The sequence below is a fragment of the Fringilla coelebs genome (genome assembly GCF_963513975.1).
Source record: "Fringilla coelebs genome assembly, chromosome: 5".
Lineage (NCBI taxonomy): Eukaryota > Metazoa > Chordata > Aves > Passeriformes > Fringillidae > Fringilla > Fringilla coelebs.
The window spans coordinates 42,381,776-42,525,954 of NC_140033.1; the positions used below are offsets into that span (position 1 = coordinate 42,381,776).

The 144,179-nt window shown below is 39.0% G+C and overlaps 1 protein-coding gene across 5 annotated transcripts; it reads right to left on the bottom strand.

Moving 5' to 3' along the window:
• Positions 1-12,270: 12,270 nt before the first annotated feature.
• On the bottom strand, positions 12,271-71,279 carry ATP2B1 (ATPase plasma membrane Ca2+ transporting 1). Of its 5 annotated transcripts, XM_084205584.1 has the most exons (23): positions 71,197-71,279; positions 44,816-45,227; positions 39,801-39,998; positions 38,720-38,974; positions 38,514-38,639; positions 37,992-38,135; positions 35,922-35,960; positions 35,417-35,578; positions 33,880-34,094; positions 32,390-32,632; positions 29,830-30,071; positions 27,172-27,409; positions 26,119-26,298; positions 25,943-26,030; positions 25,536-25,642; positions 23,849-24,040; positions 23,439-23,652; positions 23,095-23,306; positions 21,096-21,203; positions 19,076-19,258; positions 18,686-18,844; positions 14,178-14,491; positions 12,271-13,004 (listed from the first exon to the last, which is right to left on the bottom strand). In XM_084205584.1, exons 2-22 carry the CDS (start codon positions 45,018-45,020, stop codon positions 14,180-14,182), a joined length of 3,822 nt encoding a protein of 1,273 aa, XP_084061710.1. In that variant the 5' UTR covers positions 45,021-45,227; positions 71,197-71,279; the 3' UTR covers positions 12,271-13,004; positions 14,178-14,179. The 5 variants fall into 5 exon arrangements, with proteins under 5 accessions (XP_084061710.1, XP_084061711.1, XP_084061708.1 ...); XM_084205585.1 differs by lacking the exon at positions 12,271-13,004 and having other exon boundaries at positions 13,065-14,491; positions 18,686-18,772; XM_084205582.1 differs by lacking the exon at positions 12,271-13,004 and having other exon boundaries at positions 13,065-14,491.
• Between the last annotated feature and the right edge of the window lie 72,900 nt (positions 71,280-144,179).

The window sequence follows — 144,179 nt, forward strand, 5'->3', positions numbered from 1 at the left end:
TAAACATCATGAAGTTTAAAATTGTTCTGCACCTGGCCTGAGGCAATGCCCACTATCAATATACACTGAGGGATGAATGGACTGAAAGCACTGGAGAAAGTACTGGGAATACCAATGGATGAGAAGCTGGACATCACCCAGCAATGTGCCCTTCCAGCCCAGAAAGCCAAATGTGTCCTGGGCTGCATCAAAGGTAATGTGACTACTGGACTGGGAGGGGTGACTCTCCCCCTCTACTCTGCTCTCATGAGATCCCTCCTGGAGTTCTGCATCCAACTCTGGGACACCCAACATAAGCAGGACATGTTGGAGCAGGTCCAGAGGAGGGCCACAAAAATGATGAGAATGATGAGTAGTCTATTGATGCAGATAGATGTTTGACATTTTTCTTTTTTCATTGTAGGGATGTACGAAAGGATAAATAAGAGAACTTATTACTGATGCCTGAAGGGAAACGTGTGAAAGAAAACTGCATAATTCAAAAGCAGCTCTTTAAAACAACCATCTGGATTAGAAGTTGAGAGTGACAATTACTCTGCCAAAGACCCTAAAGTCATTAGAATTTGTATAAAGTGGGTGTGTTATCCAAAGGTCCTTTTTTGTTTTATCCTTTTAATTAAATGCTTTTGTGTAGAAGATATATATCTTCATAATGACTATGGGAGTTAAATCCCTTAATGTTCCTCCCTTAGTACCTAAACAGCACAATAAAAATACTGACAGAGAAATATGCAGCATGTATTGAGCTGCATTTAAGTGTCTTAGTGTTACCTTAAATGCCAGACTATAACTCTTGCCCCCTATGATGTATGTGCATTATTTGAATCTCAGAAAGTTTGCAGTCACTAATTGTTTTTTGATAATTTAGCAGGTTTTACAATGAAATTTTCTGGGAAAATCCTATTATGGTGTTTTATATTAGTAGCATTGCTGTTTTATATCAGTTGCGTTGCTATGTGGATGAATACCCATATGCAATTCCAAATTTAAAGAACATCTTCCTTTTTTCCCCCGAATGTTTTAATGGATGATCAATACCATCAGTAAGGTTTCCTGTGTTGCCAGTAACGTGGGTATGTCGGTACATACATTTTTGTTTCAATGCACTTTCATCCAGCTTTTCTAAAAATAAGTAAAGCAGTTGTTTCTAAATAGATATATTTTGGTGTCTCTTTGCCATACAATACCTGAAATTCTGTCATGTTGCAAAATTCAATGTATTGGAATCAAGTTACTTTAGCAAATTGTTTGGTAATGTTCACTTAAAAATCAATTACTATTCCTGTGTCTTACTGAGTTTGTGAGATCTAGATCAATTTTGGAAAAACGTAGTACAATATAGCAAAGGTTAGTTCAAATTTACTAATGCTTCAGAAGATGCCATATAGATTGATTTAGAGCATCTTTGCTTAGTACATCCTATAACAGATCATTCATCTGCTATAACATGGATGTTAGCTGCAAAGGTGAATCAATGAAAGCTGGGAATTTTATAGAGATGCCTAGTTTGGTAAAATATCTCTTTAGGTATGTACTAGAAGGGGACATTTCACCTAAAGGAGAATGATCTAGGGAATACAATAAACACAAACAAGGAATCTAGAATAAGAAATCTAACTGGATAAATGAACTCTTGATATCAGAACTCACCTAAATTTCCAGGAAAAAAATGTAATTGCCCAAGTGGAACTATATTATGCATGTTTATCGGTAATTTTTAGCAAGAGGCCTTAAAAAAAAAACCACAACCCTAATAACTCTGAATTTTATTTATACATAATTTTCAGGGGTAAGTATTCCCTGGAAGCACACTAGTAATTTCTTGGAGTGCTAAAATAAGGATTGTGAGCCAGACATTAATCCTGTTTCTGATTTTTCTATAATCCTCCATAAAATTAGTTTCTTTAGAGTGCATGTTTTCAACCGCAGTCTTCCAATAGCAGTAAAGCTAAAATAAGTGCTTGAAACCAATGTCTGCAACTGCCAGGTACAAAGTAAGACAAATGATAACAATTGCAATTACAAAAATAAGTGAGGGAAAACAATATGCCACAATTACTGAAAAATAAGGAACCTAATGGTTCTTGAACAACTGCAGCTACAACATCCTTCTGCTAATTGCTTTCTGAAGGGTGAAGTCTGACCCACCCTCCAGGTGCTTAGCAGGGGCTGTGCTCTATGCATTTGTTGGGTAATGTCATAGTGCAAGTCTCCCAGCTCCACACCCCCCATGCATTCTCTAAAATGATCCTTGACTCTATCTCATGAGTGGTCCAGAAATGACCATTTGGGTGCTGATTTAGAACTGTCACTGCTCTCTCCTCAGATAGATGCCACAAAGCTTCAGCAAAGGACTGAGTTGCCAGTTTATTTAACCAGGGCTGAAACAGATTTTTGTCAGTATGTTTAAAAGAACCAGGCTTTGATTCTCTTAGGTTAGCTACCCATCCAATGGGACAGGAGTCAGGCAGCAGTGGCAGCTGCTACATTTCAGGATAGTTGCAGAGAAGATATGAGAGACAACACTACCAATTACATCTGCATTCATCACTACTTCACCAAAGTAGGGTAGGGACTGGTGTCTGGACAAGAAAAGCCTCCATCTGTACTTTTTTTTTGCTTCCTTTTTTTTTTCCTGTTGCAGCACTGGCTGCTTGGGCAGGAAGAACTTTCCAGCCTGGCAGTTGGCAAACCCACAACATGACAGACTGCCGCAGATGCTTCCTGCTGCTACCATATAGATTTTCTCTTGACTATTACTTGTATGGCTGATGCAGAGAGAAAAATGAAGGGAGTGGTAGTAGTTTCAGACTCTCTTGTTTTACTATTAAATACATTATTCTGCTTGCGTGCCTGTATTAAGTACAAAAGCTGCTACTGTAGATGAGATATCTAGACCCCTGTCTGATTCCAAAATGAGTGGTATTGTTACATCTCATCAAATCATTCTTATCAAATGGTAAAAATCTAATCAACAGGCTCTATTCCATTGGTGAGGTATACACATATAGTGGGTCATTTGTGGGGTAGAAAGTCCAAACTGCAAACACCTTACTCATTCCATTAATTCTTTTTTAAAACTCCCTTTCCTCTCTTGCAGAAGGGCTGTATACATACATAGCTGTATTTGTGTCATCTTGTGTCAACTCCTTTTTGCAGTGGCTCTAATAATATGAAATTTTATGCTGATCTGAGCATAATGACACGTTCTGTTTCAGAGAAGGACAATTCCGGCGTAGCTGAGTAAGCCATGTACTGTAGAGTGGAGTGAAGCAGAAGGTAGCATCTGCTTAAAATCACATAATGAAGCCAGGAAGAATGCCCCAAATTTTCTCATTGGAACAAGTTTTCAGAAAAACCCCTCAGCTTCCTGTAGAATTCTGTTGTATCGCAGAACATTAACTGTTTTTATCATCTTGCACATTAATAATTGCAAGCCTGCAGTATATGGACACACTGTATGCAGAATCTCCATCACAATCCAGGTGCAATTCCCCCAGGTGTTTTACAGTGGCAATTAGCAATACAGGTACTAACTATGGAGACTGGTCCTAGCTTCAGGGAGAGCCAATAGGGGCACATAGCAGAAAAGGTGTGCAGCAAATTGCTGCACATGCCTTTCAAAGTTACAAGGAATACCTGGGTGCCACAACTTTGGCAGGTGCAGTAGCAGGAATTGCCAAGGAAGCATGGTCTAGTAGCTTATGCCCATTTGGAAAAAAGACAGGCAGTTTTCCATCAATATGCTGTAAGGCTGCAACCTAACAAGTGTTTTCACACCACACAATCTTTCTGATGGAAACAAAATATTAAATTCAGGCTAATATTCTCAGAAAGAAGCCTGTTAGAGATGAGAATTCTGACTTACTCTGTGTGCTCATTACCATTCTTCCCCTAATTCTTAGAAATTGTTTCCTGGCTACTTTCACTCTTATTTGAGAGAGTTCATTTTAACTAGGTATATATTTTGTAGAAATTTCGTTTCAGGAAGGGAAATGGGATCCTGCCAAACAGAAAAGAAAGGCTAACAAACACTCTGGGAAAGTGATAGGATAAATGAAATGCAATTGAAAAAATCCTGAAAAACCAGAAATTCCAGAGATTTAGTGTCATCAAAATATGGCCTGTGAGGAAATGAGCTGCAGTGCAAAGGACCAAAAGAGGCCAAAACTAACCTCACAGATGTTACAATAGCAGGGGGCAAAATCAAAGAAGAAGACACAACTTGAAGTGGAAGATATTAGGGACAAGATATGGATACATAAAAAAAAAAAAAGAAAAAAATCTTCCCCCAAGGCAATGCATTCAAAAGGCATGCCATATGCCATCAAGTGCAGGGACATGCACCAAAGCTTGCCCAAATTGATTCCCGTTGAAGGCCATGACAGAAAAGAAGGACTTACCCACACTCTGGAATGGAGATAGCACCTAGGGAAATGAAATTGAAGGAAGGAAAAAAAAATTGGGAAATGTAGTGACTACAAGAGAATGGACAGGGATTACATCAGGTGCAGTAAAAGGACCAAAAGAGGCCAAAACTAACTTCACAGATGTTGCAAAAGCAGGGGAAAAAACAAGGAGGAACAACAAACTTGGAGGGGAAGATATGAGGGAGATTGCACAGATACTTAAAAAAAAAATCTTGGTCGAAGTGAAAGCCATCAAAAGGCATGGGATGCCATCAAGTGCAGGGACATGCACCAAAGCTTGCCCAAATTGATCCCCGTTGAAGGCCAAAACAGCAAAGAAGGACTTACCCACACTCTGGAATGGAGATACCACCTAGGGAAATGAAATTGAAGGAAGGAAAAAAAAATTTGGGAAATTCAGTGACTACAAGAAAAAGGACGGGGATTACATCAGGTGCAGTGCAAAGGAACAAAAGAGGCCAGAACTAACCTCACAGATGTTGCAAAAGCAGGGGGAAAAAATCAAAGAGGAAGACACAACTTGGAGTTGAAGATATGAGGAACATGGCATGGTAACTAACAAAAAAAAAAAAAAAAGCTTGCCCAATTGATCCCCATTGAAATCGCAAGATTTCATTTCCCTATGCTGTGGTCTGTCATCAGCATAAGCAGCTTGTTCTTGCATCTATAAAAGAGACACCGTTTTTTGAGTTTTCCAGCTGGTTCCAGAAAAGGGTCTTACATGATTGCTACAAAAACTGCCTTCAAGATCACTCCTGCTGCAAGGAAGTTCTCCTGCATTAGTATTCATTATGATTGTGAAATTTTGTCTTTACCAAAAATATTTGAACACTTGCAGCTAAGCACACTTTACTGTGACACACCACTTAATTGTATTATCCGTGTTTAATTTTGGTATTTTAAATAAAAACCAATAGATAAAGTTTCTTGCGTCAGTTCACCAAGAACAGTTGGTGTTCTAGTTTTGTTACACTCCCTCAAACCTAGAATGTAATGTGAAATCCTAGAGGGATCCATAGTGGTTGTTAAATTTTGATATTCAGATTCACAGCACAGATCATCATTGGTTCTTCTTCCAATCAAAACAAGAAGTAAAAGTGACTGAAATACTCTAGCATAAGTAGACGGCATAATTTGTTGTGCTCCTGACATTAGTGCCTCAAGCAGGATAAATCTGCTTTAAAACACAAACTTTTCAACTCGTATATTCATGTTTTCTGCTCTTCTTACTCCCATCCTGTTACCCTGCTTTTCTTCCCAAAAAGTTTTCAAAAACCTTCTCATTGCTCATATGTTCCTTTCCACTCTCCCCTTCCAATTCCTACTTCATTTATCGACAGTGCCTTGCTGTCGACTGCTCCTGGGCTGGGCAGCAGGAGTCAGGGGGAGCAGGTCTGTGCTGGAGGTTTTGCTGTGCAGAGAACCCAAGCCCACCCCACCCCAGCAGGCTGCTGCAGCAGTTTACCCAGAAATGGTTCCGGTGTGGTTGACCACACAGTCACAGGAGCTGTTGAAATGAAACAGAGGGAACACGGCAGAAAGAGAGGAGTGGCAACCTGGGCCAGCATCACACGCTACATCTCCACTCTGTGAAAGGCTCGGTTTCAACCCAATCACATCCCTGCAATGAGGTGGAGCAGTTTGCTTATGAAAGCTACAGTTTTGCTGGAAAGCTGACAAGGATGACTGTATAGGTTATTATAAACTGAATTTGTCTGCACTCCCTGCTGGGAGAGCAAAAGAGATCCCCAACACCAGATCCTCCTTGGCAGGTGGCATAGCTTGTTCAAAAGCTTGCAGATGGTAGACCAACAGGCATGAAGAGAAAAATAACAAATTTCCTTCTTAGAAATGGCTAAGCCCTTTCATTTCATAACACAAAAGCAAACCACTTGAGCTGTATAATTTTATTGGGGTGCTTAGTACATAAATAAATTTTTCCATGAAGTTTCCACTGAGGCCTGATTTCTGAGTTACAGCAGAATCATCAAGACTTGCAACACTAAAACGAAGCAAGAAAGCCACGGGAGCACTTCTGGTTTTTTTGGCAATATCTCAGATGTAGTCAGTTTGGAAATAGCTATCTATGGCTTAAGTGTTGGACTTGGATTGATTCCAAATGCAATGTTCCAAATTGGGAATATGATAGCATGCATGAATGTGTCCCAGTATTTCAATCTTTTTGACAATGATTGTCAGAGAAGAAGCATGACCTTGGAAAACAAACACTGAGGGGTCTATTGGTTGTGCTGATTGCCTTTGGGAACAGTAATAAAGAAAACCAATGGAAAATCATTTTCTCAAGTGATATTTTATCAGCTCCCATTCCTCATCCAGTGATCAAAAAGCCTGTAGCACTTCTTCATTCAAATATGTAAAATGCTGATTGTGTTGATTGGTATCAAGCTGACACCTGATCATTTAGTTGATATTCAGACTTGGACTGTTTATGGCCCTTTTGAAAAAGACTGAAGTCAGTGAGATTTAAAGCTGTAATAACTATATTCAAGTACTGACATGCCTACAGAATTGGCTGGGCATCCCAAGCTCTTTAAAAATGGCAGTTCAGAATACTTTTAACCTCCTGCTGTAGAGTTATCTTTTATTGAATCATTAAGACTTTTGAAATGAAACATGCTTCAATATACTGACTCCACAAATGAAAATTCTAAAGATTCCTGCACCTTTAAGGTAGAGAGCCATTATAGAGCATATTGGAAGTTAGTGTTGTAGGCTCTTCCCCACATCCTCTAAACATACTTGTTTTAAATGTGTTTTAGTTTCAAAAGGAATGTGTTATTTCTAACAAAAAAAGACCGTGTTTCAGTTTTGCAGAAACTCAGCTATTTTTTCAATAGTTAGAATGTCAAATTTTTGGTTGGATCATCTCATTACTATAGTAATGATCATCTCATTACTATGAGATGATTACTCATTATTTGATCAGCCAGGCAGCTAGTTTTACTCTGCAGGTTATGCATGAACTCTTTGAAACTTTTTCGTATTGCAGCATTTTTAAGATCAGAATGGCAGTTTCATAGTGTCTTCTTACATTAGCATTAAAGTTTTATAGACAATTATATGAGAGCCAATAAAAAGAGAATCCAATTCTGATATAACACTAAGTTCTTTAAGTGTAGCAAAATACTTCTGCAACTCCAGGCAGAAGGGAGAATTTGTATGCAAAATCAGAACTAACATGGCATTTCATTCAATTTCATCCATACTTTGCTCAATTAGATAAAAGCCTGTAACACCACCACTCCATGAAATAAGGTAAGGAGAAAAGTTAGCTTCTTGATTCTGTGTTAATTATAGTCTCCTATGACTGAAAATATACTTTTCAGTGCTCTTTGTCTTGATCCATTAGAATAATATAAATTTCATTAGCTTTATATGCTTGCAAGAGAACCTTCTTTTTTAAAAGCTGATCTCAAACACTTGAAACCAGAAAAAAAAAATAGTAACTTTGAGAAAAAGGACCAGGTTCTTTCAAGAAAGTCCTAAGCAGTGAACAGGGCAATGAAACCATGCAAATCTTTAAGTAAGCTGGAGTATAATTTCCCTTAGAAACAGCAACAATTTTTTTCTTTCTACACCTGAAAGAGGCGAATAACAAATTGATAAATCCTCTCCTTGAAGGGAAGATGATTTCCACAGGTCTGCAGCTTTCTAGAGGCCAAGTTAAAATCTGTGGGCTTTCCTATGAACTACAGACAGCCAGTCATCTTTCAAGAAGGTTTACTAGAGCAGAAGTGATCCAAGCTCTGCTACCACAGTAAGCATTACAGCAGGCAAATATCAGCAAGCCTTTTGGTCGGGTCAGTTTAAGATAAGGGAAAGAAAATAGTTGATTCCTTGCTTTGCTTTAGGTTTGATCGTTCCAGCAACTGATGTCTTTGTTGAATTCCATCTATGTAAGAAATATGATCCATGAGGATAATGAAGAAACCCAATGGAATTATACCTCCAGCTCAAGAATTTCAGGATCAGAGAATTACTGAGGTTGGCAAGGGCCTCTGCAGGTTATCTGCTCCAAACCCCTGCTAAAAGCAGCATCAGCTACAGCAGGTTGCTCAGGTCTGTGTCTAGCTGAGTTCTGAGTGTCTCCAAGAATGGAGACTCCCCTACCTCTCTGTGTGTTTTCTTGTGTTCAGGCAGTTTCATGTGCCGTCACTTTTGACTGGCTGGGAAAATCAGAAACTAATTTCTTATAATGGCATCAATTTAGCTATGTTCTGGATCCTTATGGGCTAGGTAACCAGCCAAGCCATTCTGGTGATATTTGGCCTGCAAATTCTTTTGGGCTTAAAAACTTCGTAATGAAACTCATACTGTTGTTTTTCTAATTGGGAAAAAAAGCTGTCTGTCTCTCTTTCAGTCTTTATTTTTCCAAAGCCAGTTCTTTACATAGATCATGTTGAAAGAGCTCTCCTATGAGGTGCTCAGGGCTACAGCACCAAAAGATGCTACCATATAAAAAGTACTCCCAAAATTTACTGAGAGTGGGTGAGATCTTGAAGAAGAAAGCAGAAGAAAAGGTCAAAAGGCAAGACAGAAATGTGATAAAAGAGACAAATACACAACTGCACATCTCACACCATCTGTCCTTGACTGATTCCCTATAATCATCCTTGGCAGACTGGAAGGGGGCAGACAGGAAGGAGTTACCAAGTTGTAATTTATGTCTATATACTGCTAGATTTATTAGAGCAGAGACTAGTTGAAGGAAAGAAGCTAAGAATTACTCATCTTTTGGGGAAATTAAAATATGACAAAAAAGTACCTTCTCCAGAGTTTTCTTTTTATTTAAAAACACTTGTTTATTAGAATGCTTTTTGAATGATGGTCCTCAATTAATTAAATTGTTGCACAGGTCAGAATATTAATGGCCAATATGTGGCAAGTGATTAAAGAGAAATCTTCCCATCTCTAAAGCAGTGTTGTCCAAGGCAAAATCATGGTTTCCACCAAAATATCAGTTTGAAGAATTTTCTATATTGAGCATTCTGTGCCACTCAAGTATCCTTTTACAGGTCCTATTGCATGGATCTGAATTTTGTAAATTGTCCATTTTGCAGATTCTCTTCTAAAATGCATAGCACAAAACACTATGCAGTAGCTGCGAGCACAGTATTCAAAATAAGCTCTGTATTTCCCCACAAATATCTGCCAAATACAGGTTTACCTTCAGATCTTGCAACAACCTTAGGTCATAACTGAAGAGGTTTTGTACCTAGCAGCCGTCAGAGCAACCAACTTGTGGAAAAGGGAGAAAGTCATGTTAAATCCTGTATTTGTAATACTGAAATTGTCAAAGATAGCAAACATATCCTCTAGGGTTTATTTGTAGAGTGGCTTTGTGGTTTTTATTATATCTTAAATCAAAAGCTTTGTGAGGCTTTTCACACAAAGCATTTGAACCGTACACCCTAATTCTCCAGAAGAGACTTGAGAGCTTTAAAACAGGAAAAGCCAGTATTCATTCTGTGCCTGAGCAGTTGCCATAGAGTGAATCCAAGGCTGTGCCTTTGCCAAGGAGGAAGACATTGAAAAGTTTTCTGTATGATCATACTTACAGTCTTTCAGCATGATTCAGCTTTGTGCCCTGCAAGAGAGGCAGCCTAGGAAAGCCAGTGAAGTTGGTCAGAATAGTTGGATACTGCTAGATGTGCAAGGGCTCAAAGGGATCCAGAATGCACACTTCCATTTTAGTGAGCAACTGCTGCTTCAGGTTTGGATTCACACTTGTCATTACAGCAGAAGGTGAGATGATGTTCCAGTATTCCAGAATGTACACTTCCTCCAAAAGCCATTAATTCCCAGAAATACTCCTGTTAGTTATTTTTCCAAGTTTAAATTCCCACTATCTTCTATGTGGGGCAAGCCAAGGAACCCTTTTCAAACTGATAATTGTATAGATTTTGTAAAAAACTCTACATTAGGTGTATATAACAGGAGTAAAGGGTCACTCTCCAGTGTGCTACCTTTTACATGCTGCCTTTTCTCAGTTGTCTAAGCCCATCCCATCATTTTCTTAGCAAGCTCTCATCTTTGAGCACAAAGGACAAGTACTACCTGTAGGAGGCTTCTGTTTAAGAAACCAAGTCATATCTCCTTGATGGATGCTGCAACCTCCTGAGGAAGGTGGTTAGGTATTTCTGGATACAGTTCAGGGGAGAAGATTGGCAGGAACACTATAAGGCTCTTTATTCTGGCCCAGAATTTCTCATGACATGGTCCTGAACAAACAGGCCTAATCAGTCTGGAGATAAATTGGAGCTGGACCCTTCATGCTGGCCAGGCTCATCCAACAAAGTTAAGGTACTTCAGTGAGGGCTTGAAATCTGTAAGATCAGAAGAAATGCACTGCAGGGGGAGAGGGTGCAGGTGGAAAAAAGCAGCAACTCTTTAAAACCAAGTATTTGCATCAGAAAAGCAGTACAGACATTAAGATATTCTACTTTAATCTATGTAATGGTTACTATGATCTGGATTATTCTAGAGTTCTGCAAAGGCTAGAACTACTAGCAGTAGAAATAGAACTTATCAGGCTTTTGGAATCACTTTCCAATGCTCAGTATACACAAGTTATACTCTCATAAATATTACATTTGCTTGCTTACTTCAAAACACATTGGAAAATTTGCTGTTACTGTAAGAAAGCCTTTGAATATGCCATTTCATATGTTTTGGCTGCTTGTCCTTGCTATAGACCTCTGCATTTACCCACTTATTTAGCATTTAGGCATTTGTTTCCATTATTCTCTCCAGACTACTCCATGAAGCAGCATTTTCCTGTTCCTGTTAAGGCCAATATGGAAAAAAAAGTCCTCTTCTATTAGTTACCATTTTCAGCCCTCCTTCAGAGCCAAGATGAGGTGTCCTAAGATGTACACAGCAATAATCAACATCCCACCCAGGAAACCCCATTTTGAGCCACTCCAAACCACATTTTAAGCTGCTAAGTCTAGAACTGAGTTCATGTTCCAAGTCACTCTCACTCAACCATGTACACTATATACCATGACCTCTTCAAAGCAAATGGGCGTAAAATTGTAGCAAGAGCTGTTTTATATAACTGGCATGCATTTCAGGTTTAAATCAGTACTGTACTGACATTCAAGAATTTCAGTCCCCATACAGACTGAGATGAACAGCACTTTTATTTATTTCAGTTACAAGAAAGACAAGTAAACCTTACAACCAGAAAGGCAATGAAGGCCTCATGAGCTTAGTGAAAACCATTCCATAATCTAGGCAATGTTATGATTTCTTGAGATCACAAAGAAAGCATACCCCCCTCTTAAACAACTTTTCCTTATTTCTGTAAGGACGTTTCCTGCAAGAACAGCACACTGATGTTAACAGAATCAAGAGGGACCAGCGATGTACAAAGCCTACATTCACCATCCCACCCCCCACAAAAGGTTTAAGTGTAGATATTATTCCAAAAAAGATTAACATGCAGTCATGATCACACCTAGAGAAGAGGGCAAAATTAAAGTTTGTTTTGAAATGAAGTCAAATCATTACTCATTAACGAAGTTAAATGAAGATACTTTTCCACATGGCAGTGTACTTCACAGGTAAAGAAAACTCCCTTTATTTTAAGTCAGTGCTTATCTGACTTTTGTAGTAAAGAGAAAATAGCTTACATAAAAACTGACCCTCCAACCAAGCGCTCTAGATAAGAACTATGATGTAAGAAAAGTGCTAGAAACATGTGGGAGAAATCACTATACAAAGTGTCAAGTGCAACCCCCCACCCTCGACCCCCTTGCCTAGAATTCAGTGTATTTACTGAAGTACAATAGAAAAGATGGAATTCAGGAGTGGTTGACAGTGGGATACAGTGCCACAGGTTGAACAATATCCACTAAAGGACAACCCCAAGCATGCATGTACCCCACCACAAGGGAAAGATGTGCTTGAGCTTCCCAACCTGCTCATTTCTGCAGTTAGCTCCACTATTATCTCCTTCCTAATTGCCAACTTAATTCTTGCAGTCCTTTGAAGGGACCACATTAAAAAATGTCCATAATTCTGGATTATTTGACAAAAAAATTCATTTGGTATTTTTAAGAATACAGAGCTGGAAAAAGAAAATCTTACAACTCCTGTCTTCTGTTGCTCTTTTGAATAGTATTGGACCAAGAAAACATGAGGAGGTGCCAGACTGAGTACTGTTTCATCATCCTTGGCTGTCTGAACAACACAGCAGAGGCAGACCACAACTTCTTCAGTCAGTCTCAAGTTGATCAGTTCTGGTGCATTTCACCTGTGCTTTATGTCAGTTCTCAGTCTCCCTCACTTAAGCAGTCAGAGATACATTTATTACACAGTACTCACAGTAAGTCTCGGAATTTCAGGCAGACCTATTAATTCCCCAGGAGTATCCTTTTGGCTCAGTGAAGACTTTTGAGTACTTTGACTTACATTCATTCTGGAGGCAGCCATCACGATTCCATTTACCCAAAGAGCTATTTGGAGTCGGGCTGTTACCATCTTGAAATTGCAGTTTAAAGGTAACCACTAACACAAAGAGTACCTTCTGTATTTTCAGTGAAGGAGCTGAGAAAAAAAAATCTGTAAGAAACCATGGCTGCAATTTTATTTTAACAAAAGGGCAGATTTATTCATGTTTACAAACAAGTTTCAAAAACAAAAAGGAGAACATGTATGCTACCCACTAACAACCTTTCAAAATGCCAACAGCCCTCATGCTGCATGAAGGATTCTATAGATTAGAAAAAAATCACAGTTCCACTCACAGTTCACCAAGACAGCACTAAACTAACATGATTAGACAAAAACAAAGGACTAAGATTCTGATGTATTTTGATTTAATCCATTTTGCCCGAGATAACAGAAATATTTCAAGCAAGTTCCATCACGTATTGATGTCCTGCATTAAACAATCCTACTAAGTTCTGAACAAAAGTTATTCATTAAGTTTCTCAAAATTTTTAAAAATTAAACAGTTGTTTCAAAACCATTAAGTAGTAAATGTATTTAAGAAACTAATTAGGACAGAGGCCATAACTTCATTAGAACACCACTGCTCATGTTTTTACAAAGCATTAGTGTTATCTATTTGGCTATTAGTAGTAGCAATTTATCTACAATATTTAACAAGGTAAATTGCAGGCAAAATTTAGTACAGTTTCAATAGAAACACCCTTTTCCTGAAAATACAGCAGTATTTGAAGGACTAGTTTTTTTGGTTTTTTTGTTTTGTTTTTCGTCTTCTCTGCATCATTTATAAGGAAGCTTCCCATCTATGAACAGGAACAAAAAAGTATCTACAAACCTTGTAAACAGATCTGTATCATTTATAAACATAAATAATCCAAATTATTAACAGCCAACAGCAGAAATTAAAGTATCAATTCAATGATCCAGGGCCTCCTTGCCCTTCCCAGCTTTCCCCTCAGAAAAGGATCATGATAAACTAAAGCTCTGCTAACACACTCTTCAGGACCATTCTTAGTACAACAGATGATCCACAGGTCACTTATGCTGAGTTACTGTTTATCTGTCAGAGTTCATTATTACTCCCACCCCCAGAAAAGCACCCTCCAGTCTGGCAGAAAGCTTTTTTTTTAAAAAAATAAATCTACATTCGTACAAGTGTTTCTTCTGTTGAAGTCCAAGACAAGAATATCATCTTGTCCATCATAATGTGTGAAGAGACCCAGTTTCAATTTCTTTACAATGCAGCTAGTGTGTTAACATTCAGCTTACAATCAGAGTGATGTTTCCAAACTATGTAGTGGGCTCCCTGGGGATGAAGAGGTAGCAGACTTGTTCTTGTCTGTTGTAAGGTGAATTCCACTGTCAACCGCATTGTTATTTCTATTGGGAGAGGGAGGGGGACTAGAGTTGCGTTTTGTTGGAGCATCATCTTCAGCATCAGTATCATCAATAAGGGGAATATGAGGCTCGGAGTCTTCTATTCTAAACTCAGGATGCGTCATAAAATTGTGAATTGAACTTCGTGTCTCAGGTTTCTCTAGCCCCTCGTACAAGGAGCTACGAAATGCATTCACCACTCGGATCTGTAAACAAAGAAAAAGTACTGTTAAAATGCTGCAGATCTACTGATAATGGCATGGTTCTTATGAGTTTGAATCCACAAACAGCTAGACATGAGTGAATCAAATTTGTATGATGCAGTGGAACTTGCAATAAACTGTAAAAAATGAAGAGCATTTCAGTAGAGCACTGCCAGTCTACACAGTAGGAATAAAAATTGTGAAAACACTGCAAAAAGCTGAAGGGCCCTAAAATTCAGACATGGCACTAGAGTTGTTTAATTATTTAACATGGGCTAAGCATGTTTCAGAGGTGAGGCCAACAAATATTTACTTATTCAGAAATTAAATAAATCTCAATGAGAGTTTTATTGCATATTTGGGTGAGATTGGAGGGAGGGAAGGAGGGGAGAGGCTGAAAATAAGTTAGGGGATAAAAGGGTCACTAATTCTCATGCTAGGACTTAGGATGTCAACTGACTATGAAAAAGCCAAGCAAGTGTAAGCCAATGTCACAATGAACGAACATTTACGAAGTCATGCAAAAAAGGATACCGCTGTAACAGCTGTAAATATTCGAGTATATAGCCATTTACCACTCTAGAGAAAGCTCCTTAGTGAACAGTGCTTTGGAAACTTAAGACCAGAAGTAGGAAATTGAATACTGTGTTGCACAGTTTAGTAGCCAGGACAGGTTGTAACTTTGAAGAGACTGCTTAAGTAGCGCCAAGTATGAGAAAAGCCTTTGCATGAGTCTTCGATTTACATTGAATTCATGGACACAGTTCCCAGGCTGAGGACTGTTTCGTGTCTTTTGGTTGTTTAATATTTTTTGAATCAGAAAGCTAAGCTGACAGAATTCATAAATAAACCTTTCACAGTTAAATTAGATACAAAACAAAGTACAGCTTTATTTTGCAAATTGTGCATGTCCAGGCTGACTTGAATTTAAGCTTTTCTAAGTATTATTTGAATGATGAAACCAGCTGCCCACACCCCCCTTCTCCCATGCCTCATGTTTCCCTGCTCCGGTAGAAAAATTCAGGATTCGTTCTTGAACTGATAAAACAAGTAAGGTGAGGCAGAAGTCATTGACTTATTTATCCAACAATTTTCCCGAGACAGTTTCCCCCTCCTGTTGACTCCTTATTCAATTCTCAACATCCCTACCCTGAGCAAGTCTCCAGCAAAGCAGTGTAAAATAGTAAGCAGCAGAGCAACTCTGTAGTAAACAAGAACTTGCTGTTACAAACAGCAAGTCAAATTGAAAGCTTTTCTTAGCACATCCAAGATGACTTGTTTCAAGCTGAGAAACAGATCATGACTAGTGGTTCCAGAGATCCTCAACAGAAAAAATAAAGTGACTTCCAGGTGAAGGAATGAAGCTGGAAGGTCAAGCAGATCAAGAGCAGAGACTTCAAAACAGCTAAGATACACCTGGGAAGTTCCCTGTAAACAGAGAAGGGCTCTCCAAAAGCAATGTGTTAAATCAAATTGGTTAAATGGAGCCACTGCACATGATAAAGTCTCATGTCTCAGCTGTATTCTAGAAGTAGCACAGTTTCCCCACCTCTGCTCCCTCAGACCACTTGCACAAAGAATTTTACTCCAAAGTGATCGTGTCCCCATTTTTATACTACAGGTACATGCTGAGCCCAATTAACCATGGAGGCAAGGGAAGAAGGCACAGAGAATAAGGGGAAACAGGGATGGGGCACATGGTCAAGGGGGAGGACATAACTACCAGTAAGGGGAGGACAGAAAAGAGAGTGAATGCGCTGGAGAAAAGATTACAACAGCAGCCACTACTTTACTGTTCATTGCATGAAAAGAATTGAGCACACTTGTCCCTTGACAGCCTGCTCAATTGACACATTATACAAGGTTTAAATAAGTCCAGCCAGCTGCCTAAACTGGATTGGCACTTACCAAGAAAATTAGCAGTGACAATGCCAGACTGAAAGTTTGCAATGACTTTATTTGGCATGTTGCATCCCATTGTGCCATTTATGTGGCAAAATGAAATATGAATGTCTCATGGGACTGTTTGTTCATTGCTTACAGATGAGAATTAAAAACATCAGCAGCAATGAAAAACAATTCTGGCTTAAGAGGACAGCTGTAATTATCATGGAATATATGCATACCCACAATAAAGGTTTGGTTCCCATGCAGAATGCATACTACACAAGTGGACCAGACTCTACAGCAAGCTCAGGACCCTCAGAGTCCAGCCACAAAGGCAGAAATCAAACTTTCAGCACTTTAAAAGGGAAAATCTAGTGTTTTGAAGGCTCTATTTTCAACCACTCAAGATAATTAAACTAGAGGGATAACTATAAATAAATCATGTAAGTGAGGTGCAAACAAGACAATTTGTTAAGTGTAATTCATACTGTCATCAGCCCTTCCTCATATTAGTACCAGAATAGCAAGGAATGTAGCTGGCACTCCAAATCCTCCTAACCAGATGGCTGCTTAGGAGTTGCAACCTTACTTTATAGGAACTATTTTCCAACAAGCAGCTCCAAAAAAGAGACAATAACACATCTGCTTCCCATTAATCTATATTAGTTCTCAAAAGCTGCTCTTCTGGAGGGTGTAGCAGAAGGCTGTAATAGCGAGGATAAAAAACTAGCTCTCTGCTATGGTAGCTCTGTATCTGCATTGGTCATTTGATGCAATGAGATGCTGCAGTGCCCAGTAGATTCTGCTCAAATAGCAGCATGGAATGACATTGCTCTCTAGAGAATTCTGAATGTCTAATTAATGTTCTGGAGTGTAGTTAGGGATACAGGTTACTAATTAGCATTTTAACTAGGAGATGCAATCCTGTGCATCCTTAAGTGTTAAATCTACTTTTCATTTTGTGTTCTTGAGGCATGCAAATTTGTGAGCTGAGCTTCTCAGTACTACTGCAAGGTAGGGAAACACCTGTCTTGCCACTGGAGAACAAATACAGAGGTAAATACCTGTGCAAGGTCACACACGAATTCTGGCCAAGCCCAAAAATAATAAAAAAATAATTAAAAAAAAAAAAAGTCTGAAGCTTTCACCGTTTCACTTAAGACTGCTCCTGAAATTAAGGGTCTTCATCCATCTGGTAATCTGAAAGTTTAAGCAGGGAGGGGAAGGAGGAAAAGAAGCCCTCTCAGAGTTATTTTTAAAAAAGAACAATTATTTAACCCATCTCTAGGAAGTTAGAGAATAAAGTTAAACATGTATTAAGATGGAAAACTCTGAACAAAGATATTGGCTATCAGTATTCAACTACAACTAGTATGCCTCTTCTGGCTCCAGAGTTTAGGCCTACATCCAAGAGTAAATAAATCTCCAGCCTCTACAGAGAGGAAGGCTGAAACTGAAATGCCACTTAGAGCACAAGATAGAGATGGTAGAATTGAGGTGAGACAAACTTCGCTGTCACTGATGGCTTATGAACTGCTCCCAGAAGAACCTAGAGAGGAAAAAGAACCCTTCAGATTCAAATGGAAGTTTTGCCATTTAATGCTTAATTTTTTTTCCTTTTTATATTAGCTAATTCATATTTCTTCTGACTTGTATGCATTTCAGAAGCCTTGTTTCTCCACCTGAATCCTGATGTTGAAAAAGTTGTTATTCAGTAAATAAGGTCCAATGAAAGCAGAGATTCAGAAAGTTCCTTACAGGCTACAAAGGAAATGCATTTAGTGCTCCATGTTCTAACTACATTCATACCTTCAACATACCATTTGCTTCCAAATCAGCTTGCTTACTTAAGTATTGTGTGTGCTACAGTGCAAGAGATCTATTTTTGTTGACCTGGGTCCATGATTATCCAGTTAATTCACTTATTCAATGCAAGTCACCCTAAGAGGCATATACTCGAAAATTTACAACAGTTTTCCCTTTTTATCTTAAAACTCCCTCTGTACACGAATGGATGAAGGCACAGGATGTGCAGGCTCACAGCTTTCGCTTTAAAGTCTTTTGTTGAAACTGTTCCACCTGTTCTCAGCCCTCTAAGAAAAAAAAGTCTTGAGGACTCCACTTTGTGGAAGAGCTCTATAAAAGCCTGAACGATGATTTTAAGTACTAAGGAGAAAATGAGAAACGTTAGGTACGTGAATTAGGAAATGTTAATTTCATGCACTTTAGGAACACACACTCACACCCCACAGTAGTAGAAGCAGTAGTAGAGGAAAACACTACATGTGTAGGGGTAGAAATATTTGTTACATCATGGTGCTGGCTGGCGATGGAGGGTTGCCGCCTTAGAGCCCCCTGAATGGTACTTCCACTCTGGAAAGCATTCACTACATCCATCTGCAAGGAATCAGAGATTGTGACAGCTTGCTCAGCAAGAGAGAGAGAGAACAAGAGAAAGGACCATCCCATCTATAACACACAAAAAGTAAAGAAAAAAAGGCACTTTTTAAAAACAGAGCAGATAAACAGGCAAGAGTTGCATTTAAAGCTGAAGAAAACAGAGGACCCTGAGGGATTACACATCCATCCATACCCCCTTTTGACAGTCTCAGTCACACCAGTTAGAACAGCCACCTTAGTCAAAAATGGAGAAATTTCCCTCATAACACCCATTGTATCCTACCTTTTTTAAGACCATACCTGAGTTTGTATCCTGTTTAGGCCCCTAAACCACAAGATCTGACCGCGACGCAATTCTCTCTCAGCATGATCAATCTCCTCTACATCTTCTGCTAATTCTTCTTCAGGAATCTCTTCCTTTTGTGTTCCATGACCAGCTTCTTTAAGGAATTTCAGTCGGCTGGTTGGAATTGTTGAAATCAACTAACAGTAGACGAAATACATAAATCGGGATTATTTTTTGTTTAACAACGACAACAAAAAAAAGAGTAATACCAGTCTTAAGGCTTAACAGATATCCTGCATAAAATTAGCAAAATTGAAAAAATGAAGTTACATAGACAGGATGGGTGCGTCAGTGTAAAACAATCACTCCAGCTGAACAGCTGCAAAGCTGTGAATATACTTACTACCTCAACCAAGGTGTGAAATTAAACTTGGACTACAAAACAGCCTTGCCCGGGACAAAGAATTCCACATTAACATTACTTGACAATGCCAGGAAGGAGCAGTACTGAAGCTACACAAGCCATTAATCCTGTAGATTGTACTTGTATCTAGAGCTTTTAGAGTTTCATCAGTTTGATGAGCAGGATGTGTCACCTCAAGTGGGACCTCCATCACCTAAAGTAACCACAATTAATTCAGAAATACAGAAGAGACATTCATTCACTTGTGACCTGGGAGATATCAATCCATTTGCAACGTGAGTGATGTTTCTGAAATTGTATGTACCTCAAGCCGTTACTTTGCTACTTGGTGTATAGCAATTTATATATCTTAAACAAAAGCTACATGTGGTTAAAGGGGAGTCATCTTTTGGTATATTAAATATAGGAGATTCAGATCAATTCCAAGACTGCTTTCCTTGATCATCACAAACCTAGAAGACCATTTCTGCAGCTGCAGAGGAAAAAGGTCTGCTCCAAAAGCAAGATAAACAGCCTTTTATGCTAAAACTGCTGCTATGAATGCTCCCAGCTCACTCTTCAGTTTCTATTATTCTCGGAAAATTCAAGCTCTTTGACTTTAATGATATGCTAGAGCAGCATGAATGGCAGTAGGGAAGCTTTGCCCTTGCAAGATACTTTGGGTCAAAGGTATTTCAAGCCATCTCGATTCTCTTCTAGGAGTCACCTCAGAGTGACTCTATTTGATTTTTTTAAATAATTAATTTTCCAGGGAACCTTGTTAAAAAGCTTAGTCACTTTTAGAACATACGTCTATGTATGGAATTACAACTAAAATTCATCCTGCAAATTTTATGGTGAAACATGAAGTGTCTTTTACTTAGTGGAAGGAAAGAAACTGTAATGGAAAACTCTTCATGTGGTATGAAAAGTTTAGACAACTATGTCATTAAATAATAGAAAACTCTGTAGCTCTAAAGTTTCACGTAAATAAGCTTGCTGCTTACAAGCACTGTTGTGCATGCAATAGTAATGACACTCTGGGGGGAGGGGAAAGGAAATAAAAGTCCAAATGTAATGGCTTACTAGGTGGGAATACTTTTCAATTATGCCACAATTATGTAAATAAAGATTAAAGAGAAAGTTGGTTTGACTTTTGCTGTATTTCTTGCTATGCCAAGAGGTTTTTAAATCAAGAAAATACTGTCAAATTTAGCAATTCTGATTTTTCAAGAAAACCTTTAAGCAACAAGTTAAATATCTTTTAACATTAGCATGTTCGTTGCATCTTGTATTCTTACCACATTTTCTGGTACTCATATCTGGCTGAAAATTTAATTTCATATTTAAAAGGTAGCTACAGCTGCTTGTAGTTCAAAATTGCTAAACAAACCAGCCACAGGATCTAGTTATGAAATGTTAATAATTGACCCACTCTGAGGAAGGGGTATTCAACTTAAGACTTTCTATCTATTGAACAAGTCAATTGTAATTAATATTTACTGTTGGTCTTCATATATTCATATAGTTCACTTGAAAGATCTGAATGCTACAGACAGTATGTTTGTTTTTTCCATTTAAAGTATACTGTTCCAAGTAGATATTTGGCATTTTGAAAAATCCTAGTTTACCTGGCCCCAAAGTAGTGTGCCCATGCCCAGGAAAATGGACCACAGCCACTGTTCAATTGAGAGTTCTGAGCAACTGAAGGGCTTTCCACCAAACTGCACAATAATTATCTGTGGAGAAAAACATAATTAAACATGCATCAATGAGTTGTTGCTAGAAAATTCCCTTATGCTTTAAGATCACAACAGACAGCTCTGCAAGAGAACATGGGATTTCCATCTTATTAAGCATATTCTGTCACTGTCTCAGCAGTTTGAGTAAGTTTCCAAACCTATGCCATATTCTTCCACTTTTCAGTATGTCAAGAACTACCCATTCATTCTTCGAATGCCAACTCCTGAAAACTTGCTGACTCCTCAATTTTGCTTTAAGCTTTTTTCCCCCTTCATTTCACGATTACAGCATGTATTTGATGCTACAAATGTACAGTGATTACTTTTGCTATGAACACTCCTTTTGGAACTAAGTCCAAGATTCAGAAACTTGTATTAATAGAATTCATAGATCCATATGACATGAAATATCTCAAAAGTAATTCTACAGGATATTACTATGTATCACATCAGTGTTAAATATCAGACTTTAAATCACCACACGTAGTAAATCTTGGGGGAAGGGGGCAGAGAGCTCAAAAGCTAAATTAAATGAGCTCCTACTACTTTAGCTATTACAACAAGCTGTATGGGCCCTAATGAGCAAGGTATCCCTCTGCATAGGGATTATATGCATGAAAGTCTGCCCTGAAGAATCAACAATTCAAAGCAGCAGGGCAGGCATGAAAAGGAGACAGTATTGACCATTAAGTAGGACACCTGACAGCTGAAAAAGCAAAGAGTATCTTCTGTTTTAACTCCAAATTAAACACTGAGACAACAAAACGGGAGTTGGGAAGGCATTCAGGCTGCCAAATTTATAAAGGGAACAAACACAGTGGCAGCCAGGAGTAATTTCTACATGTTTGGCTTGGTTGCACAACAACAGTCAATCTGCTGCATCCATAATCCCAAAAATAAGAGCAGTTTCTGAAGAAGTGTCATCTATAAAAATCTAAACCTGAGAGAGTAAGTTCCCTGACTTAATGTGAAGCAGCAGTGCATACATTTCCAATGCTTGAACTGATATAACTTCCATCAACTTCATGAATTATCAACTCTAAGGAGAACCTTAATATGTAGGTTATATGTCCCAAATAACTTAATCCAAAATGAAAATGGGTTCTGAAATTAAGTAGTATACTGATTTGTTTGTTATTTCTTCCCACTAATTAAAATTAAGGTTATTTAGAGGGTGAAAATAGTTCTTGTAAACTGTTTTCTGTAGATTCAGTTTTAAATTGGTTTTTCTCAACACCAGCATGTGAATTTAATCAACTGAAGATCATTTAATTTCATTTGTTAACATGTACTAAGTTAACCAACTAGCTTTAATAAGTTCCCCTATGTAATGGAACAGAAGGTCCCTAGACATCAGGTTTTTTTCACTTAAAACAGCACCTCTACAATACATACCAGTAGGTACCACTGGTTCCTGTACCAGTAAGGTAAAAACTAATACTTAAAATTCTAAAGCTTATTCTATGTCCTAATCTCATTAAGAAAATAAAAGAAGTTGTTCTTTTTCTATAATTGTTTAAATGGACTCTTGTTCAGATGCACAGGTTGATATTATAAGAAAGATTTAGGGACAAGGGGTGAATGAACAATTGACACATATAACTTCTTTATATTTTGCCAAGAGATTAGAATACTGAGATTAAACTGAAGAAGTTGAAAATTCGAAAGGTAACTACAAATACAACATTCCAGCATTGCCAACTTCGAGGAGGTTTGAAAACTCCATCAAGCTGCACTTGCAACTTACTTATTGTGTGCTTGACCCTGGAGGTTTTCCACCTTGCAGAAATTAGATCTCTGGCACTAGTTGATTGGCATTTCCAAGGTAAGCAAGTACATCGCTGCACTAAATGAATTTTCCCCCCCCACCCTCCAAGAATCTGCTTACCTGCACAACAAATGTCCCCAGCACAATAGAACAGAAGATAGCGTTGTTAAAGATTCCTTCAAAAACATTTCTTTCACCATGAATCTTTCGGGCATTAATTTCATTAAAAAGCTGCATCATCACAAATGTATTAAATACTATAGTATAATGCTCTGAAGGAGGAGCATGCAGAGGTGCATTTCTTCCGCTATCGATATCAAAAATTTTCTCACCTGTATATAAAAGGCATTTATGAACAGCTTGATTAGTGTCTTTACGCACACACTACAGCAAAAACATCATTTGAACAAAAGCCACTTCTCTACAACATTCAGAATAACTTTGTAAAGCCTCAGTATTCTTACCAGCAAACAGGAGTGTGAAGACCACTACAAGCTGGTAGAATGCATGACCCAAAATGTTCTTCATCATTGTACGAGAAATCAAAGGTTTGTTTCTACCATAAGGCTTCCGCAGCAGAAGAGCTTCAGTGGGTGGTTCTGTTGCCAGGGCAAGAGAAGCTAATGTGTCCATTATGAGATTTACCCACAGCATCTGCACGGCTTTAAGTGGAGAATCCTGTAAAAATAGATACATAAACCCTCCAATAGAAGTGCAGAAACTGTTAAAGGGCATCTATCATACAATATCAGCATGTTCTGAAGGGCATTATGATCTTTGGACTACTGTTTAAGTGAAAGTTTGAACTCAAGAATTAATCAATCATGACTCTTTCAACCTTTATTAGCTGAAACAACTCCCCACCGGTACGTACTTGTGTTATGCATGCTCCTGTAAAAGCAACAATTACTGCTACTACATTGACAGTAAGTTGGAACTGAAGAAATTTGGAGATGCTGTCATAGACATTTCGTCCCCACATAACTGCTTTAACAATACTGGTGAAGTTGTCGTCTGTAAGGATAATATCAGAAGCTTCTTTAGCTACGTCTGTTCCAGCAATACCCTGATAGAAAAAGAAAAACATTATGAAATGTAACAGGATGCACTGACTTTTTATGACAAAAGCTCTTATGTCCTTGGTCAGAATTCACTCAGATGCACAATGTCTAAAGGACTCCTTTAATGTAAGCATATAAAGACCTATTGAAACAAGTTCTACTTGAAAGTCTTGGAAAAATGAAAACAAAGTAATGCTCTCTTTAAAATAAAGACCTTAATATAAATTTGAGAGTTGACAGTAAAGACATGTTAAGTTCTCCCAAAGAAATGTTACTGAACCCTGTTCAAGCTGAAGGCCACCAGATGGTGCAGTGCTACAGTTCAAGCTCTGCCCTAATTATTTTGTTGTATGGATTCCAGCAGCAGGCAACACATGTGCTTGCAACGCAGTAGGATCATAAACATTACCAAAAGCCCTTTGCAGAAAGGCATTAGCATTGAACAGTAGACTGTGCAATGTCATTGCATATGCATTGCAAAGCAACATGACATTCTTAAATTTTAAGTACCTCTAGTCTCCTACAGTACCCAAACAGCTGTGTTCTGTGTAATGATGCCTGAAGACACCTACTCCAAAAAAAATCGTACTTTTTCTTTTGGCACTCCAAATCCACTAACTCAATAGCAAATTTAATGATCCCTATTCTTGATATATTATTTTGTCAAGGAAATGAGTCACCTGCACAGTATGTGCACACCTTAAAAGGTACCTTTGATATCATATGGTATATTTTAAGACGTTAGTTACTCACACTGATGAACACAGACAACAACTACAGCAAACACTCAAAACAGATAAACAAATCTGCCCCGACAGTGGAACTACAGCAGCTATACAAAGATACTTGTTACCACAAGACTGTTACAGTCTACAGAATATTTCATTTGTAGCTGTCAAATTTTTAAGTTATGTTTTTGAAAAAAGTTCCTTGAGAATGATGTGAAAGCTCTTTCCCATTTTTTCTCTCAGGAGTAAAATCTGACTCTGTCCTTCTTTTTCTGAATGTGGTATAGGAGAGTGTGGTCTTCATTTTTTTCTTTCCTTTCAATTGCTTTAAGACTACAGTGACCTGCCACGACCAAAGTGTACCTCTTACATTTAAGACTGAGGAGGAATCCAGTGGCAAAAGGAAGCTTGAGGAATTTGTCTTACTCTGTCTTGAAAGAAAGCTTAAACCCACATACTTAAAAGCATGAGTCTATGCAGTGTAAGCACTTAAAAGCCAAGACTTTGTTTGGCAGCCATGTGAAAGTGTAGCTGAGAAAGCCATGTAATTTAACGAATCATCCAGACAAGCGCAGATCCTACACTATCATAAAATGCCATTGCTTCAAGTGTGCTTCAGATGTACAAGATATGGCCTCCAAAGCCATTTTGAACATCAACTGGCAGTCTCTTTCATTATGGTCTCCCTGCTCAAGAAACAAGGTTCTCTAATCTGAAGTGATTTGATAAGTCATTGATAAAATACTGAGGATATTAAAAAAAAAATTCTTACCATAGCAAATCCAACATCTGCCTTCTTCAAAGCTGGACCATCATTGGTACCATCACCAGTTACTGCTACAACTTGCCTCTGGTCAAAGACAGTGCTGTCAATTATACCTAAAATAAAATGACATACAAGTGTTACAGTTCTAAATTAACAACACAGAAAAACTTAGCCTGAAAGAGAAACCCAGTTTTTGTCTTTATCGGTCATAAAACAACAAAGAAAAGAACAAACAAAAGCAACAGTCACCAAAAAAGTTCTCATTTTCTCCATCTCTCAAGTAGAAAAGAAAAAAATCAGTTGGAAACAACTTCACAGACATTTCCCATTGTTCAGTCCTATTTGTTTTTTTCCTAGAAGCACGGGGGGAAAAAAATCTAGCTTTACTTAGAAGCTAGGGTATTTTTACCTACCTTTTACTAGAGTGTGTTTGTCAGTGGGAGAAGATCTTGCAAGAACACGAAGCTTTGGCCAAATTTTATCTATTCGCTCTTGCTCAATCTGCAGAAAGAGCATTGGTTATATTTTACACATGTAGGAGACTTAGAATATCTGCTGATCTACTTGATGAGAGAGTAATTATGCCTACCTCTCCTTTTTCATTGCGTATTCTCCTGTTAAAGTCTTTGCCCTCTAAACACAGGAAGTCCTCACCAGGATTCAGAATCCCACATTTCAGTGCAATAGCACGAGCAGTGTTAATGTTATCACCAGTGACCATACGTACAGTTATGCCTGCACGTTGACACTTTTTTATTGCATCAGGTACCTGTAAGCAAGAAAAAAACCCCACAGGCTCAGAGACTGTACATTAGTTAAATAAATCTAGATGTCTGAGTAAAAGGAATGTTTATGGTCAGTACAGGATAACTATTATTTTAAAATGAAGACCTTAGTTACAGAACATAAAAAAAATATTAAGTAGCATACCACAATTCTTTTCCTAAAAGCCATACAAGTTGCAATTCTGGCAAGAGGTTTTGTGCCACTGCTATATCTGCTCCCCTCCCTCCTGCAATTTTTCAAATACCACAGTATTCAAAATACCACAAAATCCTCATGACATATTAGGCTGTACTGAGTAATGGCATTTTTTTATGGTTATGTGAAATGACCTACAGCTCATACTCCACTACTTCATCAGTAATTTTTACTGTGAAGTGGCAATAGTGCAGATCAGCTCTAATTTCCACATGCATGTGCCATAAAAGCACATTGAAAAACCTTACACCTCAACCACAAGCCATACTCCTTGCCCTCAGTTCCTAGGTGACAAGCTCGCCTCTCCCCATCACTCCCCATGAGAAGCTGGTAACAAGCACAATGGCTAATCTTATCCAAACCAAAAGTCCTAATACTCCAACTGGTAAAAAAATAACAAGTTGTTTCATTTACTGAGATCCTGCACAGTAAGTACCTTAAGTTATTAGTTTATACAGAGCTTCAGTAACACAGCATAAGTGACATTAAGTAGTTTTAATCTGCTTTTATAGCTCCATTAACTTTCCCTTCAAGAAATTAGATTTTCATTTATTAACTATGCTTAAGGCATACAATAGCAGTTCAGTTCCTTGTACTCTGCATGATGAAAAACATGAAATCCCAAGTAACAGAATCACTGCAGCTTAGCTGGTGACCCTACCTCAGGTCTCACAGGATCTTCAATCCCAACGACAGCAATGCATGTCAGACCAGTAACGATATCATTTTCATTGTCCCACTCTGGCTCAGGCTCCCCTGCTGGGAAGTCTCTGAATGCCAGGCAGATGGTTCTGAGACCTTCAGAAGCCATTGGCTCAATTACAGTTTTCACAATATCATCGCGGTCCCTAGGTCTAAATACCTTTGGTTCTCCATTAGCACTCAGTATTTTGAAGCACCTGGAAAGAAAGGTTCAAAGAGTTATCAAATTTTAACAAGAAGTTACACCCACTCTTTGGCTTATCAGTCAACTCCAGTAAGTTTCTATAAGCTATAAGTTTTTGCTAGACTCAAACACACAGGCACAGAAAGCCAGCAGTGGTGTCCCTAAGGTAATCTTCTCCAAATGCACTATATTTATTCACTTGCAAAACATACTTTCTGTAGAAAGTTAAACTGAGCCAATCATCCTGGGATGAAAGTAATGCCCGATGAATTTCACATACAGACATCAGTTCCCTTCCCCTTCTTCCCCAATCTAAGTGCAGAGAATTCAGAGAGCATTTGGTATGTGAGGCAATGTGAAATATTAAATTAAAAACAAATATTGAAACTGATTAAAATGTTTGTATAGGAGACTAGATTCACCACTATGCACTCTAGCATTTCAATACATGCTCTCCTAATTATGTTTCTTCATGCCAAAGATGCCACTGCTATCACGGAGATCATGTATACTTTATGAATATTGATGCCATGAATATAACACTACCAGAGATTTTGAACAAGAAATGCCATCCTGTCATGCGTTCTTTACAAAGTTTTGCCATAAAGTAACACTATTATCCATTAGTTTTACAAATGAGTACTACTACAGCACTGGAAACAAATAGAATTCAATACTTTCATTAAATATCAAGTTCAGACCTTGCAGATCTGCAAAGATGACAAGTGTTACAGTTAAGTGTATAGTCCAAGTATTTAGGGAATTCCCTAAAAGTTTCCACCTCATACAGAAAATTAAAATGAAGCAGTCCCTTAGAACTTCAAAATTCATACCATAACTGAAATTCAAAGTCTATGTGAATTTTCTAATATTACTTATCGGTTGAAATGTCAGCAATCATTAAGGATATCTAGTGTTAGCTGCAATCATAAGGCTGGTGGCAAATTCAAACATTCCGAAATTACTAAGTACACATAAATTAATTCTATACAAAACCGCACTACAACTCACTTCAAATATTTGAACTAGTGATATGGAAAGGAAAAAGAAAGTGCTCTACCTGCAAAAGTTTCTGCATTTCTTCTGCACTTACTAGTGACTCGTTTGTGCCTTATAAATGTTCATGTTTAAGATTCAGTATTCAAGTGTAGTTATATATATGTTATAATAGAGAAGGAGCAGCACAACTGACCAACAAGATTACAGGTACTGCATAGGAAGCAGATTATGATGGCTAAATCTTTGTCCAATTCAGTGCATACTCTGAAGTAGTTTGCTATTTGGACACTATTCCTATAATATCCAAATCAGTCTAGGTTTTCTTGTTCTTTGCCAAATGCTCTTCTTATCTATTTTGTTATTTCAGTTACTAAGTCAAGTGGACCACATGAGTCTGGGATGACTGAGTTCTAGCAACTTCTACAGTTCAGTTGTCCAATATTATAAGTTACAAAATACTTCAGAAGGTGGAAATAATGTGAATATAGGCACATCTATTAATTGATAACGTTTGGCTTAAAATGTAGCTACACAAAAAAAAATGATTTTAAGTTTCATATCAAGAACAAGAGTACTTTAAAGATTGACATTTTGTTCTCAGCAAAAAGCTGAGGAGAAGGAAGAGCTCATATTTTTTCTTTAGTATATTAGAACCTTCCTAGGCAATGATTTGGGGAGCTATTAACAAACAAAAAAGTAAATATAATTAATATAATCTATGCACTACTCAGACTAGAAACAGTTTGACATCAGAACCAAAACAGGCCTGGCTACCAACTGCTGTTCCTAGAGAACATGATGCACATGTGTGACGTCTCTCCTCACCTATTTAGCAGTTAGCACAGCTGACTTCACACCTATAAAGGTTTGTCCCAGTGCTACCTAATCGCTCACTAAGTCTAATCTCATCCTAACAAATCCTTTCTAGGTGGGCAGATGGATAAGGAAGCAATTGCTTTGTCACATTAAAACCCCTCAAGTTGCTGGTACATTCAAGTTCAACCTCCTGTTAAAATGATCGACCTCAACAGAAAGTTGCACAGTCTAAGCAGTAACATGCTAAAAGTGATCCCTTTTCAAAGGTACAAGCCCTTCGTGGAATTTAGGCATATCAACTGATGGGACTTGACTATAAGGTGAGCATTTTGATCAACTACACCAAAAAGTAAAATAGTTTAACTAAAGCATGAGACCATCTCTTTCTTCTTTTGTTTTGAGGGGTAGGGCTGGGGTGCTTGACATACAGTAACTAAAGTGCCAATGACCCATCTTACTGTAGAAAGTCAAACAACTGAAGGAGACAAGCTGTGAAGCTGCAGTCACCAGGGTCATGGTGATTAGAGACAAGTATTCCTCGGACTAGCATGTCAGTCTCCACCTATCAGAACATTTAGCAAAAGTTAAGTGCTGAATCACAGTAATAGTGGTTCTTACTTTTTAAGAACTATCTCAGAGGCACCTTTACTGAATATCCGGAAACTGCCATCAGAGTTTTTCAACACAGTACTCATCGATTTTCTAACAGAGTTGAAGGTGTACACTTTGTACAAATCCTCTTCTGGTATCTCATTTCTCACATCCTGATAATCACGTTTTAAATCCAAGAGCAATCCCAGCAAGGCACATTCAGTTTTATTTCCAACATGACGCGGTAGGCCACCTTCCTTTTCAGGAGGCTGCAAGAACAAGAACCATCACTGATTAGGTTAACTTATAAACCACTGAAGCACAGCACTTAGAACACAAGGAAGGACAAGCTTAGTTCTGAGATGGGGAGGTTTTCTTTTTCAGTAATTACTTAATAAATTCCTATGAGTCATAATCTAAAGTCATATTGCTGCTTTTTAAAAGAAACTTCTGTACCTATTTAGGATCTTTCAATCCTTCAGAAATCACCCATTAAGTTTGTATCACTCCCAACATGACCTTTCTAAAAGACATTTTCCATTACTTTAAATATTTATCTGATCAATTGAGCGTACACCCTGAAACAATTGTTTTGTATTTTAAAAGCACAGATAAGTTCACATACACTGAATTCAGCAAGTTAAATGGCATTATTTCTCCTAAATTAAAGTATCCTCTCCTGTAATATTTCTTCAATGACTTAGACTATGACCACATCACCTGTTAGCCTTCTTCTGAACAAACTAAGTCTTTAAGCTTCTTAAGTCTCACTACAAGTTCTGTTTTCCAGGCCACGGCCTATTTAACTGGAAAGAGTTCAGAAACAAGTTTCCAATCCTTTAATACCAGGAAAAAGTTTCTTATCTCAACAATGTGGGTTATGCACATACTAGTCCTATAAGTAAAGAAGTATTTCTCTCAAAATATTGGAGTTTGGATACACATAACACGCCAGTATTTTTTGAAGCAAAATATGGAGAAGCACTTAATTCATCTGACATGTCTCAGGTGGCTAGATCTGAACTACATTAATTGTAAGTCAGTGGTCCATTTTCATTGTTCAGAACTGCAAGATTTTGAATTTGGCTGTACTGAATACTCACACTTTGAAAACATTCCCTTTAACATACAGTTTAAGACATCCAGTTCTGGGTGCCCCAGTATGAGAGATATCAACATCCAGGAGTAAGTGCATCCATGGCACACAAAGATAATACAGAGACTCAAGCACCTGACATGAGGATGAGCTGAGTGTTCAGTCAGGAGAAGAAAACACTCTGGGAGAAAAACTTTTTGGTGTGTATTGAATGCCTGAATGAGGCATGTGTTGGGAACAATGGTAAGGACTGTCTAGCCAGACCTCCCTAGTGTGCCCAGTGAAAGGACAACAGGCAATGGATACAAACTGAAGATTTTGAAACTCCATTTTAAGATAAGGAAACACCTTTTACTCTAGGGGTGATAAAATACTTAATCAGGCCGCCTAAAAGGTTGCAAATTCTTCATCCTTGATATTCTTAAACCCTGAGGGAGTGCCCTCAGCAATGTGCTCTAGCTGACTTCACTTTGCTCAGGAGGAGTGGATCAGAGGTTCTCTCAAGAGCTCCCTTTCAGCCCTCTCTGATTCTGTAAAGCAGCCTAACTCTACTGCAGTGGACATAGTTCAGTTAAAATGGTAATAATAAGGGACTTGGTCAGCTTACATACAGCTACCTTGTTCTTGGTAACTCGTTATAGAATTTCCATCTTGTTTCAGAGAAATCAGTCAAACTTAATGTGCTGCCTCAAGTACTGCTATTGTGGAAATTCTTGCAGACATACCATTTTTATTGGCTGATAAGTAGCTTTTGAACTGAGTTTTCACTGCTGTTTGTGTACAAAGCATCCATAGTGGAGGCTTCTGCAAAATCTTGAAATGCTAATTCATTTACTAAATCCTACTTATTATTTTACTGCCTGAAGAACGTAAGTTATACAACATGTTGGAATAACTACAGCAAGAAAGCTATGTTTAGAGTTTTGGGAAAAAATGCACACAAAACATTAAATAATCCTCTATTTAAAAAGTTTAACAGTCCATTAGTCTTTCATTTGAAAACATTTTGCAAGTTTCAAGCAGGATTTTGGCAAATAGGTTACAATTCTAAAGCTTACAAACTTATACAGCAGTATCTGGAATAAAAATCCATCAAAATCCTTACATGTAGTCACATTTTTTAAATTATATTTTATTTAACGTACTACTCTTCAATATTAATTGTTTAATATTTATTTTCAAGTAGTGCTCAAATCCAGGCAAGACACTCTTCAAGTGGGATAAACAGCCCCACTTATAAAAACAAACAACTGTGAACTTGAAAGGAAATTAGCTAGAGATTTTATCTTTGAATTATCCGTTCTAACTGAAATAAGCTATTTTTTCCATTGAGTTTCAAATGAATGGTTGAGCAATTTACAGCAGGTACAAAATACCTTACCCTGCCTTGTGCCACACATGTACACTGAAACTGCCTGAGGCCATCAGACAATTTGCATCTTTTGAGGAAGTTACTCAGTTATCTTGACTGGAATTAAGAAACCCACTTACCAGTATTTTTGATGTATAAGCACAATTAACAGAAATTCCTGTCACAAGATAAGCCATCGTTTTCTCTGGAATAGCTTCTGGTTCTGGAATTTTTTTATAATGTTTTTCATTGATGTAGGCTTGGACCACTGTCATTCTGTTCATAGTCAATGTTCCCGTTTTATCTGAGCAGATAGCTGTGGCATTGCCCATAGTTTCACATGCATCCAGATGTCTCACCAAGTTATTGTCTTTCATCATTTTCTAAGGAAATAAAAGCAGTTAACAGCAATCCATGACCATTAATTCACTTCAGAAATTCTCATTTATGGGATCCAGCCTTACACAGCACTTTCAGAAAACACTCAAGTCATTAAGTCATCTGGTATATTTCAGAGGAAGAACTTGCAGCTGCCACTTTCTGTAGGTCCATTATGCCACAGCAAACTTCATTTTGAACAAGGTACATAAATACAATCTTAACCTCCTGTACCTGCATGTCACACTGACTATTGATACTATTCAGACTGTTAGAACCAAAGAGTTTATAACAATATCTAGAAATTGAGAAGAGGTAAAGTTTGAGGTTTACCTGATACAATGATTAAAACGTGTTTCTGCTTACAAGAAAAGTCTAATGCAGCTTATTTGATCTATCTGAAGATCAGATAATACTGATTTCAAAGATCCTAAATTCAGACTTATAATCAAATACAAAGTGGGAACCTAACGTTTCAACTAAAATAGTGAGGGTTACACGAGTTCCATAGATTAAATATCACTTTAAATTCTTTCCTTAATAGGCCTGTATAGTACTTTCACCTCTAAGAGGAAGATAAATTTCAAATTATGCAATAAGGCCACTCCTAGTAAGTGCTGTAAGTTATGAATTTAGAACACAGCCTAAGCACCCATTGTCATTAAAATTAGATTTTAGATAAATAATTGGTCTCAGCATGCTGATGCAGTAAGAAAATTAAGAACACAAAGAGCTGAAGTTTAAAAAAACTGTGCTGCATAGTAAGGAGAAAACAAAATGCTTTACACTATTCAGTCTTCAAAAAAAGAATCAATCTAGAAGCTTTCATAGCAATTGTTTAACACATCAGGTAGGTAGAAGTTCAGATTAACGGAAAAGTTTGTTATTTACAAACTCCAAGACATCTGTTTATTGTAAGCAAATGAAACAATGCTGCATACTGAACCCATTCATCTTTAGCTGGTGACAACAGGCTGGCAATATTCACTGGTCTTGTCAGTGTGTATTCATTCAAAGATGAAGAAAAGTACTGCAGAATTCTCATGCAGTTCAGAAAACAAGAAAAGCTTCGTTTCTTCCCAGTCTAACATATATATATATATATATATATATATATATATATATATATATATATATATATATATACACATATATCTGTGATGCAGCATAACTCAGTTTTTTAACAGCTGATGAATATGCCCACCTACCTTAAAAAAAAAAAAAAAAATCTATTTGCCCTATACCTACTTACCTTAACAGAGTAAGCCAGAGATATAGTGACTGCAAGTGGGAGACCTTCTGGTACTGCCACCACCAAGACTGTAACTCCAATAATGAAGAACTTCACAAAATACTGAATATAAATTGGGGTACATTCAGCAAGCCAAGGTCTCTTCTGAACCCAGAAGGTATCAATTACAAAATATAACACAAGGATAATGACTGTGATTGCAGACATCAACAAACCTTGTTAAAAAGAGAATAAACAGTTTTAAGAAATTATCTCAAATATTTGGCAATACGAGCTGTAGATATACAAGCTAGATCAGCACTAAGGTTTCAAACAGGCAAGTCAAAACATGGAGGCAGTTCTCAGAGATGTTCCAACTTCCAGGGCAAGTATTTCCTCATGCATTTCACCTAGAAGTGCCTTGAAATCTTTTTTCCTCCACTTTAATTGAAAAGCACAGAGCTAATTAGTAAAAGGACAGAACAATATGTAAAGTCAATTGACTAAGCAGAACAAGAAGTGAAAAAATTCAGGAGGCCTTCACCAATTTTATGCTGACTGATTCAGTAGGGTGCTTCAGTGCAGTCTCAAAGCAGGAGGACAGGCAAATCCATGCATGAAGTAGATGACTATTAAGGCTGTGTGGGAAACTACAATGGGTCAAAAGGTATGTAAAGGAAAACAACACTTCTTGGAAGACATGAAAAAAAAAATCTTTGACAAGGATAGTAGTTTACAGTACACATAAAATGGAATTTGTTAATCTCACTTAGAAATTAATACCACCATACACAGCTGCAGAGTGCTACAGCTAAAAGTTTCATTGCTCCATTTCAAGCTGTAAGTGTCTAGTGGCACAGATGCTTAAGTCAGCCCTTCTTGAGCCATGGGCTGGGCTAGAAGTCTTGAAATTCCTTCCAGCCTGAACCTTTCAACAATTCTACATGGACCAAAATAAATCCTGAAATATTTGAATTAAACCACTATACACTAGATAATAAAGCCCAAATTTTATACTGAACTTCACTGTTGTTTTAGCCTACTTTCAAGCAGCATCAACCAAAGATTTTGACAAGGCAGCTGAATATTAGCTGATAGAAAAGTAGGAAGTCAATAAAAATGTTATATATCAGAAAGGCATATGTTAAGTGGAAAATTCTAAGCCTCCGGAAGTACTAGATATAATCTTGTTAACTGTACCACATTTTCCAGGCTTCACTCAACTTACAGTTCTCTTGGCACATTGCAAAATGCTATACCTCACCTAAAAAGATCTTTCATAACAGTTGTCCAATGTTATGAAGCTGGAATTTTCCCTCCTGGAAGCTGGCACTTGAAAGCCTGCCTCTATTTAAACTAAGGAAAAATAAAAGCCATCCACATGACAGAGCCTGAGAGGCCATCAACATACTCAGGCACAGCAGCATACTCACATGCTTTAGAATTTTGCACTTAAGTAGCCAGCCTTGAGTGGTTTGATTATTTTATCTCCTCACAAACTATGCATGTTCCAGCTTTTTTTAATGTGACATCAACATAGAGTACTGAGACATTGTACCTGCTTTGCCAATCTGAACTGCAAGCTTTGTGAGTTTGCCTTGGAGAACTGACTTTTCCTTCTTTGGCAAGTTTGCTTTCTTCTTGTCTTTCTCATCTCCATCTCCACCATCCTCACTCTTCAGTGGTTGCATTTCCATGGCTGCACCATCCTGAGCTTTAGCTAGAAGTTAAGATCAAAAAAAAGTTTAGTCATTGGTGAGTGTCCCAAATCAAGGACACATAAAAAGCTTAATACCCAGCTCCACTAAATATATTAGCACTGGGAATTATCTTGTATCCAGAGAGGCCATACTACACATGAATGTTTAAATAAGTGTATTGTGTATAGCTGATAGACTACCAGGTTCAGTGAACCATTTGTTTTGGGCAGATTCACTTATGCCATCTTTACCATAAGCACTTTGGATATAAGCATTCAATATGCATTTTTATTGGGAAGTCTGTATTCACCCACACTCTTAGAAAACAGACTTGCAAGAAAGAATCAGAGAACCTGCATTTACCTTTGTTACGGTTTTCAACAGCTCCATCTTGCTTTTTACCTGTCAGAGAGGGAAACAAGTTGTATTTTAAGCTGGCTGTGCAGGATTCATTATTTTATTTATGTTTTTATATAACAACTACATTACTCTGCTAAAACAGGAAACTGCATTAAAAAAAAAAAGTAAAACATGTGAGTCAGTTCACAGAAACAGCTCATGGCACTTTTTGGAATTTACTTTTCTCCTACAAGACAAGACTGCTGCAGTGTTAATCTACCATGGTTAAGTTTGCACAAATTACTGATACTGACACTTAGAGCTTGTGAGGAAAGCTTCACAAAAGACATCCTGACATGTTTTTCTAGGAAAGATATTTGTAACAATTCAGTGAAGCACAGTGAAATAATGAAAGAATTTAACAAGTGAAATATTAAAGGTTGGAAGACTAACATATCATGTGTTGTTTTGGGGGGCTTAGAAAGTGACAAACTTTATTTCTAAGTAGACAAAGCAAGGGTTATAATTACTGTTTGTGATAAACTGAAATGAAAGCACAAAATTGAGTAACTTAGAACCTAACCCGAACATTTTCAGGATTACTGGTAATTCACCAAGTCTTTGGCCTTAGGTTATGTAGACCGAAATTTACAAGAGTACTCAAATAGAAGAAAATCAAATTATCAACAAGCTTGTCTGGCATGACATTTAATAACTCCACTAAACCATTACTGTAGACACAGTCTGATTTCTGTGTGTAAGAGATTGCTCTCAGCTTTGTCACAACAACAGCTGAACCAAAAAAAAACCACAAACCAAAAAAACAAACAAACCAAAAAAAAAGCATCTTCAATTTCTCTGGAAGATGCCACCTCAGACTTCTTAAGAACTCATCACTGTTTCCTGATTTTGTCTTTGTTCTCCCCTAGTTCCCCTCTTCCTCTTTCAAGAACAAAGTTCTACATTAGAATTACTTGCAACTCCTTGTACATACATTTGCTTTCACTCTGAACCCTGCCATACACAGCCAGCTAAATATAGTCCCTTTAATCTCCTTAACATTCACAGAGAAGGTAATTTAGTTTAACCTGAGTTTTATCAAGGAGAATCTTATTAGGCACCTAACTTAAGGAAAAGAGGAACCTATCTGTCTTGGGAGACAAAAAAAACCCACTGGTGTTTGGGTCCTGGATACACCAAAACACTGCCTGTCAAAGAGACTTCTGCTTTGAGAATAATGAACACTGGCAGAATATTAATAAAAGCTATAATCCACTCATATCTTCTGTAGCAGCTGGTACTGTTATTTGTTTCTTTCTCCTTCCTCTGTAAGGGGAAGAGCACAGGATGCAACTGTTTTACACTAATAACTGCAAGAGTTGCAGCTCAGCTTTTACTTTTTGCTGTCCTGCTAAGCTTGAAACTAACTTAGAACTTTCAATTATTTTTGTAACAATTTTTCTAACTTGTAAAGAAACCCGCTAGATTTTTTCAAGTTTCAAGAAGGGTCAGAATTGTAAAGTATTTGCAGATTAGGACAAGAAAAAAAAACCCTTCAATCTCAATTCCTGCACAGAGCACACATTTTAGCAATTGCCCATTGAGTTTGAAAGTCTCTGAAAATCTTAAACACACTTCTGTGTGAATTTTCCATTATTGTCTTGTATCTCTCTGATAAAAAGATCACTTATAAATATGACTAGATACTTATTAGGTGGAACTTCATAATAACTTGTTTTCCATAAACAAGTATTTGCTATTAGGCATCAATACACCTTGAAGCTACACAAGATGAGAGTTTGACTATTCATACACGGTATGCACGGCTGGTTAGCAATTGCAGACTTTCCAAACTCTGACTGATCAATGGGATCTGAAGTTTTACTAAACTCCATGTGACAAGTGTTAGTAGTAGTGGTGCACTCTCAGGTCACTGGACCTAAGTTGTTTTTTCTGTTAAAACTACAGAAGGTGTGAGTTTTTAAAAAAGCTGTCCGGCTTTGGATGACTGGAACATGTTTTTATCCAGTAGTACTCAAAAGTTCACCACCATCCCCACTCCCCTTCCAAGGTATTTAAGATTAATATGCCTACTTTTCTTTTCCTTCTTTTCTTTTTCCTTCTCCTTCTCCTCTTCATCTCCTCCAGCACCAAGTAAGGTAAAGATGATTCCAGTCTGAGAGTTCACACCTACAGCAGTAACCACCATTCTTCCAGAGCCTTCCATCACGTGTGTACCTGAAAGATTGAATCAGGATTTGCACTGAGATGTGAGCAGTTATATGGCAGGGCACAGAAGTACTTTGAGGAAATAAGCTTTCAGATTTGACTTTGACAGAACTCTGAGCTGTGCATATGTACCATTGTGCTCCCCTAGAGCTTTAGCTGCCAAAGCCATAGGGAAAGTAAACCCATAAGCAACTGCACAAAACATTCAGTTTTATAGGTCTGATCACTCCAACAAAGTTCTGTACTTTTTGGACTGGTTTGTGATAGTTCTAGGAGTCCACCTAGACAAAAAAAATCAATTTGCTAGTTTTAACCACAAAATTTTAAATAGCCAGCTTACCACAGAAACAAACTACTTTATTCAAAAATTGTCAAAATGCTACCCACCTGACAGCAGCATAGGATCTCTGTCCAGAGATTTCTTAACATGATCAGATTCCCCAGTCAGAGAGCTTTCATCAATTTTGAGGTCATTTCCTTGAATGAGTACACCATCAGCCGGTAAAAGGTCACCTACGAGAGATCACTGGGTTTGTTGACTGCAGTTCCTTTTTTAAAAATAAAAGAAAGTTCAACTTTAAAAATATGTTTACCATATTTCACTTGTGCAATATCTCCAACAATTATGTCAGCTACTGGTATTTGGATGACTTGGCCACCTCTGATGACTGTGAATTTCTGTTCTTGTTCAATACGGCTCTGCAATCCCCGAAATTGTTTCTCTTTACTCCAGTCATTGAAAGCTGTTACTAATACCACACAAACTACAGATAGGAGGATTGCTGCTCCTTCAATCCAACCTGCTTCAGATTCCTCCTCTTCTTCACCAACATTTACTGATCCACATACTGCAGAAAACAGGTTTTAGATTTAAGAAAGTTCACAAAGATATTTCAACAATGAAAGTTTTGGCAAACAAAAAACTTATAGCTGCTAAACATTTTCCACGCTAGCCTTCTTTGCAATTTCGCCTTTATTTCCATAAGGGTAACACACAAAGAAGATAAAGAAGCTGAAAGATAGAGCAACTTGAGGAAGTTAAACCACGCTGCTTATCTGAACACAAGAGAAGTAGATATAGAGAAAGTTTCCTGTCCTTCTTTTGTTAAATGATGGCATAAGAATGCCAGACTGATAAACAACCATTCTGCTTTGTCAACATATCCAACTTTACATTTGTCTTGACAAACTAGATATGGAAAAATTCAGCTAAATGAAGTCACAATCCCTTTATTTTCTCTGTTTAGAAGTACAAATATAGCTTCATTTCTTAAATTATAAAGTCACCAGTGTCATATCACAAATCAAGGAAAATTTCAGACTTGCAGACTCCCAGAGAAAGCCCATGACTTCAAATTATAAATTGCTTAAATATTTGAGGCAAAGCTAAAAAAAAATCCCCACTTGCACAGAGACTGGATTTCAAACAAGCCCTTGTTCCTGCTACTTGCAATTTACCTTTGGTCAGAATAATACCAGATCATGACCGAGGAAATCTCATGCTGCCCTTTTAAGGCAAGCTAGAGTTTTAGTAATGTGCTCTCAATAAGGAACAATAAGCTGCTTTTCCACTGACTTACTGTCTCCCATCAGATTTACAGTACAGGCATGTTGGACCAAGAAAGTCAGTAGTATAATAAAAGTAGATACCTACTTTTCAATAAGTTTACTTACATGATTCATTTCCTCCTGGAGGCTGGTAAAAAGAAAGGCCCAAGGATACTACGGCTGCAATTTCTAATATAATTAGTGTAACGTCCTGTAGTGCTTCCCATACTAACTGAAGAAATGTTTTTGGCTTTTTAGGAGGTATAAAGTTCTTCCCAAAAACTGCTTCTCTCCTTTCTATATCTGCTGGATTTCCACTTAAACCTATTTAACAATAAGACAAAGTTAGTGACACTTGCAACACATTTCACCCTCACATTAGAAGAGACTGAAGTTTCCCACTCATGGAATCAAGTCCCACTCCATATTTCAGTAACAAAACCAAAAAAAGCCACGTCTCAAACATAATTACGGAAGTAAATACCCTAAATCAGAGTCACTATAGAAAGCCAGCTATATTTTACAAATCTCACCTTGCCAAAATAAAGTTGACGGTCTACCTGCTTAATATGTCACTTAATATGACATAGGAACAGAGTAATAATAACAGACATACCTTTGTTCAAAGTAAACAAGTTTGCAAGACAAGATCATTAGTAGAGTTACTACTACTGAGACTGAGTAGCACCATAAAGCTTTAGCAAGACCACAGCCCGTGAAGGCAGCTCTGGTTCCCAGTGTAGGGATTCTGTATTCAGACACAACATCCTAGGGTCCTAAAAGTAATGTAACATTTATAATGAGATGTTTATTATAATTAAAAATTTAACTATTATAATTATTATATTTCCATAATAATTATTATATAAAATACTATTAAAAGTGGTTGAAGCTCTCTGCAGGCATCAGGTGGAAAGATGCATCCCCTTTTATGATGCTGCTTCCACCTGGAGTGGTGGTAGTTATTTGCTCTTCTGAAGCTTCACTTTCTATCTCCCCTCACACAGAGAGAGCCCATGTTTAGCACTATGCCAGGTTGGTCACCTCAGTTTTGCCCCATCTTCTTTCTTTCATGGCATATTTGAGCCCTCCTGTCTCAATTCTGGTACCATCCTTAAGGCACACCAGCAGAGGAGAGTGAGGGGCCTACATGAAAGGCTACAGCATGTTTCAAGAGCTTGCCAAGATCTTAAAAATAAAGGAATACCAAGTATTTTCAGTGCAAGGTCGCGCTCTCAAGGTCTTCCATGAGCACATCTCCTGGCTACTCCTCTAAAAATTCCCAGCTGACTAACCCACCATTCAGCATTAAGTTCATTTTTCAAATCAAAATTGCCGAACTTCAAAGCATATTCAGAGCAAAGGTCTGAGGTCTGGGTACTTCAATCATATTGACCCCAAGGTTATGATTAGCACCATCCTAAAGACAATTATTTTCTTAGTAGCAATTTTTTTAGTAGCTAACCCAGCTGCTTAGTGATAAAGGCATTGCAAACATGCTAGGTAATAAATAAGAACATTAGCCACTGCAGCTGTTTTTAATAATAAGGGGGGGTTTTAACACCTCCAACTGACATTACCGAGAATCATCACATATTTCAAGACACTTTGAAAAGGTTACTGAACTGCAAAGCTCAGTTTTAAATGCTAACAACTGCTATGGAATCACTTATCTGAAAAGCAAACTATATGCAGATCTCCTCAAAAGAGAAATTAATTAAACATACTCTGTGTATATGACATATTACATTTATTCTAACAGTCTTCAATTCACCCTGAATTCATGTCTTTGAAGGCTTAATAGAAAGGAGAAATTGTACTCATTAGCCATAACCTTACACTTCTTGCAGTTCAAGCTTTAAGGTGCTTACTTTCACTCTCAAAGAGCACTGCAAGACTATTTTCAAAATCAAGCTCTACATTACAGGATCTAGAGAAACTCAGGACAGCGTGGTCATTCCAAAAGGCTGGGCCATATATCTATTTTGCAAAAGATACTGCTCCTCTGTTCCTTTAACATGGCAGAGTTTGGAAATTTATTTACAATTTATTAATATTAGAAACATCACTCCCTTCCTTCCTTTCCAGGGTACCACAGTGCAGAACATCAGAAGTGTGCAACAAAGGTCTTTGAAAAATGAAAATTGTTTCTAAATGAGGCTATATAAAGTCAAGCTACTATCAGAACCACTTAGTGAAGATTAGTAAATAAGCCTAGCAAAGATAAAAACCATTTGTATTTTTAGTATACACTATAATAGACCATGCACCATTACTGAACTTGCTACATTCACCAGACAGCTGGCAATTTCACAGTTCCCAATCTACAGTCCTGAGATCAAAACTACTGCCATTATATTCTTAATTATGTGTCTTAACTAGGGCAGTTTATGTTATTTGGGGTTACCTTTGAAAAATATTAGCCAAGGGACTAGTTAATGTTTCATATTCAAATTTTATTAAAAATATCTATATCTCTCCAGAATATTAGACAGACTTTTGCTGCTAAAGATATGTCAAACATTCATTTTGCACATTTGCACACATGCAAGCAGTAAAGTCTGCTCAGTGCCCTTTTTTTTAAAGTAATACTGGTAAAGGATTGTTCCCATTTCTCATTTCAAATCAGATAAGTTTGATCCAAATTTTGCCTGAAAATAGATGTTGTGTTACATTGTCAACAACTTCACAGCAAGAAATGGAACAAGTTGAACTCATCCAGTGTGTATCATGTCAGAACTACCTGTACTTTTCCTGTGAAGCCCCTGGCAATTACATAGCAGTAAGAGTGTCATGTCATAGAGAAAGCATCTGATTAGGAAAAAGAGTCCTGGGGCCTTGCAGGTATACACACAAGGTTTTAGAGAGCAGTATTAGTGTAATGCATAATGGTTTTCTGCAAGATCTTCCCTAGACTTTTTTCTGTTAGTATTGTCTCCCTCTCTATACTTGCAGTTAGAATTTGACAAAAGCAGAGACCTAGTTCTACCTTTACAAGAGCTCTCCAGTACTACCTCCAGAAAGTTTATACCAGGTTACCTGACAGGGAGGCTGATTCTCTAAAATTTCATGTTGTGGTTTAAGAGTCAAAATGACACCTCTGTTGGACGCTCTTCTAACTCAATTAACCTTTTCTGAGCCTGTTAACATGTTCAACTGTTGAGCCTTTGGTGTGTTTATGAGCTCTCACACTTCAAAAAAAAAAGGATGGTGCCCTTTTATTAAGTCAGTGACTGTATATAACTGATTTCAGTGTACATCTAAATGTCAAATCCTTTTGAAAGTGAAAGGCCTTGATCACACAGCCCTCGGTACAGCACAATCAATCTGCAGGAAAGGGCATCCAACCCTTGAGATCTGCTGCCATGTGACATGTTTAGTAACCTGCATGTTTTTACATTAAGAGACAAAATGCATCCTGCAGTGTACGAGGTATTTGGTGCTTAGTGCATCGTGGCTATGTAAAATTGTATGTCCACCTAGCTTGCAGTAATAGTGGACCTTTAGCCTTGCAGATCACTCTGCAAGAGAATTTAACTCTCGGCTCAACTGCCAGTTCTAGAAAACCATATCCCTTTTCACAGAGAAAGGAAACTGCCTTCCAATACTATGCAACAGGGTAACGGGAGCCTGCTCCTCCTGAGATGTGTTACACTGCTTATACACTACAGTGCTTCACACACATGCACTGTACTTTACAACTGCCAAGGAACAGAAGTTTGTACTCCTCGTGTTTTACAAACTTCATCCTGAAATTGGTCTACTCCCATCCCCTGGTAGTTCAGCCACGTCAGCTGGCTGAACAGTTTCAGTTTGGTAAGAGGAACCCAATTCATCGACTGATAATTTCAGGAGTCTGGAAATCTGGCTTCAAAAGCAGATCAAGCCAAAACATGCTAAATGCAGATGTACCCAGGGGTACCTTACGGCACTTAGTAGGCTGCTCTTGGTCCGAGAAGATAAATCTTTCCAGAGCATTTCTGAAGAACAGAAAGCAACGGCTCTACAGGATTAAGACAGCAGGTACTTTGCTGCTACCAACATGACACCACATCGGTTAAAATCTATGTGAGTCCCTAAATGCAGAGACACCACAATTTGCCAAAATCTTGATTTTGGTAATTCTCAATTGCTTTTAACAGCAGGACTTCACAGTAAGTTTCAGTTAATGTTTTTACATCTTTTTATTTAAGTACAGTTTACTGCAGGTACTACAGTATGGAGATACTACAGTACCTTATGCAGTAGGATTTCCGTCTTTCACAAATATACTTAATAGTTTTCATTTACATTGGAAGAAAGCAGTAACAAAAAGCCAGGTCTTAAGGAGAACTTCTGGAGGGTTCTCAAGAAGGAGACTTAATACATCTATTTACTTATTTCTTCACATTTGTACAGTCTATCTTGGAGCAATAACTCCAGACAGCAAAAGCATGGTGTAGCCACATTTTACACAATGCCACTAAGTCGAACATGGTAAAGACTCCATCCCTATTTCTAGGGAATAAGATTATGTTATCACTTCGCAAACCTTCCACTAAGAGTAAATGTCAATGCATCAAGTTATATTGATAGTTATTTTGCATAGCTCAAATGAAATCTACAGAAATACTGCAGATTTAAAAACTAGTTCCTGCTATTAAGAATCCAAGGTAACACAAACAGAAAACATGTAATCAGTTTTAAAAATTGCTGCATTAGGAAATCCAAGAACTAGGTAGCCACACAGAAGCATTAATAAGCCCTGCATTAGAATATTAAAACCCTGGGCTCTACAACAGCATGATCTGAATTGTGAACTATAGGTCATATGAACTATTCAGAAAACTGGTGCTTTCACAGTGAGCTGAACACTGCTGTGCTGCATTGCTGTTTCATATGTGGATGCCTACATCAATAAACTTTGTTCCAAGTGCAACTTCATTAATAAAACATCTCACATGCAGCTAGACCAACTGAAAAAAACCTCTTGCTTACTTATTACCATGGAATACTTCTGTCTTAAAGGGACAAGAAGCAATATTTTGTTATGGTAACTAAAATGCTTTTAACAAACTTTGTTCTATTAAAAAAAAGAGCAGTTTGCTGACTAAGACTTTTCCTAAATGGAGTTTCCTCAGTAAGCGTTAAAATTTACTTACCTTCATTTGGTGAAGTTTTCAACTTTGTACAGATGCCATGTACATCACCATAGCATTCCTGTATTTTATGCAGTGCATCTGCAGCTCGAAGTTCCATAAGAGAACGGAGCTCTGCAAGAGTAACTCCAAAATCTCCATGATTAGCTTCTTTTACAGCATTTTTTACGCTGCTATATGCAACCGAGTTGTTTGCCATGTCACCCATGATGCATGCAGTTTTTAGCGTAGACAGTTTCCAGCAAGGAACAAAATTTCAACTCAAAATATTTCCAAAAGGAAAATAAATCCTTTGGGTATGAAGACAGTCAGGAGAGCAGACACATCACCCAAGCAAGAGAGCCCGTCTGGAGAGATATCTTTGAGGTTGTCCCATGATGCGTTCTGTTCCCCAAAGCCAAAAGGCATGTACAGTCTAGGGAGAGAATAAATACACATTCAGTTACATAACAGCTATACTGAAATCCATTGTAAGACAATCCCTACTCTTTGTACTAAGGTTACAGAACAAATTTCTTTTTTAATTTCCTATAGTATTTTCAGTTTGCATTCCGCAGGCAAGAGCGACAAGGAAGAAAATGGATGTTTCCCACCCCAAAACAACCTTGCATTATTGGATTCCTTAAGTCATTAACTTTGTAACAACTGTTGCCTTTAACACTGGCATTTTCTTTCAAATGTCCATATGGTTCACCATCAAGCAGCAACCTTTAAAAATACCTAAAATTAAATCTGTTTCCTGGGAAATGGAACTTGTAGCATCCACAAGTGATGTCACATGGGGAAAGAACATGCTCAAGTTAAAAATTCACATTTTCCAATGCCTCCTGCACCTCAGAGTTTGGGAAGAACAAGATTTTTTGTGTTCCCATTAATTCATTCGTGCACACCTCAAGAACAAACTTTAACACTAAGCTAGCCCACACATGAAGTACTTTTGTATTCCAAGTAGGATTATATCTTCAGGCAGACCTAGCTCCTAATAAATTTTTCATGTCCATACAGTTTTAGCCCTGCTCCAGCCCTCTTCATCACAACTCAAGCCTTGCACAGTATCTCCATGTAATTCTTTGAGGAGAGGGAAAAATTGCACAGCATCACCTTTCTGCAGAAGGGATGAGCAGACTGAGAGCAGTTCTTCCATCTGAGGATCAATGTATTGCAGCTGAAAAATTATCATCTAGCCACAGGACTCTGAACTTGCACAGGCATTCTGTGCCTAATCCCTGCTCAGCTGACATATCTTGCACATACATATGTAGCTACACAACAGTGTAGTGCACACACAAACTCCTTATGCCTGGGTGAAGATTTGCTGTGTGCCAAAACCAGACTTGTGATCACGTAAATCAGCTTTATTGGCATAATGAAGTGCAATGAGCATGTGTAACAACATATTCCCCCACAAAACATGACTGCCAGGCTCAGATGAACAGCTTGGACACTTCCAGGTCAACAAGACTCTCAGGTGTCATATGCCTAGCACAGGCAAAAATATGAAGGCAAAACATCAGCAAACAAAAGATTTCTAGCTAATTCCCTGCAAGGTTAGGGGACTGTTTGGCTGAACTGCTGAGTCTATGTTGAAGTAAAGGTATAAGCACCCCAGTTACCAGAAATTTAAGGTCTTGGTTCCAGGAAAGACTCAGATTTCTGCTCTGGAAATAATCAGTTGCAGGTATATTAAATCTACCATTTAAAGCACCATGCCACAGTACTTCATTTGCCTTGAGAACAGCCACTGACACTGTAAACCCCTGAACTGATGTCACCTGACCACAAGTGACACGCCCATCTCTGGCAGAACTACAACTTCTACAACTGCAACTGCTCTTCTCTTCCTGTCACAGGAGTTTCTGAGAAAACCACTGTCCATGGCTGTTAAAAAGCATAAAACAATCAATATTCACATGCATAAAACTTCCAACATTCTATATGTTCTATATTCTAAATTCTTAATTTTAAATCCTCATTGTTTTCTCTGTTACTTGCAAGAAAATGTTGCAACAGCTGAAGAGTCCATGATGATGATGTTAACCTGCATGCCAGGATATAGTTTTGCTTAAGACTCTAATGAGTTCTGTTAGAGTGTCCTGCAAGTGAAGAATTTCATGCAAACCATGTATGAAAGAGTTTTCTTTAAAGACACGCCGAATTGTTATCCAATGCCCAAAAGCTGGATGTTGTCCAGCTGGTAGCCTAGGAGGATTTATCAGCTGGCATCTGATCATAAGCTATGACAGTATAACAAGAAGCAGATCAGGCAAATGAGTTTGTATAGCTATGGAGAAGATGCTGCAGCTGCTAATTAAGCAAAAATAGACCGAGCAGAAGGCCCCACAACCAATTACATCAAACTTGATTCAATTTTAATTAAGAAAAGCTCTGTTCAAGCCTCTAGCAGGAGCCCTGCACTTGATGCCCAAATACACCCAAATCCAAGAGAAAAGGATAGAAAAAGCTACAGCTCTACTTGTCAAAGTTTTAGGACTTTCTCTCTTCATATATATGCATAGAGTGGGCCAAATTTGCTTTCATATGCAACTAAACTGAAGAGCAGTAACTCTGCTTAATCATAAAACAGTGTGCTTTGTGCTCCAATTCGAACCTCTCTATGCATCTATATCCATTTTTACTAATAAGTAATAATCCAGATTAGTCATTAAGAAGTTTATATAGAAGGGTTCCTCCTATGCTCTAAATGCCATCCTAACATACCAATGGACCCTTAGGGTTCACAGGCGAATTCAATAAGCATTCATTAACTACAAAAATAATGCAGTTCTACAGATCAGCTCTAGTAGTGATACAATTTACTGGGTACATTCGTGTTAGCAAAGAATTGGGGAAAACTGAACAGTGTCAAGACTTCAAATTCTGAATACTGAACAAGCGCAGTGCTGCTCCAGATTATAAAAATTTGATTAAACATGACCAATTTTTACAGAAAATGAGACCAAGATTTGCTTCAGTAGTCCATTTTTACCAGACACTTCAACAGAGAGCATAATAGCTTCTTGTCATACAGGTACAGGATGGACTTAGTCTAGCACAGATTTTTCTGTAGGAATCAGCCAAGAAACTTTCTTTAGGAAATATCCTTAATGCAGTTTTGATGTAAAATCTTGCAACATTCAATCAGTTCCTGTTACAGCAAGTTCCAAGAGTCCACTTTTGTAACATTAGTGGCAGTGCATAATAAAACTATTTTGACTGTAATTCAGTAGCATAAAAGGAAGCACATTTTAAAGCTACAAAGATCATCTAATAGTATTTATCTGCTCAACTAATGAAATATTTTATTTGTTTTTACCAGTGTTTCAGTTCTCAATTATTGCATCAGTCATTTGAAATAACTGAATAGCATGAGCTCTGAGTACTGTAGTTTAAAGCAACTCAACTCAAACTCCAATCTGTTAATATCTCAAATTTTCAATTCAAAAAACAGTTATCAAGCTAAAACTCATTTATACACCAATCTGAAGTTCCAGCCTATTTAAAGTTTAATTCAGTTGAGTTTTGTGTTCGTTTCCAGCTTAAACAAGCTGCATACAAAATTAAGATGTCTACCTTCCATTAGACACATCAACTTTTGGATAATACTTTCTCACCAACACTTGGTTCCTCCCTTTATATCACTGAGACCAGGAATAACTTTAAAAGGTACTCTCTGTCATACAAAAATGACTAAAAAACTTGCACTGCAGAGGCATATTTCAGTAGCAGCACATACTCTCATAAGCAGGATTCAGATACTTATGTAAATCCCTCTGAGAAGACCTTGCTGCTCTTTCATTATAGTAACCTCACTGACACATCATATCATTGTAGCTGCTTATGAGGAATAACTTCCTTACCCAAATCAAATCACTCTTTATTGCTAAGGGACTGTGTTTTGTTACCAGACAAAGACACTAATTCAAACCCATAACCCATTAAACAAAGGTTAGACAACTTTGCCAGTGTTAGAAGTTCATCATCATAAGCTTCTGCAGCTGGACTGGAGTGAAGAAAGGAAAAGCTCTAAACAGAAGTCTACATGAAGAGATGCTCACCAAAGCATGAAGAGACTACAGATTACTTATCTATTTAGTGCTACCAGACCATTCTACACTGACCAAATTAGATGCTGCAACATGTTTTTTGTGTGGTGGCACAATTACTATTGCCCAGATGCACAGGACCTAGCACACCTTAGACCCCTATCCAAGCTTCTCCTATGATTACATTTACATTTAATACCTGCTTCACTAACCTACAAGGAAACACAATTTGCTTAATCAATATTAAAACACTTAAGTGCACTCATACCTCAAGAGTCAAAGCTCCAGCAATTATAAATCTTGTGTCATTCAATTTAATTTGTACATCTGCCTAAACAGTGTGCATTCTGATATTGAGCATTAGCTGGTAGCATTTGACCTTCAGCAACACACTAAAACTGGGCCCTGTAATATAGGAAAGGGCTTGCAAAGTGATTATCTCAGGAAAGCCTTTGTTTAATCTAATTAGTCCAATGAATACCAGACAGATCTGCATATCAAGAAGCTGTTGTGATAAGAACCGTCCCCATATGTTTCAGCTGTCATGCCCTTTAACCTGCCTACAGCTTCCAACATATTGAAAACATATAATATGCTTTTGTATACTTCAGTTTGGGTGTGATCCACAGCTTCAAGCCATGCCATAACATTGCAGCGGTGGGAGGAAGAAAGAAGGGAAGTTGTCTGCAATATTATTACAATGGAATATTATTACAATGAAAAGTAACTGTAACTGAGAAAGTAACCTGGAAATCAAACTGAAATTCACTGAGGTTTTGTGCTCTGAAGGGTCAAACTTCTTCCTGGAAGAGACAGATCCTCCCCCGTACTTGACAGGCTACAGAAACTCACCAGCTGTTTCACAAGGAATGTGAATGAATTTTAATGAGGCAAAACATAAACACAGAACAGTATGCATTTACAAGTCACTATTCTATAAGTTAAAATGTGCCTAACTGAAACAGGAGTTAAAAAACTTCATGCCATGCCATTGTTTCAGAGCAAACATCTCAGACAGCCTGGCTTATGAAGAGACATGCACAAGTAGACTGAAGAACCAAGAGGCAAAGGGCACAAACCAAGTTTTCAGCATACCATCTTCAGCCTATGCCCAACAGTGTTGCAATGACAAGTTTCAGCTATTACAGCTTACGTGCTATAAACGGTAAATTCATCAAAGGTCATGACTTTTGCTTAGTTTTCAAAGAGAAATCTGATTTAATTCTGAAGCCTAATCTCCTGGGAAGCAGATGTACTTACCTATCTGAAATAAAAACTGGCCTAGATTCTGCGCTGGATCTAAACACTGGCATTGTCCCTGCTCATTGCAGGGAGGTTAGACAAGATGACATTTAAAGGTCTTTTCCAATCCAAATTATAGTGTGATTCTGTGATTTATGGCACTTAATCTAAGGGATTTCTCCTGGCTATTGTGATTGACACCTGTAGAAACCATTTCATCCATTGGTGGTTTCTTTCCTTTAAGACCCCAAATTTATTTCTTATTGAAATCATAGCAAACAAATTAGGACTTCAGTAGTCTGAAGTCGGTTTGGCAGTAGTACAAATCAGCAGTGTTCACACACAGGCTCCGCATAATTTTCCTCTTGCTTTGGTAGTAGCAAGGAAAAATCGTACAAGTCTTGCAGGTTAGTTATTGTGGCACAGAGGACATAAGCTTCTCTTACAAGGCAGCTTGGTCCACAGCCTCTGGCAGGAGCCAGCAAGCAAGCAGACATTTTGTTATCCATCATCCATCTGCACAGGCTGTATTGCCCTGCCTTGCCCAAGCCAAGGCCTCTCCCCACTCACTAAACTCAGCTCCAGGTGAAGTGACATCTGGATTAAGAACCAAGATCAGAAAGTGCTGTATAGAATAGTCTGAGTAGGAAACTATTTTATCAAGGGTTTAATCATTAGCTTTCTGAGGTAACCAAATAGATACTACAGATCCAAAAATAGACAGACTGATGCAACAAGAAGGGTTTCAGAAAAACTTATGACCACTTTCAAGGAACATCAGACTTTGAGACACTCTGGAAAATCCCAGAGGACAAAACAAATGTGATCATCATTAAAGAAAGCAACAAGTGTTCTGTGTGTTTGAAGTACTAGGGTTTCACAGTCACCTACTTCTTATCACATTGCTGGCTTGTCCACAAGACGACAAACACTCAACACAAAACCATGCAAAACTATTAAGTTTGTAACCACTTAAAATACTTCTCTGCAGTCCACAGCTCTGATCAACATTCAGGCAGCTTCTCTCTTCTCCACCCACAGGCCCTGAAGCCTCCTTCCCTGTACTTCTTTTTCCTAAACTCATCTACTTTCTGCTCAGTGATGACACTATAAAATAAAGGCTACATTCAAGAGGACCGTTTGCAATGAAAGGTTACTCTAGTTTAAGGCTATAGTCCCAGTGAAAAAAAGTTTTAACCTCTAGATGGGACTCTGTCCCATCCAGAATGATTTTGAGTGTTCAAACACCTAAAATGCATTTACTGTGTACATCAGCTTCCTCATCTAACTCTAGGTAAGTGAAGCTGCCAAAATTTGGACTAAGGCAGCTGATGGCTGAAGGCAAATTTGCTGGTATTTAAAATGCAAGAAAAAAAAGTTTGCCCAAAGCCCATAGATATTTTCCTTTCCTTCAGATCCACTGAGTTCTAAATAAGATGACTGACGATTTCAAGTCTCTTAATCCTGCACAGTTTAGGATAATTATGCTGCAAACTAAGTTCTTTTAACAGATCTGTCATATTAATAGGTAAATATATAAACTTAAAGTGTTGTTGGTTTTTTTTTAACGCAGTAATGTCATCCATTAACAAATATTCACATTACTAGGTTCATGAACAACTTACCACACTTTTCCCATCAACATTTGTCAAAACCATATTGACAAAAAAGACAAGACAAAGCTGAACTTTTCCAAAAAGAGATAGGGTGGTAGCATGGCAACCAACTCACTAAAATGATGCATCGTAAGACTACAACAGAGTTTACTGGTATTCCCAAAGTGCAAAATGTGTCCTGGTCACAAACCCCGACAGGTGTGTTAAATGAGGTACATGACATCACTATATGCAACTAAGTTTCAAGTAAAGTGGGATGGTACCAAATTTCATCCATCAGAGATGGAGTTGGATTCTGGGATTTCAGCTACTCGTTGCATTTAGAGCTCAGTGCAATACATCCAGCTGGTCAGTTCTGATGATTTCAGCAAACCAGCAGCTGACTTCATCAGTTTTTCCTACAGGTATATAACTTGTCTTGAGAAATTTTTTCACCTTTTTTTCCCACGGAACTTATATTTACCATTTCATCCTGATTTGAACACTCCCCATTTTTTCTTTCAGAAAGTATTCTTTTATGCTAGTATCCACTTACACAGAGCAGTAGGCTTTTGACTGTGACCATGCCTCATGACATCAAAGAGATACAAAAAGCCCTTTAGATTTATGAGCCTTCAGGCAAAAGACAAAAGTCCATTCTTACCTGATATTTCTTGTATTCAGAAAACTTCAAAAGATATTTAAAATTAGTCTTAGAACTACTAGGAAATAGTTATACCTATGAGATTGACCTGAATTACTTCCATAAAGACACTCCACATATAACCAATTCCTTTCTATTAGAGAAATAAAATTAACTTAGGCAAAGTTTTAAGGCTTTTCTTGCTACTTTGGACTAGCTTACTGCTAAATACAAACAGTACCACAAAATAGTCTATATGCTCATTGAACTGTAAACAGGTAATATACAAATCGAGATATTAATGTGGTAAAGGATCAATTTATGATCCTCAAAATCACCATTCCAACCAAGCAACTGTCTGGAATGTAAGAAAAACAAAACAAAAACCTCAAGTCTGGTCGCCCATCTCAATGAGCCCACACTATGATGCTAAATTGGATATATGTTTTGTCCTCTTGCGGTCAAAGTTAAAGAAGCTTCCCTCTTGGCCTGTAAAAAGCCAGTTTGAGAACCTTCAACTTCAGATTTTTCAGAAGCCTTTTGGAAATACCAGACCACAGTATACCCTTATCCTCAAACATTTAAAGAGCCTTACTTCTTCAGAAACCTATTGTTTCCAGCTATGCTAGCTTTCTCTGAATGTCATTAATTCCTGCCTGCCAGAAATACACCAAATAAACTGGCCAAAAGAATCATTCTGAGAAAATCCCTTTGAAAAACTGCAATTATGTTTGCCAACTTCTCTGCCTAAGGAGACAGAGGGTTTAAAAACTCAAATATCATAACTAGTCCACACTTGAGCAGCACTTTGAGAAATATTTCACAACTTTGCTGCTCCTGCTGGTTATGTCAAGAGGTTCGGGGGCCCTTTTGGTTTGTGGGGTTTTTTTTGTTTGGTAAGGGTTTTTTTACCTCAATATTTGAATTTGAAAATCCAGTGTACATCTTTGCAGAAACACAAGAGTGAAATCTCTCACAAAATTCTTTATTATGATTATACTGGTCATCCCTTTAGCTCTTTGATAAGTTTTGAGAGCTTAGCTCACTAGTCCATTCTCCTGGCCCTCCTCTTTCTGGTTCTGTGTGAGAAGCATGTTCAGTAGGCTTCACCTCATGGTATTATCTGACATATTTTACAATTTTGTAAGGCTACATATTGCTTTATCCTTCAGGGACATCTCCAGTTTCAAAACTAGTCTTTCCTCATGATAATACTTTTTCATCTCTCTGATGTCTGACACCCACTTAAAGGCTAAGTTGTCATGCTCCCTGCATTGTCACACACTTCTAGCTACTCCAAAGTTTCTCATTTATGCAGGGTTGGTTGCTGGTCTGGGGTAGTTGTACATACATTGAAGCATTACTGCAATATAGCTATTGGCAACTGTGTGTAGAATGATGGCAAATTAACTGCTCTGTGAGCAGTACACACATGACAGCCCACTATCCAATATAAGATAATAAATACTTCTCTCAGGAGTTGTTTCTTCAACACAGTCAGAGAATATATAAGCAGTGTTAGCAGACAGAATGCACAAAGCTGCCATTCCCATCACGGCACTTTGTAACCAACAAAGCAGCGAGTCTGTCACATCCTCAGGTGACCAAAGGTATGGCTGTGCTTCAGGGACACGTTGTAACACTCCCACTCACAGAGGTCCTGAAGCAGCTCTCATTATTTGACACTAACAATGCTGCAACTTACACCTGCCACCCTTATCCTTTTGCATTGGGAAAAGCCACGGGCTCTGCCAACTGCATTAATGAAGTAACAGAGTATGGGAGCTCTGCTGCTGCAACAGGCACACAGGCAACCTCGGGCCCAGAACACACATTTCTTGTGTGCTTCTCTACTCTTCTTTATGGCACCTCAGCCTCTGAGAGAAGGTCTTTCATTCTGGGTCGTGCTCTAAGTCCATCTCTCATGGGATATACAGTGCTTCAAATGGTTTTCCTTTACTAATGCTTTTTTTTCCACTTTCCTTTTTTTTTTGTTGGTTTTTTTTCCCCCTTTCTCCATGTACTTCTATGATCTTTAAAAACAAATAATTTTTTTCCTAGCCATGAAATCTGCCCCCCCTCCTGGATCCAAGGAGCAAGAAAGCACCATGCCATGGTCCCAAGCCCCCATCTTCCCACTAGCTGTGATTGTTGCTATGCATTTCATGGTTCCACACTGGGCTACTTGTAGCTGTGTGGTGCAGAAAGCTGCCATCCAAAAAGGATCTCCCCCACCTCAGTGGAAAAATTTAAATAGCAGCATTTCTACTGTCTGAACAATTTTTCCCACAAGGCACCAGGAGGGGCTCATTTATTTGTACAAGTCACTCAAGCAATGTGGATATGCCAGCTTAAGGGACAAGACACACATTCAGCCATTCAGCTAATGCTAGAAGCATCTTTATCACAGAACTATATGGCTGCCACCTTTAAGATAACATTAAATCTCCCTTCAAGGGAAGGTTCTTCGTCCCTTGTTATTTCAAGTTGAAGTGGGTTGAGCAAACCCAGACACAAGTCAACCGAGTTGCCACTAAAAAAATAGCATGGTACATAACTTTTCAGTGAAGGGCAGACACTGTTTGGACTGAAAAGCAAATTCGCGTGACTGCCAGACAATGGCTCAAGCAGATTTAGTAAATTTAATTAATTTCTCAGTTTCAGTAGGCTACATAAAATTGCTATACAAACTGGCTATGTGCAATTAACAAAAACAGCTCCATTTCTGAAGTCTTCAGTTGTGAAGCACTTCATTGTGTCTAACTCTTTAGGTCAGAAAGACATCAGTGCTTGATTGATTAATTAGAAACAAGAAAGCAACTTAGAAAAAATGAAAATAAAACCATGTTCCATGATAATATTTATAAGTCCTATGCCTGTTCCCATAAGCCAAAGGCCTTAAGTCTTCACTAGCATCACTGGATCTTAATGCACTGCGCAGACAGCTCTGCTTCCAGTCTAATCAGCAATCATTCAAATTATGAGGTGAGCTAGGTGTCTAATTTAGCTCTGGCACAGCTCCTCTAGGTGGAGAAAGGCTGTGCCTTGAAGAACTTCATCGCAACCAGCTGAACCTACACTGTGCTGAGGCTCAGCTACCAGATTCCATCACTCCCCTGCCCTACCAAAGCACAAGGGCAGCAGAACTGAAGTGGCAAACCAGCAGGCACTCTGATGCCTGCAGCATAACCACCTTTGGCACGCACAGCAAGCTGTCAGTCTTCTGCTAAGGTAGCTCTGAATCCTCAGTAGCAATTGCTAGTTTAGCAAGTTTAATATCTGTCCTTCCAAACGATGGTATCTGGATGGAGAGCCTTATGCATTTAGCACAGCTAAATGCTCGTTGTTCAGCTGCAGCCAACCCTCAGGGCCAAGAGACAACCCACCCGTGAAGACTGCAGGTCGTCATTCTGTCTCAACAAAGCCAGACCTATTTTGTTCCTTCTGCAGAAAGGTACTTCCCACAAGTGTTTGTTTTGCAGTGCCACATTGTAATAGCGTGCAACTTAATCAATCATGTTGTTTCTAGTGATACCAAAAGCATACAGTATCTCTGAAGAAAGGGAATTGGAAAAGGCAGCATCAGCTTCTCCACTCAAGTGACAAACTTCAAGCATCCTGCTGAAATTGTGCATGTTATAAGTGCTGATGGCACAAACTCTTTAAATAACCAGGATTTGTGTGTTCAGCTCATGGCTTCCAACAGACTTCCTCAAAGGACCAGCACCATTGCACGCCTGACTGTATCACACCTCGGCTCAGCATGGGATTCTTTCACTATGCAGCTGAGTAGGGGCTCACAGACCTTGTTAAGCCAGAAGCCAACTGTATTTTTAACCTAAACCCTGCAACTTACAAGTTTTTCTTATGCAGCATGCAGGTAAAGCAGAATAAAGAAGACAAGAGCTTCCTCTAGCCTGAGGCTAGTAATACTCAGTGAAATGCCTGTTTCCCCAGTGGAGGGAAGTGACTGAGAAGATAAAGTATCATGAAAAAAAGCCAAAAAAAATGACACAGCACCATGAAGCAAAATATAGCACAAATTACCCAAACTGCCACAGTTAGGGACTCAGTTTTTCTGAAGGTAATTTTGGGAGATTCCTTCTCTGGTCCTATTGCTCCGCTTTCCTTAGCAAACTCCTGTATCCCTGTTCTCCTCAAAGGATGCCATCAGCTGGTTTCTCAGCTCTTTCAATAGACCCGTAGACTTGAAGGACACGGAGCATTTGGAGAAGAGAGAGCAGACTACTAGGAAGCAGCTGCGCTAGGACTGTTCTCCAAAAACCTGCTTTTCAGTCCCAATTAAGATTATTTATTTTAATTAGTTTATCAAGGCAAATATAGAAAGAAGCCATCTGAAAACCTCTATAATTAGGCATTATTTTAGTAGCCTTTCAAAAAAAATCCTACCTGATATAGACGAGACTTAGAAAAAACTGGTGCAAGTATGTAATCTGCTAGTAACAAGTAGCAGACTTGTTATTCACACTTTCAGACCTGAGGTAAGGAAAACATTGGTAAGGAAGATGAAGAGAAAGTTAATGAATAAGTCCTACACAGTGAAAACCAACCATACACCTCATTTCAAAGTTGTTTTGAATTTGGGTCATTTAAGTTACACACGAATTCAAAGCTGTACACTGTGACAAGCAGATTGACAGCCCAGCTCTACCATAGTCTCTAACCTATTAATTTTTTAGTTTGATTTTACAGTTGTTTTCTATTTCCTCCTTTTCTCAAAGAAAGGGATGCTTTGAGAGAGACAAAAATTTATATCAACGGACTCTTAAGTCTCCTTCATGTTTATTCAGACATAGCAGCACAGCTTATAAAAATGTTCCCAATTCACCTTCAGACAAAAGCCATGCATTATACTGAACTTTCATATGTAGTTTTGTATGTTGCACTCAGACTTGTTACCAGTCTCTAGCAGCTTGCTCTAGGTTACTAATAGCAAGTTGCTACTTAGTGTGCCATACCCCTGCTACAGGAGTCAGATTTTTGCACATGTATCCATTGCCTTTGAAATCTTCTGCTCTAACCAATACATCATGAAATTACAGTAAAGGTTGGCTTGTTTGGGGTTTTGTTTGGGGGGGATGGTGGAATAACTAATTTTGTTGGTGTCTAAACAGTTATCTAATAAAGGAAGTCAGCAATGTGATCAAAGAGTATACAGTCAGAATCCAGAATCAAATTAAGTGCAAAAGCACAAACAATTTTAGGCAGTTACACAGCCGTCTGTCAAAGTCGCAATCTAGTTTGACATGTGATGCTTCAGGCACATAATTAAGCTAAACAGCTTTCAAGACAGCTTTCGTTCTTAAAACTGAAAAAGTAGGTAGATACTAAAACTTTACCTTGTTGTTGAGCAATTATTATTAAAATAAGCCATCAGCTGTCACTGAGTATTTTTCACAGAGCAAATATTTTCAAGTATTTAAATATTTGCAAGTATTTAAACAATTGAATCATGGCAAAATTGCCCACAGGAAGCTTAAACCAAGCTATTTTGTTATTTTAAGATATTTTAAGATCAGGATTCTCTGACTCTTTAATTTGGAGATTCTGAAATGTACTATTAGATGTTCCTATAAAATTGATACGTTTTCCTGTGCATGGAGAATCCTCCATTGTTCTTGTTTGACAAGACCAGGGTTGAAGGCAGACATTGCCGAGCTAAATTTAATGGCCTAAATTTAATTATGGAGGTCCACAATCTTTGGTTTACTTGTCAATTTACATGATTATTAAAATGGAACTTATGACATTAAAAAAAAATATTGAGCATGGCAGTAAAACTCTGAATTCTGATCATAAGCCAAGTCACGGGGATAAACTTCAGGAACTTAATCCACCATAGCTGGGTGAGGAAGAGCATATTTGGTAGGAGGAACACACTTGTTTTGAGAAGATGACTTGTTCTAACCTCAGTGTGAAGGCCTGGGCAACTGTCTGGGTTTCTTTGCAGCCAAAAAGCCCCTTCTCAGTACAGCAGTGCCTGAAGACACGTGCAGACAGCCACAGGTACACCCAAAGAGAAATTCAGCAGGAGGAACTGAATTCTTAATTGAGTTTGCTCAATTTTTTACTGTTCTGGTATATTTGACAGTTATGAATTATACAAGTAAAGTGTCTGGACAAAAGACAGGAAATGCATCTTGCAGGGTCAAAAATCCAGAAAATCTCCTCAGACTTCACAACCAGAAGCCAGACTCCACGTCACAAGGCTCAAAGGTTCTTGTTCAGAGATGTTTTGAACTGGCAAATGGTAAAAAGGCAGTTTGGGTTATTATACCACTTATCTGGTTACTGACCAGTATATAAGGGTGGGTTGCTCTTTCAGTTCCCTGAAACTGTTAAACTGTCACTGAATTCCACAAACTAAAAATAACCAGAGCAGTAGTATAATAGAATAATAGTATCAGAAAACAAGATAACAGAATGAACTACATTGGCATGTAAAGATGTCTATTGATTTCCAAGTGCAATTGTTTTGATGATGTTCACAACACCTATATATACCAAGATGTTGTTCAAGCCCAAACTTTTTCCATTCTGGCTAACAATTTTTATATTTAATATCTCTGCACATAGAAAGAAACAAGTAGTCTCAGAATAAGCAAATAAAGGTATATGGCACTCAAATTTATGGAAATAGCTACGTTCTCTTTCCCCATCTGAGGCTTCTAATCATAGCTCTTCATATACATATGGAACACAATACCTATAAAAGCAGAGCTTAGATGTATAACCAGATGTACAAGCATTTTAATGGATAGCCCCATCCAATTGTTGATACACAAAAACAGATCAGACTACAATTACAAAGGTATATACAACACCAGTGTTTACCATTATAGCAGGAGATAGCATCTGAGACACCTGATTGGCTTTCAGGAACTATTTGTTGACCCATTTTTCAGGAAAATCCTTCTTCTATTCATTAAACTGTTCTTAGCTCAGAATTACACACAGGCATATTTGTAAGAGGTGCTACTCAGCTATTTAAGCTCATGAAAGCTACTTTTGCAGAGCCAGTAGAGGGAGTACAGACATCATTTTACTTATCAGCTGTGAAAAAGATACCTTGTAAGAAAGCACTAAAAGAGCTGTGCCTGCAAATCTAATGCACTTAGTTAAAGCATGCCAAGAACTTCCTCAGTCTTTCATGGACATGTATGTCAATGGGCAGTAGAGTTGGTATTTCGTTTCTGATCCTCCACCAGCTGTCACATCTTAAAAGTCTCATACCTGATGAATGGCAGGAGCAATTCTAACAGTTCCAACAGGTACCATGAGGTCTGATGCTTCAAATGCATTAAAAAAATTTTTACAAAAACCAACAACCAAAAACTCAACAACCAAAACCATCACATAGCTGCAATTCTTGTTTTTATTCCTATGGATTCCACTGACTCTCAGTTTCTGAAAAACGAAACCCTTTTGGTTGCCCATTTCTTAGAAAACAACTTCACTTGGACGACAAGGTGAAAAACTCAAGAGTTCAAGACAACCTCAAGCAAAGGAGCCCTGAAGGCACATAGCAGTGTTGGACTAGAAGGTAACAAACAGTGAGCCTTTCTGCTGATATTCACAGAGGCACACATCTCCTGGCAAATCTGGTTTTACACACAGCCTCTGAGGCAAGAGCCCTGCTGCTTTATTTAGCATTTCCATTGATCAGCCTGCTTTGGAGTTGACAATTATGACTGAACGGTGTTGACACAGTGGCGGCTGTGGAAACAGTTTTGGAAAGAGAAATGGGCTTTGAGCAGACAGATTGATAGTTTGCTGCCATCACCTCATGGAGGTGAACCCAAAACTACAGGCCAACATACCTTCCTGGCAAAAACTCCACAAACAGACACCCACGTTTTTAGTCTACAAAACTGACTGGATTTTTTTTTTTTTCTTAAATAAAATTCATATTTCTTAACTTGTTGGTATGAGGCTAAGCTCATATAAAATTCTTTCTAATCTTAAGCATTCATCAAGTAATTTTTTGGGTGGCTATTTTTAAGTTTCACTATTTAGAAGTCTGTATACAAGAAAGTCATACAAGTGCAATAAATGCCTTTGTCTTAAAGTTTCCTCTAGAAGAGCAGCAAAACACTCCTCCTCCCAAAGAAAAGATAAATTTCCATCATCTTAAACTTCACATGAACTTTAAAAAGCTTTGACAGCTTTAATCATTAGATTTTGATTACTACCTTCTGAAGAAGAATGTGCCTGTAGCTACATAATCTAGCCTTCACTTGTTTCAGGTTTTAAAAATAGAAGAACCACCCTTCAGCAAATCAGATGGCTGTTTCTTCTCCCCATCTACAAGAAAGTGGTATTCACTTCTCAGCTTCATTTTCACATGGCAGATTCACAAAATTAGTAAGTCAGAGTGGGTTGAGCTGGTTCCCATCTTACAGAGCTTACATGATATTTTATAGCTGACTAAAAAGTTTTATCATGCAACCAAGCCACCTCACAGTTTTGCTGTTGAAAGTCAGAGCTCCTGCAGTGTTCTCTATTTGTGTGCTGTGCCTGGGTGGTTCCCAGGACTCCAGCTAGGCTGCTCAATACATTTTTTGCAGAGCAACCACAGCAAGGAAAGCCATGTTTCTTCCATCACAAACATGGTGACGATCAAGTGTCAGGATGCACACCAACCACTCTGATCATACCTTACTTCCCCAAGTTATTGCAGTCTCTTGTGACAACAGTGAAGTTCCTGCAGGTACATGAAGTCTTTTACAGATAGTAAAAATGCTATTTTTTCCAGGCAGAATGGTTATCTAACCACACTCACCACACAGATAATCCAATGCCAGTGCCAACTCAAAACGTGGCACAGAACTACACTGAACCTGCTTGAGTGAAGCAAATATGAAACCACACTCGCAGGAAATACACCACAAATTCTAATTCATCCGGCAACTAGAGCCTTGCTAAGCTCCCAGCTAACTATGTTTATAGCACACTTCACATTTGAGAGGCTGACATTAGGGTTCCACTGAGCAACTTAAGACACATGATCCGTTTATATAAAGTAAGTAGGGTGTGGGGGAAAGGGCTGAAAAGCCCCTTGAAACATGAGCATCCTTCCTCTTGGTGAAGTTTCTACAGCAAATTCCACAGAATTTTATACTTTTGAATTACTACAGCTGCCTTTAAGGATCTACAGAGGCTTGCTGTTATCTCAGTTTTTAACCTGAAACCCTTCCATTTAGTACACAGCTGAACAACTACCGATCCTAGCATTAATCACTCCCCATCATTTAGTACTTCAATAATTGGCAATAGACAGCATGCAGCAGATGTAAAAGTCAGTGTTGAAATTGTGCTCTTCCCCATCACCTGTTTTAACCACCTGAACGGTCCATCTCAAGTTCTGAACCCTGTGTGCATTCCGTGGGTTAAAGCTTTACGTTCCTTCCATCATATGCAAGATTGACCTGACCAAATGGGAGCACCTGCCTCTAAGGTAGGCACTTCAGGTGCTTTTTGTAAATAGGCAATGGATAAATTCAAACATATCTATCAAAATATTATATTTAGCCACCTAGGACATGATCTAAAATCGTCACATGCATCTCATCTTTGATGCGCTTGCGTCGCTTCAGCAACAGAAGCAGCCCAGAGTGACTGGTTTCAGTTTTTTAAGACGCTTATGTAAGTGGCCAGGATTGCTCTGCCAAAGTTAAGCACAGTCGGCCGGGCTGAACTCGCATATCAAGCAGCTGCACTGCCATGTCAGAGCAAGAGGAAGGATGTGGCTTCACAGTTAGTTTAGGAATACACAGGGCTGTGCTCCTGCCAGAAGGTACAGCCCCGCGCCAGCAGCGCCGCTCACCTGACCTCAAGGTCAGGGGACAGCCCGAGATGAGAACCGGTGACAAGCAAGACAGCAGCCACACCGGCGGTTCCTCCTGAAGGTCACACGGTGACAGGGACGGCCCCTTCCAGCCAGCACAGGCCTCACCAGCTCAAGTCAATCATGGAAGCTCTTCTCCACACCCCCACGGTCATCCTGGGAAAACGACGAGCCCAGCTGCACCTTTCCTGCAGGGCCCACAGCACAGACCATCTCCAGGGTCCCTCTTCAGCCTTCCCCCACCCAGGTCAAGCAAAGCCACCTCCCTCTAATTCTCTCCACAGGACAGCCCCTCATCATCTGTCAGCAGAGGTGCAAACAAGGCACCATTCTTGGATGTGGCCTCACAAGAAGGACTGAAGACAAAACCCGCTGGTCACGCTCTTGCTCCTGTGGGCCAGTCCCTGCCAGCGCAGGAGAGCCCTGCAGCTGGCTCGGGCTCCCTGTCCTGCAGGGTGGCCAAGACCTTTCCTGCAGGCATCCTCGTCCCCATGATAGGGCACAGGTGCCAGCCAGCTTCAGCTCTCCTGTTCAACCTGACTCCAGGAATCCAGGCCATGCAGTAGCCCTACAGCCACGTCACCATTTTCAGCTTCTGCCAACTGTGACACTGAAGGGGAAAGCCTGTCAGAAGTGTCTGTACTGTGTCAGCTCAGTAATGCTCAGGACGGGCCCTGAGCAGCTCCCCATCAGGAGCTTGGCCTGTTTTACAATGGCTGCCCCAAAGTAACATGTGTCAACTTTGTCCAGTTCAAAGCATTTTGCCCAGGGTTATAGACACAACCTTATTCTCCATAAAAATTTCTCTAGCCTTAGATTTGACTGTCGATAGAAGGTAAATATAAAGCTTTGAGCCTATGCAAATTCAGCATTGCAGTTTTGGAATGAGAGGTTCATCTGTCAAGAATGTTCAACTATCTTCCCAAAAAATATGAAGTACTCCCCTTAAGCATACATCCCTTGTATTTTTCCATCTGGTAAATCAATTTCCAGTGTTAGAAGGTAGCACAACACAGCTTTGGGATGTCAGACTTCTCACAACCAAGACAAGTTTTTACAAATAATTTTGCTAATATGGTTTGAGGAGCTGCTGTCCAGTGCCTGGCAACACCAGGATCAATAAGAAAAAAAGAAAGCCACACACAAATTACTTGCTCACAAGCAAGACTTAGCATGTACCGCTGCTTTATATGCTGGCATCTAATTTTGGATGTGTGTGTTTGCACCAAAGTTCTTTCAAAAGGTTCCCATACCCTGGTATGCATTGCAGAGTGAGTGACTCTACATGAAGGATAGCTTCATTGCAAGTGCCTCCACTACCAGTAAACAACACACATACACACAAATCCAGAAAAAGAGACCGTGCCTTTCTCAAATCCCAGAGAATTTAGTCTGTTATTCCCAAATCTCTTTTAACTCACTTGAGAAATGCAGCTCTAGTTTAGGAACAAATCCTTAGATCTGCAGTCACCACCACAAGATCTACCTATTATCAAAATGCATCTGAAAGCAGACTTTGTGAAGATGTCAAGATGTCTCACTATGCAAAGCATGCTCTTTGCGGAATAAGAAAAATCACTGTCAATGTTAGCTACTTGGATTGCAGAGCAGAAGTAGGTGAACACAAACTCTAAGGATTTGTGTTATTAATAAAGCAGAAGTAAAGCAGTTGTGCTAGCAGTGGTAAAGCACCTTCCCTACTCCCTCCAGCTGTCAGTCTCAACTATGCATATTTGAAAGCCATCTGGCACAGACCCTGACAGCTAGTTTAAATCATTTCCTGTTTCATACAACCTCAACTGAGTGAGGCTGGTAGACACTGCTCTAATTTAAGCATTGATTTGCACTATGTTCCATAGGCTTCATGAAGTTCTGCACCAGCTTCGTTCCCAAGTGAAGAAAAACTGGCAGATCCAAGCAATATAAAGCAATTTGAAATGCAACATCAATACTGATAGCAGTAGCACCTGGATGGAACAGAAAAAACTCCTGCTCAATATATGTATATTGAGATCCTGATCTACTAGCTACTAGATCTAAATGACCAGAAGAGATTCAAAAACACCAAAACAGTCTAAGGGCTAAATTTTCTACCCATTTACTGTTACCTGCCACCTTTTCTACCCATTTATTGTCACTATCTACTTGGTCTTCTCTATGTAACAACATCAGAAAACAAGTCTTGGTGCTCAACACAAGCAAAATTTCTTTTACTCTACTGTAGTATCAGAAACCACCTAGGCATATAGTTCTTGTGTTTAAACCCAAATACGCTTTTATGGAACACCATTAGTTGAAAACTGGCACTCAAACCACTCTCCCATCAAAACAATAAGTTCAAGTTCTCCCACGTGAAAAGGTCAATACTCTCCAGGGAATGGTTTCACATGACTGCACCACAAGGAGGAACATTCCCAACCATCAATCCAAAGATTCGTGTTGCTTTCCTCATCTGAGCTTTACTTCTCACCTTGGAGAGACCAATTTGTGCACAAAGATTGTGTAACAAACCATCTAGTGGCCTACTTTGAGTAGATTCAAAGTGGCAGAGATGGCACAAAAGAGGGGGGAATTATTGCAGTTAGGCTAAGATGGAAACGAAAGTAGCCATGAGGTGACCTCAGCCAGCCAGTGAAACTTTGCACTCGCAGTGACAAGCCAAATAGGCAATTACAAATTATGCTCTCTCTGTCCCCAGACTCTTGGATTATGCTGACCAACCAGCAGCTTAAGAAGGCCATCATAAAAGTCTGACAAAACTTTGGAATATTAAAAAAGCATCAAACATATTAACAGAAGTGACTAACACATCTTTTGCTGGGGACTTAAAAGACATTCAAATCTCTTGAAACACCTACCATACAAAACCAAATGTTTTCCAAGCTTTTGCAGAGTCACAGTGACCACCTTCAACTTATTAGAACGCTCTACAATATTCTTTAAAAAGAGCATGCTGTAGCTACAAGGCTTTTTTATTGCTACTGGCCTAAGTTCCTTATTTCAATAAAGACCATAGCACTATGGTTTTTTCTTTCTACAGTGCAAAAACTCCACCAAACACAGCTAGTGACTCTTCCTCCTATCCCCATATGGAGTCACCAGTTGTTTTATTTAAAATCTAGACAGAAGCCAAAATACACACCACAAGCAACACATCCTTGTATTTGCAGAGACACAGGGGCAATCCTGAAAGAGCCATGCAGACAAGCCACCAGTCACTGGTCAAATAACAGGTGCAGAGAAAGTTATGTGATTTCTACATAAGGGCACATCTGTAACACTCCACCAAAGAGCACCTGGGTTTCTTTCACTGGTGTGCGTAAGGCAAAAGTGACTAAGTTCATCTTTGATTCAAAATTTTAAAATTAATATGAAAGTTTAAGTTTTAATGACAATGTAAGCAGGAAAAGAGCACACCCCTATAACTCTTGGGGCACGTCCCAGAACTTAGATAGCTGCTTAAAGCAGAGTGGGCTGAATCATCTTTCCTGCCTTGAGCTGGGGTTTGTTGCTATCAACTGTGCAGAGCATGGTACATCCTGGGCCTCCTCCGTACAGGACCAGACACTGTACACCAAGTGGTGAGAAACCAATAGTGTTGTTTTCCCTGCTGCTACCTTATCTTTCTGTGAATATAAGGGCACAAGTAAGGGTAGCAGATTACAAGTGATAGGCTTCCAGAAGTGTGTTTTAAGAACATGGTGTTTCCTGTGCTCACTGGGAATGAAGGCAACATCCAGCTCATACACAATATTAAGAAAAATGAGACATGCAAACCACTGCAGTCCACTGTAAGGAAGCCATGCAGAAAATAGTCCATAGGAAGCCATGCAGAAAATTACCTAACTCTCATCTACAAAGCAGCATCAGGTTAAGCCAGCAAAAAGCCAAGGCCACCTACCCCTAGCACTGAGACTGGTCATGCTGTAAGTGGCAGAACCAGCCAGACATAATGGCCAGCACTATGGAGGGTGACCATTATATGTCATCCTCAATATGGATCTATGCACGCTTTAACTGCACAGTGCACTTGCCAACACCAGAAAGGAGGAATATATTCTCTCTCTCAGTCCATTCCCCTTCAAAGGCAAGGCATATGTTATTTGTCTGCTTTGTAACAGCAATTACATATTATCTCTTACTGGACAAAAAAATAAGTTATATTTATTTCCAAAGCTATTTCTGATTTCTTTTTTAAATGCCTCCTACATTTTCCTTAGATTTCTTCTCCCACAAGACCTTTGAAATACCAATGGAGAAAGCCTCGTACCTACTTTGCAATTCACCAAAATTAAACTAATAACACCTCCTGCTGTCATCTGTCAGTTAGAGTAAAATTTATAAGTGGCAGCAGAAATAATTTTCATAATGTTTACTTGAATACCAATAGCTAGAACAGACAGCTCCTTCAAAGATACTGCTCATATCAAGTGAAAACTGTCATAAAAGCTAGAAATTCATTTTAATTAACAATACTTGAAAGACTAATAATTTAAAAATAAAAGACAAACTGGACAACACCATGTGTCTGTGTAGGAATTACATTCTGAGTAGGTGCAACTGTTTCAAGATGGGTTAGTCTAATATTTTGCCTGTTGATTTCATAGTACAAGTCACCTCCTGGAAATCCTCCTTCTATACTGCTCACATCTTCTGTGTGAAACTGCTGAACACGTTTTTATTTTTCACATGCATTAAGAGATGTTTGGAAGGCTTCATGAACAAAATAAAATCTAACTTTTTTATCACTCTGCTGTTCAGTTAATGAAACATGGTCTTTTCAGCAAACTGACCCTAAGTTAGGAGAACACTAACATTAGGTATTGAAAAGTGGAGGAATCCAATCTTTAAAAAGGCAAGCTATTTTGAACAAATTAGTAAATCTTAATGCTCGTGAGAAATACCCATCCTCTACACCAAGTATCATAGGTTCACTTTTTTTTCCTCAATCCAGCAACAGTATCACCTCATCTTTCCTGCCTCCCTTGTTCTTCTATCTGTTAAACTTTGCAAGAAATAAAAATGTCTTCCGAGAAAATTTAACAGGTTTGAATAAAAAAGCAAAAAAAAAACCTGCTTGAGACCATTGCACACACTCTAGAAAGCCAGTAGGCAGAGCTAATCCTAGCTTTTAGACACAATTCTGCACCTCCTAGATTTTATCTCATTTTTAATTAAAATACTCTATAGAGAAAGATCCTTATCTCCTGAACTGCAACTTTTAACAAGTCTTAATATTATTATTACTTAAGACAAGTAGAGAATACTAGAGAATACAAATTTAAGACTATTACTGCAGTTTTATTGATCCTTTTGTCATAAAGTAAGCATGCATTTCTATAACAGAGATCTCTTATAGATTCAAGCAGTCTTTATTTCTCAAAATATATTTACTTTTAAATGCCCAGGGCTAATCATAGCTGTTCGCTATTCTGCATCAAATTTGGCTAACTGAAATCTGACTTCACCTTTAAATAAAATGCAAATCCCTTTTTTCACTAGTATTATTTTCTTTTTAAAAACAGAAGAAAATATATATAAAAATAAAGAGTTCAAACACTGAAAGACATTAGTGAGGTCACATTTCAGTGGCAAAGAATGCCATTAATATTTAGTCTACCTTAATGGAAGAAATTCGAGTTAGAAGATACTTTAGGTTATCTTGTCCACCCTCATGTCAAGGGAGACTTTCTTGCTATGGCATGTTATTGATTGTTTTGCCACATTCATTTTGAACTTGCCAGTTAATAGTAAGTTCCCAGCTCTAAAATCTTAAATGTTGGTGAAGTTAATTCTTCCAAAGCATCTGTTTTGGAGGTGGCTTTAGCAGATCCAGCCTATATCTCTTCCTTCTTTCTATCATCTCATGATTACCTGCCATTTATCACATTCTTCTTTCCAAATAAATTCAAACAGCTAAAATAAAGATAATAGAAGCAATTACTAGACCTTTGTGCCTTTGCTACAGGACACTTTCAAGCCTCTGAATTTCCCTTGAAGCTTTCTACAAAACAGTTTAGTTGTTTGCGATTCTAACAGCTGACATAACTTCTCTATATTTTGTGGTCCACAAAAGAGTGACTTTCTAAATGAGACTCTTCCTTTGGACTACAGTGGATTTGAATTTGCAGGATTGCCCCCAGATTATTAGTAGAATATGTATTACACGAACGGGGATCCTTTCCTTGCACCACTGTATGTAATGCAACTTTGTGTAAGAATCTGATAAACAGTTTACTCAATGTTAATGTGAAGAAGTCTTGTTTTTGGCTTTAAATTCCTAAAAACGTTTGCTTAATATCCAAAAGTAATAGTATGTGTGCTTACAAATATTCCCTTTAAAATTAGTTTTGACTTGTATCATTTGAATGATCCTCATGGTTTCCATGTGTTTTTCTCTGGGTGGAGAGAAGTAATAATGTTGCAATTTAGCACTGACATAGGAACATTGATTGGGAAAACCTGCAAGTATCTGTACACAACACGGGATTCATTCACATTTCCTTCAGCTAAGTCAGCCTGGGTCAGTCACCATAATCATCAGTAGGAGCAGCAATAAACCGAACCACACAATGATGCTCTTCCAGACTGAAAATTTCACATTGAAGTGTATGAGTTTTTTTTCCTCACTGAATTCAGTGACCACTTTTTCCACTGACACCAAGAGTTTCCATTCATTATGCCATAAGTATTTAAGCCCTAGTACATTGGAAGCTGTTCCTGCCAGAAGAGCCAACAGTTTAAAGATACACAAGTTTACTTCTAATGGAATTCACAATTTGTGGTGTTTGGAAGAAATCCTTGAAAAGTGCCCACAAACAGCTGAAAAAAAATGGCCCTGGCTATAGCTACAGCTACCACCTTCTGAACACACAGCATCATGGACCAAGGAATTGGCAAGTTATCTAACCAACACCTTTCCAAGTACCAAAACACATTATTTTAACCCAAATTCATTAGGACCCAGGAATGTTTTAGAGATGCAGCAGCTTTCCTACAGGTGGTAGGGTAGTTTTCTGGAGGCACGCTCACTTCATTCCCCAGGAAGTCAAGATTGCCAACCACTAATGAAGAAGATATTTCACAAGTACAGTGGGCTTGGAACTTCTAAGAAGGGACATGATTTGAATAATCACCTAGCCAGTCACCTCTCAAGCATTGTGAGGTGGGATAGCAGCAAACATTCTCAGAATGATAGTTTCAGACACAGCATAAGGTACTGTCACCAGCTCCTTCTGAACAGACCTTGAGAAGAAAGCCTCAGCAACTAAATTATAAATGTACAAATGCCATATATAACAAGTATTTAAGGATTGCTGTAATGCGGATCTTAAAATTACAAGGAAAAAAAGCCCCCGAAATTTTGTTACTGTCCTCGTCACCAGCCCCTACATTTAAAAAGTCAAACGTAAAAAAGACTTTAGTGGAGTGCGGATCACGCACAGCACTACATAACCGCCTATTACAGCTGAACTAATACACTGTCCCTCAGGCTGCGAACCCGGGGACAGACTCAACCACAGCTCTCCGTTCCTAAACGCTTCCCCGGGCTCAGGCTGAGCCCCTTCCTGCCCCTGGCGAGCACCACTCGCACGGCCGCTCTAAAGGAAACGCTCCCGGAGACAACAGATCGCTTTTCATGAGATCTTCCTCTCGAAATCCTAAGTCCTTCCGACTTCATCCTTTACCGACTGACCGAGGGGCTCGGCAGAAAGCCAGGGCAGACGGCGGCGCGGACACCCACCCCACTCCTCCCCACTGCGAGCGCTGCCTCCCGCGCTCGGCACCGGCCAGCCATCCCCGGCGGAGGCTCCAGCCCGCTCCCAAACTCACGTGGTGCAACAGCCAAAGGTTACACGCACCGCCGGGACGAGGATGACACCGCCGTTAGAGGCGCTTCCCGCCGCGCAGCGGCCCCGCGCGGGGACGGGCTCACCCGCGGCGAAACGCCCGCCAGGGCTTCGCTCTCCCGGCACCCGAAGTATTGCCGCATCCCTTCCTCGTCCGCGCCGGTCGATGAGCAGCCCGGCTAGGCATCGATAAATCAAACCAGCCCGTCCGCTCCGACGGAAAGCTGCGTACGACCGAGCCGCGGCCAAAAACACAGCCCTGGGGGCGCGGCGGGCGGGCGAGGCTGCGCGGGTGCCGGGCTCCCAGCCCCCGCCGGGCGGCGAAGTGCCCGGGATGTCGGTGTCGTGCTGCCGCAGCGGACTAATCCCAGCTACTTAACCCGGCGGGCGGCAGGGGCTGAGCACCACCTTAATCCACGGCGTGAGCGCGCCCGCCCGCCAGGAGCTTGCAGGGCCGTGGCGTGCCGGCCGCGTCCAGCCGCGGGGTCCCCGACGGTGTGGCTGTACGCTCCCGCGGCGGCTCAGCCCCGCATCCGCTGCCCTCAAGGTCATGCCGTGCCCCGACTGCACGGTGGCGGCCAGGTGCACGCTCCGGTTACCTGCGGGGAGAACCGGCGAAAGCCCAGGAGCGCGGCACCCAGCCCCCTCCGGCGGCACCGGCCCCCCGAGCGAGCCCAGCAGCGGCTCGCAGCCCCGCGGCGGGAGCGGAGCAACGCTGCACCTGCCGCCACGCTGTTGCCCGCCCCGGTCGGCCAGCCGGGAGGAGAGCCGCCCCAAGCCGCCACCGCGCTTACCTCTGCGCCGTGGGGCCGACACAGCCGCCGGTCGGGGGCCAGGACGAGGCGCCCGTAAACCTGACGCCGCCCGCTCGTTCGCTCGCCGAGCGCACAAGGTCCCCGCGCTCCCCGCCCTGCCCACGGCCGGCCGGCCCCGCCGCGCCGCCCCCGCCCTGCGGCCGCGGGAGGAGGGCGGGAGAGGGGGCGGGTGGGGGGGGGTGAAGCGGCGATCGAATTGGGGAGGGAAGGAGGGGGGAGGGAAGGAGGGAGGGAGGGGGCACCGGCGCGGGGAGAGCCGGGGGAGGAGAAGGAAGGAGGGAGGGAGGGAGGGGGGCGCGGACCGCCCGCCCCGCCCCCGTCGCCTCACCGGCAGGAATCAGCGATTCGCCCTCCTCTCGGGCGCTCCCACCGTCGCCGCCGCCGCTCCCCGGGGCCCGCCCGCCTCCTTTCCCCCGCACACACCGGGCAGCGCCGAGCGCGCCGCCGAGCCCCTGCTCCGCAGAGCAGCCGCTACAGGAGCCGGGCGCCACCGGGCAGGGCGGGGCGGGGCGGGGCGGAGCGCAGCGATCCGCCCGCCTCCCGCCTCCGCCCGCCCGCCGCGGTCACTCACTTGCCCGCGCCCGCCGCCCCCTCCTCCTCTCCGGGCGCCGCGGCCGCCGGTCCCCGCTGCCTCCCTCGCCGCCTGCGGAGTGCGGGCCACGTGACGGGGCCCCTCTCTCGGGCGAGGAAGGGGGGTCTCGACGTGCGGAGTCTTCAATGGGGGAGGTGGAGGCGGGGCCCCGGTAGGCACGGCGCCCGCGGAGGCGGAGCCCCGCGCCGCTGCCCGCCCGCCGCCGCCGCCACTGGCGGGCGGGAGGCTGACGCGCTTGTTTCCATGACGTCGGCGGGCGGGGCCGCGGCGTTTGATGGAGCCCGGCGGGCTTCGGGGGTCGGTGACTTTGCCACGAGCGGCTCCCGCGGGGCGGGGGCGGGGCGAGGCGGGGTGTCGCGGGGTGTCGCGACGCGCCCCTCCGCCCGTGGGTCTCGGGCCGCCACGATGGGGCGGGGATCCTCCGGCGGCGGGAGAGGCCGCGGTCCCACGAGGGAGGGGCGTCCACCGTCCGGACCGGGGCGCGTCTATTGCCCCGGTGGGCGGGAGCCGTCCCGGGGGCGGGGGCGGTGCCGTCGGGGGAGGCGGCCTAAGGGACCGCCGGGCGCCCGGGGCGCGGTCCTCCCCTGCCCGCGGGGGCGCCGTGCGGTGCGGTGCGGTGCCCGCTGGGGCAGAGGCGGTGTCGCCCCACAGCCTCCCCCTCCCAAGAGCAGCCGGTGGGAGCCGCGTTGGCGGCTCCTGAGCAGCGGGCGCGGAGAGCACGGCGGAACCTGGGCGAGACTCCGCTGTGTCTGCCGGGGCGCGCTGCAGCAGGAGGTCCCTGTTGCGCGGGGCCGCTGGCGGCTCCGGAGAGGCAGGAAGCAGCGTGTCGCTTGCTGCCGACCGTGGGGATTAGGGAGCTCCGGAGCCAGCCTCCCGTCAGGCGTGTCCGCCTCTCGGGGAACCCTGGCTGCTCCCTCAGGAGAACGGGGAACATGTGGGGGCCGCAGGTGTTCAGCGCTTCCAAGTCTCCAGCCGAAGGCTCTTTGATTGGAGAAAGGATAACAAATGGGGTTATCAAGGTTTGAGCCCGAGTGAGCTGTCCGGGGAGACGCTGGAAGTGAATAACAGGACTGGGAATTACGTTGGAAATGAAAACCCCGATTTCGGTTCTCTTCCAAAGCAGCAGACCTCCCACCGCCCCCTCCCCCCAGCGAAAAATACCCATCCACAAACTATGTCACTCTATAACATATTTGTGGGGGGTTTGAGCTGTGTTTTGTCATCCCCCACTCTCCTCTGTTGGACATCTCGCTCGAGTGACTGGCCAGCTGCATGCCAGGCTGTCAGGTTCTTTGAGCCTGCCATAAACACGCTGCTTCACCTTCATTATCGTTCAAATCCTAGTGCTGCAAAGGAAATGAATGGAGAAGCTTATGCAGCTCTACAGTCGCAGACCCGAGATGATGCAGAGCCTAGAGGGTTAAAGCAACAGGATGAAGTCAGCACAAAGCAGCCCACAAGGACTGGCAAATAAATAAATCATCCTAACTACGCTATTATTATGGCTTGCCTGAGGTTCATTGTCTCTTTCTTTTTTACCTGAATGTCTGTTACATTTTTCTCCTTGCTCAAGAGAAGCAATCAAAAGGGACTGTGAGCAGTAAATGGCTCCTGCCCATTTTGAATGTTGCTAAAAATACTACCTTACCTCTCCATAACTAGAGGTCAATTGAAAAATCAAAATAATGAGGTAAGCAATCCTGCAGACTGTTCTGTTAAGGACATTTCTTGCATTTCTTCCAGAAGGAGAATGTAAAACTATCTGAACATACATAAAACAAATTCTCTTGCATTCTGTTTGCAGTTCAGCACCCTCCTCTGCACTTATGGCTGTAGCTCAGTGAGGCTTCCTTCCCCAGGCACTTGGAAATTACATTTCTCAATACAGCTTTATAAGACTGGCAGATGTGTTCTGCACAGTTCTGTCATATCTCCTGGCTCTCGGGCAGATAAAATTAGCTTTGGTACAGCTAAGAAGGAGATGATGTGTTTAAAGCACTGCAGTTTGGGTACATGTCTGTACCTTCTTCCGTTTGTCTTGAGGGAGGGTGGGTAGGTTGTGCTTCAGTGCTTTTTCTATGAAATGGGAAAAATGTCCTATTTTCTTCACAGGAAGGAAGCCAAGGTGGGAGGGGTACATATCATCATTATCTTTTATGATAGAATTCTCTAAGTGGATACATTTTTTCAAGGCACACAATAGTCACTTAATGTTCCTCTTCATTGATACACAGGGATAGCATAAAAACATGAAACACATTGAATGAAAATAAAGAGAAATGTCTTATATTTCCACTGAATCTTCTCCCTGAGTATTTAAAAAATTTCCAAATTAATCCTCAGTATCCAACATGCTTCATGATTTTTTAATTTTTATTTTCTTTTTGTGAAAAAGAGGTTCTCCTGCAGTTTCTGAAGATTAGGACATATAACAGAAAACTGACTGACTAACAGAAAACATTCCCTATAATGTAGGTCACCAACAGTATAAAGCAAGCAAAACAAAGATGCAGAAAGGAATAATTATGGAGATCTTTCATTTAACTTTTGAAGAAACAGTTCCATTTCAGGAAATTTCAGAGTGGTTTGCAGACCATTTGGAAAGGCCAGATTTGATGAATCAGTGCCAGTACTTCAGCCCATTCTATGACCAACTTGCTAGCAACAGAAGCATCAAACAATTTAATAGACACAGAAAATGTGTCCCAGCAAATATAAGTAGATTGCCTGTGTCTAATCTACTTACTATGAGACTTTTAACATAAGAGTAAGAATTAGAGTATTTGGCTCTACAATATTACAATATTTGGCCAAAATTACAATTTGGTCTCTATTACAATATTTGGTCAAAAATTATTAAGGTGACCAAGATCTACATGCCCACCTCACCTCCTGTATTAACTAGGGGACTTTTGGTAAAATCTCATTATGGGCTTGATCTGAGATGAGAAAAACAGGCTTTTCATAGTTTGTATAGAGATCTTAACTTTATTGAATCTGTTTTCTTGACTGTTTTGCTAGTGCTGATCCTGTTCAAACTCAGCCAGTTTATTAGGTTGGATGGAAGTGGAGAGCACAGACAAAGCATGAGAAGTTGGGGGAGTATTTGTGTGAACAAGGAGATATGAGTATGTTAAGCTTCCAGGGGTTTTGCAGAACCAAATGTTTCTGTACCAGGTACACGTCTCCCAGTTGACATTCTCAGTTCAGTACTACTGATTGACCAATCTCTTCAGTGCACCATGGAGAAGTTTCCTGTTTTCCATGCTCCTAGCTGATGGGCCGAGCTGGTTCCTGACAGGCCCTGGAGGCTATGTCTTGTGATTGTTCTAGTACCCTGCACCTAAAAGATCAATCTGTTCCCTAAAGCACTAAAAAGCCACCTAGACAGGCAAACAATAGACCACTCACTCATCTTTAGGTGGCACAATGATCAAATTGCTCTATCATTCACCCATGCAAGCTAACAATGACCTTGTGTAACAAAACAGTATTTCCATTTCATCTTGAAATCCTCCACCCCACCCTTGGGAAAGAGGCCTATCTGTAAACATTTGCATTTTTATCAGCACAAAATTCTTCCTCTTGACTGTTGGGAACTCAGGATTTGTGCATAATGTGCTTCCCTTCGAGAATGCCTATGATAATTTCAAATAGTTGATTCAATTTTCTCTATTCAGTTTCTGTCTCAACAATTTTGTTTCACTTTTTTTGTTGTTTTTTGGGGTTTTTTTATTCAGTTTTTTGTTTTACTGCGATACTGCAGGATCAGGAGGGTGAAAGATTAAAAGAATAAACAAAGAAATGTGAGGAGTATTATTACACAAATCGATTTTCATGTATATTGTATATTAAATATATCAGAAAAAGATACATCAGACTTTATATGTTAATGCCTGTTCTTTTCGAGCACCTCTGCAGCTCAGCAACATTACAGTCCCAAGGCAGATGAAAGAGTGGAAAGGTATTTCCTGAGCAAGGGCAGGATGTCTACATGCAAATTAACAAAAAAAAAAAAAAAAAAAAAAAAAAAAGAAGAAGCAACAAAAAAAAAAACCCACACACACCAAAACTCAACAAAACAAAAAAACAAAAAACAAAAAAAACCAAAGCATAAATCCTGGAATTGATGGAGAATTTGATCAGTTAAAGGAATTCAAGCAGGCATGAGAGAGAAGGGGAAAATAGAGCTGGGTGGGAGAGCAATAATTGGCACATCTATAGGGAGCAGGAAAAAAAGAAAAGAAACATTGGTGAAGACTTTCATGATAAGACATAAATCATTAGAACCAAGCATGGCTGGTGATGGCATAGTATGACCACGGCTGCCTCCATGTGAAAGTGAGAAATGATGGGTGAATGGATGTATGCTATCACTCAGTAAATAACTACTACAAATGCATCCAGTGAGCATCCAGCTACCTCCACAGAAGTGTCTTTTCCTATGTAACTTTTTTTCCTACGTGTCTTTTCCAAAATTCCCCAGTTTGGAGCTGATACTTTCTCCCCCATGGCAAATTCATTCATGAATTCCTAAAGGATGACCAAAGTTTCAAACAAGGCTGTCCTTGCAGAAACTGGAAGCAGTTTAGTCCAGTTGACTAGAAGCTTTTGTTAAAAATAAACTACTGTCTTAATTTCTCAGGAACTGCTTTTAGGCACCAGCTTACAGTAGCTGTCCTTGGTATGGACTCACATTGCTCTTGCAGCTCACCTATCACCCCAAGACTCAAAATGAGAGGCGTGCCCATTATACTTACCAAACTACATAAGTCTTTTTGGGGGCTTGTGGTATGTCCAGTTCGGGATTGAAATAAAAATCTTAGTTCATTAGGTTGAGTGTTTGCAGATATGATGCTTTTTAAGCCTTCTAACTCATCTGGTGAAGCTGTGGCCTTATCTTTGAGAGCCTCTTTTCTGCTGATGATAGTCTGTGAGGCTTCATTGATTTCACTCCTTTTTGTGACCTATTCCAGTTCATCCTGACCGAATATCTTGTTTGTAAATTGTAATGTTGTGTTCCTCTCCTCTGTGATCAAGTGACAAGGGACTTAGTTTTTTCTTCCTCTCCCCAAGATAAGGAGCAAAAGGAGTAACCAAACTATCTCTCTCTGATCAACATCACTGACCTGTCTGAGTCACACTCCCGACTCACAAAAATTTGTCTTACAAAGAATAAATGTAGACCCTCCCTGATCTCATCAGTGCTGGGTAATTTTCTTAAGGAAAAAAAAAGAAAAAGATCTCTTATCAATGCTAGTTCTAAGTTCTTTGGATAAGAAAATAGTTCAGTTAAGTTTTAGGTCCCTTCAGCAGACATTAGCATTTCTGCCCCTTGGCAATTTTTCAAGATGGGTTTGAAGCATTTAAGAGTCATTAGAGGTAACAGATCCCATTCTGCATTTCTTTCAGAAGAGATGCACTACCTTATTTGTACTCCCTTAGTTAGGAATGTATCATTCAAATAATAAGTGACTACCAGGACATAGCCGAATAAATTATTTGTTTACTTTGTTGATCACATACAGCTCTAAATCATCTTGTCTGGTTTCAAGACTCTAAGGAAATTATCCCACCTACCTAAATTTGCTTTTGAAGAATATTACTAATGACCTACTTCACATGCATTTTTTAATAGTTTAAATCTCTGGGCTCAGCCTTGCAAGACTTACTCAAGAATAATCTTTTGCAGATTACAAATACAGATCTGAACATTATCAAGGTCAAAATTTGGATATTTATGAAAAGGTGTGGCTATAAAATATCTAGTATGAAAGCTTCAAAAGAAATCACTCTCCACAGTAGTATAAATTATAGCAAAAGTATTTTTTAAATGTTTATATATGTGTATGTATAAAATCAAATATGTTTACAGTTTTTTAAATGTAGACTATGGGCAGTCAAAAGAAGAAAGTCTTGCCTTGAGTGTTGTTTCTATTGTCAGGTAATAATAGAGTGATATATATTTAGGTAAGCAGAAACAAAGTTTTAAAAATAATTCGAAATGTTGCTTGTCAACTCATAAAAATGAGGAAAATTAACTAAGTTCTTGTAATACAAGCTGTATTTCTGTTATGTACCAGTAGAAAAGATCAATAGGGTTTTCCTCTAAGTTCCCTTTTGTCAATAGGACACCATGGCAGCCTTGTCTTGAGCTAGCAGAGCTTGAATATAGCCTGTTATGGGTACTTCTAGTAACAAACAGTACTGCTGTGGGTTATCTTCAGGCTACAACATGTTAGGCAGAAGTAAAAGCAGTTTGTTTTACAAGAGAAGTGGATTAAAAGATAGAAAAATATTTTGTTCATGACAGCAGTCCAAACACTGACAATTTTGTTACCTTCAGTTCTGACTGGATTCAGTGAGAGCTGCGCAGGCTTAGTAATTACTAAAGCTGGTGTCTATTTTAGTAAAAATATCTTGGATTACTAAAAGGTATTTTAAAATAAATACATGTAAAGGGCTTTTAGATCTGTTCAATATTAGATCTACAGCAAAACCTAAATTTGTTTATTTATTGTGCTTCACTCGTCTTGATGTTAAAACCCAGGCCATTTCACTGTTCAACCATTTCTCAGTGCCTTTCATGTTCAAGCCCCAAGCCCTGGCAGGGCCTGCAGTGGTCTTTAAAAATGTTGCAAGACCAGCTGGCCCTGGGAAGAAAATGACTGTGGGTCCATTAAGAGATGTAGTTCATGGAGTTTCTTAAGAATAAGGTTCGAGTTGCAGGGTTGAAGTGCCAGAACTATCACAACGTGTTTTGAAAATGTCAAAAACTTTGATCTTTGTAAACACTATATGTTTATCTGCCTCCCACCTTTATGTGGTTCTGATGAAGTTTGTGATGCCCTGTCAAATTGCAGGGAAATGTAAGCACTTGGAAAAGGCTCAAGGATCCCTCTCAAAGTTGTGGTATATATAAATAAGTATAAAAACATACATATGCATGTAGCTTGCTTTAGAAGGAAACTCTAATTTAAAAAGATGTCCAGCTAAAACTCTAGAGCAATATTATAATTAGCAAAACAAAAATTTAAAAATTGTAAGACAACAGTAAAATGACCATAAATTCTGTCAATATTAGAAAATTCACCTTGCTACCTAAGCCAAAATTGTTCCTTTCCTTATTACTGTTTCTTTCTCTATGCAAAGATCCCTACCCATTTGAGTGAAGACAAGCAAAAATAACCATTTTAGAAAAAAATTAGGAGATCTGATAGTTTTAGATGGGAACCATACAAAATGTTGTTGGGGTTTGTTTGTTTATTTTTGTTTTATTGGTGAATTTGTTTGTTTTTAAAAAGGAACCAGAACTCTTATGGTAAACCATGGAAGTTAATAATAAGAAATGAAATCAGCAAGAGTTAATTAAGACCTCTGTAGCCAGAAAAAAGATAGTGCTGTACAGATAAGATTTGTTTGGCTTTTTTCCCTTTTCCTCTGATCTATTCCTCTTTTCTAAATTAGATAAAAAAAATTCCATGAAACATTAAATTGGCAGGCAAGTAAAGCTAAGATAAAGCACCTCTCTAAAACCCATAATGCCAGGAAATTCAGAGATGTGGCTATAACAATACTCTTACCCCATACTGCAGTTCTTTTAGAGTGTGGGGTATTTCATTGTTGACTGAGATAAATAAAAATCACACAGTTTTTTGCCTCCCCTCAAAAATTTTTGTTTTGAGTTTGAGGAGTGGAGTTTTTTAATAGTTTACTACAATATTTCTGTTTTCCCCTGTGATGTGTTCAGCACATTGACATGTATTCTTATAATATTTTTGGGTTTATGGTTGACAAAAGCAAATATAGGTATGTGAGAAAAATCAATTACTATAATATAAATCTCGAATTAGATGAAGGTTTTTTCCTTGTCATTTTGTTGCAAGCTCCAAACAGAACAGGTATGTAGATTACTTGAACTTGTACATGCCTTTACAGGTTTAGGACATAACCTGCCTAAAGGAACTCACAAAATTATATTACTTGTGTTGTGTCAGGGAGTTTCTGTATTTTTCTCAGTATAGACATTATCTTCCATATGCAGTTTTAAAAAGTAATTTCCAAAACTCCTTTGAAAATTTAAAGAAGTGCACTATTATACCATCCTTACGAGAAAAAGGAATGCTTATTGGGGGTTTTTCTCTTAATGTATTTCAACCTTATTGCAGGCCTGAAATACATCAAGGAAGCATGGTGATGTGATCAAGACTCATGGTGTGTGCCATTTTCATCAGGGTTACAAGGATCAGCAAGTGTTTTTAAAAATAGAAATCACCAGGCAAGTCCAACTTATTTTGTTGCTCATCTTCCCCACTTTTTACCTATGGCCCACTGGGTGGAAAGGATGAACAACTTTTCTGAGTGCTCACCTCTTTAATGAAGTGGTAGGAATGAGGGAGGAAGGAAGAAAATTAAATAATGAAGTCCTGGTTCCGCACTCCCTTACTCAGCTAGCACTTTGAATATGTTGACCTATTGGAGTATAAAGATTTAGAAAGACATTTATTAATTTTTAAGAGTAAGGGAAAATTAGAGAGGTAATGGATCTCAAGCAGCTCCTGAGTCATTGTATCTCAGATATTCATTAGTGGACTGGTGCAACCCAGCCATCTCCTATTTTTCAGGGCTGCCTTCAGAAGAACTTTATCAGTCTACAGGAATCAAAAATTAACTGAACAAAAAGTGCAAATAATTAATCATATAAAATGCATTCACCTGTGTTCCAATTACTTTCATTTGTATTTTGAACCATCAGTGAAATAAAAGGTATGATACATCCAAATGTATCTAAATTATATATCAAAAATAATTTATTAGTGTTTAAGACAAATAATTTATTAGTGTTTAAGACAAATATTTCATTTGTATACCATAATCTGTACGGTATAGTATGTTTCCACTTGGCTTCAGTGATGGAAGTTTTGGGGTATTTGGATGATGATGATGATTTGTTTTTAAACATGACTCATGAGGTTTCTTCTGCATGCTGGTTATATAATGCTTCTTCCTTTGTGATAGTGACTATCTGTTTTCTACTTTTGGCTTGCCTTTCTATTGTTATTTCTAAATTATGTACATTCAGCTGATGACTGGAGGATCTGTTTAATTAATCCAATAATTAAAGAATATTAAGAATTTAAAGAATATTAAGAATTAAGAAATTGTTGTATTTGCTGTATATTAAATGTCTTAGGAGAAATAATTGTTAGTATTTGGTGCTTTCATTTTATTTTCCTACAGTGTTCTTATACTATGATATCTGTTATGCATAAGTCAGATTACAAAGCAAAAAAAAAAAAAAAATCTGGTGTCCCTGATGAAGAAGGAGCTTTATGTTGTCAAAATCAAATGGATAAAGGAGTAAAATGTGATATTTGTGAAAATTATGGAAGACATATCAAAGTTTCATGAGAATTGAGATTAGCTTAAATAATGTTTGTGTGCATTGGTAAGAAAATATGCTTACTTTTTAGTGTGGTTAAAAAGGCAAGAGCCTTCTAATGGATTCTCAGTGAAAGAACTTTTAAAAAAGCAAATTCTCTAAATGCCAGATAGTACCAGTTTAGGTGGTGCATAAATAAGGCAATATTCACCAGAATGAGGGTGGCAGAGTCAAGATTCTTACAGTCCAAATAAATGCTGGGGGAAAAATATCCACATTTTATTATTTTCTCCTCTGATATTTGCTGTTCTTCATAGATAATATTTATCCTAACAATGGGTTTAATATTGCTTTGACAAGGAGAAGACATAATGAAAGGAAATATGCATCAACCATTAACATAAGATCATTCTCTAATTTACAAAGTTCAAATGTCCTTAATAAAGTTTACAATCCTTATTTACAAAGATAAAATCTAATCTACCAAGACATATTAGTTATTTTTTGTTACACATTGTTTCATTTATTGTTCACTCATTAAATTTAATTTTACAAGTTAATAGCGTTGTTGTACTTTTATTAATATAGTTTGATATAATTTCTACGCCCTATTTAATGATAGTATAACTTTGCATGTCTCTGAAGACTTGAATCAAATATAAGTTGTCTCTCATAGCCTATATAAATATATGAGGGCTATGCCTCTGCAGGATAACGATGAGATGCTTTATAGGACAATAATTCAAGTTTCTATTTTTGATGATGAATGGCTGTCTTCCTTTAATTGTACCTCTCTTATAAAGTAAGTTATGTGGTCTTTCACTACTCAGTGTTGTAATCTCTCTCTACTAACTTACATAGTCATCCAAGTGTCCTGTCTGTAGTGCAAGGCCTGCTCATCAAATCTGTAATCAGCACCATTTGAATAGTGGTTTAGAGTGCTGTGTCACATCAGCATCACAGCCAATCTGACAGAGACCACTGCATATTTCTGAGGTTTTTCAGAGACATGTATGTGCTTCGTAAGCTGTCAGAGTTGCTTTACCCATGAAAAACCTTCTTCTACCCTAGCAGCTTGAAAATCTTTAGAGTATTCCCCTGTAGAGTGTGATGACAACATCCATCAGCTCCTCTTCAGGAAAAAAACCAACAAACACATAGTGTAGGTAACATTGCACTGAAGAGCTTTCAGAGAATTCTTTACTAAAAATTATCTGCCAGATTGTTTATGCTATGGGGAAAGACATGCTAGGGAAAGAATAAGGCAAGAACTGACAAAGCCTAAAGACCTAAATCTTGGAAGTGTAAATCACATGTCCACCAGAGCTGTATGAGGGTAACAAACCACCCTTAAGTCTGTTTCACCCTTACTTCTCCTGAAAACATCCTCTGCTACAGTTGAGAAGAAAACTTGCCTGTATGTCTATCTGACCATAACATTTGGTTATTTAGAGATTCATTGCTATTTTACTTGTACCTGTTCATTTTGTAGTTCTTCAGTAGCCAACAAGCAGTAACCAGAACACGTACATGTCAGCACAGTCTACCTACTCCGACTTGAAATGTTTGCTAATATGGCTAGGATGGTCTCCTAACTTAGTTTTTCTGCCTTTTGCCCAGTTTTTACATCAAATACTACATATTACATCCAAATTTTGAAAATGTAAGGCACTACTTTAGCCAAATCGCCTCTATGGGTAAGGCAGAAATATTTTTCATTTTCTAGGGCAATTAATTAGGCATCTACAATGTCACTCCCACACTTAAATTAATCTCCATATGTTCAGTTATCATGGGGGGAAGAAAAGAAAAAAGAAACTGAAATGAAAACTCATAGCCACAACTCTGCAATGTATTTTTCAGACACCTAAATTTCTGCCAGATTGCTGGGAAACCATAATCTCTTTATTACATGCTTAGCTAACCAGCACATATAATAATTTCTACACCAACAATGGCTCTGTCACTTTTCATCATACATTTAAAATAGAGAGGGGGAAAAAAGAAGTGTCACTGATGAGATTTTTGTACTTTTATTACATGCAGTTTAGGATAGTTACTATTTACCTATGAAATACTACTTTTGATTCAAATAGTGCATCAGAAATTATTTGTCTTGTGATATATTGTCTTTGGTTCATCTAACTTCTTGTTTCATTTTCTTGCTAATTTGGAAAACAAAATCTATACTTGCATGGTAATTGTTCTGGATTGCCAAAGTTCTAATAGGTCTTGCTGGGGACCCTTCTAGACTTTTTAAATTAAATATATTCTGTGATGGGTGGACTCCAGAGAAAAAAGAAATACTGAAAGCGCATCTGAACTACCGAAACACTTTAATGCAGGAAATGTTAAGAACTTACCATGGTGAAATGTAGCAATTTTAACCTGTACTTATGTATTCTTGACCAGATACAATTGTTTTCTTTATGCAGCACTCCTGTGTTTTAGGGCATTAAAAGAGTAAAAGGCTTGCCTACAGTGTTTCAGTGGCACTTAGTCTGGCTGATCAGCAGGTATGCGGGGACAGGATTTAATGTAGCATGGGGTCAGGCTGGCAGGGAGTTACTTTTCCCCCTGGCAGCTCCCCTGGTGCCTTAGTGCGTGGTGGTGCTGGAAAGGTGTTGATAACACCCAGGTGGTTTGGCTCCTGCTGAGCACCGAGACTGCCTCTCCAACATTCTCCCATCACCAGCAGGATGAGGGTGGGCCAGTTCTTGGGAGGGGACACGGCCAGGACAGCTGACCCGAGCTGACCAAAGGGATTCTGTAACATGTGGAATCTGCTCAGCAATGAAGGCTGAGGAAAAGGGGATGGAGGCATTTGTTATGAGATTTGGTCCTTTGGAGCAACCATTTATACTTCCCAGAAAGTGACTGGACATCTCCTGCTGATGGGAAGTAGAGAAGAAATATTTTCTTTTCCCTCACTTCTGTTCGTGGCCTTTACTTTATCAACCCCGAGATTAGCTCAGTTGTTTAGGGCATGGTGCTAATAATGTTAAGGTTGTTGATTTGATCCTCCTATGGACCATTTACTTAAAAGCTGGACTCAATTATCCTTTTGGGACCCTTCCAGCCCAGAATATTCTGTGATAAACTGCCATTTTCTGACCTGTGAGGTTTTGTGAGGTTTTTTTCTGCCTTTTTTTTAAAATTTTTAATTTTTTTTTTTTTTTATCCTCACCCTGCCTTGTTGAGGAAAAGGAATGATAGAGTGACTTGGTGGGCACATGTTATCCAGCTGGGATCAACTCACCACAACCAAACAGGCACAAATCTTCCCCAGCTAGCAAGTCACAGACTCAGCCCTCCTTCTAGGCTGGTGCCCATGCATGTTTCAGATGCTTACTGCACAGATCTGACTGTGATAAGGAGTTTTCTTCTCCCAGCTTTTGGAAAGGAGCATGAAAAACAAATCCTAACCATCTACAGAGGCAGTTGAACCATGCTGCTACTATCATTCTTTTCTCTACAGCACTTCAGCACACAGCAGGTACTTGAAACCCATAGTTTCAAGCACCCCATATGAACCCTGTACAAACTTGTTGACCTGGATTTTATAGTTTCAGTAAACAGAAGGAGGAAATTCCTCCACATTAAGGAGGAAAGAGTCCAAGGCTTTATGTAAAGTTCTGCTTGATATGCCTTATCTGTGACAGGAAATTTCTGTGACTTTGCCGTCTTTCAGGTCTCATTTTCAATTTCTGCATTTCTTTAGGTCTTGTGATCTTATTTCTTATTTGGTTTAATGTTTTTTTCAAGCTACTATCTGTTTTCTTGCATTTTTATTTCCAGCTGAGTAATTCATCAGCCATGGCAATAGACCATTATGACAGAGAAGACTGTTTAGTTGTAACCACACCTGTACTTTTTTTTTTTGTTTTCTTTTCATTTGTAGAGATTGAAGAAGGATGTTGAAATTTAATCAGTCTAAAAGCAGCCCTTCCTCCTTCCCTTTCTCCTTTCTCCTGTCTCCTTTCTTCTTTCTTCTTCTCCTCTTCCTTTCTCCCTTTTGTTCCACCTTTCCTCTCTTCCTCTCCTTTTTTTTCCTTCTCTTCTTCCCTATTTGTAGAACCACTAAGGAATTCAGTAAGATTTCTGAACTGATTGTAACTATATAACTAGATGTTAATAGAATTGTTCTTCTGTGTAAGGGCAAATAAAATAGACATTGGGTGAGGAAATTTCCATGGAAACAATATTTCAGTAGCAATGAAAAATATTTCTCACCACAACAAGCTAAAAATAACTTCACAAATAACTTCACAAAATTGGACTTTTTTATTGATAGTATGGCAGGAAAAACCATAGTACTTTTCAGCTGGAGGATAATATGCCTCATTCTGAGTTCTGCATCACTAATTCTTTAATAGTATAACTTTGCATTTCCCAACCTGCTTTTTAAAGCCTATTCTGATGTTAGTTATTCCTATTCATCTAGACAGAGGGATTACAAAGCAAAGCGGGCTACAACGTGTTCTTGGTTGCTTGCCACTTCCTAAATTCTGCATTGTGGTTCTGTTATAACAATCTTAAGATCAATTTTCCTGGGAAAGAGAAAGCAGCTTGTATCTGCACATTCTTCACTATTGCATGGAAGCTATGTCTTCTTTTATCCTACTTACAATTTTTATGGAAAGGTTGATTGACAGTTCCTCTACAAGGTACAATAGAGCAGTTAAATTGGATAAGCAGTCCTTTGTGAGAACTCTCATTGTACCATATATTTTGCTTCTTCTATCATTGGGCTTATGAAATTCCCTGTGGGATCTCAGTCTTATGTTCATATCTCCAATAGTCATGTACATCCTTGGTTTTTGGTTTCTTTTTCTTCTGCATTTAATTTTCAAGTACAAATATAAAAGCATATCTCTGTGATGATTTGTGTAACTAATACTGCAAGTTGTACACAACTGTGTTGCAGACTGCAACTCTGTTTTGTCTGTAAGGGCTGTATGGTTGTACTTGTTCTCCCAGGGTGCTTCATTATTTCAGTGAAGTAAAATTTTAGTGGAATTATCTGTATAGGTGGTTTGTGTTTATGTAGCTAACTGAAACATTGTAGTCATAGAGGAAGGAGTTAGTTTCTATGGAATGAAGTAGAACTGTAAAGATTACTTGGTCAACAGATTTGTGCAGCAGAGCTTTGTGATCATCTGATGGGTCCTGTCTGACAGACTGAAAAGCTTAGAGCAGAAGAAGCTAAAGGAAATACAAACACCTTTTATTTTCCCTTCCTTTTTTTTTTTTTTTTTGTCAGCCTATTTAAGCAGAAATTTTCTGCTAGAGCAGTTTGAAGGAAGAGGAAATGTTTCTGTCTTGTGGCTGGCTGTGCATGGGCTTAGAAGTCCTGTGTGTAGGCCTGGTACTTATATAGCAATCTCTGGCTGTGTTGGTTTTCTCCTTTGAGCAGGTGAAATTGTGAGCTTGTAAGGGTCATGCAGAAGGGCAACTGCCTGTAATTATTTTCTGGCTTTTTTTTGTTGTTGTTGTTGTTTGTTTGTTTGTTTTCCTGAGAAGTTGTTTAAGCTTATGGTGGTAGTCGGAACTGGATCTTACATAGGCATATCTGGGCTTTGTCTCTTGGAGGAAATGTTATAGTTGGTCTGTGTTCTTAACTGGGAAGGACTGGATTCCACCCAGATGGTGGAAGTCTCAAAATGGGAGTCACTGACATGCATCTCCTCAGGTACATGAGAGTGTCCACAACTGGGCACTTTATTGGGTGCTATAGTGGAGACCAATACAGATTATGCTCTTGTGGTATTTTCTCTGCCAAGGACCTGCTCCTCTGTGGCTGTTTGTGAGCCACCCCCAAGAAGAAGTATGTTACTAGCTTAAGTGCTTAAGTGCCTTATGAAATGACCTGCAGAAAATTAGGGAACCTATCACAATTCAAATATCTAAATACTTAACACAAACAAAGCCTTTAGGAAGTTAGGATTAATAGATCAAGACTACCTAGTCTTCTCCAGTCATATGATGGTCAAGCAAATTTAATGTTCTTTTGAACATGAAATTATGGGAAAAAATAGTTTGAAATGCAAGATGGGACATGCAATAATGAAATAATGATAACTTTGTCATATTGATAAAAAAATTATTCCAAAGATAAATGTATTTTTCTTCAACATTTTGTCCACCTGTGTAGTAACACTTAACTTGCTTTAGGATCAGTACAACTGAAAGTTGAATATCTGTGACATATTAGTGTACTGATGGGAAAAAAAAAACCCTAAAATTTGTATCCTTAAGAAGAAATTGAGACAGAACTCTGAAATGAAAGTGTGACTGAATTAACAGATTGGAGGGTTAGTACATACTCATTTACAACTTTCAGATGGAATGAAGTGAACACAAGAGTGGAGATCACTGAAAAGGCCAATAGTGAGGTGAAAAGAAAATTAAACCAGTTTTAAACTGAATTTTTAGGTTAGGTAAGGACAGCCTGAAACCTTGTTAGCCATACTGCACAGGGTTTCATGGCTGACAAAATAGATAGGGTCAGGACTCATCCATCTTGTCAGTCTGAAATGCCTTTAGTCTACTAATGGCCTTTTCTGGAAGAGTAAATTCTTTTTAAAAATAGTCTTAACATGCAGGTTGGTTTGATGTAAATATGTTCTAATTAGCTGTATATGCATTGATTAAATGACTTTAGTTTCTTGGTGCTTTGAAGTTTTGTGGCAATCTCGTTGGTGATCATGCTTAAAAACACTTGCTTTGAGTAGATCACCTTCTCTACACAGTGGATTGAAAAAATACTGTGATCTTCAGCACCCGCAGTCAGAACTCCGTTTAAACGGATTTTGGAATGTCAGATTGAACATACCCTCCTGCCTGTGATCCAAAGCAGTCACCCATGTGAAAGGTTTTCAGCCTCTATTTGTTTGTGCTCGTGGCTCCACTGGCAGTGTAGGTTTTGCACACTTGGTTTGAGCTGACTGTCAATGAGCAGTTTGCTGCTGTTGAAGACACTGGTAGCAGCTTAAGCAGAATATGTAGACCATAACTTGGAAACCTTCAATTTGAGAAACTGTTACATGACAGTTACCTTATATGACATATTAAATAGTATGTAGCATGGCAGACTTGAAATGGGCTTGTAGTAATGAGCATCTTATGCAATAATTATCTTAGCTAGATCCCTTTCTTTATGTTACCCAAGCCTAGATCCAGAAAAGTATGTATTTATGTGTGTCTTCACTGATTGTTCATTTTTCCCCACTGGTGACTTCCAGCCAAGATCTAGTAGCCATTTACATTGCATATACCTAAGGTTTACTCTAGCAGAGTCTAGCTTCATTCTGTAAGATGTAAATGTTCTCCAAGGAGTTAACCTTGCTCCTGTAGAGTTTGGAAAATGGATCAGTGCTGAATTGTTATTTATGGGCTGCAAATGTAGGTACTTAATTCCAAAATATGGAAATTTAAACTTGCCATTGCCTGTCACCTGTGTTGCCTGTTCTTACCAGCAGAATTCTGCAAGTGGGCGTAGGTCTGACCTGAGTGTGCTCAGAGATACTGACAAACTCACAGACCGAAAGGGTCACTGGAATACATAAATTAGAAATTGGCTCCCAAATCATCTAACCCACTGTATGTATTCAGAGAATGCAACTGAAGATAACCTGCTCTAAACCCCAACTGTGATGATGAGTCACCTTTAACTGCTAACCTGATGGTTAAGCCTCTCACCTGTTAGATAGGGCACGTGACTCTGGTTTCCTTTTTTAGGAGGTTTCAAACTTCTGCTTCCTGGTGAAAATCAACTCCTGAAATATTTGGTATTCTGTTCTTGTAGCCTCTTCTGATGAAAAATAAGAAAGAAAAGTCATTCTGTAGAAACACATTGTTCATCTAGGTGAGGCCACATCCAGGGTGGACATCCAGCAGCACTGGTGGGTGCCTGAGCATATGCTGTGATTCTCCTCCCAGGCTGATAAGGAGGGCTCTTTCTACTTGGGCTGCTTCATTTTTCCAATTAGTCAATTCTCTCTCAAAGTACATGAGACTTTCTTTGTCCTGTGTTTCCCAGAAGTGGCTTTCTTCTCTTCTTGCAATGGCAAGAGGATTTTAAAGTTTTTTAAAGTATTATGGAATGTTACTATTATTTGGGATAGGTTCGTTATTTTCCTTGTGTCCATATAAACAAGTGATCAGTGTTTCATTCAAATCCAAAAAAAGCCTGAGAAGGCAGTCCAATTTAATGAAAGGATTGCAGGCACTATTAACTTTTCTCCAATGTGGTAGCAGATGTTGCTTGAGGGAGGTGGGTCAAACATTGCCAGAGATCTAGCTCTCCCCAGCACAAGGAAATGCTGCAAACTGTTCCCAGCGCTGCTAACAATTGTTTTGGTCCTCAGGTGCTGGCAGCATTTAGAGCCTTGAGGTAAACAAACCTGCCAGCATTTTCAACACTGTTATCTACTTAGACCAGACCTAATCAAGACTGCTTAAAATGCTAAAGGCCTTCTGTGCTCTGTACTATAGCTCCCAGCTTTACTGAGGAGACAAATCAGTCAAGACTTCAGGTTGTGACACGGTTTAGAGCCTTTGCAGCTTACACAGTGTAGTAACACATTTAACTACTCCTTAAGAGCTGGGATGATGGTGAGAACCATAGGAGGTATGGAAGGGATGCAAGGGGTGCCATGTGGTGCGCCCTGAAGAAAACCTCTATCCATAATCTTTATCCAGGCAGGAGATTAATATCTGAGAATTGCCAACAGTCATCATCAATGATGGAACATAAATCTTCTGTTATAGCAGAATAAAAATGATTCTATGTATTTTTTCAATTAAAAGTTAGTAAATGAGCTGCTCTTCCTGACTTTAAGGTAGATAATGAACCAGACTCTCTACATATAGTCTTGTGGATTTCAGTTGTATCAGAACACACTTGCACAGTTTTAAAGCATAAATAACTCTATTAAAATCTTTGTATTCCCTGTGTCAAAATCTTAGCTTCTGTGACATAAATCATATTCTGATCTGTAAATCCTCACACATGGTGCTTTGTGCTGTAAACCACAGGTTTTTTTCAATATGCATTGTATTGTAAAGTAAAAAAAAAAAAATTAAGAATCAGAGATAAATAAAAATGTGTTATAAAGCACAACTGGAAAACTGCATGCTGCCTTTTACTGGGCCTTACATGACATAAAATTATATTTTAACGTAGGATAATAAGGACACAAAGCTTGGTGAAGGCCCTTGGCTATTTTGTGAATAACTTGGCTATCTGATTTGCTGTGTTTGCTTTGGTTTTTATCCTACTTTTACTGATTATTTATTATCTTTTAATATTAATATATTAATAAATTTTAAGGTTTCATTTTAATGCTTTTTCATTTTTAATTTTATTTTAAGCTTTCATTTTAATGCTATTTGTATATCTTTCACATTACATTTTGTCATAGTATTATCAGAAGGTAAACTTTAAAGGCCTGATTGGAACTTTTTCTAGCTTATTAAGAGAGATTCTTGGGGAAATTGTCATTTCACTTCAACTGACATTTCTCTTTCAAGTTTGGGATAACATTCCTAAAAATGGAGATTTAGTCTACACAGAAATTATTTGTCACTGACCTTTTGTATTGCTGCTCCACCAAGTTCAAAGTACTGAAGAGTTGCCTTTTTTTCTTTTCAAGTTTAATTTGTTGCTAAGTTCCCACCACCGTATATGGTGCCATTGTTTCACTTATTCTTTGTGCTTTTCTGACTAGATTTAGTGCAATGATTGAAAACAGGAAAGTTCTAAGCATGCTTTGTGGGATACTAAAGCAGTATTTAATTTCTGGCAACATATTGTAGGTATTATCTCAGCTGTGTTTCAAAAATACTTAATATGGGTAGGAGGAAGGAAGATGAGAAAGAGGCAATCTTGCTCTCCCTTACATGGTTGTAAAAGACAGACAAGGGTATGGAAGGAGCAAATAACATCTCTCTTATAGCCTGTGCAAAGATTTTTGTGAGACCACAGGGTAGCTGCTGTCAATTTGCTCATCCTGAAATAGATGTTGGAAAACAATGGAGAAGTGGGGAAAAAGGTCACTAGCTAGTCTGATGAATTAATATTTTACCTGCAAAAACATGAACCAATTGACTTCCCCTCCTCCTTTACTGGCACAGCAACTTATCTCAGGAAGATGCTGTGAGCAGTAGAATGCTTCCACAAAAAGCCTCAAGCGCCCAGAAGGTTAAGAATTTGGTTTGTTCTTCCATGTTTTGCAAAAAATAAAAAACCAAAAAAACCCCTAAGCACGGTTCCAAACATGGAGGTCTTCCAAAGGTAAGCTTTAGACAGTACAGACATAGCAGTTCAGGAAGGGGAAGGTGTGAACAGGAACTGGGTAAGGCAGTGAGGCTGCAGTGAGGTATTGAGCTTTAGATACAGCTTGAAAGCAAAGAAAGATGCTTGGCTGAGTGAGGTAGGAAACAACATTAAAGAAAGTAAAAGTTGAAAGAGGCAGAAAGATAAAAGAAATGAAGAAGGAAACCAAAGCTGAGTGTAGGGACACAAAGGGTCATTTGAAATTTTACAGTTCTATTACATTTATTGTTTATTACACTTATTGGGTTTTTTACTCTGTCAGAATGTCCATCTCTTCAGTTACCTGACTTTTCAGTGTCTTTCTCCACTTTTATTTCCTTTTGGAATGAGTTGTGTACCAAACATTAATTTCAATATATTTGTGTTTAAAGCCACTAGGCAGTACCAATTCTAATTCCTCTTTTCTCTGTCCTGATAGTGGAAAAGAAGGTAAAAGCAATTTTTTTTCTCTTTGTTCATGAAGCCAAAATGAACAAGGTTGAGATCTGAGACTTGTGACTCAGAACCTGAATAGCAACTACTTTTTAGCTGGGAGAAAAAAAAATCCATTGATCTGAGACTTGGCTTGGCAGGTTTTACATTTTCATTAAATATTGATATTCAAACATCATCTTTGTTTACACTGCATGCTGCTTCCTGTAGGTTTTAGACAGGGTGGATTTTTTGCAGATAGTGTTGAAGTCAGAAGTTCATAGCAACTTATTTATATGTGATAGGAGTTTGTCAGTGGCTTTCGAACAATATGGAGGTATTCTGGTATTGTTAGTGACACCTAAAAGCTATGGCATTCTTGATATCAGATTTCTGACTTCAGTCACCTTAGAGATGCTTCTAATTAAATCATAGTCCAATAAATAATCTGCATAAATGTCATGCTAGGTTTGGTCAATGCACTAGCGTGCAATCACAAAGGACATCAACATTTGAAATGGATTTATTCTGAATGGGTTTAGTCTTGTTCTAGTTGTTTGTATTGTGTTTGCTTTCCAGTGAAACATATTCTGGTGATTTAAATGAAAGAAAAAGTTGTTTGTGTGCGTAGTTCTTAGGTTTGATTTTCCTGTTTTCAATAAATTAATACATTGCCTTTGTATTTGCATCAGGGCCTAGGGAAAGGCAGAAGGAAGACTGAGAGGAAACAATTTTAAGGTGTTTAGAGCTACCATTTTTAGCTATTGTGAAGATAAGCAAGGTCCTGCTTGTGTGTCTAGGTTCCCAAATCAGGGTCAGATCCTGCCTTGAGGCTGTTACAACAAGTAAGTTGGCTGCTGTTGGCTGTTGCTGCCCTGTGGATGGATGTGCAGGAACTGCACAACAGAAGTGACTTGTAATGTGACTGCAAGCAGATTTCACTTGGGGTGCAATGGAAAGGGGAAGAGCTACCTCAATTTTACTTCCCCATTTTTCTTCCAATAAAATCACAAGAGAGATAATTAAATCAGCACTTTTTCTCTTCTCAGTGACATAAGTCCCTGTGAGTTCATGGGAACATAAAGTTCAGGATACCTTCACAGTCAGCGATTAGAGAGGCGGTGCACGTGTCACGGTGATAAAGTTTGCGTGTTGCTAAATTAGTGTACATTTATGTGGTTCTGACTGCCACAGAGATGAGAGCATGGAGCTCATGAATACCTACTTCAAGGGTACATGACACCAAAAGCAGGTTAGAAGGCATAGGCGTGTATAACTGCATTTTATATCTTCCCATAGCCACCCACTTGGAGCTCTTGCTTCCACTGCGTGCACACAATAATTTTGGCTTACCCTATTGTCATCTGCAGCGCTAGGGACCCCTGTGTCATCCCACATATAGCTACTTCTTACATACAGAGGATCCTGGCAGGCGTTATCCGCTTACTAAAAGGAAGCTGGTTGAATCTGCTGCAGTTTCAAGTTACTGAGTAACACCCAGATTATACAACTGAGAAACACCCAGATTATACAACCACAGCCTCCTACCATCCTCCTTTCAGAAGGCACTCCAATTGCTCCAGCCATCATCCACATTCTGCACTCTACTGGACTCGATCCACTACTTCTCCCTAAGAGGGCAAAACTCATCCAAAGATGCAGAGAGATCTGTTAAGCAAGCTTGATGGACTATTAGAATCATTTATCAAAGGAGACAGTGGATTTTCTGTTCAGCTCTTACAGACTGTTTTTCTATTTCATAGACATGAAAGTAGTCCAATCAGAAGCTCTATCCAGAAATTAGTTGGATTAAAATTGATGACCTAGATTATCACTGTGAATATATTTGTTTTGTAAACAGAGTCCACGCAATAATCTGCTTATATCTAGCTGCAAAGAATAGGTCGGCATCAATGTAATTTAAATAAAATAAATCTAAGCATAAATGCAAACTGCAAAAATCATCCCTGAAGTCAGTACACCTGTTCTGGTGTAAACTGGCACAGGTTTGCAGTGAATCACAGGCAAGTCATAAATACTGCTCCAAAATGAAAGTAGTCATACAGAATATTGATATCAAAAGCAAGGAGTAAAGGTGAGTTACTATTACCAGCTCATTTTGTTTACCACAGCAATGACTGGTGTGCAGGGAAAAAATTACTTGATAGTTTCTCATGAGTAAGTTTTTCCATTGTATCTTTTATGCCCACACGCAGCAATCGAAGGTGCAATGAGTTGTAAAATGGTTTCTGAGATTGCATCCACTGGCAGGCTCAGGGCAGGGATAGGTGTGTACCTGCTGCTGCCTGGGGCTGAGCTCTGCAGGGAGGGATGCCAGGACACCTCGCTGTCCCTGGGCTGCTCCTGCTCTGGGCTCCAGATTGGACCTCAGGACCCATCACCAGCACTGAATCTGTTTAGAGTGCTAACAGAAGCCTAACATTTGAATGCCAATTGTGTCAGCCCCCAGATCTGAGAAAAGCAGGAGGAAGAAGGCTGAGTGAAGCCTGGGTATTCTGTACAAGGAAAAACGGCAATAAATTAACTATCTTGCCCAGGAGTCACAGAAATCTGGGCATCCAAACAAAGAGGGAATGGCTTCTTGAGCCAGTCTTTCCACTGGACAAAATAACTGGAATAGTTAATGCCCTGAAGACAGCTACCATCCCTTCCACTTGTTGATATGTGTCTGAAAGGGGGAGAGGGTGAGGCAGGGTGAGAGCTGGGACATCATTCTAGCAGACGAATCTAGCTTGTCTGTCATCAATTCCATGTGCTCAGTTTATCTGCATGCTGGCCTTCAGCTCTAGGTTCATTCATTAGTTTGTTTGGGCTTTTTCCCCCATTTTGTTTGATACTGCTGAGAGATATCTTGCATCTGTTTCTTAAGTTGAATGTTTTGTGGGGAGAGAATCCTCTCTCACTGCACATAACATGCAAACTCAGCAACTCAGCTTTTCTTCTTCTCATGCTTTCCTGAAATGTCAGACAGCAACGTTCAGATCTGTACAGTGACAGGGCAGAATCAGCCTGAAAAGAGACACAGTTCTAGCTTCTTTCCAGCTGGGTGACTAAGTTTTTGGTCATTTTTAACAGTAAGTTAAACCATACAATTATAAAGTTTCTGTAAGTGTATGAGAATTGTGCCACCCTGACAAAAGAAAGGTATGGAAATTAATGTACAAAGCCAGCTTGACCACTACTCTTCAACAAGGCAAAACTGGTTGATTAATCTGGGTTTACACTGCTTCATCTTGCCAAATAAAATTAAGCTAGATTTGATAAAAACTAATACTTAAGATTATAATTTAAAATTTATAACAGGACCCATTTTCCTGTGTTATGTGATTGTCTGCATGTTTTCCTACTCTTAGGAATACATCCTAAGACGTGATAGCAGTGGGAATTTAAATTACTGTGTGCATTACTGAAGAGATCACACGATTTGTTTAGACTTGAAAGAAAAGAGGGGTGAGGAAGCAGTGCTAGATTCAAGCGATTATGAAAAATATATTTATAGCAGTGATGTTTGACTGGCATAAGCTGTGTAATTGCTCAATGCCCAAGGGGAACACTCCTCTTTTCTGGCATGATTTATCTATCATAATAAAGGCCATGAAGAAGGGAATGAGACTTGAGCTGACACAGAATTGTGAGTTTGAGTGACCTCTGAATGTCCAATATGGCTTTGTCTACAGCAAGCCATATTGTACACAGTAAGCCATATATAAATTAGTATAATTTCTTGATTGCAATAAATTCTGTGATGTCTACCCTCAGACATAATATGGACAGTTTGTGGCCTCTGCAGGGTAGCATGGAGGAGAGGAGAGGCAGCTGGTTTTAAAATAAGACCACAGTGTATGCTCATAAGCAAAAAAAAATCAAATTACTAAGACTTCAGTGGCTTTAATGGCTTTTTTAGTCTTGAGCACTTGTGCTAGAAAGAATAGAGAAAACATGCATTGACTGAGAATTCATTTTGCAGATGTGTGAACTCTTTTCTGCAAAATGCTGTTTGATCAGTTTTGACCGCACCTTTCCTGTCTTCTAAAAAAAGCTGAAAACATAAATGAGGAATTGTGGTTAGAAACTGACAACACTTATTTGGTTGCATGGTTACAGGCTGTGAGCATATAATGTGTGTTAGGGTAAATGGATTTACATTATTAACAGCTCTCAGCGCTTTGTGAGGTTGTTTCTATGTACAGTTTCTAGAAACTGTTGTGTAGGTACAAAGACTTAAACTACAATTTGTGTTTTGCTGAACAACTGCTGAGTTTAATCAAAAAGGAAAAGGAATGACTGAAATAGTAAGTAAAGTTCTATATGTTGCAAATGAGAATAATGTTTACATCTTACTGTAATTTCTTTGGGGCATTAATGGGATTTGGCTCTGCATTTTTTGAGGGGAAAAAGGAGTGAAAGATGTCTTAAAATAGCATTTGCAGAACATAAACTGCGCACAACTGTCCCTGAATATTCTTAGTGTCTTGAACCTTGATAACAGGGCAGAGTTACCATATCTTTAGAGCATACCTGGTCTTTAGGTTAACCTGGTTTGGATGAGCTTAGCATTCAGTATACGTGGTACAGCTGCTTCCACTTACAAATATTTCCCAATCTGAAAATAAAGTGAGTACCTTCAAAAAAATGGACACGAAGAGCAATATCAGAAGTTCGGCATTTGAAATGCAGTGTAGGCTCAGATATCTATACTAAATAGAATAAATTAAAATAAATAATATAGAAACAGACCAGTATGACCTGAACAGCGTCCTCAAATTGTTAATGAACCTAAGTTTCCTGGAAAAAGTCCCATGCAGGGACATGCAGTTTGGTAGTTAACATAATATCCTGTGAGAGGGAAGGGGCTACTCAGCTTCAGCTCCCCATTGGGTACATTGCAGGAATAAAAAGTAATGTAAAATTCAGAAAGTTTCCTGGAAACAGATGATATAGTCATCCTTCAAACAATATGCTGTTGATTTAGAAACAAAATGGAGCAGCAGCTGAAATGAAAGTGAGGCAACAGGACAAAACGTCACAGACACTGTTGTGCAAATCCTAATGGTATTTCCAGATTGTTCTTACCCTCATTGCAGTCACTGATAAGTTTGTTGGTTGCTCTCAGAAGGATGAATAGAAGCAGTTGGGGTGTGTGTAAGTACGGAACCTGTCTATCAGAAATGTACTTTTACAGTGGCTTTGATTGATGAGGGTTCAAACTATACCAAGCCTCACTAGATCCCTAAAATTTACTTGCTTGCAGGGAAAATGTTGACTTGTTATCCAGTGGTCATGATGTGTTCAACCACACAGCTACCAGCCTTGGGATGAGGACATCTATCTATTCAATCTGGAATTGAATAGAGAGAGCAATAACATGGCACTACTCTAGAACTGTCCTCTCATTCTTACTAGCACAGTAAATGAAGCATAAGACTCTTCTCAGACAGTCCTAAAAGGGCTTTTTTGCAGCAGGCTATTATACTGTGCAAACTGGTGTAACACTCATTGACTGAAATAGAAATAGGCAGATTTATGGAGAAGGTGTCATTTGAAAAAGAAAATCTTCTTGCAGAAGTCTGCACTGCTGCAAAACTCTTGGGGGAAAATGCAAGCAGGGCAATAGGAAGAAAAAAAGCCAAAACATTTTAAGATTATTACATTAATTTTGCAAAGTATCAATGTACATACTGCTAAAATGAGTTGTAAAAGATGGGCTAATGACAAAATGATGTATTAGATGATGGAATTAAAACCAGGTGCTTGCTACATTAAGAACACTTGATAGTTCAACATCATCATCTATATATTTATCAGCATAGTGACTGAGATGGCATGTAATTTGCTTCTGAAAGTACTCTCCTGCAATCCTTGGGTCTTCAAAAGCCATTAAAGCAAATTAGCCACAAAAATCTAGAGATCAAAAATAGGCTGCCAAATAGCTGTGCATGGATTTTCAAACCCATAGGTATAGTAAAACCAGATAAAAATCTTAATGTGTCCCTGCAGTTGCAATCCATGGCAAACATCAGGTCTGGCAATGATTATAGTATAATTGAAACCTATGCAAAAAATCTATATCTTTATAGACATTACATGTTAAGTTCAGTAAAAGTTGATGTTTTCATTTTTTTTAAAAGTGGCAAAAGAGTTTTTTTGTTTGGTTGGTTTTTTTAAGGCAATACAGCTGTTAGTGGTACTCAGCAGAAATTGGATCTAGTTTAGAAAAGTTTGTCTGCTTAATCTAGCTCTAGCTCTGGTATATATAAGCATGCATGTCTGTAGAGTCTGCAATATTAAAGACAAGAAAAACATTTGGCAGAGAGGAGTTATCTGAAAGGGAGGTTACAGACTGCATAATGTTGGTAAAGAAAGCTCACACTGTTTATGTCTGCACCATATGGCCCATGTGTTTATGAAGTAGCTCAATACTTATCTCATTCCTACCCAACATTCTCTTCCTCTTATTCTCATCTTCACTTCCTTGTTTATTTTTTCTGTTAACATCAACAGCATTGTCCATGGATGAGACAGGCATGAGAGCTGGAGTTTCATATGAAGCTGTAATTCCCCTTACTGTTTTTTTTTACTATTATTTTTGCAATAGTCAGCATCTTAACTACTCAGAAATGTATACAATCTTTAAACACGTGAACAGAAATTTCTCAAGCCCAGTTGATAACTGAGTTCATTGGAAGTATGGTAAAAGGAAATAAGACCACTCGTGCCTAAAAAATTAATACAGAGGAACAAAAATTATTCAGCCACTGGATTGGGTTGATGGTGAGCAGTTGAATGTTAAATGGTCAAGAGTGAAGTTAAACAAAACCATCATTCAGCTGAAGAGGGACTCTGATTCAACCATATCATGTTTGGTTTATTTGCTGCTAGTTTGGCTGATGATATCGGTAGCCAGCCAGAGGAATAATGAAATCCTGTTGCTACCACATTACTGTCCTTGCCTAGGAACTACTGATTATATTTACTATCTCTACCCCATCTTATATCAGTTAAGTATGATATACAAGCAGAAACTGTTTCATATTATCCTTGTGTAATCCCACAGGCCTCCCCTGGCACTACTAATGCTGTTGAGAGAGGCAGTATTGGAAGTACCAGAAAGATGGAAACCTGTGCTTTTAAACCGACACACACTTACCTGTTTTCACATCTGTGTGTACATTCTGGCATACATGAGAAGATGGATCAGGCTGACAGATGAAAACACATTTAGCAGCACCAAACTGTTAAGGATTGAAGATGAGCCAGTGGAATGACCTGCTTGAAAGGAAGGCCATCAGCATCCTGGATTGTGCTAACTGCAGCACAGGCAGTAGATGGAACTGATTATTCCCTTTTACTTTTGCGACCACATCTAGATATTTCATCCAGTTCTAGGCCTCCCAATACAGGAAAGTCATAATGAGCATGTTCAGCAGAGGACCACCAAGTTGGTTGAGGATGGAGTGTCTGACTTGTGAGAAGAGACTAGGGAACCAAGGCTAGTTCAGAGTATTCAAAAGAAGATTTCAGGGAGACCTAGCAGCTGCCTTCCACTCCCACTGTGCTCAGTACCTACAGAGCATCAAGAAGACAGAGCCAGGCTGTACATGGTGGTGGTGCATGGTGGGTGGACAAAACAGCGGCTATTTATCAAGGGTTTCTACCTAATAAGTATTTTTCTTTGCCATGTGGACAGTCAAGCAGTGGTTGTCTGCAGAGGTTGTGCAGTCTCCATTCTTTGAGGTTTCCAAGGCCTGACTGGATATAAGGCTCTGAGTAACGCAGTCTGATCTCAAAGGTGAATCCATTTTGAGTGAGTGTTTGGACTATAGACTTCCTGATATCCCTTTCAACCGGAATTATTCAGTGATTTAATGATTCTTTGATTCTACATAGATGAACACATTTCCTACACCGAACTCTAAATTAAGCCCTACTTCATCAAAAGAAAAATGGGAGACTATTCTGCCGTTACTTGTGCTCTGGCTATGATTACAAAAGTAAGATGTTTCTCAGAGGAAATTTCTTTCTGAACAAATATCTATATCTGTGTGCTTCTTGCTTCACTAAACAGGTAAGAGTGATGTTGAGGGTTGCTCAATGAATCTGTGGCAGAGGGAGGTAACTCAGATCTCTTGGGCCCCACTCTATTTTGAATTCAGTTGTGAAGATATGGTCCTGACAGGTTTTCAGTTCTCTTATTACATACTTGTGCCCAAAATACCCCATTGAAAACAATGTTTAATTAAAGCTGTTGTTTTAATAAAAAAGGCTTTAATTCCTTTAAAAAAACAAAACAACAGGATCAAATCATGTTCTCTTTTAGAGAAAGGCTAAATTGTGCCAATCATTTATGTGCCTCATCTGTGATACTCATATTATCAAAAACCTGCTTTCAATTTATTCTAGCTCTAGGTGTGAATCACATTTATTTGTGGTTAGCTATTAGAATAGTGTATGCACTCCAAACAGGACTGGTATCTTTTTCATTGTAGGTACAAACACATAGAAAAGAACAGTTCTGCCTGTGGAGAGTTTTCATGATTAGCTAGATGGCTGGTTATTAGAGATATATGACATCCATATTTCAGTTAAGCTGAGTCTTTAAATTCATCAGCTGACATTCCTTAGAGATGTCCCTACACAGAGGTCTTTGGGTTTATACATGCTAACCTCTGTTCAGTTTTAAAACCCACTGAAAGCCATATGTAAAAAATGCAACAAAACAGAAGTGCAATTGTTCCTTGTTTGTTAACTGAGTCCTCTTCAATGATGTGAACCACCTGTCTCTTCACTGGATTTCCAGTAATACTCTACAGTCTTGCAATTACCCATTCTGGTATGGAATTAATTTCTTCTTTCAGCTATCCTCATGTCAGTGCCTGATTACCTGACAACTATTCCTGTCCATTTTACTTTCACCAGGGAAATAGCAGATGGCATTGATAAAATTTTGACCATTTCTATTCTGCCTGGAATCTGTAGAACATCTTCCTCCCAAATTGTTGGCCTGCTGACATGAAGAAAACCATAGTCTGTCATTGTTTCTTCTTCTTCTTCTCATTGCAGCTGACCCATAACCCCTTCTCTTCTATTGTCTTGTCCATTGCCACAGAATGAGTTTTCTTCTATTTGCCACATCAGGCATTTGCTCCTATTCTTTTGAAACCTATCACAGAAGCACAGAGCTCAGAATAATCTAATTACCTTATCAAGTATCCCATGTTGAACCCCATGCTATTCTATTGAGGTGACTACTGTCAACTAAAATAGGTAGTAGGTTAATGCTGGCTTAAACACAAGTTTTTACAGTGCAATAGAGGTGCTCTGCTAATATATGTTATGTCATTCAACTTCTAAAATATCTGAAGTGATCTTTCTTTTCTTTTTCAATTTGAAGAATGGCTGCTACCCAAACTGAAGAGAACTGTGGTAATAATTACTTTCGTTACAACACTTTATGGCTTCTGTTTTAGAAATTTGCAAAGTCATTATGGAGAGCTATACTAAAGAATTTCACCATGTACTCTGCTTTAAGTGCAAAATAAGGTCAAATTTGCAATTTCATATGGAAAATGGTTGATTTGGTCAACCACTCATGCAACAAGTATTTAGGCAAAATAAAACTTGATATTTAGAGGTGCTTTTTTTGTGCATATGGACTTTTTCATGACAGGAATGATATCGTTGTCTTGATTTTCTAATTGAAGACTTACACTTGAAATTCAAATTAATTAAAAAAAAATGTAATGGAATCATATTATGCTTAAAGACTAAGTAAAATAAGAAATTATTAGAATTGTCCTGGAGATGACTTTGATAACCTGGGTGGAGGAAGGGGAGAGAAGGATAAGAGAGAGAGAGGGGGCTTTGCTTACATGGAATTATAGGTATTGAAGATGAGTCCCCACTGGGACAATGTAGCTAAAAACTCTGGCTGGCTCTTAACAGTAGAAATAGACCCCACTGCCATGGAGGCTATATCACCTCAGTGCTGGTGCAAGCAACTTCTACTGGAAAAATGTATCCATTTCTTGCGTCCAGAAGTCAAGAGAAATATTGGAAACTGAGAACAAGTGAAAGGAACAGTTATTGGAGGATGATAAATGTGTTAGCAAGGCAGTTTTCTGTAGATGCCTTGTCTGCATTTGAAGTAAAACATGTTCAGTTCTGCGTGTCGATTTTGGGGTTTGTGGGTTTTTCGTGTTTTTTGTTTTGTCTTGTTTTTTTCAGAAAAGATAATTGGAAATCAGAATTATTTACCAAGGTGGACTCTTCATCACCAAAGCTTAAATAGAAAATAGTTTATGAGATGGTTTGTTTGGTTTTGGTTTTGTTATTAGATATGCTGTAATTAAACCAGGAGCAACTTGGGAAAAGTCCTGTAGCCTATCAGGGATCAGAAATATCAGTCCTTACACTTGGCCGACTGCTAGACAGTTCCTAGCTTGCATAACTTCTTATTATACTGAGGAGCAATGTGGGAGTACAGAGGGATGCTAATCCTGTTCCTACTCAGCTCACAGGGGTGACAGAACTGAAGAATAAGAAGAGACATCAGCCCCTAATTTCTATTGCTACAAAAGCAATGGCAAGTATTAATATTTCATCATGGGTCTGAGTGACATTGCATATATTTTTCTCAGAAGCAAAATTCTTCTAAACCAATGAGTGAAATTTTCAACTTGTCTTAAAACAGAAAAACCAATATCTTCCTAACCTTCTCCTTTCAAAGAGACACTTGAAAACAATGCAGTTTCACCCTGAAGGCTAAGAAAGTGATAGATAAAAGTATGCACATACATAATTAAAAAAAATAGTTGGGGCTTTTTTTTCGAGAGAAGCGATTCATAAATTTTACATGCTTGAGGTTGGTAGTGCTGTCACTAACACACTTGATTAATACACTGATCTGGGTGCTAGACAAGTGCTTCTTCATCTGTAGAGAATACAGAAAAGAGCAGATGCCACCCAGTTCAGATCACATGAGCAGGATGTTGCTGCGGCACAACAAAGTAGTCTTTAATCCTGAAATCACTTCAGATTCTTGGTAGAGGGGTTTTTTGGGAGTTCTTCTGGTTTGTTTGTTTGTTTTTTTAATGCCTGAGAAAGCCCATAACAGTAGGAGACCAAGACAGATTCTCACAGAAAGGACTTCTCTTCCAGCCCTGCCCGCTGCCTTACTCCACCTTCTGTCCTTACCGGTGCTGGCTTCACCAAGGGCTTGCAATAAAGGCTTACATGACAGCACTCATTAAGTCTGACTGGCTCCAGAAATATTCACTGCCTCTTTGCTTCTTATGCTCCAATGTGGACCCATAAACCAAGGCAATGGCTTCCTAAGGCAGTTCAGTAATTTAATAAGGAGCCAGTTCTTCGGAATGTAGGCTCCTCCAATGAGTTAGGGACCTATGAGATATACGTGTCAATAGTGTCACTTAATTAATAGTCAAGATAAACTACTGATGACTCACTGAGATGACAATGCACTGAGTTTTAATGCTGTATAACTCATAATAATAATAATTTCATATATCACTGTTTCTTTTTGGATAGTAAATATGTAATCTAAAAACTTAAAGACATTTCAAAGAATTTATTTTAGGCAAGGATAGCAATTTAATTATTTTATTAATTTTAATTTTACTTTCCTGACTTAATAATTTCCAAATGTTTTTCTAAATGTTTTGGAGTTATTTGCATGCTTGTTTTGTTTGAGCAGATATTTTTAGTTCTTGCCCATTGTGGGTAGGCTCTGTCTTGATATACTCAGAGTTGTGTATAGTTGTATGATCAGAGCTAGCAAAATCAGAACAATTTGAACAATTTATTTTGTACCATTACTTTCATATATATAAATATATATATAATCATTAGTTAGTAATTGCAAACTAGTTTACGCTCCAACTGGAAATGTGTGATTCCTAAAAAGCAGTCCAACTAGAAGATAACTTGAGACCTGCAAATTGAATTGATAACATGAACATGAGTTAGTCAAAGTGAGTAAATCAACTTCTGTGCAAGGTACAATACAATAATTTTTAACATATGTTAAATCTCTAAGTAGATCCTTAGTCAGCCAAGCTTGTGAAAAAGCTGTGAGGGGAGAAGCAGTGGACTTACACAGAGCAGCAATTATGTGATTTTCCATCTTGCTTAAAGGTCAGGTCCCTGGCCTCATGTCCAGTCACCCCAAGGTTTTCAAGCAGTGCAAGACAATGAGGACTCTGCTCTTAGTACAATCTAATCCCTGTAGTTACAGACTTCTACTCCCTTCTCCTTACAGCCAGAAAACACTAAATTGGGAATAGACGGCTTCTACAGCACTCGTAACCATGATTCTGCCTGAGAGAACTGTCTTAATTGGAGATTTGGATTATGAGGAAATCTGAGCTCTGGCCTTATGGATTCATCCTGTTCTGGGCTAGTGAAGTGGTCCTCATGAATCTGCTGTAGTCTTGGGCAGCCAGGGAAACTGGCTGCCCAAGGTGATCCCAGACTGAGGAAGATTAAAAAGGAGATTTAAGAGCCTGTTCTTGTGTAAACCACGATCACAAATTGCTCAAAGTTCTTCAGGAATATGGAAATATCTGAATTGTAACCCCTGGAAGCATTCAAACTTGGACAGTTCTTCTACATAAAGGCAAGATGCCAGAGAAGAGCTTTGAAGTCGGTGCACCTTTTTTTAATGCAAGGAGTATTATAAAATATCAGTTTTGCCAGCGTTGTCTTCTGCCTGGAAATGGTGCTTACATTTCTGCCCCTAATCCCAGGTTCTCCCATCCTTTCATGATTGCAGCCACAGGTGAAAGCATCCTCTGATACTTCCTTCTTAGCAGCACCTGCAGATCTGGATTTCTATGACTTTTAATACTCATTTGTTGTCCTTGGCTCTACTACTGTGGACAACTTCTTTACCTGTATGTAGAACTTGCCCAGCAATAGTGCTATTGAATATATTATAATTCCTTAGGTAATTCTAGACCAGTTGAGAAAGCAGTCAACATCCCCTTAGTATGCCATATTCCTTTGCTACTGCTTTTCCACCCTTTTCCTCATGAGGTTTTTAATATAATGGAAACAGAAATTAAATGCTTTTGGTACCAACTGACCTTGATATTACCTAGACTAATGTTGCTTCATTCCTTCTGTTTCTATGGTTTTCTCCACATAATTGAAATTAAGGGTCTGTGCTTATTATTGCTGACAAACAAAGATGCCTCTTCCTCTATTCATGTTGTAAAGGTTAGCCTAATGACTTCATGAGAAAAAGAATTAAGGTAACTGTGTGGGAAGGATTGGTTCAGAGTGAGAAATCTCAGTATCCTGGAGACAAAAAGGATTCCTCATATTCCATAATGCATAGGATTCTTAAGATCTCTTCCAAGGCTTCAACACACATAGTGTTCCCAGGAATAAAGGATTGAATTGCCCAAGTAATTGTGCTCTGACCACAGAAAATATGTTAAATTACTGAGAAACCCTTCTTTAACCTCGTATGTTAACCCGGCACAAGGGCAGCTTTTCAATGTAGAAGACACATGAGCTTCTACCCAGAAATGTCAAAGTTGATTTTGAAATATGTATTTCTTTCCTATACTGGTGTCTTAAGTGCTGGATGGAATTCATACAGGCAGAATTGTTTGTAAATGTGTGTATGTGCATATTAAGATATTCACATGCTCCTGAGTTAGTGGTGGAATTATGAACCTTGATACAAAGGAGGCTAAAAAAGGATTTCCATGTATCTAAGTAACAACTGGAAAGTTAAATTCAGAGTTTAAATTTTCCAATACTAGCCTAGTTTTTAAAATTAAGTTCTTTGCGATATTGTTGGTCTGTCATTTACACGGAGCTAAAGTACAAAAAACAAACAAAACTTTAAAATTGGAAGAATGATTCTGTTTGTAATTTCAGGGTAACTACTTTCAGATCCTTAAATAGACCTATTTTTTGAGAGTAGATCTTCGTCACTTTATGGAAAACTGTCATCTGTAAAACTTTTCAGCGGGGATATCAAAACACCAAGGTATATGAAACATCAGGTTATGCTTGATTACATACTAGTGCCCAGAAAATTACTGCAAATAAGACTGTACCTTGCTTATGCAGCATTGCATTTTGTAGCAACAGCAAACATTTCTACAGCATGTTATTTATGTTCTGCTTTTTTACAGACTTTTTGGTAAGATTTTGTATCGATTCTAATCCGTCAATTGGATTTAGATCACTTTATTCTTATACCTCTGTTAGAAGGAATATCCACTTTCACAAAGAGGTAAAGCCATATCTGGGCTGAAATATTTGCAGAACCTTGAGGGAATTAATTATCCCACCACACTGAACTCGACTGACTGAGGTGAAGCAAATGGAAAACTCCTACATCTGGAAAGTTTAAAGAAGCAGAAATTTAAATGCTTGGGTTTATTTGAGTTTGACCCATGCTTAGAATTTGCCTCTGTAATTGAACATGTGATAGCCATGAAGTGTGCTAGCTGACTTCTGTGCGTTGGTGCTATAATAAGCACTGTTCTGTTTCATGGCCAAATTCTCTTCATCAACAGAACATTTTAAAAGTTTCAACTGAAAAATTGCAGCAGGTTTCATGTTGGAAAAATTTTAGTAAGATGCTGGTTTTAGACAGCTTCATATTTCCTGGCAAGCAAGTAAAGCAGGTTGAAAAATTTTCCTCTTGGAAAATGTGGCTTTGCTGAAATAAGAACTTTCTGTGAGAAAATGTCAATTTCAATGCATATTTTTCTATATTACAATTCGGGTAATCAAAACAAAGCCCTCCATGTTTCAAAGTGACAGTCTGAAACAAAGATAATTTTCTGTTCCAAATAATTGCTTGAATTAAAACAAACAAACAAAATAACAGGTCAAGTTGCTCAGGAGCTTTTATTCCAGTCAGAGGTCTGGTAACTTTTCACTTTGACATTTTCATTTTGAAACTTCTTCTAGTTTTCATCCTAGTTTTTGTTGGTTTTTTTTTTTTTTTGGTTACTCCAATTTTTCATCTGGTCTTGAAGTAGAAACTAATTTTCTATGGAACAAAATTTTGTTTCCCAACCAGTTCTGCAAGAGACCAATCAGTCTAAGATTTTCTACAGGAATAAGGGAGGAATACTTCATGAACACATGAATGTCAGTTACAGCTACCTGACTGATCTCCCAAGCTCTTTTTGAAATAGATCAGGAAAAAACAATGTCATTTTCAGATGTGATGTACCTCAGAGTTTGTGCTCCTCAGACTACCCTTACAAGCAACACTACACATGGCTGTTTCAGACTATCCTTTGTCTGGGTTACACAGACAAACTCTTCAGAAAATATCTGGTTTTGAATCACTTCAGAAACCTTCCTCAGGTCTGTCACTAATGTCTGTGAGAACTGTGGACAATCTTGACATGTGAGAAGGATGTAAGGACCTCACCAACCCTTCTTGTTACCAAACTAATGCCATCCTGCATGATTGGTGCCCATTAGTCTGATTTCTTTTTCCTGTTTAATGAAATTGCATTTGTTAGCATGTGTAGTCAAGGATCTAACAACCTGAAAAATCATACCTGAGGAATGACCTCTCTCTTGATTTCCACCTTGCTTAGGAAATGACTTTTGTTCACTACAAGCCCTTTGCAGCCACCCTCTATCATCTATTATAACCAATGATCTACTCAACAAAAAATTTTAACCATACCTGAAGAACATTACAGATGGCTAGTTGAACTACTATTATAGCTAGAGATGATCAAGAATTCTGTAGGAAATAAAGGATTCTCTAAACATGGATTTTACTTGTCATGATCACTGCTATCTAGACATCACTATCTGGCTCCCAGAAATATGAGATTATTTTTCACTTGAGTTTTAGTCTCTGATGTTCTGAATATCTAGATATGCTGAAAAGTGTTTCTCTAAAAATAATACATCCATCTCACATATTTTGGGAAGATTAATCAGCAAAACTTGTGAATCCAAGTAATTATGTCATAGTTTATGATTTTGACTTGATGGTAGCAGATCAGCACCATTTTCTCTAGGAAATAGCATTTAAAAAATATGTTTTCCAGTGCAGAAGTGGTGCTAGAAACAGTATCAGTAAGCCTCGAATTCAGCCAGAGATGTGGAGGGCTGGTTGATTTTGGAGAAGAAAATAAATCTGTGTTTGTTTCTGAAGGTCATACAGTTAAAAAGATGTATAATGCCATAAACAGCTTGTTTCAGAACAAGAATTTTCATTGCAGAAGATATGTGGTATTTTCCTCATTCTTTCCTGATTCATTCTGAGGGTAGACTTTACTGCATCATCTAAAAAGGGTGTTATTAGGCATAAATAACAAGAGACTGCTTCCTTAATAACAGAATAAAAATCTACAGTTTGATTAGCCAATCTGTGTTTCACAGAATGAATCAGAAAGCAGGATGAGTCCTTGATGATAGAACATGCTCTTAAGAAAGGATTTTTGGAACAGCTTGTGGGACTAAGATTAAATGTCTTATACATACATACATGCCCATGCATCTTGGATATATCCCAAGATCTAGGATGTAGTCACTGGAAAAGATTCAGCTTTCCCAAAATGTTATAAATGGAAGTAAATAAATGCCCTGATGGTCAAGGGAAGGTAGCCTTGCATAAGCTTTGCACTTTACAGCACTGTGGTTATCAGTGCTTGGCTAGGCAATAATTAGCACAGCTGTCTCTCAGTGATAGAATTTATACCTGGACCCAACCCTCCACAGAGTTCATGGATGTTTTGTTCCAGTTCCATTAGGGCTGGTGACAGTCATGTGTTTCAAATTGTTGTCTCAGACTGGGCTGGTCAAGAGACTTCTTCAGCTGAGATGTTTCAGAAAACTGAATTTGCAGAAAGCAAGATGTAGAACAGCATTCTTTATGAGACCTTATTCCTAAATCATATATCTGCTACGATTCTGTGAGGATTTTTATGCTGCTTCTGGCATAAAAAGATGCTCAGTTTCTTATAACATTGGAACGTTTGGATCTGCTTCGATTCATTAGCATTGCATGAGGAGGAGAGGAAGCTGAAACTCAGGTTTCCCTCTGCTTGGATGCTCCCTTTCATGGTTTCCAAGAGGTGCCAAAGTTCAAAGTGGAAGAGTTATCTACTTTTGTTTTTCTGTGAATCTTAGAAAGGAACTGTCTGTGTGGCATGAACCTTCTCTATCAATAGGAGCTCTAAGACACTACATGGTTGACATGTCTTTTTATGTTACAGGGGTGACACGATTCAGCAAGCAGTTAAACACATTTGGGGAAAAAATCTAGTTCCCTGCCATAATGCAGTAGGTTATTATCCAATTAAAAATGATCTGATAAAAACACTTTTCGACATTTGTCACATTTTTTGCCTGCTTGTGATCCAGCCAAAGAATTTCTATCATTTTGTGAATGCAACCAAGATATAACTAACTGTTGCTAACTGTTGCCATACCAATAACTAGGAAGAAAAAGAACCTCCTCCACATGTACTGCCCACACAGATCTGATGGGCACAGTTTGTGAAATGCCTGGGGAATAAAATGGTGTGGAGACTGATGGCATGCACATGGCTGCTGCAGTTGGGTCTGGCCTGGGGCTGGCATGCTCTGTGTGTGTGTGTGTGCTCATGCTCACAAACACAGCTTCCATTTAACTCACCTGCTACTTCTTCTCCTCAATCTGCCAAATTCTGCCAGAGGACCTGTGGGCCTGACTCTGGTTGTAGGTGTCTAGCAGTACAACTTGCATAATCCCCAGAGCAGAATAGTGAGATTATTCTTATTTTCCTTTGTTCCAACTTGGGGGCAGTTTTGCCTGCCTGACATCTTGAGGGGTTTGATGCCTGTGTTCAGACACACATACCTTTTCACTGACACTAGATGTTCTGACATTCATATGTAAAGTGAAGAAGCCTGTATGATGCAGCTTATATTTTCACTTTTAGTATGTCCACTAATTTTCCGTTTAAAGCAGCATTTCTTTTCCCCGTCCTTCTCTCTGTCTTCTTGGCTGTTAGATTGTGAGCACCTTGGAACAGCATTCAACTATTTCTGGCTGATGGCAGTGGGCTTAGCACATCATGAAAACTAATGCATATATATTTTAAAATGGATAAGGTTCTGAAGAAGTTTCTGAGCTACTTATTTCTCACTTATGTTATAAAACAGCAAATAAAACAAAAGGCAAATCTCTGTAGTCCAAGCAAAACACCAGTAGAAAAAAGAATGAAGAATATGTAGTTCCTTAATCTTTAGACTCTCCAAGATATTAAATTTACTACTCAGTTACAGTTGTCTTGTAATGCTAATGTTGTGATATGACTCACTGTTATAAATAAATGCAGCCATTGAACCCTCAACATTGAAAAAATTAAGCCAGTTCAAGGCAAAATAAACTTTGCATGATAAGGGAGGATCTCTGCAAAATGAAAGGAAATCCCATGCTGCTTCATTTTCATATCAGTCAAAAAAAATCTTAATATAAAATAAAATATGATTTGGTTGTGGGCTATTTAAGACTTTTAACCCTTTCTTCCTCATTTAATCTACTATGAAATTCTTCTATTTTGTAAGCATAGAAAGCAAAGAAAAATTATGCTTCTTCCAAAGTAAAAATTTCAACAATATTTTGGCTCTTAAGGAGTACTATTGATTTTTTTTTAGCTAAGATTTTTCATCAGGTCCTACCCAACTCATAGATAGCTTCTGCAATATGTGCCCCTTCTCTTCACCGAAAATGCCATTAAAAATAGCAAGTAAGTGATGACAGTAACTGGTCATCAATAGCATAGTGCCTCCATTTTAACAATGGAGTCATGCTTTTATACACACTTAACTGTGTGCAAGGTTTTACAAATCATATTCCAATGTAATATATGTGGTCATTTTGAATGCCTGTAATGCCATCTCTATTGAATTCAAGCTTTCAGCACTCACAAATATGTGTTCTCGTGTTTATGCAGTCCTGGTTTTACATATGTTTGGTAATAGATATATCTTCTAAGATATTTGATGGGAAAAAAAGTTTAGGATAGATCTACCTCTCTGGGCAACCTGTTCCAATGTTTCACCTCCCTCATAAAATAAAATTTCTTCCTGATATCTAGTCTGCATCAACCCTCCTTTAGTTTAAAACCATTATCCCTTGTCCTATTGCTACAAGCCCTACTAAAATGTCTGCACCCATCCTTCTTGTGTGCCCCCTTTAAGTAAGCCCCTGAGGCTGCAATGAAGTCTCCCTGGAATCTCCTCACCCCCAGGCTGAGCAACCCAAACTCTATCAGACTTTACTCATAGGAGAGGTGCTCCATCTCTCTGATCATTCTTGTGAATCCAACAGACCCATTGCTTTCCTGCACATAGCACCCCAGAGCCGGATGCAATAGGCCAAGTGCAGTTTCAGAAGGGCAGAACAGAGGGGCATAATCACCTTCCTAGACCTGCTGGCCATGGCCCTCTTGATGCAGCCAGAATATGGAAGCAATCTTCTAATCTGACCAGACATCATAGGATTCACACACTTAGATCCACAGTGGCTCCACAGCTCATGATGAAGGAAACTGCTCAGGGCATTTATGTCAGATTTGATAAAACTTCTGCTAAAATATCCATTCAAATAGGTCAGAAGTTTTAATGGTAAATCCATCAGACATTTTTTCTGAGGTCATGAACTGTGAAGAATTTGTTCCTTCTGGCGGTCAGTAGGTCTGCTCTTCTGGGAAATAAAAGCAGTACTTAGCTAAGGATACAGCTTTCCTCTGGGACACACACATACCAATTCATCTGACTTCAGTGGGGCTTGTGAAGTCCACCTGAGGTTTAAATGAGTCCTCTAATAATTAATTGTACAGATTTTTAGGTCAACTTTAACTGTTCCAGTTAAAAGTTCAGATACAGAACCATTTATAGTAAAAGACCAAGCAGCAGACAGGCATCAGTCTCTTGTCACCTGGTATAGTATTGGAGTTACAAATACACGAATGGCAATTGTCTGCTGAGGTTAAAGGGGAAAAGATATTAAACACAATTTCTCTATCTCCTCAATTCTGTGTTTGTGAGAAGGGTGGCTTTTGCTTTCCATTAAAATTTCAGTTCCAGTCAAGCCAGCAGCTTGTGCCTTTACATGACCTCCTAAATTACACAGGCATTGATATCAGGGGCCAAGAGTTAAGGGCAAACCCATCCCACACTATACCACAGTGAACTGGCATCACTGAATGCACAACTTGTCCTGCTATTTGCTACATTACAGATGAGTCTGAAACATTTGTGTGCCTGTTCTGGTGGTGCACACAATTGCATAGGTTAGGTCATATTTTAATATTAACCTGATTTTGCACAGTTAATAAAAAATGAACATCTTTCCAGATTTGATAACAGGATTTCATTGCCAATACAGAAGGATTTCCCTTGAAGAAGTTAACTTCATAGTAGGCTCAGAGTTTTGCAAATGACGCCTCAAGTTCTGGACTTGGTGTTGTATACTACACTTTTATATATACTCCTTCACACTTTCTGTTTACTTAATAGAAAGGTACTTAGCTTTTGGAACTTTACAGTTTTTGGCACACTAAAAGAAACCAACCTGCTTTATTAAATTCATGATTGAAGGAAATCACTCTAAGCCTAATAAGATTTATGTGTTTCCATTCAGTGTCAGCAGGGAGTCAGATTAAATCAAGTCTGAAGGTCTCAGCTGCATTCAAACCCTTGATCAAGCTACTAATGCTTCAGTTGGAAAAGTATGACAAGATGATTAGATGATTTAAATAGCCCTGTGCTTTTTGAGATGGCAGATATCATGAAAGAAATTATTTTTGCAGAAAAAGTATGTATTTCTTATAATCATATTAATAAAATGTGGTGTCATGGCTTAACTCCAGCTGGAAACTAAGTACTGCACAGCTATTTGCTCACTCCCCTACCTCACAGTGGGATGGGGAGGAGAACTGGGAAAAGGTAAAATCTGTGAGTTAAGAATAGCTGAAAAATTTACATAAAATAGTATATATATATATATATATATACACTAATACTGATAATAATGACAATAACAACAAAAATAACACTATTGATACTGGTAATAATAGTAATGAAAGGGGGGATAAGAAAAAGAGAGGAATAAAACATAGATAAAAGATAAAATAGCATTAATTAGTGTGCTTTCATTAGGAATGGTCCAAAAGCTGCCAGTGAAGGTCTACAAAATTACTCACCCACTTTTCCTTCCAAGGTGCACCAAGGCTTTAGTACCTGGTGTATACATGAGACTTATAGTCAAAGACAGATGTCAGCTGGATGCTGGATTTAGAAATAAATCTTTTACAATTTTATTGGAGTTAAAAGTGCCTTCATTCTACTGCAGTGTATGCAAATCAGACTTGGATTCTGGGCCACTAAGAGCCTACTGAAGAAATCCAGGGAAATGGAGTAAAATCTTGGGAATCTTATTTTCATGGGTTCCTGTGATGACAGTATTATATTTCTGATAAAGCACTTTGAAAGCCAAAATTATTAATATACCTTTGCCTCAATGTCTGCAAACCAAAACTGACAATCTTGGAGCTAAAATCTGTAGTTAATGGATCCATTTGTAATTAAGTCAAAAGATGAGCTAAACATTAAGAAGGATGGAAGATATAGAGGGTTAAAACTTTCCTAAACTTTATCCAGACTAAACTACTTTCTAAACCATGTTTTTCTTCTTTCATTAGCTGAGAGATCTTTGCTGGCTTTTTCAGTTTGAAGTGCTGTGCAGCTTATTCCAAAAGATGGGTACTGCTATAAAATGAATGAACAAATCAAACTCCTAGTCCTAAATTACAACCTGTGATGCTGAAAGCTGGCAGTAAAGTAGATGTTAGATATTTACTACCCTTACTGAAATTTTATTCTGTATTTTCTACTGGACTTGTGCAGAGGCATCAAGCACTTGGAGTAGTGTATCATCAAGGTCTAACCACGTGCTGTTAGAATTTTTCTGTACTGAAAGAGGTAGTAGAAAACTACTTTTGGGATTCTCACATGGAGTACAAGTAGCCCCAACACTCTTCCAGACAAGATGGTTGTGGAGGGTAGGGAAGATCATGGATTGACTCTTCATTGGGGTAGATCTCTTCACATAGGAAAGGCCTTCTAGAAACAGAGGCATCATTGTTGATAATGTCATGGAATTGTCTGAACTGTAATCACACTGCTCCTGCCTGGGATAGCCTGGGATCACCTGGGAGATAAAAACTTTCCCTTTGCTATTAGCAAAGTGATAGCTGAGAACTCTCCTTATAATGTTTCAGGTCACTGAAACCTATTTTCCCCTGGATGGACACCTTAAAAAAAAGGTGATGAGCAGGTGGACAAAATGATTATTCAAAATATATCACTCAGGACTGTGTAGTCAAGGATCCTCTAATGAAGCAAAATGTTGTGGGCTGATATAAATTATCAATCTTCTCCTTTACTGCTACTTGCCAGTTTGTTGTCACTGTATAATATTATCAGTCTACTGGAGAACGTTGATATATAGAGATAAAAAGTTTCCATGGTTTATCCCAATCAGATAAAGAGTGGCAGTCTTAAATGCAGTTCCCCCTTTAATTTTAAAAGGTACAGGTACACAGTTATGTTTGACTAATATGGGCTGTAAAAATTGCAAATAATACAATGGCTGAAGCAAGAAATCATAAACACATTACATTCTAGATGCAGTCAAGTGAGTACTGACTGACCATTTACAGGTCTCTGGTGATAAATTCTATGTGGCTCAGGAATCTCAACCACAGAAGTGTCTTAAATGTGTAAAAATGTCCCTTAGGAAGTAAAAACATATAAGAATAATTTATTCTATATGTAGGAAGCAAGAAATTATATATTTTATATATGTATAAAATATTTATCATTATGGAAAAAGAGTAAAGGTTTAGAGAGATGGAAGTTGAAAAGAAACTCTCCCTTTCTTTTTGTGAGTAAATCAATAAGGGAGTATTTTGCAAAACCATCCAGTGAACTGAACCTGCTTTCCAACACTACTTTAGGCTACTGGCGACAAAACAAAACACTTATGCATCTATCTATTTTGTTACAGGCCCTGAAATGTCATGTTTGCATGGAACATGTTTAATGATGAAGGTCTGGCAAAAGAATTTCACTTCTTCCTGCATGAATATCCTCTTAACACGAATGCCTTTTCTCAAGCAGCAGTCTTGGCTAAGCCTGCCGTGGCTGGCCAGGCTCACCCAAGTGGGATGAGACAAGTTCCGATCGGCAGATGTCAGGAGTGAAGGCAGCTGCGGGACGTGGGGCTGCCCTGGAAGGAGCCGGCCGGCTGCCAACCCTCCGAGCAGCGATGTGCCTGAGGTATGTGTGAACCACAGGAGTTTGTGCTTCACTTGCAGGGCTGCTCTGATCCACTTTGTGCTCACATATGAAGTGTGCCTCCAAGCACCCAAGATAAAACTGGAGCAGCGTGAGACCGAGAAGCACATGTGGGTGCCTAGCACCAAGCACTCTCAGATAACTTGAATGGACTCCAAAGTGAGAGGAGCTCATGTCTAAAATGTCCTGGCTTTAGCTTATCTATGGGACTTGCAAACTACTAAGTGGCATACACACCCACACAAACTCCTGAGGGTGAGTAGGAAAACACATGCTTCATGCTCACCTACCTTCTTTCTTCGCTATCCACTCTCAGGGATCACCATTCTGACTTCTAACTCCTTCAGTGTTTGAGGGTTTAATCTTTAACGTCTCCACATGTTGCTTTTTATTTGGTACCAAGAGTAATGGATTAGGTGTCTTTTTTTAATAAGTTGCCGTGATTCTTTATGAAATGTAATATCTGTATGGGACTTCCCTGAATGTTTGGTTTTGCTGCTCTGAAAGAACAAAGACAACTGTTTGCATGTTGTTTGCTAGTGTTAGGGGAAACAATGAGCTAATAGGGTTAGCCATAAATCCAGGACACTTTATTCTTCCTTTGTTTTTATGATAATGCAGAATTAAACACCGACATACCTTGTCTGGTAGCGTTTGTCTCCTTCCAGAGACACTGCTTCCCAGTCCGTGTTGGGCATTTGCAGCAGGTGAGCACAGGGATGCTTGTACGAGTCCCCCTGTGTGGTACCAATGGATGGCTGCCTGCTCCTTGAGCCTTGCCATCCAACGGGAATGGAAGCATTGCGTTTATCCTGGCGACAGTAAATCTGCTGTGCGACTGACCTGTCCTTACACTGCATCTGCTGGAACACACACGCGGGCAGAGACACGCTGCAGCTCCTCTTTGTGCTAAATGTTGGGTGGCAGGGTGAGTGGAGGGATGGAAATTGGTATTGTTTTTAGACTGTTCACAAAAATGATGAAAAAAGAGCCATACATTCAGAGAAAATTTGAAATATATTTAATTCAAACCCACACGACAATGAAGATATTGTAACCCCTCACCTACATATTTCATATAAAGTGAGCCAAGAGAACAAGGAGGATAAAAATTGCTGTACATCTCCTTGCTTAATCACTCTTCCCTGCAGTTCTGAACAACAAAATAGACTTTTTAACATTCAAAACAATTCTTTCCTGACAAATGCTGTCTGAAGGAGTTCCTGCAGGGAAGCCTTCTTTTCCTACTGAAAGGTTCAGGAAGGTTACTGGCTACTTGGATGCAAAGCTGAGGCTCCTTAGTGACTGTAAATCAGTCCCATCTTGTTAATGTCAGTAAGGCTATGCTAATTTATGCTTGCTAAAGTACTCGAACCTGCCAACAGGCACCTGGTTAAATAGGTATGTTTAACCTGCTGGAGCTGCTCAGGAACAATTAAAGCAGCAGACACTCCATTCGATGTGGAAAGGCTGCAGAGCTCAAGTCCATCTCTCCCTTCACCACCGGCGGCATTAAGGTCCCCCTGCCAGTGAAGCCTCTGATGGAAATGTGAAGGCAGGGTACTCTAGCTGCCAGCATGTGCAGTAGGAGCAATCCAAGAAGGAAGCTGAAGGCTTGCTGAGACCTTGTCCTGCTGTGCCCTGTGCTGAATGATGTCATGATCCAAACTTCCCCCGCTATTATCCTCGCAGTCCTTACTTTTGCCTTCTTGACCTGCCATATTTCCTCGGTCTCTTCAGTTCTTGAACAAATTTTCATTTTTCTTATCATTACCAGGAAAAAACCACCAAGAAACAAACCCACAAACAAAACAAAACAAAACAAAACAAAACAAAAAAGACAAAGAAACAAAAAATCCACAAACCCCACAAAAAAAAAAAAAACCACCAGAAAACCACCTGACCTGATGTTGCTATTGCTGCTAGCTCTGCTCACATACCTCATGCTTTTCTTCTCCTCGGTATTGTCTACTTGGACTACATACTCTGAGCACTGTTTGCAGCTAAGTGCTGTACAAATAACGGGTATAAATCTTGGTTTGTCCTCGGGCATTACCATACTAAGAAAGGCATTTCCATTTAGGGCAGTATTGTAAAAGTGTGCCTGTTCTTAATGACACATCGTCTTTGCTAGGTCCTACCAACACAAACAAAGCAAAGAGAGACCAGAATACTTATTGTGAACAGTGCTTCAGTGCAATCCTGCTGTTTCATTTTCACCCGCTTCTTTTCCATACAAAATGTACCTTTTTAGCAACAGTTAAACATTATCATGAAACTAAGCAAAAAAAGTGTTATTCTAATGTAGCAAATTGTGCCCTTGTAGATCTGAAGACAGAAATAATAAAAGAAGCATATCAAGCAATTTGATTAATGTTTAAGATAACATACCACATGAAGGAATAGTTAAACAAAAGAATACGGCAAATTTGCAATGTAACTTAACTGTAGTTAATTTTTCTGTGGTTTTTTCTTTGTTTTGTTTCTTTGTTTTTTTCCTTTCATTCTTGTTAGCATCTACTTTTCTGTCTTTACATGGGACACTACTTTCATACCAAAATAACAGCTTTTTGTTAGGGTTTTATATGGGTTGTGAGATGTCAGAGATTATTTTGGCTGCTTTGTGTATATGCCAGTTGTTGCTACTGTTCTCCTGACTGCAAATTTTTTGTGGAAAGCTTTTACCTGGGCAAAACCATTAAAGAGACACATCCATTTGAAATGCTAGGGTGCTCATTCACATGGAAAGGGAATGGAAGTATGGATGATTTTTGCAACTCAAATCAATGATGTTCTGCTATCTTTCTTTATTAGATGGAGATATGAGACATCTCACCTAACTGTAAACTGTAAACACCCACACTCCTTTAACCAAATTATGCTAGTCCTTTTATAGTCAATGGAAAGAACTGCCCTATCTTAACCATTTCCTTTCAGATGAGAGAGATTACACTCTCTGAGTGCCTGTTTCTCCCTCTTAGCTCTAAAGGCTATTTAGCCTAGAGCTCAGATGGGGAGGTTTACATTTTAGATGTTTGTATGTTGTTGACTCAGTCCTTTTTCTTAGTGTCAGATCTGTAAGGATTGAAGAAGATGAACCTTCTGAGAGGCCTCTCTCAATATGTATAAATTGCTCCTTCTGTGCATGCCAGGCTTGGACCAGAGCTGAGTCACAGCTTCTGAGTTTGAGGCAAAACTGAAAATTTCTGTGCAGTGGGAAGGACAGTCATAGCAGGGTCTGCAGCACAAGAAGGAACAGGGCAAGGTTGGAAAATTTAGAGGACTTGGATTAATCCTCACAGCTCTCACCCCATGCTCTGACACCTCCCTTGGCTGCAGCAGGCAGCCTGGTCTCCAGCCCTCTGGCACAGGGTATCCATGCTCTGAGCCCGTGGCCTTTCTGACACTTCTGCTGATTGCTGCTTCTGGTGTCCCTGACCTGAGACAAGAAGAGGAATACCTGCTTCCAAACCAGGTGTTCTTAGGGATTAGTCCTCTTTCCTTGTTCATCTGTCCAGCTGCAGTTTTTATTTGCCACTTACTTGAAAGACTGTGATAAGTAGCAATTAGTAGAAGATAGTACAAGCAGGCATCTGCCTCCCCTAGGAATGAAGGCAACGAAATATTGTGAAGGAATTTGCTTCCCTTAGAAACTTAATTCTATTTAAAGGCCTTCCTGTCATTTCAACAACTAATCTCAGGAGGAGGGATGTGGCTTGAGGGTTATGGGAACAGTTAATTCCTGACTGCCACTTGCTCCTCAGGAAGAGTAAATCCTTCATGGTTCTCTCTTCCTCAATCTCTCTTTCACTCTCTCAAAGATGTCTGACTCTAATATAATAGTGAATATTGAGGACTATATAATTTTTTAAAGGTCGTGTTAAGCCTCACAAAACCAATGTAAGAGAGAAATTATCATTCTATGACAAAAAAAAACCACTATGGGAATGTTTGTGGGAATTAAATTATGGGTCAAACTCGCAGAAGAGTCTCAGAGGGGACAGAAAAGCCCAAAATACTTGTTTAAATGGTTAAAGAATTATGTATACCTTTCTAGTCTGTAAATCTTTACATTTTCCAAATTTTTTATTTTAAAGACATTTTTTTGTTCAAGGAAAAGAGATTCCACAAACGAGGACATAAACATATTTGCGTTCTGAGCCAGTCTGACCCAATCTTTTTCATGAAACATAAAAGGCCATTATTCATAAAATTGTACTTAGAAAAACTGGAGGCAGATGAGAGAAACACTTTTCCCCCAGGCTCCTTGGAGACCAGTGAAGCTGCTAGTAGCTTGCTTTAATGCAGAACTGGAAAAGGGCTCTGCCTACCCACACAGTGTAGCTGTATTTATCTGAAAGTCTTCCTATTATTTGCCTTGGATACAATTAATTATTTTGTACCTGAGGTGTTCTGTGGCGTACCATTACATCACATTAGCCTTGTGCTTGACATCAGACTGATGCAATGTGATACGTTAGGAGTTCTACCAGAGCTGTTTTAATTAGGCAAGGTATTTTATTCACTTAGTGAATATCTGCTTTGAGTTGCCTGTACAAGGCCATAAAATACAAGCACCTCAATGCTCCCAGCTGTCAGATGGGGTATCCTACACTCTGCTGATTAATTATATAATACTTAGATCATTTAGCTAATCTGTTGAATGCATATCACACAGTTAATGAAAGACTTCAAAGCTGCAGGCAGACTTAAGAAATGAATCATCGTGTACAGCACAGTCTTCATTACTCACCGCAGAGCTGCAGCATTCGTAGTTACTAAGTTTGAACTGGGAGAGGTGCAAATGGCAGGGTTACCCTGCCAAACTCTGCTTGTTCTTTCTTTTCTGCCTGTTTGAGGAGTCACACACAGCAGAGTGAATAGAGACCCTGGCTGCTTTTCAGAAGGGCAGAGATTGATCCTTGAGGCACTGATGGGGAAGGGGATTCATCAGTATTGTTCTATTTTCTAGTGGTGCTACAGTGCCCATGAACCAGCCTCTTCTTCTTTGCTGCCCTGGATAAAATTTTAGGGCAGTAAAGGAAAATAGTGATGCTTTCCCAAGCAGAAAAATTCTGAGAAGGCCTAGAACCTGTAGACATTTGTGAGGTTTAGTTTTTCTTTCATTTTTTTTTCCCCACGTGGATGTACAATGATTAGCAAACACAGACTGAAAAGTCAAGACATTGTCACCATCATCACCTATTGTCACGGCTGGAGTAGCTCATTCCATTTTCAGAGTGGGTTTTTTTTTCAGCCTATTAGCAGCAATTAAAGGTATCAGTATCAGTTTATCAGTTGAGTTTTAAAACGACCATGAGGGGTTTTTTTTCCATAACTCTGGGGGCTGGATTTTATTCTGTTTCTCTGGGATGGTGGAGGAGAAAAGCTTGCTTTTTTGTTGTTGTTGCTTTTTTTTTTTTTTTTTTAAGGAAAATGGGATCATGGAATGGAAGCTTCATTGAACAGCAGCTCATTGATGTTTTGTGATCTGGCCCATTAGGTCTGGTCTGGGAGTCTTAAGTTTGTAGCAAAGATACTTTGTGAGGGCTTGGGTGAAATGCAAATTAGAAATGGTAAAGAAGAAAAGCATATGGGTTGAGAGGGCAAAAATGAAATCTATTTAGTTATTATGGTTTAGCTGATCAGGCAACTCCTCACTAACCGATTGCCTGTGGAAAGAAATTATGTGAATGGTGTGAGGTGCTACCACAAAGAAATCAAAGGCAGCAGAAATAGAAACTGTCCTCTGGGGTACACCTAGGAGGCTCCAGAGCGACATTCATCCACCACATCTCTCACATCACTGCTCTGCACCATTATCAGCGCTCAGTAGCGCTGGGGGTCATCCTGCCCCGGTCTCCCTTTGTGGGAGGACTTGTGAATCCTCTCCCTATCTGACTCACGCGAAGGAAGCTGGAATAGCTAACAATCACCTACTCTTGTTTTTTTAAATTGCCTCTGGCTGAAGGAGATTAAGCAGTATGTGAGCTCTCTCTCTGTCCTCTAACCCTCCAACGGAGGAGTGGAAACAAACATCTGAGGTGAGAGTGTCCCGATCCACTCCAGACTCCTTCTGAGTTAATTTCCGTTGGGGTATGGGGGATATACAGCAAAATACATCTCCTCCCCCTGTCAAAAAAATTCCAGTGTATGGTCAGAATCAGAGTTTTTTATCTCATCTGAAAGATAACACCTCCAGGAGAGCATCTTAGGAGAGCAATCTAGTACTGAGTCAGAGGGAAGAGAATGAGTCACTGCAGCACTTAGATTTTTCTTGGAAGTTTCTCACTAAAGCATTGCCCCAGTCTGACACTGTTTAGTAGATGACATCAGAGAGACTGGAGTTTATGTTAAATTCAGAATGGATAAAGGCTAGGATCCCAGGAAAGTGTTTTTAAAAGAGTGGCTAATTTTTGTGGGGCAGTTAAAGAGCACTTAATTGGGAGTATATTCATCATGCACTTACTGTAAAACCAGAGTAAACAACAGAAAAAAAAATCAGAAGAGAAGATTAACCAGAAATCTTAGGCTGCTAAATGGGATAGATACAGCATGTGTCACATTGCAGACTGTTCTTTCCTTTAGCAACGGTACACAAAGTGAACTCATCATAATTGAATTGTATTTGGCCAGGAAAAGTGCCGGTGCCCGGTCTTTTTTTTTTTTTTTTAAACCTTACTTTGCAGCTACCTGATTTTTGCAGCAGAGCTGCGTGCAGTGAAGGATCCCCTCAACAACAGCGAGACATCAATGGCAGTGCCGGGCTGTCATTGTGGAGTGGTGCTCTGGTGATTATCAGTGAATTGACAATGATTAGTGACTCACTGTTGCTCATTCTTAATCCAGCCCACTCCACCACTGCCTGTACTGCCTTGTGGGAAGCAAATCTAAGCACATGCAGAGGAAGAAGCCTCAGTGTTATTTTGCTGGCAGCCTTCTAGAAACCTCCTTTGCACAGTAAATGCTCGTCTGCTGCCCACGGACTTTGCCATTCGGCTAGAGATTTTCTTCCAGCCCTACAGGGACTTCAGAGGGTAGACATTGTACATTACTGCCAAATGGTGAAAAAGGTAAAAATTATTTAAGCCAGTGAAGCATGAGATGCACATGTGTGTGTTGTAAAGACAGCACATGTTGTGAATGAAAAATGTGCTGGCAAGAATCACTGCTGTCAGTCTCCTGAGGAATGTCCCTGTGCTGAAGAGATCAGCTCCTGTGGACCACGGTGGTACCCACCTCTGCATCCATAGGAAAGGACTCAAACCCAGAAAGGTTTATGTAAGCTTCTCCTGCTTCAGGCTTGAAGCCACATGCCACATGCAGACAACTGTAGATGAGCAGAAGTCCTGTTTGCTCTGCTTTCTAGTTTGCTTCTTTACTTCTAGTAAAACTCAGACGAGGTTGAAGAGTAATGTGGCTGCTGCCTGGCTCCTGTGCCTTGACTCATCCCAGTCAGATGTGTCAGAGCAGCTGTAGGCCAAACTCCCCTCACCAGACATCACAACTGTGTGACATCAAGAAAGGAGAGTAAAAGGGTAGATGAGAAACTGAGAAAGTTCGCCTCCATAAGGGCTTTTAACAACCTGAGCTAGAAAAGCTGGAAATGAACCTGCCAGTGGAAGTATCTGATACTCACTGCATCTGTTTCAGTTCTCTTAAAATTCTATAAAAGCTGTCCCTCTCCTAGTATTGCCTTCTGCCTCTGTTGTGCCAACATATTTCCTCCATGAAGCTGTCCAATAAAACCTGAGCTTCCTTTATGATTAAGTACTCAAGGTGCAAGCAAATAGAGGCCCAATGTATTTTCAACAGGCAACTCTTTAAAAGATGGAGAGAAGAAGGAGCTGCCTATACAATAGCCTGTCTTTTTAGTCTAGGCTTCATATTTAAAGCAATATTTATTAGAAATCATACTGAAAGTAAAAACATGCTCAACAGCTATATGTTCAACAGCATTGTTTCTGGAAAGAAAAAACATTTTTCCTGCTTGAATGAATTTATAAAACAAGGCAAAGTGGTTTACAATCACTTTGAGAAAAAAGGGGTAGGTGTTCTACAAGGTCTCTAGACTTTGACTTGGCTCTTCATGCCAAACATGTTTTGTCACATTTGCTCTCATTGCTTTGAGCTGTTTCCTGGCAAATCGAGGAAGTTCTGCTTACTGCAGCTATGCATCTTGAACAAATATGAATTTGTTTATATATACAGTTTTGACGGATGGAGGGAAAGCTGGCATTGCAAGGCACATTTCAAGAGTTTGCATCCATGGTTCTTGGCAGACTGGTACATCCTGATAAAAAATTGTTTCTGCCTCAATGGTTTGCAAAACCTTAGCTATAATAAATGGGCTGCCACAGGTAAAGTGGCATCCACACAACTGTCTGCCAGACATTCTAGGCAGGTGTCCAGGCATAGAATCATAGAATGGTTTGGGTTGGAAGGGACCTCAAGGATCACCTAGTTCCACCCCCTCTGCCATGAGCAGGAATGCTGTCCACAAACCCAGATTGCTCAAAGCCCCACTCAACTTGGCTTGAGCACTTCCAGGGATGGGGCATCCAAAATTTCTCTGTGCAACATGTTCCAGTGCCTTACCTCCCTCACAGTCGAGAATTTCTTCCTAATATCTAATCTAAACCTGTCCCCTTTCAGTGTAAATCCATTTCCCTTTGTGTTGCTGCTGTCTTGTCAAATCTCCTTCTCTAGCCTTCTTGTAGATCCCCTTCAGGTGCTGTAATGATGCTATGAGGTTATCTTGGAGCCTTTTCCTTTCTAGACTGAACAACCCCCATTCTAGGGGTTGGAACCCCAACTTTCTCAACCTGTTTTCCTAGAAGAGGTTCTTCAACCCTCTGATTATCTTCATGGCCCTCCTCTGGACTTGCTCCAACAGGTTGACATTTTTCTTATGTTGGAGGAGCCAGAGCTGGATGCAATACTCCAAGCAGGGACTCATGGGAGCAAAGTAGAAGGGAAAAACATCTCCCTCAACCTCCTGGTCACACTTTTGCTGCCAGGCCAGGACATGGTTGGTTTTCCGGGCTGCCAGTGCACATTGACAGGTCATGCTGAACTTCTCATCGGTGCACCAACATCCACAAGTCCTTCTCTTCAGGGCTGCTCTCAATCCATTCTCTGCCCAGCCTGAATTTATGCTTGGGATCACCCTAACCCACATGCAGAACTTGCACTTGACCTTGCTGAATTCCATAGGAGTGCACCTACTGAACAGGTCAGCAGGTCTGCTTCTGCTCTGTGATGCCAGCAGCAGGTCAGCAGCCACAGACCAGACTGACCAGCAGTGGCACAGAGTGTTGGAGTGGGATGGAGACCTTGGCTTTGTGCTGTGTAAGCAGAAGGGTGCAGATCAGGCTGCAGATCTTGTGTGGTGTGTGAAGTGAGGTGTGGACACAGCCATGGCTTACCGCCACCACTTCTCTGTGGCCTTCAGCAGCAGCCACAGGGGCTGAGAATCCTTAGGCTCCAGCCTCAGGCACAACTCCAGGCAGCACCAACAAGTGTCCCAAGGACATGTGCTGTGCTGTGCTGTGTTCCTCACGCTTGTTGGAGCAGTCTCCCCCCCTGCTGCATTGAAACCAAGGGACAAAACGCCCATGGAAACTAATGGGAACATGGGCAAGCCCACTTCCCATATGGTGCCTGTCAACCACGTGCTTAGGAAACATCTGATATATTTTAATTCGGATCATGTGCTTGGTATAATGACTGAGATTTGTTAAGTCCTGAGACTGTAGACCTTAAGTAATTCCCAAGTTTTGTATAAATATCCATCTTTGTTCTTTTGTGAGAGAATCACATGCCAGTGTGAGAACTCATATGATTTTGGGTGCAACTTTGAGAAGCCATCTGATATAAGGTATTCTTAATGTGCTCCACAGCAAACTCTGCGACTCCCATTAGGGCAGTATTTCTTCACACAAACCTGAAGTGGAAGTAGCTTTGATATTTTGATGAATAATTGAGAAGTATTGAGGCTGAATATCATAATTTTTAACATTTTTGTGGGTTCTATATAGCTATAGAATATCTACACCATGGCAGCTTAGTAATTGTGAAGCTATAATGCTATCAATAAATTTTGCTGTAAAATGAATTATATTGTTTATAATGTTTATTTATTTATAATGTTTGAAACATAAACAGGAAAAATTTTATACAAAATTTTACCTGAGAGCATAACCTTTACAGTTAAAATATTTCTTGCAATAAAGCTGCTATAACATAAAATCATTGGAATGAAATTAGATCATGGTATCTCTTCTCTACTGATTAATATCTTGTTAGATGGATCATTTCAATTTAAATAGGTCCCTGAACTTTGGGTAGATAACCAAAATGTTAATATGACATAATAGTGGACAGGATTTATCTGTTAAGAAACACACTTACTGTTTTATGTCCCTTTGACTTTGAGAAAATGTATCACATTATAACTGAAATTGTTCAGAGTACAGTGGAGCATAAAAGAAAAATTATTTTGAATGAGGCACAGGCACAGGCTGACTTTCATGCTTCCTAAGGACAGAGGCTCAAGGAAAATGTGTATCATCTTTGCTGGTTTGCTCTTACCTTCTGGAGTCGTCTGGAAGTTCCCCAGTCATGGATTGCACTTGAGTGGACTAGATGCAAATACTATATGGCTTAAGAAATATGCAAAAAACAAAGGTACCTTCCCAAAACTTATTTATTGCTGACATTTTCACCAAAGCAGAGACCATCTTGTGTTTTCTGATCTTAATAGTATAATTAAGGAATTTTTTTCCCATTTTACTGTTTCTTAATTGTTATACTATATCAGTCCTATTTTGCCAGTAGGTTTGTGAGCAATAAATGTTTGGTGAAGGAAAAGAACAGAGCTGCACAGCAGATATATTTATAGGAAGCCAGAATTAATTTAATATGATTTATTCTATTCAGGATAAAAATTAATATCTAACTGAAACAGCTAAGAACCTCCCTTGAGCAGACAAAAATCTTCATTTACTTCCACTGCACCCACAGTGATTTCCCACTCTGCTGCCTAAAGCTCATTCTTCACAGTTAATAATAAACATCATTGACTAAATGATGACTGCAGTTCCTCTGCTAGAATCACAAGCCATCCCTCATGTTCCAGTCAGTGCTGTTCTTCTTCCAGAGTGCACCCTGCATTACCAGACCTTGATCACTGGCTTCAGTCACCATCAAACTCACTTAAAGTAAAGATGCAAACATTTTCCAAGTAGTTGTGGAACACCTAATAAACCTGAGTGCTATCCTTGTTCTTCAGTTAGTCACTGCCTATTTACCATAAAGAAAAAAGGGACTTTGACCTCTAGAATAGAATTTCAGGGACGATCTCATCCAGAACATCTGAAAAATGTGTCACCTCAAGCCACTAACCAATTTAACCTTTACTGTGTTTCACACTTAACAGCGAAAACAATTCCCTCTATGTGTCCTAAGGGTATGGGAGAGATACTGATATCATTTACAGTGTATTCTGGTACATAAGGTTTCATTTTCATCTTTGGCATTTGAAGATGCTAAGTCTAATGACACTGTATAAAAATGATACTCTTTTCTAATTTGGTAATGCAAAAGGTGAATGATTATGAACTTCTGAAAGTGGTTAATCCATCTATTGTTAGTAGAAAATATTGGCTTGACTTCTTAATAAATAGGTGGTTAAGTCCTGGAGTATTAACCAAAATAGTTGTTAGGATCTAAGAAAATCTAGAGGTTATTTGAAAGATTTGTGCATTTCCCCCCCCCAAAAAATGGATTGAAGAAACTCTTCATGTGTGGTATGTTAGTTTGCCAATAGTATAAAATGCCTGTATATCCTGACATACCATTTGAGGAACTTCTCAGACCTATGGTTGGAAGGCATCCATTTAAAAAGTTAATGTTGATAAAGTCTAGGTTATGAGTGAGTGGAAAACATGCCTGATTTACAACCCAGTATACCTCCTTACTCTAGACAACTTGGGTCCTGCGTCCATGTCACTGAAAATGTACCTCCTTCCTTGATTATTCTCTACTCTCTTGTAATCTAAGAAATAGTTTACCATAGAGACAATAAGCTTTCCATGATAAATGCAATAGGAAAATGTTTAAGTTCCAAATCTCTTTGCATTTCTGGCGTTGCCAGGCACACACCAGCCATATATAACATGATATGGTGTCATGCCAGGCAGCAGAATGGGAGTCACTCATGGCAGCCTTGGGCCAGTCCTGTCAGGCCTTGAGCAGAGCTCTGAGAGGCTGTGCCTACCTTCTTGCATGAAGTCTAAGCACCAGAAATACTGGATGTTATGTTTCTGTCTCAAGTAATTAATTAATGAAGGCAGAAATAATTAATGATGAATGTAACAGAAGTACAGTGTAGGTACTGAGGTTAACAAGTTTATCTTATTTCTCACCATCCATTATCTGTACATCTCTGTTATTAATTGGATAAATTGCCTAATCAAGAATTGGGCAAGTATAATCCAAAGCCTCTGACTCCTGCAATATTCCAGTTACGTTTTTGGTAATGTGAAAGACGTGTGGTAAGTCATCAAAGTGATTGCTGAAGCAAGTGTTGCAGGTAGCACCAAAAGATCCATTCCCCAGGAATAATTTTGTCTTCAGGACTCCCCATTATTAAGTGGGAATACTGTCTAAAGAACAGAAAAATAATTATGTTTTTCTAGTTCAAGCTGGATGCTGATGCTATTCTTGTCAAAGTGAATGCGAAAAAATCCATTTCACAGGCAGACTTCAGCATGACTTCAGTTTCTGTTCAAGTGTTGGTAGAAGGTGCTTAGGATACCCTAGGAAAAAAAATTAGCAACTCAGTGAACCAGGTTCAGAACCTGGAGGAAAAGAAGTCATTCTTACTTCCACTTTAAAAAATAATTAAAGAAAAAAAAAATCTTTTCTGTTATTAAAAACAAATTTGCCAAGAGCATCTGGACTTTCCAAATGTTTAGCATGTGGATGACTCACCAGCTTTATGCTAAGATATTATGCTGTTATTTCAAAACTGAAATACCAGCTTTGACATTTTTACATGTTGTACAGAGATCCATAGTCTTTCTCCTTATTATATATTATTTCAGCTTTTAAAAATCTAGAAAGAATCTTGGATTAAATGTGATGCTGATTTTGAATTCTCTTATAAAAGGATTTTTCTCTGACAAATGATTTATTAGTGGAATTGTATTTTTAAAAGCCTTTATTTTTCTTGCTTGGCCAGACTCTCATTTTAGATGAATTATACCTGTTGCAGGAACTGGAATTAAAGAAGTTTTCTATTGAGCTCAGGACTTAGAATGAACCAGTCTTTCCTGAGTTGGGCCAATTAAGATGGTCTTTCTAGAACTTCTCTGATCATTGGGCCTTGCTAGAAGGCAATTCGAAATTCCCAACTGGCCAACAAGCCTTAACTGGCCAGAAACATAATTTTTAGGGAGGGTGGAGGAAAGAAAAGATTAAAAATATATTTTTATGTATGTGTGCATGTGTATATATATATGTACACACATATATATACACACATATATATACACACATATATATACATACACACACACTCATACAGACATACATACATACATATATACATTTTTAAAAAATATATATATGTGTATGTGTGTATATTTTGTAATTTCTGAAACCTTTCACCAATATGAGTGAAAGGCATATAGCAGATCTGGGGCTTTGATTTCTGATGCCTGTACCAAAAGAAAAGTAAAATGCCCTTCTTAAAGTATTTACATCTTCATTTTGGCTTCTGTGACTGAATTTAATTTTTGTGCACAAGGAATTATATGTCCTCAAAAATATATATATACTAAACCCCTCAGTTTGGTCATGCAAATCAACTTGGAGTAAAATAAACTAAGAGCTTTCTTGAATGGCTAGTACCAGGAAGATTAAAGTAACCTAAGCCAAGGAAGGGAAAGTGCATTGCTGAGACACATCTATTGCTTGTGATTTTTGTTACAATGAAGCATGGAGTTTCATACAAAACAAATGAAAAACTTTGTCCTCAGAGGTTTCCAGATCTTCAGATAAGAGTGATCTTTTGGCTAGTGTAATAGAAAGAGCAAGGCTGACCTATCTTCTGCAACAGCATCTAGGGATCTTTAGGTTAACTCAGACTGACAAGAAGACGATCTCAGGGTGAAGGAGGAAATGGGTATACAAGGCTTCTCTATCTCCCTGGTTTAGTGCTCAGGTTGTGCTATAAAATGTGTGTATATTTACAAAATTCAGAGAATTATTTTTAATGTATGGAGACCTGCATCACAGATACAGGAATTCAGCTCTCTGTGTACATAAAATAAGAAGCTCTGGAATTGCTCTGCAGTATTTTTCATGATAAATTTGAGTCTTTCTTTAGATACATTGGCTTTTTAATTTTACATTTCTCTGTGTTGTCTCCAAAAGGAAGGAAGGCTACTTTTACCGTAGCTGTATTTGTATCTAGTTCAGATTTCAAATGATTTCTATTTCTTTTATTAGGAGCCATGACTGTGGCAGCAAGATCCAAGAGTACAGAGCCTATCTAGCAACTGTCATATTATATTTTTTGTCCTGTTCACAGAAGTTTTTCTCAATATAGGCACTGAACGCAGGTATCTGCAGGTCTGAATAAAAGAGGTATAGGTAGGAGAAGAGACCGAAGTCCTCTGAAAAAGGCTGCACCATTTACTGGCAGTGTCCCATCAAAGTAAACTAGAACTATTTAGCTGCACTTTAATGTCATAACTGGCCAGGACATGCAGATATAACAATTGTAACTTTATAATCTCCCTGTCTGTGGTTATTGTTATTTTCCTGTGGCTCTGTAAATGTTGTGGTTTAAGCCCAGCTGGCAACTAATTCCCACTCAGTCACTGCACTCCCCAGTGGGATGGTGGAGAGAACTGGAAGGGCAAACATGAGAAAATGTGTGGATTGAGATAAAGATAGTTTAATGGGACAGAAGAGGAAAAAGATAACAATATTGATAAAATTACTGATAATAGTAGTATACAAAACCAGCGATGCACAACGCAATTGCTCACCACCTGCTGCCCTGCCAGTTCCCAAGCAGCAGTGGCCCTCAGCCAGCTTTCCCCCATTTCCATGGTGAGCATGATGCCACCTGCTATGGAATATCCCTCTGGCCAGTTTGGGTCACCTGTCCCGGCCAGGTCCCCTCCCAGATTCTTGTGCCTCTCCAGCCTTCTCACTGGCAGGGCATGAGAAGCTGAAAAGTCCTTCACTTAGTCCAAACACTGCTTGGGAACTAAATAAACATACTAAATCCAAATCACCACACTGTACCGGCTTCATCTCTATTCCAAACAAAACCGTGGCAGTAAATAACGCAATTGAGTATGTGAGGGACAACTGTCCCTTTCCTGGGGAGCAGACTGCCCTTCTTGAGCCCTGAAAATCCCTTTGCCTTCCCTGCTTCTATGCCTGCTATCCATTGCATGCCATTAGGTATACGGTTCCCTCTCAGTAGCTAATGAGACTTAAATAAACATACTGAGAGACGAACATGGCCTCTAGAGTTTAATAAATGATGCTGATTCTGGTTTCAGTTACACTGGTGTAAATCTGGAGCATCACCACTGCTTACAGTTGAATTAGTCTAGATTTTTATCACAGCTGAATTTAGTCCATAGATTTCATTTTTTTAACCCACTGGAATTTTATCACTGTGATTTAAGCCTTTTAAAATGCCAAATATAAAGATAATTCAATAGTTCGGGTTGTGTACCTATTTTTTTCCATATCTCATCGCATACTGGAGTTCTATTTATATTTTTATGTTTTTAAGCTTTACTCTTCCAATAATCAAGCAACCGATAACATTGTACTGATAACTGATAGCATTGCATATTATGATTAGAATATAATTTCTTTTCTTAGCCCTTTGATTCTGCCCTTGAATTTTTGTACTTTTGGCTATAAGTAATGTACAGCCAAAGTTTTTAAGCACAATTTGACATCCTGTTCAGGATTAAAATGAAGTGATTTGATGGATGGAAGAAACATAATGCATCTTAAACCAGTCAAAAGAACAAAGTTCTGTTTTGTTCTAAAAAGCAAGCAGGGCCATCTATTCTATGATCGCATCACCAGTGTTATAATGAATAATGTGTTCAGAATCTGCCAAAAACCAAAGGTGAGTCAATGGAAAAAAAGTTGAGGTGGGAGATGCAGCCAGTGAGCTCGCAGGCAACACAGACCTTGAGGGCAGCAACTTTTTACCACAGTCTTCCCTTTAGGTATAAATGATTGGCTTTCTTTAGAGCTCTTAGCTCAGACAGAGTATGGGCAGCCTTAATTATACAAATTATAAGAAGGCAAATTTCTATGCATTTTAATTCTAAGATGGAAATGCCAAACATTCATGAAATGTCATGATTTTAATCTTGTTTGAAGCTGATTCAGCTCAGTAATGTTAGAATTTGGTGAGAAAGAGGAATATAAATTGACATAGGAAAGGTATTAGTGAGCAGGAATCTTGGATGGTAGGATCCTTGAGAACATAAAATATGAAGGCAATCTAAACTGACGGGGTTAAATGCAATTGCCAGTCCTGATGAAGCCATGATCTTCAGTAATGCTGAGGAGAGGAATCCATAGATCTCATAATAGTTGCCCATATCTTCTTGTTATAATAAGAAAATGTGTGTAGGAAGGGGGAGGGGGAAGAAGATATAAAAACCTGTGCAACAGAAGCCATTTAAAAGGCAAGATTTGCCAACTATCGTTACCATAGTTACCTTGCATTATAATTATAGGAGAAAGATCTGTGGTGGACTTATTTAACTGTGTGTGGGATGTATTGGTGATTGGATGATGACCCTTTTTATCTGAAATAAAGATGAGACATAGCCTCTCTCAGTGCATCGGGCTAATGGAAATGAAATATCATACTCATTAAAAATATCAACCTGTCAGTGCAATAATTAAGAATTATGTTTATTTCAAGATAGCTGGTCACATATCATGGAGATGCAGAATTGAAAGTTTCTTAAAAACAGGAGAAAGAAGGTTAGCTGAGTGCTTTAGTGTTAATTTTCAAACCCACTGGGTCAGACATGTGCTTCTAGAGAGCTGATACACACTTCTATTGAAGAATTAAAGTACACTGACAAGTCTAGATTAACTATGAGAATTGGAGTCTGCTTGTTAAAGCTGTATATGTAAGACACTGGTTCTTATTTTGCAGCCTCCTTTGGGTTAGTGGCTGCCTCTTCTACCGCTTAGATTAGGACCTGAAATAAAATTTAAAATTACACTAGGTATGTCTGCAAGGATTGGAATGCATCCCTGCAAATGTAAATACAAAATACTCGGTACCATGTTATGATTCATGCTTAACTTTCTACTAGTTCGGCATTTTCTATGGCAACATTACTACTTATCTTTTTTGATCTCTTTGTTGCCCACAACTCTGTGTTGAGAAAAATCAGGACCTGCCTGGTCTCCTGTTTTTCTAAGATGTTTATCGCTATTTTTATCACCCAAATCATGGCATACCTGTGAAAAGAAACACTCTATCAGTGCTTTCTATAGAGAGAAAAACTCATTTACAAAGGGTTTCCATAGGGCTATCTAGGGCATTGAACACTTACCATTTCCTGCTTGATTGGTTTTTAGACCCTCATCATGGCTCCAGGGGAGGACCTATCACAGTGTCAACAGTTCTGCCACCTCCCTCTTCTGAGTTTCTCTTTTATTCTGTTGTAAATCTAGCTGGTTCCAAATTTTATTTAACTCTACATTAAAGGTACCCTTAAATATGAAAAAAAATCCCCATTGTGAAACATTTTGCTTTTGTTCACTAAATTTTTACATGGCAGAAAAAGTCTGAACACAATCCATTTTGCATCTGTTATTTGTTTTCTGCTCTGCCGCTGACACAGAGATATCAATCTTTTAGATAGTTCTACTTTTAGGACATATTTTTAAGTTAGTGTAAATTGGAGTAACTTTCAATTGTGCTGGGCTGTGGCCAGACAACATATACTGATAATCTGACCTGTAATTTGCATGTTCTCTGTGTACTGAACATTCACTCACCCTACACCTAGAATGAAATACAGAAGTGGGAAGAAAGCATTTTTCTTGTTTTGCAAAACAATTCTTGTTCTACTCACATACTGCTTTGTCAAAGAAACCAGAAAATCTGTTTCAGGTCAGCATTTTAATCTTTTTTTTCTTTGTGATGAAGGCATAAAGGTGCAATACTTAATGGCAGTGAAAAAATATAATGATGAAAATTATTTTTATGGTTCTCACAACGCCTTATTAGTCTCCATAACATGATTAAGCAATTCAGAGAAGGAATCCACGGCACCCTCACTGTACTTCCCAGTTTCTGTCCTTTCTTTAAAGGCTGACATTTATTTCCCGGAGATATTAACTAAGAACTGGAAAGATACAAATATTACATATTTGCTGCATGACCATGAAGTCTACGGAATCTCTGAAGTCACTTGATGCTATTTCTGCAGTCTTCTGCAAAACTTAACAGCCTGAATATGTGCAAAAATATCTGTTAGTTAACTTTCAGTGGGGGAGGCTGCAGCTTTTGACTGGTGCTCTACATTCATGAATGACTAAATTTAAGTCCGATAAACCTTTTGTCCAGGTGATCAGCCGTGACAGAGGGTGGGGGGAACATTTAGTCTTTCATTTTGGGCAGCCTCCATTTTACTCCACAGAAGCGTCAACTATCACACATTATTCTGTGCTAAGTGTAAGGCTGTTAAGATGTAACTGCAGACTGTCTTCATTTTGAAGTGGGTTTTCCTTTTTTATCCATAGCAGTAGTGCAGTAATGAACATGAATAATTTATTATTGCTGTAAAACCAGATGCTAAACTGTTGCACAAGCAAATAGTTTGCTTATGCAAGGGAGATAATAGGGCCTTAAACTCATTTTGCACCTATTAACATTGCCTAATATTAATGTACTAACATGGACTAAAGGCTGTGATTGCAGCCCATTGAACACGTGGAGAGGCATGTGCACAATGTACCTTGCTGATAAAATTCTGGTCAAAAACCTCACACTAAAAAGAAATCAGCCTCACAGAGTTCTCTGATTTAAGGAACCAGATTATTTATTTATTTACTTATTTATGAATCTCTTAAAAATGCCTGTTCAGTATTTAATCCAGCAAATCCATACTGGGTGAGAAAAGCATAGTAGTTCATTGGTCTACTCTATGGGAATTATTATTGAACAGAATTTGCAAGCCTAGAGTCTTAAATTTGAAACCTCCCTGTGGGCATGACAATGCCCAATTGCAATTGTCCAAGGAGAGAAAGTTCAGTGAGGTGAGCCTATGTCAAACCTTAGGCACCTTGAATCTCAGTAAGATTTGAATCTTTTTACACTCTCTGTCTTGTATTTTACTCCTACATCTGCAGTTTTGAATATTCAAGCACAAGCTGAGAGAGGGAGTACATTATTTTGGGCTACTGGTGTTTAGTTAGAAGTTGTCAATCAGCCTACAGTCAGTGTACAGTGAAGAATAAACACTGCCACAGTCTGAAAAAAGCCACTCATTACTGTTGATACAAAATTATTTATACAAAATAATCCCAAATTAATTGTTAATAGTTCTCAGATTGTGTATTAAATTTTGGTTCATGTTGACTTTCTCACAGGGTTCTCCAGTAGTGTAAGTAGAATTACACATGGTGCTTCAGTAAAAATTACTTCCCACGAACTCACTTTTCTTACAGTTTCCTCAAGGTCAGTAGCAATTTGCCTGCAGTGAATTAAAAAAATGCAACGTTGTTTCGCTTTGTCTGCATCCTTCACACAATTGGATTTAGCCTTAACACTCCAAAGCTGATACTCATATGAAACAGGAACATCTGCACATGCTCAGTCTCTTGTCAACAAAATAAACTCAACCTTCAGAAACTGCTCAAAGAAAACTGTAAAAATTCACACATATCCAGTAGCTCTTACGGTATCATCAGCTCTGGAAGAAATAGAAGAAAATTTATAGATTACTTCTAAATAAATTAAAATTTCCCAAAGAACTGGAGGTATGAAGATACTTATACAAACACTTGGAAATTAAATTTTCAAAGCAGTGTCATTGTCAAGTTGTTGAGAATTGGGTAGCATATTGCCTTCTCTATTTTAACAAGGAAAGGTGATTTTTCTGAAGGTTAGATGTCACAGTGACTTCAGCTAAGCTGATGGCTGAAGTTTGGCCTGAGGATTGTTGGTCAGGTGCCATGTTGATGTGGTGGCCACCTGTTTGACTGGTTTTTTGGCATTGTGATGGAATTGCTTATAAGAAACCGTGCTGAACTGCAGAGAGGTAAGTGGAATGCTTTGAAACTGGAAAATACTGCATTATCAAGATAGAAAAAATTCCATAAAATGCATTTCTTTTGAGAAAAGGGTTTGCTAAGAGGGCAGCTCATATCCAGTGTGAAATTTCTATTCAGAAAGAGAAGAGGTAAATGCAGAACTCTATAAATACAAACATCTATAAATACAGATGCCTCTCAGGGTGCTGTAATATCTCTTTTAGCTGGCTGCTGTTCTGAAGAATCCTGGGTCCTGAAGAACACCATACACTGGGTATTTTCTGGCATGTTCTTTAAAGCTGGATTATATTTTTTATGCTAATTTTGGAGAAAACAATAATGAAAGTATTTTTTTTCCCAGTTCTTAATGGTTGTTGATGCTGCTGTTCATTAATTTTTTGCTTAGTACTTGCTTAAAATTATGATTCAGGCAGTTTTCAAAAGATAATTAACATATATTTGTTTGATAAGTTTGTTAGCTGTATGTGACGCAGAACATTCTTATGCATCTGTTTGAATGTGTAATATTTCTTCTTTCAAATATAAGATTAATTTTGTAGTGCTGGTAAAGCAAATCATTCTACTATAATTAGTAGAAATTAGACAAAGATGTAATATCAATCTGAAAACTTTGAGCAGGTCTTTTGAGGGCAATGAGTAGTGAAAAATGCAGTCTGATGTGCATCATCCTTGTTATGGAAGGTAATACTTCTAGCTAGGCAGTGAGCTCTGCCAGAGGCAAACTCTGAAACCTAAACTCTGTGCAGAAGAGAAGTCATTGCTAAGGAAAAAGGTAGAGCAGCACTGTCATTACAGGTATAACTGAGGGGTGGTCCCTTGGTTTATGTTGCCATAGTGTGAAACTGGAAATTCTGCTTTCAGAGATTGTTGCATGAAGGTTAATTTCTTGAACAAATTATTTTCTTGTTGAATTGAATTATTATTGGGTATGTGCCCAAGTCAAGATTGCATTTGGGCAGGTTTAGCTCCTTGCAGAACTTCCTGTGAATGTGTTTTAATAAGAAATCCACTTAGTTCTAGTTAGTCAGATTCATGTTCTTGTACCATCCATAACCAAAACAACTGAAGAGTGAAATAGCTGTATACTCAATGTTGAGGTTTTACTTTGACTTTTTGTAAGATTTTAATTTTTAAGCTTGTCAGTATAATTTTAAATGGTGGTGGAGAACGTTTCTGTGGGTTTGATGTTAATGTAGACACATGCTGTTTCTAGTCATGTAACATCAGCTTCAGAAAGCAGTCCTTATATTTTCACTGAATGTCTTCTGGACTTCCAAAATGAACCAACATAACTTGATCCTGCAGAACTGCTTGCTATGTGAATCTTCTGCTGGCTTTACTTCAATACTTTGATATGCATTGAAATCACAAGGCACTTTCAGCTCCAAACTACCATCACCTAAATTATGTACCAGAATAATCATACTAAACCAACAAGGCTCCATTGATATAAATACAAGAGCACCTTAAATACTGTACACAATCCCTTCACATGACCTTTGAGTTCATCTCACAATTTTTACTTTACTTTTGTCTTCTGCAGTGTGGGGATTCTAAGCTGGTCTGCTCATTGTTGAACCATTTTGAGCAGCACCCTGCTCCTCAGTACTAAGTTGTATGAAAGAAATAAATGGATGCAATCCTTTTCAGCCTTGCCTCTTGACAGACCTATACTTCAGGAGAAGATCAATGTTGTCCACATTTTTGAAGTCACTAATCTTTATATAACTTTCTGTACTTTGAAGGAAAGGATCATTCCCACTTCTACTTGCATTTTAAAATTATCTCCTCACTAAGGTTATAGCACTTTACTGTTAGGCTTTGATCTGCTAAACAGCCATAAACTTTGGTACTGTAAAGTGCAGCTTCAACATTGCTGATAGTAAGAGGTGAAAAATATGTCCATTCCATGTTTGCAAATACAGTCTCTTATAAAGCAATGGGAACTGCCTGTGCATACTGGATACAGAAATTTGTCCTGAATTAAAATGAATCTGAGAAAAATCTATAAATCTATAAAAATCTATTTAAAAAATCGGAGAGTACAGGACTTACAGAAAATGTTTATTTGCCTGTTGACTCCAATGCAACAATTTACATATAAGTCAGGAAAGCAGTGACTATTTGCTGTCACCATTTATTAGTTTATGTGACATGAGAGAGTAAGTCCTGCCAGTTATGTTTTCTGACTAATCCCATGCCTGCTCAGCTACGGGAGCTGAGAATGTGCCTGAATAATGAAATATTTCCCATGCTCAAAATCAAGCAGGTGGTTTAGTACCTTGATGAGTCAGGTGTCATAACAGAAAGCTATAACTCTTAAGGCTTGTTGGCATGTCTATAGGTAGGCTCAGCCAAGAAGACAAAAAAGGAAAGGTCTTCTCAGTCCAGGAAGCTTGTTGGCAGCATAATGTGGGAGCTTACCCTGTCACTGCCTATGCTGTGCTGGAAGATTAATGGTTACTTTATTCTGACTGCCTTCAAGTAGGAAACTGTGCTACAGCTTCCTTAAGAATGGATAGATGTTTGTGCGTGCATATCTGTACAAATGCTCAATTATTTATTAAATGCATGCACACATGTGCACAACACACACATACAGACTCTCATAAGTGGCTCTGCTCCTAAGGGGATTCACAAGAAAATAAACAAAAGTGTCACCAGTCTTTCTCTGCTCCTTGCAGCTATCACATCTCAATCAACCTTTTCCCCTTTTTTTTTTTGTTTTTGGGATAACATTTTTTCATTGCAAAGTGAATAAAACTTATTAAGAGCAGCTAAAAACAATAAGTTTGAATATTAAGAATTGTAAAGCTTGTGTCTAACCAGATGTTTTTAAAGATATTTTTCATTATGAATTTTCTTCATGAGAGAGTGGTGTACAAAGTACATCTGATAAATTCCTATAGTTAAAAGGAAGTGCAAAATATTTATTTTATGATTTCTAAGGACTGGGTTTCAATGACTGTCTAATTTTTTTATATGTCTCAAAGTCCATACATAGACAGACTAGAATTTAAAGTTCTTTCCCAAAGTCTTCAAAGCCAAGAGTTTATTCTTCCTTTTGAAAGCAGAGGCCTTATTCACAGCTCAGAGAAAGAGTAAACCACAGCACTCTCTGTGAGAAATCAGTTACCATGATTTTGTGGTTGAGCTGCCTTATCACACACATGAAAATAGAGAGAGACTCATGGTAACAGTGACACATTGTCTGGATGTTGTGCCCTAGGTAAGGCTTCAGGGGCATCAGCAGACCCTGGATCATCCACAGCCAAATGCCTGTAACCAAACAAGGGGGTGGAATGATCCTTTTGCACTTTTCTTTGCTCTGAACACAACTGAGGACTCATATACTAGATTCTCATCTTCAGAATGCAGCACTCACTTGTATTGCAGCATGATTTTCTTCTGGTGCCCCACCACCTGTCACTGCCTGGTTGGTTAGCTGACAAAGGCCCCTTATAACAGCCTGGAAAGGTGTATGGAAAAACAGAGCTTCATGTTTGTAAGTGTGACAGAAAGTATTGTCTTAAAAAGTCCTGCTGCCTAGGGTGGAGAAGCCACTGGGTCTTACAGGTAAAATCCTTACCTGTTCTCTAATGGCCACAGAGATTGCAAGTTCACAAGGGTAGTGAATTGCCTGAATGTAAGTAATGCATGCCTAAAGCATACACAGAGAGTCAAATGTCATGGTACACCCATTTGATGTGTTTTATGTTATACCCATGGTGACTAATGAGTTACATATTATTATGCCAATAAATAATTGGAATAATAAGTGATGTATTTTCAACTCAATGACCTTAGAAGTCTTTTCCAGTCTTAATGATTCTATGATTTTATTCTGAATTAATTGAAAAATGCATTACTTATGGAATAAGCTAATATTGGCAATCATGGTTAGCCTGTTGGGTGTTCAGCTGAGGTACTCAGAAAAAGACTAATTCACTGAAAATGTGAGCAGGCAGACTGTCCTCTCTGAAAATGGAGCAGCTCTGAGATGCTCTACCTTAGGCAGGCAGAAGTTGAGATGCCCCAGGAACTTTGCAGTTAGATACTTTGTAGTTCTAGTTGTTTTGGGTTTTGTTTTCTTTTTTTCAAATGAGTCACAGGGAGAAACCAATTTGCAAAACAGACCATTGCTCTTTCAACGTTTTATGAAACAACCTCCTTACGTGAACTGTACCTGGGATCTCTGTACAGAATCACTAAGTACGTGCCTGGAGTCTGATAGCATAAAGAAGTAAGTTCACTTCAAATTCTCAAGAATTTGAAACAAACTACTCTACCTTCTCCTCTGTGTTTTTATCTCCTTAATTGACCTTTATGTTGTTTTAAAATATTTAATACCTATCTAAATTTAATTTAACCTACAACAAATAAGATTGTAAGAAAAAGAAACTCATATTTGTACTATTACACTAATAGGCTTAATAACAATAATCCACTAACATCTGCAATCATAAAATAAAAACTTCATTATCATTTCAATACAGTTAATACAAAACCTCAGGTTCGCCAGTACACCAGCTGTGTCCTGGTGCTCAACAACACAAAACAGCAATTCATGCAAAATTACCAGTCTTTGTTACTGACTCTTTTTCCTGGCTCCAGTCCCAAAATATTCCTGCTGTTCAGGTCTTTTGTTTCCTCTCACTGGAAGCCTTTTATTTCCTAGGAGAATATAAAAGATCATCTCCAAGAACGACTTCAGTAGCCTTCTCACCTCCAGGACCATGCCTCTAGCTCTTAATTCCTTGCAGTTAAGAGACAAGTGTTTGGTTAAAGGTCTCCACTGATTTGGACAAAGTGCTTCTTTGTGCAGTGCTGCTGGCATTGCTCTAGACATGCCCATATATTCTCTAGAACCTCTAATCACCTTGGAAATATAGAGCATTAGGAAAAAATATTCATTTAACAGTTATATTTTTTGACACTCCCTTAAGGATGGAAAATGTTCAGAAGAGCAAATCAACCAGTATCTAATGCTTGTCTTTGAATTAGTGTTTAGCTGGAAACTTATGGCCTTAATCACAGGCAAGGCCTCAATGTATTGGGCACAGTGCATGGCTTTCCAGGAAAAGTTCCTCAGAAGGATCTTCCTACTTAAAGATATTACAAAAGCAAGAGACTAAGACAACATAGGCTCAGGATTAAATATGTTTGTCCTGGATTTGAGCCAGTAATTCCAAACTAGTCCCATTGCACGGGACCTACCACTTCAGTCACTAGAAGCAGCTTTCCAGCATGCACTGTAAACCCGCCCTAGAGAGGTGACAATGATTGGTGAGCTCATGGTACTGAAATATCATTCATGTCCCTCTCAAATGGCTTTTCATCCCTGCCAAGTAGGAAGCCAGAGTAAGGACAGTTTATGTTTCAGACTGCTGGGTTACCCTAGCATTTCTCACTCAGTTGACTGAGGCAATCGTGTGTTTGCAAACTGAGACAATGGGTGTCTTCCTAGCAGTTCTTTTGGGAGGGGAGGAAGGGCAAAGGAAGTAAAAATGTTTGCCTGTCAGTTGTCTGCATCTGTTATTCCCCAAAGCCTACTGAGAATGTAAAAAGAGGAATGAACTTTTGAGATAATGTCCTATTATGAAGCAGGCCACATATCTCAAGCTGCCATTAAGATGAGATTCGGCAGTGGTAGACGACAGAATAGTCTAAAATAATTATCCATTATGAGAGGATTGGCATCTTTCCTGAAAGCATCCTGAATTGTACTTTGGTAGAAAGAGGACATAAACTGCCTTAGATCAATGCTCTGGCTACTCTGTTTTATTTTGGGAAGCATAAGTGTTTCCATGCCCCACAGTACTCTGCATAATAGTGTCCAAATGAGCAATCACTTAAGAACACAAGTTTCCCAGGTGACAGGATACATGCCTCTTTACAATGATCATTTAATCACTCATTAGGAGGGAGAATAAGGTCCACTGGTGTCTGGAACACAAGAGTCTGTAAACAGTGTAGTTTTCTCACTAGGTATGTGGAATGACTCGAGATGTTTAAAGGTGTTTAAATCTCATTGGGAAGCAAATAACACTATGTTTTGATATTATTTCTAAAATAAGTATCAGAATTGTGTTTGGATAAGCAACATGTGTGTAAAATGGGCAAAACACTTGCAACTTGAACTCATAAAGGGTGGGGAGCCAGATGCTATACTGCAGTCAGCCATTGTTCTGTTAGACAAATCACTTCCTCAGTGTTATCTCCTCCTGTCATTCCCTATCTTGTTTATTTGTATTGCAGACTCCTTACAGCAAGACACATTTCCTAGTAAGTGTCTGGGCAATGGCTAATATTTACTCCTTGTTCGTTGTCATGATGTTTTCAGATCTAAAGTGACTCTTATGGATCAGGTTCAAGGGTAAACTGCACAGTGCTTTTAGTGCTGTGGGACAAATTCAGGTGTGTTTGCACTGAAAATGTACTCCAGTCCATATATTACTGGTACTCTGTAAAAATCAAAAGAGTTATAAATTTGGCTTTTAAGGTCCTACTTTGCTAAAAACCCTGAGTGCTTTTCTGTTGCTGTGTACAGTGAATTTTTCATTTTGGCTAATTTCATATTTTCAAGCCTGCAATAATTTATCACAATGCCCAGGATTATAAATCCTTAATTATGGGAATTTCTGTTAATTTTTATATTAAAGATATAAAGTCCAGGAGATGTCCAACCAGCTCCGGATTTGTTATGCATCAAATGTGGAATTTTTAATGTTTTAGATACCTAATTAAAACTTGATCACAAAAGACAATACTGCAACAAAGAATTACAGAAATGAAAGATTAAAAAAAGTTTTTTTCAGTTTGATTCAAGAATGTCTGACCAAATCATTTGGTTAACAGCTTTATGACTGTTCCATTCTGCTATCATTGCTATGTCTAAAGGTCAATCTCTTTACCCCATAATACAGATTTATTTTGTTTGCATAGCTGATTCAGTCTTTCCTTCCTGAGTCAGATGTAACAATTTCCCTTTGACCTTCTCTGTAGGTGTTGTAGACAAAATCCTGCACAAGTTGTTAAGAGCAAACATGCACAGACTTTCCACTTTGATTATGGATTCAATGGAAGTAAAAGAGTCCAGTGGCAGCATAGGACTATGGAAGAATCCCACACGACTGGGATGCTTTCCTGAGCTCTTGGGAAATAAGGAACCTCTTCTAGAAATACAGTGCAGCTGCTAATGCATTACTTAAGCAGAGATTAGCACTTTGAAATACCATGTATTTGATAATCTTTATATAGACCAAAGAGACAGCTTGATGGATGACTATTCTGATGTTAGCCTGTCTTGATGACTCCCAACAAATTCGATATTTATCCTATTTTTTCACAATTTCTATTCTGTAATAGTGATAAGACAGTAAGCACAGTGTTTCCAACCAATGGAAACAGTGGAAATAACTTCATTTATGTTTCCAGATTGAGGATCAAAACAATTGCTTAGATATACCATGGCCATTCACTGTCCTGTCTCTTCAGCAAATCACAGGCAGCCTCCAGTTTTTGACTGAATGAGGTAATTTTCTTTCAAATGATGCCCATAATTCAGATGATGACCTCAAAATATGAATCTAAGCCTAATGTTCAGGAAGGATGGGCAGTTCAGCATAATCCAATGGAAACCAAATTATCTGTCTCTTCTGTGTGATTGGCACTAAGGTTCTGTTATGAAAAACAGAAATTTTAGGTATTACTAGTTTAGGATTTGGGACACCTGAATTCAGTTTCCTGTGATACCTGTCATGCCCACTGAGATACTGGGTGAGTGTAGATCCAACAAAGGACTCTGTTGCCCTGCAAGGCACCCTGCAGACATACAGACTGCAGTTTTGTTTCTGGGAGTAGTTAGGCTTCCTACCTAGTGACCTGTTATAAATGAGATAGAAAGTAGTTTTCCTATTAAGGACAAAGACTAAGGTGCCTGACAGCACGTTACATCTTTGGTGCCTGAGTAAGAGGGGCAGACAGAAGCTTCCATTCATTCAGGTACTGCCCAGAGAAAGGTGCCTACATTTCTGTAAATGAACAGGGCAGATTTCTTTATTCTTTTTTTTTTTCCTTTCTGTGTCCTACACAGTACAAATGATAAATCAAACCATAATTTCTTCAGTATCTATCATCTTCTCCAAGCTCAGATTTTAAGACAGCATGACCGCAATTACTTAACTCTTTGAGAAAGTCTAACTTCTAAGTGTGAAAACCTACCACAAAGTTTCCAGAAGAGGCTTTTTTTCATGTCTTCAATTTTCCTCAGCTCTTTAGGTGAAATATCTGGGTGAATGTTGTCAGGTATTGTATATTACTGTGATTCTACTGTGTTTTTACACTCGCTGATTCATACCAAGAATCTTGGTAAGTGAATCTGTTCCTACCTTTTGCTTCAGCTATGCAAGCCTTTTCTTTTTGGTCATGAGTCCTGCAGAAAGCAGGAAAAGCTTGAACCATCTCTGTTATAGCTCACTGTGTGCTTGCCAAATCCTAGGATGATTCCAAGCAAAAGATCAGTTGCTCTTTTCAGCTTTGCTATGTCTTACCTATTTCATGGGGCTGTTGCAGGCTGTTCAGTTTGCAAGTGCATCTCAAAGCACCCAGTAAACTCAGATTGCTGAAGCAGCAGAACAGCTCAAGATGTTTTCCAAAGCATTTCTCTGGTGCAGCAACCCACCTTCTTCTGAGTACTGCTGGAGTTTCTTGTGTTCCATTCTGTCATCTCTCGCCACGTCCTCCCCATTCTTCTGCCTGAGGGCAGAAGGTGTGGGGAGGGTAAAGAGAAAAAGTTTATCCTACACCTGGTTTGAACAATATATATGTTGTCTACTT

What these genes read in the sequence shown, in the direction of transcription:
- ATP2B1 (XM_084205584.1), bottom strand. Translation starts at nt 45,020, where the DNA reads ATGGGTGACATGGCAAACAACTCGGTTGCATATAGCAGCGTAAAAAAT. An exon ending in AGATCCTATGCTGCTGTCAG is followed by an intron (nt 38,136 to 38,513) that starts GTGGGTAGCATT and finishes TCAATCTTTCAG; the next exon opens with GTACACACGTGATGGAAGGC. An exon ending in TCGCCAGCCAGCACCATGAT is followed by an intron (nt 14,492 to 18,685) that starts GTAACAAATATT and finishes CTTTGTTTACAG; the next exon opens with ATCCGAGTGGTGAATGCATT.